The sequence below is a fragment of the Simochromis diagramma genome, unplaced genomic scaffold (assembly GCF_900408965.1).
Source record: "Simochromis diagramma unplaced genomic scaffold, fSimDia1.1 OVJJ01000304.1, whole genome shotgun sequence".
In the NCBI taxonomy this organism is placed as follows: domain Eukaryota; kingdom Metazoa; phylum Chordata; class Actinopteri; order Cichliformes; family Cichlidae; genus Simochromis; species Simochromis diagramma.
Window position 1 is genome coordinate 12,148,499 of NW_024387030.1, and position 144,179 is coordinate 12,292,677.

At 41.1% G+C, this 144,179-nt stretch overlaps 1 protein-coding gene and 1 long non-coding RNA gene across 2 annotated transcripts; one reads left to right on the top strand and one right to left on the bottom strand.

Annotated features, from left to right (window-relative positions):
• Window positions 1–6,536: 6,536 nt before the first annotated feature.
• LOC120740028 lies at window positions 6,537–12,460 on the top strand. Its single transcript, XM_040042101.1, has 2 exons — window positions 6,537–6,689; window positions 11,245–12,460. The coding sequence occupies exon 2, from the start codon at window positions 11,251–11,253 to the stop codon at window positions 12,280–12,282; it is 1,032 nt and encodes a 343-aa protein (XP_039898035.1). The 5' UTR covers window positions 6,537–6,689; window positions 11,245–11,250; the 3' UTR covers window positions 12,283–12,460.
• A 12,202-nt stretch (window positions 12,461–24,662) lies between these two features.
• On the bottom strand, window positions 24,663–99,553 carry LOC120740029. Its single transcript, XR_005697310.1, has 3 exons — window positions 98,985–99,553; window positions 93,251–93,605; window positions 24,663–50,324 (listed from the first exon to the last, which is right to left on the bottom strand). It is a non-coding gene; the product is annotated as an uncharacterized LOC120740029 (long non-coding RNA).
• Between the last annotated feature and the right edge of the window lie 44,626 nt (window positions 99,554–144,179).

The window sequence follows — 144,179 nt, forward strand, 5'->3', positions numbered from 1 at the left end:
CATCAGTTCGGTAGGTTGTCAATGGTATGCTAATATGACATTCACATCAGAGGAGACTACATCATCAAATCAAATAAGACACAATTTAGATAAAAGGCTCCATATGAGTGTTTGCATCTTGATTTATTAGCATTCGCTCTGCTGAAAAATGAAGGTCAACAACATTTTGTGTACATATATTTGAAATTTGGAATATAGCAAAATTAAGCACAGCTCTGTGTATATTAATTAGTTAACTTGGAAGATATTTATTGGGGAATGTAATTTAGCAATGTGAGTATTTCTTTACATATTTTGCACTTTATGTTTGGTGATGTACTATGTGCATGAATATAAGTAAGCCATTTTTCCTGTTCTGTTGGGTTTGGAGACCATGTTCATTCAATTAAAAAATTAACTTACTGTATTCAAAATGAACTTTATGTATCAAGAACAAATGAGTCTACTATGTAGATGTGATCCCCCTCATTATTTATTTTATTATTGGTTCATTTAGTACTGTAGTAGTTAGTGAGCATTAGTTAGTGTCTTCTGTACCTTAATGTGTCATATTTTGCATGTTGCATGTACTGCATAGTTTTAAATTCTTATCTGCAAACTGATGACATTAACTCTCAAAGTGATCCTTTCCTGCTGACATGTCAAAGTGTTAAATGAGAATACAAGCATCTCAAAACTGCACCTAAGTGCAGTTACACTCCACAGCAGTTATGAGGTGTCCTTAACATTTTGCAAAACATCAAAACAAATGTGATGGAGAGGTGGACAGAGTGAACCAGAAGCTGCAAGGCGTATCTGTCTTGCGAAGGTAGTCTTGTCACAGATACTGCCCTCTCAGCAGAGCGACCAGATGGAGCCTGATGCTCAGGGCACATAAAGGCGGCCCCCTGGGGGACTCCGAATCCATCCCCTCACCCCTTCTCACCCCGAAACCGGGGCTCTGACTGGGCAAGGGGACCAGTTCTCTGCCTCTCTTCTACTTTTGAGGCCACTTCCTCTCCCAAATACCCCTCCTGTCTACCCCTTGCCTCCTGCAGCGGACACTGCCCAAATGCCAGCACGTCCCACCTGGGCCTAGCCAAGCCTGACCCTACTGTCAGGGGGGCAGGCGTGACATGCAGTGCACAGAGCACTCACCCTTGACAGAAACACAATGGCACAAGGACTGGCTGGCTGGCTGACTGCACTGGGTATAGATAATACTGTTAATCGTGCAGAGTAGCAAACAGCTTCACAGAACAATGAGAAACCAGCAGAGCAGTGATTGGAAAATATTTTCCAGGGCTTCAGGTACCATACTCTCATCCACACACACATACAGTAAATGAAGCCACACCAATACACTTTCACAGATGTGTAGAAGAACATGCACATGCATTTATTTATGTTCATGTTTATTTAAAGTCCTCCTTGGCATAGAGGATACTGCTAGTGTTCCACAAATTTGGGGAATTTAGCTTTTTGCTAGAGGCATTGTGTTGCTTAAGTTTACTTTTCAAAATACCCAGAATGTATTTTATGTTATTAAAGTCATGTGACATACTGTGATAGGTCATATATTTTCTTCTTTAGAAACTTTGGATAATTTTTCTGCTTCAATATTGCAGGACAGTTCAATGAAAAAGTATTTGTACTCTTCCTAACAGCCAAAATTACTCCAAACATGTAGGGATGACTCATTCAGGATGTCACAGAAGAACCCAGCACAACATCTAATGAACGTCAGGCCTCATCAGTCTGCTTTAAGGTCATTGTACATGATTCAAAATTTAAAAAGAGACACAACACAAAGGCTTATCTCACATTTACCAAAAACATCTTGATGACCCCCCAAGACTTAAATATTCTGTAGACTGAGAAGATAAAAATTTAATTTTTTGAAAGGTGCGAGTCCTGTTGCATCAGGTGTAATTTAACTACTGCAAAAGAACATAATACAAACAGCCAAACATGGTGTAAAAAAACAACCAAAAAGGAAGAAATCAGGAATACTTTATCACTGAACTGTATTCCCCAAGGCTTCTGGAGCACGAGTCACCTTGCAGTTTCAGTAGGTTCATTCGGGATTGTACTTTCTCCTATTATAGACTGCAAAGATACAGTACATGACAAATTAAAGAAAAAAACTAAAGGAAATGCATTTGAATTTAAGAAGTCATCTCCCACCGATGACTTTTCCAAGAGTCAAAGTTAGTGCAAAAACCTTTAGATGATCTGTCATGAAATTAAACTGAGAGAGAGTGAGAAAGATTCAATTTGAACAACACTATTACAACTTGCTTTGTCTCTGCTGTAACTTTGCATTCAGTTGAACAATACTTGAACTACGTTTGCATAAAACTGTTATAAAGTAACTTTTGGTCTCCACTGTATTTCTCATTTCTGTATCTTTTATATTTTCTATGAGACTCATTGCCATACAGTCAGGCTGTTGTAGCCAATTACTGCTGCTAGCTGCTCAGATGTCGTCAAATTGAGTGGCAGCCTCCCCAGCTCGCCTACATCTGGGGTGTGAGGGGTATGTGTCGCAAACAGTCACACATCCTAGAAATCCACTCTGTTTATCACCTGCTGACATTCATATTCATGTCACGATGCCTGTCTGGCCTGTGATAGGATTTGGTTAGTTCACTGACCAGCGAGGCTCTAATCTGTCTCCAAGCTACTATGAACTTTTATCAAAAAGATTTTCAAAGGGATCTTCATCTTCAGAGTGATGCTAATAAGTGTCAAGACACTTTCACACTGAGGAGGTTTGAACATATTCCATGTTTTACATAGATAAAAATAATTACATATTTGCTATGTAATTTACACTCAAAAACCATTAACAAAAAAGCAAAAATGTTTCTTTTTTCATTTTTTACAAACTCATTAAACTGCCTGCTGGCAATGTTTTTGGTTAGATGTGTTCTGTTTGCTTTAATTATAGTATCTTTGAGACATACTTAAAGCGTACCGATAGCCCACTTACAGCATTGACAGTGATTAGACATAGTTTAGAAATTCACACCTATGTCTAAGGTTTTCACAGGACCCTAAATCAAAGAACCACCTTCAGCAGGAACTTTTAAAAGTTTGTTGAGTTCATTGAGGGTTGCAGGCATTTGATTCAGTTTGGGACACATTTGACTCTAGAGCTCTTTGGTATAAAGAAGAGTTCATTGTCAACTCAATTGAAACAAACTAAAATGATCACACCTCCACCACTGTGCGGGACAGTTGGTATGAGGCTGTGTTTGGTTCTCACGATTGTGGCCAAAAATCTCCACACTGAACTTGACTGTCCAAAGGACATTGTTCCAGAAATCTTGTGGTTTGTTCAGTTTAGCTTTGCAAAGGCGCCATGCGCCATTTTATAGCAAGAAGAGGCTTTCTCCTGGAATAAGCCATACTTATTCAGTCTTTTTCTAATTGTACTGTCAAGACCTTCAAAATTTAACATCCCAACTGAGGTATGTAGAGTCTGACATGTAGCTCTTGGTTTTTCTTTTTTCAATTTCTTTGAGCACTGAAAGGTCGAACATTGGGGTGAAGATTCTGGCATTGTGTTAACACACACCTGACTGCTCCAGAATCGCTAACTGCCAAAACTACTTTTGTCGGGGTGGTCACACTAACTGATGATCAAGTGCATTTGATTAGCAACACCTGGCTGCCACTTATGTACCATGTTCATTCATATGGAAGCAGTAAGTGTGTCCTTATATTGGAGTGCTTAGTGGTCTGTGAAATATTTCGTTTTTATGTGACCATATAAGGTCCCACTATCATCTCCAAAGAACTACAATAAAACTATGGTGAGGCGTAGAGCAGGAGAAGTTTGAAACCACAAGCACTCTTCTTGTTGTTGACCATCTGGCCAAATCACCAAATTTGGTGAGTTAGGTGAAGTGTCTGTTTGAGTAGAGCTTCAGCTTAGCAGCACTTCATCAATCGGGCAGCAAATAACATTTAAAGGACTCAGAGAAAAATGAAAAAGACTGATTGAAAGACCCTCCCATATACAGCAGTGGTGTAAATGGGGGGGCTGTGGCGTGAACACTACTAATATAAAGAATGGTGATAAATAAACTGGGCCTTATAAAGTGTTTTTATACTCTACTAAAGCACTTACCTTACCTTATTCACACATTCACGTTGTCTATATAACATTCACACTCTGATGAACATATCAGAGATCAGTATCTTGGTTACCACCAACCTTATGATTAGGAGGTGACTTGGTCTACTGCTTGAGCTACAACCACCCCAGGATCATGGTAGTAGTATCATGGAAGCAACAATTGCCAAGACTTAAACCTTACAAAACATCTATGAAAAGACCTGAAGAAGGTTTCATATGTTTCCCATCCTGATGAACCTCCTGCGAAAAATGTGTGTGACTAGGCTGTAGAAGCTTTTTAAGCTGTAGAAGTACTATTTTATAACAGCAGTCATGTAATGGTGCTTTATACTATAAGGTAAAGAACCTACAATATAAGAGTGAGAGCCCCAATGGTCCAGTGATTCCCCGTGAGAAAACTCTTGGCAAAAATTCAGCAATTACTCAATGCTATGGTTGCTGCCAAAGGAGCTTCTGCAAAGTGCTAAAAGAAGAGTCTGAAAATTTTCATTTTCATTTCAGATTTTTTATTAATTGCAAGATGCAGAAAAAAAGCATGTTTGCAATTATTAATTATTGAGTGTTGATGGATAAATTGCATCTCATAATATTTACAAATTAAATATACAACACAATAACATGTCCAATAACTGAAAGTGGGTGAACCTTATGTTTTTGTAATGAAGTTTAAACATAAAAAGCTATGCTGATCTTTTTTGCATATATGCATATATTTTGTATATGCCTGTAATTCAAAATATATATCTATAAATTCCCCACAAAGTTTATGTTTTGAAATCATTTTTACAGTATATTAAATAATGTATCCAGCTTTTCATTCCTATGCATGTTAACCTTCATGATGGGATTTGGCCCAGGTCTGTGAGTGTGTTTACTCATGTCTCTGTTGGTCGGGGTGTGTGTGTGCGTGAATCACAGGGGGCTTCTCTTCCCTGTTTGGCTCCGATTTTGGCAGCCCTCTGTATTCTGCCATGCATACGGAAACATGCAGGAGTGGGCCTGGAATCAAGGTCAGGCCTGGAAAATGATGTAGCAACACTCCTAAAACCTGAATTTCTGCTGAGTTTGGCATTGTGCTCACTGTCCCCCGAGGCCACAGCCAGGAGTCACCCATCATGCTTATCCAGACCAACCTGTAATGAGCTGCTGGAAGACGTTCCGATGTAGGAGTACACTCTAAAAAGTGTATTTCAGCAGTAGTTGAAGTTACGTAAAGTTAAGAGTCAGTTTCATTAAGATTTCTGCTTTAGTGGAGCCAGTCTAAATTTGTGGAGTATATCAACTTGTTATTACGTGTTGTTCCCTCAGTACACATGTAACCTGCTATTCTCATTAGAGTCAACCTGCATCAATTAGGTTTCTCGTGACGCAGTGCGTCTGATGTCATGACGTCTCCGCCTTCTCCAGAATTTTCTACCTGCGGTTGAGAACAACAATTTGAGAGGCACTTGGCTGCAGGCAGGACCTCGTGAACAATTTGGTCAATAAGGTAACGAAGATATTACTTTTTCCATAGTCCTTGAAGGTAAGTCAAATGTAGAACACATATTTTAATATATTAGATATAAAAATATTCCAACTGTATTGTTAAGTGTTTAGTAAATTGACCTGACCAAACCGCTATCATTCAGCCCTGCTAACATTAGCGAAATGTCAGACCTGTTGGTAGTTTGTGCTTGGACATGTAGGTTAAGTTAGTAGTTTGCCGGCGGTACTCTCTTGTTTTAATATCGTAATGCTAGCTTAAAGTTGTGTATTCATGCAGTGTGTCGGTGTTGGCTTACTGTTAGTTATTCATTAGCATTAGCACATTATAGCGGCAAGCTGGACCGCGGTTCTCTTCAGACTACGTTACTTCGGGTGCGCGCATTTATACACGAGTGGTTGTTCGCAGTATGCCTGTCGGCGCGAATAGTTCATGCGGTCACGGCCACGGGTGATGTAGGAGGTAAAGTTTAGCTGTGGTGGCTCCAGGAAGCATGCATTTACTGCCGCTTGCATTGCTTTCAATGTACATGACGTTAAGAAGGCGAGGAGAAAGGGTGCGTGCAGCGCTCGTACACGCACTGATCAGCCGTGTGAGAGGGAGATGGTGTGCGGCAGAAAATCAAAATTAGAAATCATAGAAGAAAGTATTACGCTATTGAACACAGAAAATACAGCCATCAGATTTCTTGTAGACCTAGCACACTTCTGGTCTGTGTCTGAATACATATATAAGTACATAGATGCAGATGAACACTGTAAACATGATGAAAGATCGACAGACTAACTCGAACATATCTTTAATCTTTAGGACTTTGGGTAGCGCTTCCTTTCCTTCCTGTCAACCTCTCCAGAGGGGTGTCTGCTGATGGCAGAAAGATTACATCACCTCTGGTTGGAACCCTGAACAGTGCCACACCTTTGGCTTGGTGTCCAATGTGATGCCCCATCGCCACCTTCTGACCTAACTTCTTCTCAGCTCTGTGACTACCTCAAGAGGGGCATTCCTGTGTGGAGGCGTGCCAGGCAGCTCGTTTTACCTGTGAACTTGCGTACTTTCACTTCATCAACAACAAAGGTATGCAAGTTCAAAATAGTAATGTCTCATTTACAGTGTTGGGGAGTAACGGAATACATGTACCGCCGTTACGTATTTAAAATACAAAATATGAGTAACTGTATTCCGTTACAGTTACCGTTTAAAAAGGTGGTATTTAGAGTACAGTTACTTTGTTGAAATAAATGGATTACACTGCGGTACTTTCCTGTTTCATATTGTCGCGGGTCAGGACTGTTTGGGTTTTGTTTGACAGCTACGTTCTGTTGTTCCAGGCTGCAGCGTTACGGTTACCATGGTTACAGGGTGACACGCGCTCTCTTTGCGACTGTATTTCCTGGGTGAGAGAGCGCCTTTTTGTTGTTGTTGTTGTTGTGCTAAGCTAAAAGGTAGAGTGTTACAGACATAGCCCTAAAGAATGTAGCCTCATGGGTAGTGTAGTCCGTGCTGCAGGGAGAATGGACTGCCATACACGTTATGGGTCTGTGAGCGCGAGGAGGGAGAAAAAGGAGAGTGGAAAAGTACGAGTTATCATCAAGCAGAAACGGGAGCTGGAAGCATGTAAATATAATAATAACCACTGCAGCCAAGAAGCGTGCCTGACGAGCCCAGTTGTAAGTAAGCTATTAAGACTCAACTGTACACCGTGTTCGTGTTTTCCTCCGAAACAATAAGTTCCGTTGGAGCAGCCTTTCAACGCCTCTCTCTGTCTCTCGCTAGCAAAGTTGGCCTAGACAACAAAGTAAAGCTATTTTTCGGCTACGAGCCCGACACGGAACCCACGTATTAGCCAGAGGTTCCTTTACTACGGTTCGGAGCCGCGGACCTTCAGTAATAGTAATAAATCACATTCATGTAGTTGTAAACAGCATGATAATATATTAAGTAATCCGAAGTATTCAGAATACGTTACTCTCATTGAGTAACGTAACGGAATACGTTACAAAATACATTTTGGGGCATGTATTCTGTAATCTGTAATGGAATACATTTTAAAAGTAACCTTCCCAACACTGCTCATTTAAACTTAATTCAGTTTTACACTGAACAGGAATCGGCTTTATATATAAAACAATTGCAAAAAAAAAAAAAAAAAATGTACCTATGGGCATTTGGGTTTTGTTTTTAAACTTTTGTTTTGAACTTATCCCTTTAAAATCTAATTAGAGAGGGCTGGCTACATTTGATGAATACATTTTGTGTTTAAATGATTCGCTTTGTGTTGGGCAATGTGGCAAAAAGCTGAGATGAGATCTAGTCTCATATCACCATATTGATATATTGTAATATTGCCCAACTCTCCCTCTGTGTTTTCTCAAATTATTTATATACACCCAGTAAAGCGTGTCTCTTTGTTTCTCCAGTGCTATGCTTCATGTGGAGATGCAAGGACTGTGGGACAACATTAACAAAAAGATCTGAATTGCTCAAACACTACAAACTGATTCATAGGCATTACGGACGAGGCCACTCATATCCATGCACTTATTTAAATTGTGCATGTAGGTTCAAGACTTGGAACGCCCTACTGAGCCATCTATCAAGAAATCACCCTGCCCAACAAGCAGTCTCCAAAGCTGCGTCCACATTCACTTGCCATATTTGTGGCCATAATCAACTCTCCACAGAAAGAGAATATTTTCAACATATCTATCAGCATCTTAAAAATAAGGAGACTGTAACATGTGTGTTCCAAAACTGTGAATATAAAACCAATGTCTATGAGAACTTCAAAAGTCATAAATACAGAAAATACTCTGGTACAGTGAACACATTTAAGCCTGGAATAAGTTCTGTTGATGAATCTTGTGCCAGTGTTGCCAGTGATATTTCAGATGTGGAAATTATAGAGAGTGATGTAAATTTAAATTCTGCTTTTGACAATGGGTATTCTGAAAACTTAGAGAAGGATATTGAGCTTAAAATTGCTTCAGTGCTCCTTAAGTTGGAACACATCTTTCTTGTGTCTAATGCAGCTGTAGATGAGCTTTTGCAGGAGTTAAACTATTTGATTGGTTCTGTTTCTGTGGCGATTACCCAAAAGACTATTAGCCAAGTATTACAAGACAACGGATGCCAATTTGACCAGTCAGTTGTTGAAAAGCTAGCCAGTGTACTCTGTGAGACAAACCCTGTAAAAAAAGCAATTGGAGATAAAGGTCCACTTTCCAGTCCTTGGAGACGAAAAGCATACTATACGAGCCACTTTAAAGTAGTGGAACCAGTGGAATATATACTTGACCGAAAAAATAACAAGTCATTCCAATATATTTCAATTTTAAAGTCTTTGCAGCATATTCTTGACTGCCAGACAATCTTGGATCAGGCTGTTAATTTGAATACTGTAGATAATCTGCCTCAAAAAACTTCTGTGCACTACAAAACTATCTTCGATGGTGACTTCTTCCATGAAAATGGACTGTTGTCTAAGCAGGAAAGCATTTCATTGATATTATACATTGATGAATTCGAAATATGTAATCCCCTTGGTACATCACGGAGGAAGCATAAAATTTGTGGATTGTACTGGGTTTTGGGTAATTTGCCACCAGGCTGTAATTCTGCTTTAACCTCAATCTATTTGGCTGCTTTAATCAAAAGTAATGATCTGAAGTGCTATGGGTATGAGAAAGTGTTAAAACCTGTAATTAATGATCTTGTAATTTTGGAACAGAGTGGGATATTTCTGTCAAAGTTGGGCAGAACAGTAAAAGGCACTGTTCAGTGTGTTGTTGCCGACAACCTTGGTGCACACAGTATTGCTGGATTCTTTGAAAATTTCTCAGGGACATACGTATGTAGATTTTGCACTGCAGAAACATCAGAGTTCCAGACTATTGAAGTCAGAAGTGAAGTCTTTACTTTAAGAACAAAAGACATTCATGCAGATCATTTACGAATTATTGAGGAAAACAAATGGCCCAGTTATTATGGTGTGAAATCAAAGTGTATTTTGTCAAAGCACTTCTCACATTTTGATGTTACCACTGGGTTTCCACCTGATGTTGTACATGATCTTTTTGAGGGAATTGTTCCTTTTGAACTTGCGCTTTGCCTCAATTTGTTAATCAAAAAAAAGTATTTCACATTATGTACATTGAATGAAGCAATATCATCTTTCAACTTTAAGTGGGCTGACAAAACAAATCGACCTCATCCTGTGGCTCTCAGTTTTGCATCCAAAACAAGTGTAGGAGGGAATGCACACGAGAACTGGAGTCTTATCAGATTTTTGCCTTTGTTCGTTGGGCAGAGTGTACCCTGTGAGGAGCCTGCTTGGCACATCTTAACAGACTTGAAGGACATTGTTGATCTTGTTGTCAGTCCTGTTCATACTGAGGACTCCATTGCATATCTTGGTTTTAAGATCTCCGAGCACAGAATCAAGTTTCAAGAGGTTTTCCCAGATGTTAATCTTAAACCAAAGCACCACTACTTGGAACATTATCCATACTTGATCCGTAAGTTTGGGCCACTGGTTGCACTATGGACTATCCGATTCGAAGCAAAGCATAGTTTTTTTAAAAGAGTTGCAAGGAACATCAGATGCTTCAAAAATGTACTTCTTTCCCTTTCACAGAGACATCAGTATCAGATTGCATATCATTTGCATGCAATTAGCTTTGCCAAACCCCCACTGGAAGTAACAGATGTTTCCACTGTTCACATTGATGTTCTTAACAAGGACATCTCAAATGCACTGAGACAGAAGTCTCCAGATATGGACAATGTGTGCTTGGCTAAAAGTGTAGCATATAATGGAATAATCTACAAGTGTGGGATGATCTTGATCCACGGCTCACTGGGAGGACTGCCAGAGTTTGGTGAAATCATCCAAATGGTGATACTGCAGGACAAACTAATCTTCATTCTGAAAAAGCTTAGCGGATGGTATATGGAACACTACAGAGCTTATGATCTCAAAACATCACCAAGCAAAGAAGTGGAACTTGTTGAGCCACAAGAACTGCATGATACCTACCCACTGGCAGACTACAAAATTAGAGGGATGCGTCTTGTCACCTTGAAAAGATATGTCCATGTTTAAATAGTGAGGCCTCAAAATATGATAAAGTATTTTCTTAAGTGGGAAAACAAAACCCAGACCCATACAATACTAATGTGTTCTCAGAACATATTTATTTTATACTGCAAGCCAAAGTGGTGTGATGATGTCATTGGCAATTCATCAGTTATGTCATTTTTTTAATGCAGGTTGCTGGATTCCAGTCAGTGAATGCTAATCCTATGCTCTCCCCCCTTCTGCTTCTCTTCTCTTTTTCTTCTTTCCTCTCCTTGTTGTCTCCTATATTCTCCTCACCTCCTCTCCTTCTCTCTTCTCTTCAATGTCTCCCATATTCTCGCCATCTCTCTTCTCCTCCCTTCTCCTCTTCGGTTTGCCTTCTCTCCTCGCTGCCTCAGCTGATCTCCACCTCTCCTCTTCATTTTCTCCTCCCCTTTCTTCCTCTCTTTGCCTTCTCTCTTTTCCTCTAGTTTGACATTAAATTCTCCTAATTGGAAATGTCAGTGGTTTACATGTTGATCCTCACTAACTGTGCTTGTGCTTTGTTCTCAGACCACCATGGCTGGTTCAACACCTGCAAGACTGAAGGTGATTTTAGGAGAGAACAACATTGAAAAGCTGACTCTTCCAAATGGCATCCCAGAGTCACTTGAAGACCTTCTCAGCACGATAAAGACTACCTTTGGGTTAAAAGGTAACTTCAGACTGCAATACATGGACCAAGACTTTGGTAACGACTTCTTTAATCTGAATTCTACCACCGAACTTCGGAATTTGGGGACAATCAAAGTGATCCACCAGCAAACAAATCCACCTTTGATCAGTGCCGATCAGTCCACTTCATCTCTGTCTCTTTCATTTGAGTCTGATGACGGTATTTCGGTGGCATCAAATAACACAATTATCCTCTCATCCCCTGAATCTATGTCATCTCGAACACAACAGTGGCCAGAAGACTTTGCAATTCCCCAATTTTCATATGACACAGAGCTACAGCTAGAGAGGGGGAATACTGAGTACCGTGTGAGCCAAAAAATGTTGACTTTAAGCGCCCGAATGCTGTCTGATATCCTGAAAAGAGTTGCAGAAGAAATTTACCGTTACAAGGCCTATCCAGAGGATGCACATTTCTGCGCAGAGGCCCTTATCAAAAAGCACCCATGTTTGAAAGAACCTGGATCATTCAATGGCTGCTACGGTTGGAAACAACGACTGAAGTACAAAATGGCAAACTACAGGACCCAGCTCAAATTACAGGGGTGTCCAGAGCTGTGTGTAAACTCACTGAAATCTAAAGCTACTACAGATGCTTTCCCTGCTAAAAAAGTGAAGAAGCCAAAACGTTCTGAAGCTAACTTTTATCCATCCTTTCCTACTGGTGAGACTCTGGACAGCATGGAAAAAGTGAGACTAGAACTTCTGACAGAGATCGGGATAAGGGACAATGAAAGGGTCATCGCAGACAAAATGGCTAACACGTTTGCCTACAGACGACATGAGGTGGTAAACCAAGAACCAAGCATTCAGGAACTGAAGGACAGATGGCCTGCACTCTTCACACAGAAAGAGGTAAGAATGGAACTGAAGTGATCGAAGTCTGTATGCTTCAGGATTTATTGCAGTTAACTTTCATGAATCGGTCATAACTTGATTTGGTTGAGATTTTATAACACTGAACTTAATGAAAGAATTTACATTTTGAATTTCCATATATGTTATACTTTTTGGGATATAGACATTTTGGCATACAATCAGTTTCAGCATTTTGTTCCATAATACAATATCTACTGTCATTTGTGTTTTGTTTTTAGATAAATACGGAGTTCCAGAGGCTCATGGCTGTTCCTCTTGAGTGGAAGTTCATGGCCCAGTTAGACATGCACTCAAGTCAGCTGATCAAAGTCATACGTGCCAAAGGAGGAGCAACACGCCAAAAGATTGCGAACATCTTGGACACATTGGACCAGGTAAATCTGTACCATCAAACAAGATGCTTCGTAACTAAGAGGGCTGTCAAAATATATCTGAATCCAAAATATATATATATATATCTGAATCCTTCATAAAGACAATATGGGCAGGCCAATGCTAATCATGGCTTTCATATGCATGAATGTTTTTAGCGACTCAAAAAATACACCACTGAACTCATCCCCTTTTCTTTCTGTAATGAATCTCTGGGCTTGTGAATTACTGTTTTTAAATAAAGTACATGTAAGTTAAGCAATAAGAGTAAGGATGTCTGTCTTATGAAATTTAGAGTTTAAAATTAATCAACATTTGTTGTTCTAGACTGTGGACATTAATCATCGGAGGGAATGTGTGCTGAAAGCCCTCACCATCTTCCTGGGAGAAGATGCAGATGGCCTGATCAAGGAATACCTTGTAAGTTTCAACAGTTTGTCAGCACATCTTGTCAAAGGGACACAAAAAAAGTTAACTGTTAGAACAAACATAACACGTGAACCATAGTTGGATTGCTGACATGTATTTATTATCATGACCATATTGGACATTATGTAATTCCCAGCAACAACACATTACATATTGGATTGACTTTGTTTTAAGTAAGACGGGCTTACTTGATTATTTAAGTTCAAAGGAATAGTTTGACATGTTGGGAAATCTTATCTTTCTTGCTTACAATTTGATTAGAGTCAGATTGATACACCTCTCTCTGCTGTTTCTGGTGTGTGATGACACCCAGCCAAAAAATAGCCCAGCACATAACACATATTGGTACATCACCCAAACACTTAATCACAGTAAGAAGTGAGGCTAATGATGATTTGTGTTTGTGTCTTGTACCCCTCTGTAGGACTGTGGAGCAGATGATGTTCAGAGGGACCTGGAGGAGGTCACCATGGCAGTGTATGTGATTCGGAAGGAGGGGGAGGGACTGCAGGAGCCACCTGAAGACATTGTCATTGAGGGTGTGGAAGTGTTGCATGAACTAACTTCAGTTGCCTCAGCTTGTGCCCTGCTTCTAGGTTTGATCTATGCACTCAACCTAGCTTATCCAAAACCCTTTCGCTTCACTTTTGAAGTGCTCCAAAAAATCTTCATGCAGCTTGATCAGCACAAGATGTCCCCCAAAGTCCAAAATCTGTATATCAAACTTCAAAGCTCCCAGTAATGGCACAGAACAATGACCAACAAATGGCCTTGTGCCATAATGCGAAGGAACAACTGTGTTTGGACATATAGCATGTAAAATATGTAGTCTCTTTTGGATGTTGGGCCTTTTTTATGCTCCAAGAGACCTCAAACCCCAATTTAATGTGCTTTTATACATACTTTGTATGGTATTTTTATTTTTTATTTTATTTTTTTTTTCAGACATATTTGCCTTCGTTTCAAGGGAAAGGTTGAATTTCAGGTTTGATGTGCTCAGTTATACAACAAACTGTTGTGACATTCTAAAACTCTAAAGGAGTGTTTATATTTTTTCATCCCCATTGGTCAGCTACACTGTTCAGATATTTATTCATTGGCTATAGCTGAAGAGAAGTTTCTGTATACTCTTGGGGCACTTTTTCATAGTTGACACTGTATGTGTTAAGATTGATATTTGTGTAATACTGTGTTGCACTTTACACTTTGTTGACAACTTTGTGGTCCTACTAAACGTTACTTGCATTTTGTGCATATGTGTTTCAAAAAGGACAAATGTGTAATGTATTTGACCAAAAGCTGTGTTGGTTGCCATAAAGGTAATACTTTATTACATTTATACAATAAAGCATTTAAAAAAAAAAACATTGGATTTTGAATTTTTGAAAAATATTTTCAGCCAACTTAAAATTTTGATTTAAGCTTTATTATACAAACTAAAATTTCATTTTAGAGTCACTACAAAAAGTAATTTACACTAAACCACATTATTAGGTTAGCAAAGAGCAATATTTTACTTTTGGGTTATGCAAATTATTGGGTTGGAAAAACTGAAAACTTTAAGTTGAAATGTCTTAATTTTAAGTTGGATTAATGCAAAATGTTTATTTGACAACAATTAATTTATTAAGTACATGTAACTTAAATCAGTTGTGTTAATTTAATGTATTAACTTAATTTCAAAGAACTTAATTAAATTTGGTGTTACCAATTGAAATAATTCAATTAAGTTGGTTCAACTATTTTCTTTTTTCAGTGTAGTGTTTGGAGACTGTTGGCACGATAGTTCTGTTGAAGAGACTACATGGTCTTCTGGCACAAAACTAGGGTCAACTTCAAACTCCCATAGATTAAATGTTACTTAGTGGTAACCTCCATATGTGAAGGAACACACTAAAAATCTCAAAATATAGCAGGTGAGGAAGATATTCAAAAAGTATTTGAATTTTAAAGTGTAATAAATCAAGAAACTTCTAACAAGTAACAGTTAAATGAAAGCAATTTTAAAACAAAATTTAAAAAACACATCATCCAGTTCAGCACCACAATCATCTAATCCAGGGTCAAAAAAATCCTAATTTACTTCCTACAAGTGTTAGGAGGCAAGAGCGCATAGACTGAAAGTACAAAGACACAGAGATCAGAGAGCCCCCATACCACTTTTGTGCTGACCTTAAAAGGAGCAGCGCACTGTGCAAACATCTGGTCCATCAGCTGGATCCTATGCATCAGCGGGCACAGGGACACACTGGGACAGGTTGGCGGCTGCCTTTGACAGCAACAGTTAATTTCCAACATAATCAATTTATGTGCAGCTCCATAATAACCATCTGTGTTCTGCATGAGGAGGACAGTCCTGAGGAACGAATAGTGCTGGCTGCTCCTCCTCTCCATGGGCGACGCCAGGAGCAAAAGGGAGGAGAAGGAAGCGAAGGAGTTGGAAAACGGGGAAGCGAGGCGTTAATGAAGGAGGTGGGTGAGTTGAAAGTGTAAGAGGGGTTGTTGCAAGAGTTAGGTAAAGATCAAGTGGGCAAGGAGAAGTAAGAAGAGAGGGGGAAGTAGGTGATGAGGAAGAGGTCAGAAAAGGAAAGATGATGAAATTAGGCGACTGTTTCTAAAATAGCCAGGGGCAAGGGCACTTAAGCGGTGGAAGTCACATCAGTCAAAGGATGTGAAAAAAATCCCTGTTTCATTTCATTACACGAAGCAAATACAATGAATGAACGAAGTAGGTCTCCACAACATTTTCCTGCTATAAATGTGGTTTGCTACCAAGGTTAGCTCCCTTGGCACTTGAAACCCACCGCATCCTCATCCACCTCCAATGTCAAAATTTGCCAGGGAAGGTGTCACTCAGGCGATTACTGAATCACCTTAGTGAGCCAATTACACTGCAGGCTGTCAAAGCCAATAGCAAACAGTGCCTCACGCACAGACACCCACAGCTTGGCTAGTGTGAAACAAAACATGAAAACAGAATTAAGCTCTGGTGACCCTTCACCCCGCGACATGCAATTTTCATAAGAGTAATCAGCATAATGTGCTAGCTTCTGCACATAACTTCTGACTTGTTTTGACCCTAAAAGGAATGTTTGTGTGCTTCATAAATTTGGTAAGACTTTCTTTGAAGGTCATGTCTGTAATGCATTCTAAACTTTAGACATTATAATACACTTATGAGGATTTAGATCATTCTCAAATATATGTTCTTAATCACACAAGACAACAAGGTTTATAAAGCACAAGTGTATCTCCATGACAACGGGATGGCACTGGCTGAAAGATTACAAGTCCTGAGTTGTGCAGCTTATAAAATGATCTTCCTCTCAAAACTACATGAAGACTGTAAAACTACTTTCTAATAACATGAGTCTAAATGTGGTTGCTAATAACAGCGATGTCAGTTTAAAGTCAATTTATGAGCTTATTTCATATCAGAAACTTGGAATTTATCAGTTGTTACGATACATTTAAAGACATCTCTGTGGTACAGTTATGGTTTACCTGTTGTCACTTTGGCATGGAGGCAAAAGGCATAATGGAGACTTGACTCAATTTATATGATAGTATATTCAAACTTCAAGTATTTTGTATACCTTATTGCAAGTTTTCATGCAAGATTATAAATATTAGGAGTATACTGTAACGCCCCCCGAATGCTTTTATCACCCAGTCTTTTGCAGACTGAAACCTCAGCCATGTTGTTTTGGTTCAGGTGTGAATGAAAATCACAATTTCCCATCTTTTTCTCAGGTAGTCTTCAAATACAATGCACCGTTTCCCTCTTTTGCCTTGTGATGTGTGCACAAAAGTAGAACTTACAAGCATACAAACACATGTGAGTCCACACAAGTCAACTCGCATGGAATCCACCTGCCAGTGTGAACCTGATGTGCGCATGTGATGCCTTCTGAAGTTTATATATATTTTTACACACTGCTACTGCGAGACCTCAGAACGGTCCATCCAACCTGTCATGTATTATACATGTGCTGTGTGAATGTCCATGTGTCCCTATACATCCTCTGCCATCCTAATTGACATGCAGTGGGCCCTAGCAGCTGTGAAGCTCTCTATCTCTGTGTGTGAAAGAGTGTGTGCGTGTTGTGTATAGCTCTCAGTAAAGCCCCTGCATCCTCTAGGCCACCTGGACATAATGGCCTTCAGCTGCCACCATCACCACCAGTATAAGCAGCAGCAAGAGCTGAGAGAGACCCATTTCTAACACATGCACCCATTTTCTTTTTATGACACATGGACCTCTGCTACTGTTCATTTAGCTGTGTGCAAGGAGAAAACAGACAAAGTGACAAGCACAGACCCTCTCACATATGTACATACCCGTACTGTATCCCTACTGATACCACATTTTGCTTTCTTTAGGATTTCAGCCGCTGAACAATTAGGGGCCTCCTCTGTCTAATTTTTTAATGTTTCATTTTATGTTGAAGTCTATCGCAGCTGACACGGGGCAAAAGGCACGATATACATGTCACCACCCAATCACAGGGGCAACATAGAGACACACAAACATGTCACTAACTATTTAGAATGAATTATCCAACAAGCTTATCTCTGATTGTTAGAGGCACCCAGAGAACAAGTGGCCTTGTGGTTTCAGATCAGGAAATTTCTTGCTGTGAGTGTTAACCACTTCACCCAGACTGTTCAGTTCAGTTCTGCCACACGTGAGGAACAGTACAGCTAAGAGATAACAAAGCGTGCCGGAAGCTAATAGCAATGGGTTGGCAGTTTGGAGGTACTTAACACGCCAGCAGTCTTTCCTTTAATGTTTCTTTTCTGTTTTATGCTCAGTCTCAGTCTAATTATGTTCTGCGTAACACTTGTAGTTCAAAATTTTATTGAAAGTATGGTAACATAATGTGTTTTCGTCAACTATACTAATATCGCTTCACTTTACCATCTTCCTATCAGCTTCGATCCACGCGCAACACGTGTGCATTGTGTGTCTGTGTCTGTGTGTGAGCAAGTGCACTCTCACAGAGAGCAGGGAAAGGAGAAGCTAGAAAATAAGCACCTTCATGACTTTGCCAAACATAAGTTCATCAGGGATTATTAATTGTTCTGATTCTGATTGAGTCGAAATGACACTAGTGGAAATAAATTGTTGAGTAATGGAAATAATTTGAGTTTTTTTATGCTGTCATTTATAAACAAATGCCAATTATGAATATACAACTGTATATTTTAATATATGCAAGATTTTTGTTATTATTTTACAAACCCGGAAAAGAATTATTTGATATTACCTAAAAAAATGATCCTCAGTATCTTCCTCAAAGGGATTCATACAATGAGTAAAATACTAGGAGTCCACAGTTATTATTATACAATTTACTACTGGTATTAAATTGATTGTTTGTATTGGCAGATAGCAACTGCTGTTTTATTCTGGGAAGACCTTGCATATTCCACCAGGACAATTAAAACAACTTAAAACAATTAATATTAAAACGACAATTTAAAAAGAGCATAAAATTTCAAAAACCTATTTTGGCTTTGGAAACGGTTGATGATTTTTATCCTAACCCCTAGGATTTAACTTTAAAGTAAAGGTAATTCTAATGAGTGTAGATGAACTGTACTTTACAGAGCTGCAGATTTTTTTAATTTAAACTACATTTCAAGCAACTGTCTCTATGGCAAAGAAATAGAGAAGCTTTAATTGCAACCTCTGATATGTTCTTTGTTCACAGTGTAAGTAAGATCTACCGTGTACACGTGTGTGATGAGGGCTTTTTTTTTTTTTTGCCTTCTTCCTCATCTTGAAGTCTTGATTCAATATTTTTTCTCCTTTCCTATATCAGAAGCCTTTGATTCTGTCCTGCTTCTCAATTCTTCATGGAACTCCAACATTTCAAAGACTTCTTCTTCTCTCCCCTCCTCCTTCCCAGGCGGAGTGCTGGCCAAGTCTGGGAGAGGGACTGCCCATCAGAGGTTGGCTGCTATCAGCAGGGGGCCGCATGTCTCCAATTCAGGTCAGCCTTGGCTACAGACGGGGACTTAAAAGCAAGCCACAACGCGTCCTGTGATCCCAGTAAGCACGCTTGTTAGTGGAATTGATAACGGACCCATACACCTGGGTCCTCTGAAGTTGGCATGGCATTTTAAAGGGGAAGACAGGGAGCCAGGGCAGCCAGATACCGCATGAAAACGTGTCAAACTGAGGAAAGGAGGGATGGGGGGGAAAGGTCTTTTTGGCATGTGACGAAACAGAATATGTTTGAGGGAGCGACCTAGAACATTGTGGAATAATGTACAAATACAGGGCATATGGCATGGAATCATTCTGAGAATCCGAAATATGTTTTGGCTCTATCGTGTTAGCCCCTGTAATGTTCTTGCACAAAGTTTGAGTCATAAGTAAATGATTACCAAACGTGTGCAGACACATGCTTGAGTCATAATGTTGCATTCTTATATTAAAATGATTTTTTTTTTATGAATTGTGTATTTAAGCTTCATATTATTCTCATATGTTTCTGCATGTGTGGATTTTGGTGACAGCAGTGCACCTGATACACTACGTGCCACCATTTCCCTTCCAAATAACAGTAATACAAGCGCCATGTTCAGATGCCACATTTATGATAATCAGAGTATAATTCATTTATTGAGTCTACCTTTGCCATGTGTTGACCCCACGGCCATGTTGCCAGCTCACATCTGGCTGCATGGTGCGGCGCTCAGTCCTGGATGGGATTTGCCCCTGGTGATGGGGCATCTGGGAGGCCAGATGAAGCTGAGGCTTGATGAGTGCTTTGTCTATTATGGATATGGGGCTTTATGGAGACATTGACAGCTGCACATTGACAGTCTCCTGAGCAGGAGGCCTACTTCAGCAGTTGTGCTCTTGCTGTTGTCTAGAACAGAGAACAAGTGCAGAGCTTTAAATATTAAATGGATTCTAAGCTTGCTAGCGCAGGTTTTAAGTCAAACCTTCATTTAAAGGGGAGAAGGAGGATGATTTATCTTTGGATTATTAAGCTTAGTTGTGAACTTTTAGATTATTAAAATGTTGAACTTACATATATAAAAATACATCAATTAAAAATATATTTCCACTTAGTCAAACTCCTAATTGTCTGCATGGAAGCTGCAACAACTAGAATCAATGCATGTTTCAAAAAATGATACCAATCAAGCCGTCAAAACGAGGTTGCAACCGAATGAAACTATCAGTGCATCTGTTGTGCGTCCTGGCACTCCTAAGTGATAGGTTGTGGATCGGAGAGGTGGATGGAGAGAGCGGAACGAGGAACTCGAATGAAAGATTATCCAACGACAAGAGACATGTAGCTACAGACCAGGCAAACCGAGCTGACGTTCTCCAACCTTCCCTCCTGCCCGCCATTTGTGAAGGATTTGGGGATTTCATAATTTCCTGTTCTTTCTGAAAGGGGGATGGCAGCACCTGGTCCACACAGCTGTACTTCATTTAGAGAGCAATTTGAAAAGAGCGAGGGGGAGAGGAGAGGAGCGAAGCAGCCTTGTCATTAAGGGCTCCAGAATGGCCTCCGTTTGTTAGACACATGGCACAGAGTTAATGCCGCTGAATGGGGAATAGGCGCTGTTGATGCTGTCACAAATTTCTCATAAGTGCTATGACATCTGAAAAAGCCACTCCAAGAGCAGGGAGGGGGAAATTCAAATTTTCCTTATCAAAGAGTGGTTTTTTTGTAGGTAATTGACAGCTGTGGCTAGGATGTAAGCATGTGTTTCTGTCTTTTAAGATGGATATTCTATTTGTGTATCATTTCATCTTTCGTACACCTTGAAGTTTGTTGTGCGTGCAGGTGACGGCGGCGGTGGAGTTTATATCAATGAGCTGACAATGAGAATAATAAGCAGATTGTTGGTAAACTAAGGTGATGCAAAAGGTTTGTTGTGCGGATGCGCAGCTGCCTTGCCTCTTCAGAGTTGATCTAATTGATTTTGACATGCACATGTGCAGGGGGGGAAAAATAGTGAGGCGGGATCAAAGGCAAACGCTTTATTGCCACATCACAGGCCCCTGCTGCATTTTGAATTCTACCAATCTGTCCAAACAGTCAGATAAAATCCTGCGATGAAGAGATGTGCTTCTCTCTTTCTAGTTCACTTGCTCTACCCCTCCTCTTCTCCTCTCTCTCTCTGTCTGTCTACCTTGACTGCTCTTTCTTGCTCTTCCTTTCCTTCAGAGTAATTCCCAAGCGGTAATAAGTGATGCAAGAGTCACCAGGGCACTATGAAAACACTGATCCACAAAGGTAAAAACAGCTTCCACAACAACATGTCAGAGACTTGACAGATGCTGAAAAACTGAAAAACAAAAGATTTAAACAAAATGTAAGTTTGTGAGTTACAGAAACTGCCATGTATGAAACACTTTGCACTACATGGTGCAAAAATGTCAAGAGTGAGATTCCGTTCAGTTGGTGAGGAGCGACGAGTAACAGCAAAAGTTTGTGGAAATCAAGTTTAATTCTCTAAAGCATACTGTCACTACCAGTGACGCCATGGAGCAGCAACTGAACAAATCTGGGAAAGAAAGCCAGAGTTGAATGGCTGGATTGCATGAGTCTTATTCAAAGATAAACAGAATGCTTTGTAAGAAACCAAAAATAGAAAGGACGACAGTCTGAGATTCAACACTTAGTATCATTCTGTTTCTGAAAAATTATTTAAAGCTCACATTTAAGTAGGTCGGCAGCACGCACAATAGAAACCGCCTTCTTTTCACACCCGGCTACCTCACACAGTTTGTTTTTGAGGTGTGTGCATCGCAGCTGTCTTTTCTTTTTTCTGTAGTTAGACATCTAGACCGCTCAGTGAGCAATAGGCCCGTGCTCTGTGCTCACCGTTAATGGGATGCTGGTGTGCAGGGCTGAAAGCATGTGCCTGAGTCTGTGGGCAGAGTGTAATAAAAGAACCACAGTTGGACTAACCATGCTGAGCTCAAAAAGCTACATAGAGAAGATGAGAACATGCACACATGCAAAAGTGGTGCACACACACACCTGCCAGGTGTGTGAGGAGGCTGTGTGATACGGAGCCAGGCTCCCACAACCAACCAGTCTCAGAGAGCTGTGCTTCACAAATGAGTCAGAAACAAATCCTGGTAACAAGCACAGCAATAGAGCAACTGCCTTTAACCCAGACATCCTCTTCCACAGCAATATAATATATAATACATTTGCTCGCTGAGTTTCACCTCAAGCTGTATTTCTGTTCCAACATTCGCTGACACTGACATAACAATGATGGATTCCTCTGCAGGAACTGGAACCAAGAAGCATCCCTTACAAAAATCCAACAACTTGATGAGATCTGTATGAAAACTTGCGAGTGGGCTCTGCTGTTTGTCAAGTGTGCCTTTGGCAGGGCAGTGGTGGTAGTGATGGCTGTGGGTGGTGGTGGGGGTGGAGGGGGTCAGAGGGGCTCTTGGCTGCTCTCCTCCCTCCTGTCAGCCCCCTCTCTCGGCCAGGCAGGCAGGCTGTGTTGGGCGGCCCGGCTCCTCGGTAGCAGATGCGAGCCCTCATGTCAGAGGCAGGCAGTGGCCCGACGGAGTGCCGCTCGTGCTCATACCTCATTGAGCCATCTCCCCTAGCAGATGGCGCGCTGCTGCGGGCGCTCCTCTCCCCGATAATTACCAGGCCTCGCCACAGATGGAAATGTCAGTCAGCCTCACAGGTCCTGGTTCCTGCCACTGCCTCCGTCCGCGGCCCCTCTACCTAGGCCGGGCGCTGCCAACACTCACCATGTGTTCTGTGACTGCTGACTAGGCAGGCAACAAAAGAGAAATCCACCCACATGAATATTCATGCAGGGATGTTAGGTGGCTAGCTGTAGACCAGGCTGGGCACTGGCAAATAGTTGGCCAGGTGCAGGTTGTGACACCGATTTCCAACCTTTTTTGTCTTCCACTTCTATAGTGTGTCACCGTTCACGTTTTATAGCACGGTGCCGAGAAGTGTGTCTTGATCAATCTTGTGCGTGCTGGAGAAAGAAAGGTGAAATTGTACATACTGCTTTGTACAGTTGTGGAATGACATATTTAGGAGATTAGGATAACTGTGTTTGCAAAATGGATTAATTCTAGCAGATGCCAGGACTAACCCCCACTTATCTGTGATAAGGTGACCAGATGTCTCAGCTTGGCAAAGGCAACACTCTCCGAGTTTTATTACTCCGCGCCAAAGCATCCCCCGAGAAATTTCTCTGTGCATTCACAGATAATCTACCTTCGCAGAGAACAAGGCGACAGGGTTTTGCCGCTTTGTGTATTTGTCCATGTAAGAATTTATGTGAACGTGTTGCCTGGTTGTAGAAAGCTCAAGAAGATTAAACTAAAGTAAATACCTTTGTGCCTAAGTGCCGGCATAGTGATGGAAAAGTAAGTAGTGGTTTCCTGAAAATACCACTTTGATATAGATATCGTACAATTAAGTTTCCTAGCAGAAAAAAAAAACATTAAATGTTAAATCAGCACCGGTCTGTTTATTTCCAAACAGCAATCATACAACTTATATTATGATGTGTGTAGGTTAATGAAACTCAGCTCATGTCCATAAAAGTTGTGGTGTTGATTTGTAAACTATTTCCATTCAGTTTATTTGCATAGTGTTAACGTGCAACAACAGTCGCCTCGAGGCACTTTACATTGGAAGATAAAGACTGTACAATATTAGTAAGAAATCCTAACAATCAGTTAACCTGGTGTGATTTAGCAGTTGGAGAGAGTGGGAAGGAAAAACTCCCTTTTAACAGGAAAAAGCCTCTGGCAGAAACAGGCTGCTGTGACCAGTTGTGGGTGAGGGGAGGGAAAAACCCATTTGAATGTCAGTTGGTTGCCATTCCAACTTTACATATTGCTGGCTTCAAATTCAAAATTTTGGGTATATTTTCTCAAAAAAAGTCAAATTTGATTAGGGTTTAAACGATATGCAAATCACTGAATTTAGATACACATTACATGTACATTTTACCCATAATTCCACCTTTTTTTTTGAACTAGCTTTGTATATTTCTACTGGGGGTGCTTAAAATTTACAATCACTGATTATAGGTGATGGCTATGATTGGATGTCATAAACAAGGGCATTTTATGGCCCATATGCCTTTTTATACATTGAGATCTGATCATTTCCCTAGTACACAGTCTAGGGTGCACTATCTCACCACAGCACATTTGTAGGTCACAGGAGTGTACAACACAATAAAAACTGCCAGTGGTTAACAGAAAAAAAGAGAAATGAGTCATAGTGAAGGTGCATTTTAGTTGATGCAGAAGTGACATTTTGCTAATTGCAGTGCACCGTTGCTTACAGTTTGAAGCCCCAGCCGCAAAGCCCACTTTGGAGAAGGAGAGGAGGCTGTACTGTTGCAGAGCAATGCAAATAACAAACTTGAAACCCCACTCTGCAGTTGCTTTTAAAGTCACTTTCAATGGCAGCCCTGAGGGCCAGAAAAATGGACTATACTTAACTATACCTTACATCTGGCAATTTCAGAATGATAAATTTACCCAGCCATAGAAATGTGTGATTCCTTATTTCATCATATTTACCTTTTTACATAATTTTATTGTTTCTATAGCACCTACTGTCTACCTTTATAAGATAAAGAACTTCGGGGACACTACATTACCCCACTTATCTACCAGACAATGGCACACATGGTGGGCCTCTCTTTAAAAGGCAGTCGTTGAAATAAGAATAACACTCTCCCAAAAGCAAATCTGTCACTTTATATACGAAAAACCGAAGACGCGCATACATATCAACAACTCCAATCAGCGGGAGTTTGGTAAATATCTGCTTTGCAGTGAATTTGTAAAACTTTTGATTGTTTAAACGGTGCAGAAGATCCGCTCTCATCATGGGGATTAATTCGAGCCCAACTTCCAAACCTGCCAAGTCCTTACTCACTGATATCTTGTTAGACAGACTGAGAGAAGAAACTTGGAAACATATGATGCAACATGAGTGAAATGCAGTCAATGCAGTCAGAATATAAGCAGAGAAGTCCTTCCCTCTACAAGACTGAAAGCTGTCAGCACCGCAACAATTTACTCCCACCTCCACACGGAGCCTGAAAAGTAGAAAGGAAGCTTTTGAAATTAAAATCCTATTAGCAGCTAATAAAAGGCAAATATGTATAGGCAGGTATTCCTGCATCATCTGTATGCATAATGTTTAGTTATCTCAAATTTAGCAGCCACTTATAAAGCCTTTGTCAAACTGCAAGAGTGGCAGTACTCGATATAACCTCTGATCATAATTAAAAGTGGTCAAATGAGACTCAAGATATCACACCTTTGTGTTGTACAGATGCAGTTCAACAGAATGGCATCAGTCTGCCTCCCTTTTTTCTTTCTTCTTTTTGTCTTGAGCTGACAAAGCTGGCCCCTCATTTCCATTCTGCCCATTATGTAAATGAGGGCGGATCACATATTGGTTCTGATGAGTAAAGCAAGTGCAGAGGCCAGGTCTCCTTTAGGACCAAGTGGAAATTTGCACTTAAAAGCCATTTTGTGTGATAAAACAATGGCCCAGGTGCTGTGCCCTTGACCAAGGGCTTTATCGTCTCCTGTGAGGCAGAAAGTTGGTGTCACACCTGTTTCAGCTCCTTTCTGTGAGCGCCTGGCCCGGCTCATTCTGTCTGGCTGACAATTGAGTACAGATGATGCTGTCAAAATGAATTAAAGGTTTCACTGCTTTCTAACCCCTCCACTTCACTGACTCACAGCAAATTTGTTGCTTGTTCAAAATAAGTGTTATGTGTACATACTGGGCATTGCTGTGACAGGTGTGAAAAAATCACGGGCTGTCTTTTTCTGTGGACGACTGTTTCTGTGGATACCACATTCCCATTTGTTTTATATTCTCAGTTTATACTTCTGCAAAACAAAAGGCCAACAAAGCTGATCAACACTGTTAAATATTCTACATTTTCATAAACTGTTTATTGTTGTCAGGGGACCGTCACATTTGATAGATTAACAACAAAGGCCGTATGTTATTCGTCGCCTGGTAAGATTTTCGCTCCTTTGTCCTGTTGGTAGTCAACAAACAAAGCTAGATCATAGAGATTAGCATCCATCACCCAATTCATTTATACAACAAATCACCTCAAACCACATCAAACAACACTGACGTTTGGCATCCAACCAAAGACAAAATCAGCCCTCTGAGGAATTCCCCACATAATCTCGTCGGATTCGAGAGCAAACAACAGAGCTTGCGGTTTTGCCACTTATTTTGCATATACTTACTATGCTATAGTAACCACAGATTACATTGGATTCATATTCCACATGCTTTGTGCTCATGCTAGATAACATCTAAAATTTAGGATTGCAGAGATAAAGTTTGTGTAGGAAGGCTGGAAATATATTTATGAAGCCACAAATGAGAAAAACCTGAGATGAACAATTATGGTCGGGGGGACTAAATGGTTACTCCTGTTGCCCTGTGGGCGAGCACTAGGTTTTAAATTGATGAGTTGAATTTTGTAGACTGAAAACCAGGTGGGAAACAGTAATGTGGATTTGCTACGAAGGCCCAGTGGTCACAAAATCAGTGACTGTAGTGAAGTGCTAGGCTATTAGCTAATGTTAGCAAACATGGTTAGCAAGCCTGGTTAGCATTGCCAATTCACGAACTGACACACATATTTGCTGAAAATACTAGAATTTCAATCAAGAACACTGGCCTTAGCTTGCATGTGACTGATAAATCAGTGTTGAGTAATTGTTAATGTCATATCATAATAATAAGGCAGTAGCTAAATGACTAGCTTAAATTCACAAACAGAGCATGATTTTGGAACACTTACCCTACTAATGGAACAGGTTTGAACTTCAAACCCAAACTTACATAACTTTAGTGTTATTTCTATGGCTAACACTGAATGCCGTTGTAAGCTAAAGAACACTGGGGACACGGCAGTACCCAAAAAATCTACCAGACAGTGGCACAAATTGCTGACCTTTCTGTAAAAAGGGTTCAAACACAAACATCTTGGATTGGCACATAGCAGGACAGATTATTTGATAGATACTCCAAAAAAGCACCAATTTAGGATTGTAGAGATAAAGTTTTTAGTAACATACTTACTAAAATCTGGGGAGCTGAGGCCTAGCAGACAGCTGCAAGTCCAACAGCACAAGTCATGCACCTACAGATGTTATTAAGGGGAATATTTTTAGTGTGATATTAAAATATATATCATTGTCTGCAGCTTGTTATATTTGAAATGCACAGATGGACTAGACAGACTACTTTCAGTCACCAATATGCTAAGCTGCGCTAACTACTCTTTTGGACTTTTTTTTTTTTTATGATGCCTTAAAAATGGCTTCTAATGTTAAAAAAAAGTCATATTATCAGAATATATTTTGGTTTGACTTAGTTTCTACTGACACTTTCATCAGGTCTAAGTATGTAAAGAGAAGTTAAATAATTTCAGTATATACAGTAAATACAGCTACAAGTTCCCCTTCGGGGTTTGTGCATAATTACGATTTTGTACAAGTTTCATAAGATAAGGAGAAACAATGTTGGTAAAAGAAATAGTTTCAAAATAATCTTTTCTCTAATTGCAAGGGCCAATTATTTTCTTATGATGAAAGTATCCCTTTATCAAGCAGGATCATACTAAGCAATTAACACTGGGTGCAGATAATGAATAAAGCATCTAGAGTTTAAAAAGGAAAAGCTGTTCTGCAGCGCTATGCACATTTGCATTACATTCACATAAATTCCACTTCATTCCAAATATCACATGCACTCCATTTTGCAATCTGCGCTGCACTTAGGGCCCGCTGCTTTCACAACACGTCCTGAAGAGAGAGGGAGTGAGGAACTGTCTGCAAAGGAGGCACTGAGCAAATCGGGGAAAGAAGTACGGAGTAGTTTAGAGCGGGTGTGTTTGAGTGAGAGAAAGTAAGAGTTGGGTGACCTTGTTACCAGTTGGGTTGAGTTGGACAGGCTGGTAGGAGGTTGCTGTCTACGGGGAGGGACAGACAGATGCTCGCTCTTCTCCCTGGGCAAAACATCTCGCCTGGTGCAGGCAGCACACAATCTGGCCCGGGCAGCTGTAACCCTAATGATCACTGGTGGCACTGCACCTGACCAACCGACCAGCTCAATACTCATTCAGCCCTCCCTTTCCTTTCCCTCCACTCCCCAGCCCTCCATCTCCTCTTTGACCTCCAATGCCTCCAAACTCTGAGTAGAAACTAGCTGTGCTCTCAAAGCATAGAGAAAGGAGGGAGGTGGGGCTCAAATACAAGGGTGGTTTAAAGCAGACAGGAGGATAGTTAAGAGAAGGGGATGATATGCAAGAGATGGGGAAGAAAGATGCTTATAAGAAGAGAAATAAGTGACTGAGACATGCTTAGTATGTAAGAATGTAAATAATAGCACAGGAAACAGAATACAGAGTGATCCATAAAAAATAAATGAAGTTGAATGGATGCAGGGATGGTGGATATTTAGACAGGAGGGCAATGAGAAGCTCTCATGCCTCTCTACTGCAACGACTGATCAAGTCTGAGCTGCTTATCGGATCTCACGCACACTGCTCTCTGGTGAGGGCTTGAATTCACTGGGTTTTGATTAGATGCCCGAAAATGTGAACTGAATGTATATGTGTGTGTATATTGATGGAGGATTTAGATTAATATCAGTACATTCACCAATGTTCAATACATTTTTGTAAAAAATAGAAACACAACAGACTTTATCAAGAGTAAAATAGTATATGGAGGGCATATTTCCACCATTGCCCTAGTGTCTATAAAGTTTACCAACAATTAATAAAAAAATAAAAAGTAAAGCCAACTAATAACTTATTAGCAAACTAATGCCGTAGTATAGAAAACTTTTGATAATCAATTACATTTAAAAAGGAAATCAGGAAATTGCATCATAAAAGGCACCCAGATTACACTCTCTGGGTATCTTCTTCCTTACTGAGACTATTTATTTTTAAAAACAATATTTTGCTCATCTAAAGTGATCATAGTGATTTTCTTACCTAAATGAAAAAAGCACTTTGTAATTTCCCTTTCATTCACCCATTTTTCTTTAGCAATTTTTTTTCATATTTGAGAGGAATTAGGGTTTTACCAAACATGTTTTTGTTCCGTGTGTGAATTATGAGTTGTAAGACTCCTAATCCATATTAATCAAAGCTGAGCCGTTGTTTTCTCTAGCACACGCGATGCACGCGCGCACACAGGCGCACAGAGACACGCAGACATTACATAAAAAGGTCATTCATAAAAACCTCCCGTGGTAAACATTTTAATCCCAATTAATCGCTAATTCAGCTCATCACTCCATCCGTTCACTTCCGTGAGACGGACCGATCTGGATCCGCGCGGGTGACAGAAAGCTCATCTGCTTCTCGAGCATCAAACATGATGAAAAGAGAAAGAGATTTTTTTTTTTCTGGTCAAGTGTTAACTTTCAAAAGGGGGTGCTAGTTAGCTTCATTTGGCTCCTTTGCCTGTTGTGCTCTGAAAGAGTTAGAGCCCTTGTTAGACTAAATTAAAGAGGATAATGTGCCACAATAGAGAAAGCAAACTATTCAGGAGTAAAAATCTAAAAACAATCACTTGAAGTAAAATAATCTTAATTTAATCTTCAATCAGCATAATAAATATTTCTTGAAATCTGCCTTTTTTTCGATGTTGTTGCTTAGTCCGTCTTAATGTTTTGCTCTTGACTGTTCTGTCCGGTGACGCGGCACATTAAAGTATATGCGTGCATGTTTCTGTTAACAGAGATCGAAAAAGCAAGATCTAGATGTCAGAGAAGGAGAGAATAGAGAGCGAGCATCTGTGAGTGAGAGAGGAAACGGAGTGAGAGCTCGAAAGTGCAAGGAGAGGATTGTGGTAGTGTGTTTGGAGATCGGCCTGGGCCAAGAATGTGTCCGTGACTGCTGCTCTGTGTATCTGCCTTGCCTGGGTGACACCGGTGACACAGACATTTCCCAGCAGCCTCCTCGCAGTCCTGAGCCACCGCTGATCTTCCGGGAGCCAATCAGCACACACACACACACACATGCACACACCATCAAACACTATCTCTATGTCTTTCCCCTCTCTAGGCCGGGCAACAGGCTCTGTGTTAGCCTAAGCAGACCAGGACTGTCAGAACCATATGACCCCGGCAGGGCTGCTCAAACTGTGCTGCTGCTCTTTAATTATACTACATCAGTCACAAGATTCCTCGTGATAACAGTGCGTTTCAGCTGCCTCACTAGGAACTATTATCTACACATGAGCTTGATTTGATGATTTTTGGGGTGTGTGCCGCTCTTGTGCAGTTGGACAGATGAATGGACAGAAAGACAGACAGGCTCTGAACCACTTTAAAACCCAACAGCCAGCATCTGGAGAGTTCACATCCTCCTCCAGCAGCCCAGCTGTCTATCTGCCATGTTTTCTTTATCAGCCCTCATCATCCGGCAGCCCTACACATGACCAAATTAGTCCCAGTATCAGCCGTTATCTGGTTGTGGATGGCCAGCCTGCCTGACCAGAATCACTCTTTTTCCAGCCTTCTGCTACACTTGCTGATCCAGACTGAGGAAATCCAGGCTACAAATCCTGGGTTTGAGCCTCAACAGACTCCACAGTGCTCCGGCACAAAGAAAAGGGCCTTGCTTCCTTTTAAGGTGGGCTGGCCTTGCTTTGGTTTATAAATATGTGAGATATAAATTATATATTTATATACCAAGCACAGGTCCGTCGGTTCCCTGAGGTAACATGAAAAGCACTGGGAAGGTGGAAGAAAAATAATAAATGAGATTGCTAGGCTATAGACCTGCAGATCTTTGCTTACTTTAGTTTCTGCTGGCAGCAGATGTACGTCGACCTTGTAACTTTGAATTTCTGCAATGGCTGTGCTCAGTGGACGCCCTGGCAGAGTGCTCTCTCCTGCATAAGCATAGCTGAGGGAAGATTAGAGTTTGCACTTGGCTGGTATTACCACATGAGTCACTCATGCCCTGCATGTGACGTCTTAAGTAAGTTTCAAGTAGCAAACTCAAAGTAGAAGATTAGCCAATGTCATATGTATTCATCTTAATTCATGTAGTATTTTTCTTCTTGGAACGTTGAGTATTGCAGTCCCATGACCTTAGGTGCACTGGAGATTAGTTTCCATTTACTTTCTGAAAAACTTCTCATGCTTAATTAGAGGAGCTGGTAGTCATTTCTGGGGGAAAAAGTACAGATAAAAGAGTCAATGAAAAATTCATATAAAGCATTCCTGCTGTTTCTTTTACATGATATTTGGGGTAGAAAAAAAAATCTTAACTGTAGTTCAAAGAACATGTAAACACGAGTACACAGCATTTCATGCATAGTTCCAAACACATGCAAATGCATACGTACACACAAGATGCTACAGAGGCCCAATGGAGATAGGGAGAGTGTATGTCAGGGGGACAGGATGGATGCAAAGAGGTGCCAAAGACCACAGCACACTGTCTGTGCCAAGCAGAACTGAGCGCCCACTGCCATCCAAACATAAATAAAGTGCTTTTGGCTCCCTGCAGCCACCAGTGTGTGCCGTGCATCCGCCAAGCATGTTTTTTCTAACAAAGTTAAAAACAGGACAAATTTGATGCAATCACTTGCTGGAAATAAATATGTGGCATGTCTTGGACAGATAGGGTGTGAATCAGATGGTTGGTCAGTTATTAAGTTTCATAACATAACTTCAGGATAGATTTCCTCTTCAGACTTTTAGAGCATCGAAGGGAAAAAGACACAAATTGGGCACGCGGCACAAGTTTCTTCCCTGTTTACTTTCTTTGCAGCTATGCAAGATGCCAAGCGGAGTTGCACATATTGAACCATATGAAGTTACTGATCCTCTTCACTGCTGCTATCTACTCTTTTAATTATCTCAGTATTAGGTAAGAATGGCCTCTTTCATGCAAGATATAAAATGCAAATTGTTGTTAGATGATTTCATTTGTGCATCAGATAAGAATGTGTGGGTGCATGTGTGTGTGTGTGTGTGTGTGCATCCGTACTGATGTTCCTGTTCCAAATAGCCTCAGGCTCAATTCCCACTCTTCACCCTGGTAGCAGTGCTGACTGATTAAGGCCCTGATCTCCACTGCTTCTTGAACAACAATCACACCAATGATACTGCCCTGGCCCGTGACTCTTGGGTGGTTAAAAAGGCATTTTGCCATAGCAACACAGCACTTCTTCTGCCAAGAATTTGACCTGCTGGTAACATGACCCGCCAAATTGTCTCTATCTATGTTTTCTCTCTCTCTCACTCTTTTCTTTTTTACTCCTGACGTCTCTCTGCCACATTGTCTCCTCACCTAACTTTGGTCTCACACAGTTCCCCGCATATAGACTAGGGTAAAAAGCCTATAAGCCCCAGCTTTATTACATACCCTGCTGGGTTACTATTGACTTTAATACCTTATGATCAAAGTTTTAAATCCGAGAGTGGGGGGAATAAGCTGGAGAAATCCATAGTGGCAAATCACCTCCACTAACACTCACATGCCAAATTGCAATAACTTTCAGTCCATATCCGTGAGCCTGTGCCATATATGGAGTGTACATTACGATTTGAAACGTGCCAATTAGCATATGCTAAGAATGTCTGAATCAAACACTTCTTGGCTCATATTTTCAAACTGGGAAAGATGCAGACTTGTGTAAAGTCTGTGCAATCATATTAAATCCTCTGTGTGATATATCCCAGCTTTAACCGGACCACCAAGGCCTATAGACTGGGTTTTAGGTGACACATACTGCTTTAGTGAAATGTATCTCCTCCATCACCGGCACTGGAAGGCGCTGATTGGCTGACTGGCTGGCTAGCTGGCTGGCTGGCTGACCAGCTAAGTGAAACCCTGGCCTGTGATCGCTCTGATGTGGGGATTTTCTTCCGGCACCAGTCACTCAGCTCCATTCCAGAGAAGTGACTCCAACAGGAAGTAACACATTAACAGAACAATCAGTTTCCTTGTTAGGGAGCTTTATGCCGCTAAAGCCTGCTATTAACACCACTGGGAGATCTGGTCAATTGATAAGATGCCAGATGAAAGAAACAGCAGGCTGTGCAGGTTACATGGCTGCATTTATTTGTGTCCTTTGGGTAGAATATGCTTAAAAAAGTGCTTTTGAATGTTCTGAAAGGAGATATTGTCAAAACAGCACCTTCATGCAACTGCACACTATGCCACACTTGTTCAAAATGTTTGCTTTTACAACGTAAGCCTTCTTTCTTATTGTTACTTAACAAAGATTTCTCATTGCGTTTATCATATCTGTATTAAGTTAGCCCGGATTCAAAATTCAAGTCATAAAGCTGAACGGATAAAGTCATAATAAGAATCAATTCAATTAATTTAAGACAAAAATATATGGAGAAACCTGACCTCATATAACTACCTGCTGAATCTGTCTCTTGATGATGTTATGTGATCGGCATTACATTCAAACTATATAAATTCTATGCGGAAAGCTGTTATGGCTAAAATGAATGCATGCAATCACTAATCAAACCACAAACTCAAAAAGAAACAATGAGATGCAAATCTTCCCAAGCTGCTAACTGAGAGCTATAGAAGGCTGATTCAGTGCTGGGCAGACTGGTAATGGCTCTTTTGAGATAACATTGTTCATATCAGATAACATTCATACAGATTTGCAGAACTCCCACAACTCTTTGAAATTCCAATCTAATGTGCTGTTGATTTGTTAAATATTTATTGTTGAGACAACTATTCAAAATATTCAGCCTGGTATCAGCTGTGAGGGTGCTGTATATGTTGGGAAATTATGGGACTTTTTTACCGCAGGAGGACACAACACAAGATAAAAGTTAATAATTCTAATAATTATTGTTGCTATTGTTATCGCACAGTTTCTCTCCTGCCCTCTTCCCATCGCCTCTCTTTTCTCTCCAGACTCTCCGCCCTTTGGGAGGCAGGGGAAACACAGTCGTATGTGTGGCAGGTGGACTTCCTGTCTTTGTAATTAGAACCAAATTAGGTTAAACTGCAGTTCTTCCCTCAGCCCACAGTCCATGGAGAGCCTCTGCCCCTGCACCTCCAGGCACACAGAATTAGCTGGGCCACATACTGGGAGCCTAATGGACAACCGTGTACACCATGGCTGCTGCTCATGAGCTAGATAACACCTCACACCTGCACATATCACACATCTCATGCTCTCTCATCATTAAACATCGCATTATATAGCTCCTGATTGTTTACACGGTAGGGCTGCTGCTGCTGCTGCTGTTGTGCTTTTTGCAGGTGGGGTTGGGATGTGAATAAAGCTGGGGTCCTATTGGTGTGAGATGGAGTCTTTATTTTGGGTGTGAGCAGAGCTCTAATTGAAGACTGATGGATTTACATTAATTTCCTCCCCACACCTGCCTCCTTTATCTGCTCTCAGATAGCACGGGAGCGATGGGTCTGCTGGCCAGCCTGCCAGCCTTTCTATTATGAATAATGGGCAGAGCTGAGCGCATGCCTCTCTTCAACGTACACAACCACACAGAACACTATTATTCAGTGCAGTTGGTAGCACAGTAGCAAATGTACCTGAGAAACTGTGAAATCCAGCCTGTTTGAGCTGCCAATAATAAAAAAAAAAACAGCAAAACAGGGAAGAGGACAGGTGCAGCTCCTCTCCTGCTGTTGTCTGTGTACATTCCACACAGCTCTGACTGGTCAACAAAATGAGCAGCTTTTTCAAGCGACAACATGGAAGACAATAGCAACCACAATAAGTTTGTCCATGTTTGGCAGTAATCCATATTTTAAAAATGGAATAATAAACCACAACAGTCTTTTCGAGCTCTAGTTTCAGCAGAAGTTTTAACATTCACCTGAGGCGAGCAATAAATAGCATCCCTTATCTGTTTTTTTAGTGTTGGAGGGGATATCTGACCTAACATGGAATCTGAAGGCTGGGAGGCCAGGGGCTAATGGCGAAGGGCTGTGAGCTGTCATATGTGACTGACAGAGCTAACTGCTCCACAGAGATGACAGAAAAGAAGCGAAGGAGGAGCTGGGAAGACAAAGCTTCATATGGGAAGTCAGAAAAGGGAGGGTGAGGGTGAGGGCGAAGCAGGAGGTTAAGGGGTGGAGGCGGTAGGAAAAAGAAATGATGGAAAAAAAGAGGAGCATAATGTCTCCACCAATGGTTCAGGGCAGATCCAGCCAGCTGGAGAATAACTGCTGAGCTGGGGAAGTGAGAGGAGAACAGACTCACATGATTGACTTGTCATTGATCATAATCTTAACTGCATGCATCCAAATCCTCTGGGTGTAATTTGTCCACTTGACACGTGTGTGTGTGTGTGTGTGTCTGAGAGAGAGTGTGCCCATGTATGCACGTGTGCCTTTTGTGTACATGTATAGTATTCATGTATATTACAAAATGTTAAAGCAAACTTTAAGACAAATGGCAGAAGAGTTTGAGCTTAGCGGTAAAGCCATGTCTGCTTCCTTAAAGGCCTTACTTATGATGAACCTATGTGTAAACGGAGGATACTTTCATAACAATGGTATAAATGCAGCCAAATCAATTATTTCAATTGTTTGGTATATCAGATATTCTGGGAATGTCTGAGAAATTTTCACAGTTCTCCTGTGGATTCAGGCTGCTTTCTATAGCTTCTGTCTGTTTCATGTAATCCCAGAAGGACAATAATGTTGCCCCACATCTGTGGTTTGGCTCATCATTCCTCTTGTTGAAGAGGATCATTCTTTATGACTCTGGCTGTATATTTGAGGTCACTGTCATGTATCAGAATAAAAATGGGACAGATGAGATGCCTCTCTGATGGTATTAGATTACTGACATGAATGTAATCTAAAATTCCTAAGCAATACTGTCTAAACATTAAAAGGTTTTGAATGGTAGCTTAGCATATTTTGTGCTCCTCAACTAAACAACAAAGTACACCAACCATGTTTTTGACAATATCTTCATAAGTGCTGTAAACACATAGTGGACATAAAGGAGTGCTGAAAGGCAAAAAATCATGAATCACATAGGCTGAAAGACTAGCAATTGCCTAGCAACCACTCCCCAACCACTTGTAACCACTGGTTGCTAGGGAAAAATGTGTATTTCCCCACCAGTTGGTGAATGGTTTGGGGAATTTGCTTGCTGTTGCTAGGTAAAATCGGCTGTAATTGGAAAGCAGTACCAAAAGGTACTCCACCAAAAACCCCAGAGGATCACTGACCAGTCTCTAAACCTGTGTGAATGTGGACCTAGAGGCTTCTGTTATCACACTTTGCACTCATTAGGTTAACATTAACATTTTTGTCAGTTTACTGCCTGCCTTGGAAAACTGTTCAAAAATTTGAAACTAATCTTTCAACAGGATCAGAAAATATGACGACATGATTGTCATGAAGCGATTATTTCAACTCGACTACAAACACTGGACCTGTTTTGTAGCAAACTTGAAACCATAGCTGACTCACTGTTTCCCCACAGATAAGCACTGCTAAACAGATGCCACTGTATATGTGGAAACTCATTATTATTATTATTTTTATTGGTGAAGGTGACAAGACCAGCTGTGATCAATTATAGGCAATTTCTCCTCCTAACCTGCCCATCAAAAAATCCTGAAAAGCTATTAAAGATGACTTTCCCAAATGTTTACTGACTATCACACATGTCCAGCAAAGGAACACATAGAGAAAGATATTCTTTGAAGTGAATCGTGCTGGTTATGCGGTATCATATGAAGGTCACATCACTAGCTGTAGTCCATGACGATAGTGTCGGAGTCCATGCCTCGCCAACACCAAGCCCAGTGTTTGTGTGATTCACACGAGAGGCAGCTGAATATATTGTTCAGTTATTTAATTATTATTAGAAATCATTTAAAGGAAGGGCAAGTGGATTTTTCGCATGCCTGCATAATCAGATTTAAAATGAAAAATTGACAGATATCTTGAAACAAAAATATCTGAAAACCATTACTCTTTAGATACCAAGACCAAAAAATAAAAACAAAATAAAGGATCAGTGGAAATTACAGGGAATTCTGGGCATTTCCACTGGATAATGGGTTTTATGAGTAAGGGAACCCACTGATTTAGTCTTGTTCCGAAGTACTGTATGTTTATATTAACTGACCGAAAGTGACCAGAAAAATGATCTCACTCCCTCACTCAAACACACACACACAGGGTATCCAGTCATTCCCATGTGTCTTCTTCTATTATGGAGGGATTGATGTGTTGTTAAACAGCAATCTGACAGTGAGAAACTGACCTTTCTTTTATGCTTTCCTTTAGCATTTGCACAAATGGTATTTTCATGTTCATGGCTCTGGTGAGCATTAACACAAAGGCCAACAACTGGAGGAAAATCGTCGATGCCAATGGAACCGCTGTGTTACGAGAAGGAAAAAAAATATGCACCGTGATCTATTGTACACACTTGGATTGCTGCCATTAAATCATCAATAAAAACAGAGGACACCATCTGTAGCTTTTCACAAATATGTAGATAGCATTTAGTTTGTTAAAGAAGGTCTGTCTTCTGTGTGTATGTGTCTGTACATCTGGATGTGAAGTCATGTGTGCTGTGGTCATAGTGGGTGATGTTTCTGTGTTTTAGTAACCCTAGGGAGCTCGGCTGTAGGACAGCAGGAGGGTCTAAAAACCACTGGCCGGTCATGAGACCTTTGACACTCAACAACCGTAGATTCTGGAAAACAGAAGGAAAAATAAGGAAAAGTTGTGCGTATAAATGATGGCACAGTGTTACGAATAGCTCTGAAAACTAAAATCAGAGTAATTTTGCTTTTTTCATCCAGTCATTTTAATATTGTAACAATAAACACCTTTATTTTACTAGACTGGAAGAAGAAAGAGACACATAACCGGGCCAAATTCAATCAAGAATGATAAGTTGTAGTGTGGGTCAACTGACCTCACAGGCGCATAAACTGGCTGAGAGTGAGTTCAATGGAGAGTAGCGTTGTGTGAAGAAAGACATGCATGCACACATGTAGGTAAGTCACTGGGGGTAGAGCGGTAAAAAGGGAGAATAGGAGAGAGAGAGAGTTCATATGCGTCAGCTGCCCGAGAGAAGCAGGAAACAGGACAAGGTTAATGTTCTATGACAGACAGAAGCCAGCAACTCTCTTTAATGTTGCTCCCATTAGGGCGCTCTCGGTGCTTGCATCCCACTCTAGCATCCTTTAGAAGACGCCTCTGCCAACAACTGGTGGGAGAGCAGCAGCGTGCCAGCTGCCAAACATGACATTTGCTGGCTAGGCCACTGAACCCCAGCGGGTGACATCTGCAGAGCAGCCTTTCATCCCCACACCGGGTACCTGTGTGGCCCCCGGCCCCTGAGAGCCAGGATGAATGCGCTCACTCTTTCTCCCAGCTGGGTTCCTCATAGCCACAGGGCCACAGCTTTGACACACATTCACACAGACAGAAATACAGCGCACGCGCACACACACGCACAGTTGTGTAAGTACATGTTCATACACCCACACACAATCAAACACACACTCATAAACTTACACAAAAGCGCGCCACCTCTACCTCACAAACACCTCCACACAACAAACAGCTTCCAGCGTCAACATCTGCAGCTCTGGGGGTTGCTTTTGTTTCCCCATGTCGTTTCATCATCAGGGGCTGGCAGTCAAGTTGTGCTGCTATTGTTGTTATTTCAACCGCAGACCCTGCTGCAACTGGCAACTAGGGATGCCATCTAATCCTCACTAGACGTTGATCAAATATGCAAACGCAAGCTGGGGCTGGAGTGGGTGAACAACAACAAAAAAAAAAATACAAACAAAGTGAAGAAGAGACACAAATGCAGAGGAAGAGCTGGTAAAGAGGTTGTGTAGGAAAATGGCACAAGTCTGATGATGGAGGGAGACACTAACCGGAGTAACACAGGCTCCCATTAAATAAATAAATAAGCTGGAAATATAAATCTGGCTTGTACAAATGTGAGATACAGACTACAGATGTACTTTACCTTGTGGCTCATCTTAATGATGTATAAATCTGCTGTTTTGCAGCTCAACAAGGTTTGAGTTATGGACATATAAAGCTGATACATTTAACACGCTCGTGCAAAAACATCTGCAATCTGTTGGTCATTAAAATACAATGCTACTGTTGTTTTTCCCACATCCTAATCGTGCATCTAACAAAACAGTAATACCCTACTTTTCGTGTACCCATTCCTGCACGGTGCGATGATACAGCTGATGGTCAGGACTCGTAACTCACTAAAGTGTCTACTTCTTCATCACCAGTGCCAAAGTGTTTTTCCTTCTCCTCTCTATCTCTTTAATCAGCCTTGATCTTTGACCACTTGTTGTTATGAGTGGTTCTGTGTAGGGGTTCTGCTCCCGGCTGACATCCCATTAGCCCCACATTAGGAAATTCTAATCACTGTGCCACCGGGACACTGGGACTCACAGCTCCTATTTCACTTAACCTCCAGCAGGAGAGATCAGACTCAGCGTCTCAATGTTTGTCCCTAATTACCTCCCTACAGTGAGCTGCCACACACAATTTAATCCAATTTTCATCCCCTCTCATCTTTAACATCTCGCAAAGCAGTCACACACCCATGCAGTGGTTTATATCTACAATCCATATGCTTCCCACTGGTATTGTAATCACATGTTGGATCTGCTTAATTCTATCAATCCATGTCTTGACACCTGTCACTTTTGCTTTTGTTTTGGGTATTAGGTTGCTCGCATTTTAGTTTGCAAATGGACCACAGTTCTAAAAAAAAAAAAAAAAAAGACTGCACTGCAGCAGCCAGCTCTGCAAATGTCAATAATACCCGATTTATATTTTGAGTGCAGCTTTCCTACTGATTCCTGACCCCAACTGCACTGTTCAAAGCTTGCTGTGAACTACTACAGTCAGGAACCACTGACTAATTCTTAATCAGAATATGTCTTTTAACTAAAACAAATCTGTTGGACATTTTTATCCTATCAAAATTAGTAAAATCCTGTCTAAATGTAGGGGATAAAAACAATTTACCCAATTCGTTACTCCTAAAATGAAATGCTATAATTCCTTACTAGCTGGATGTCTCAAAAATACTCTAAAAAGCCTTCAACTGAGCTAAATGCTATTCAATTAAATCAGTTTTATTTATATAGTGCCAAATCACATCAACATTCGCCTCAAAGTGCTTTACATTAAAGGTATAGACCCTACAATAATGCAGTAGAAGTACAGGTAATAGACAGAAATGTTACCCAGATTAATTTTTCTTCTTTGACCCACGTAAAATCCAGAATATGATTAAAATAGTTTGCACACCCAAAAAAAAGCATTTATAGCCACACATTTAAGGCATTGCATAACCCCAAAAGCAAGATTTGCTCTCAAAATCCACGTTCACTTGGTTGTGTTTGAGAGGCAGACGGCCTCGCTGCTTCTAAGAACGTGCTTTTTGATAAAGCTTATAGTTAACGTTGGGTATATCTGAACCACCCTTGATTCTGCAGCTATAGCTGGGGTAATTCTCACAGTGTGCACTGCTCCTCTACTTCCTCTCTTTCAGTCCACACACATTTATATAAGCCAGCATTGCATCTTATTCATTTTGTGTCTTCTCTTTCCTGCAGTTTTTGCTTCATCCATTCTGTCCTCTTTTTTTTTTTTTACCATATATCCTTTGTGCAGGCACTTGTGGTTCAAGACTTTGTCTATTATATTGCCCACTTCTTGTTTTTATTCTGTGCTCCTCTCTTCAGTCTTTACTCTCCTCTAACCCCAACTGGCTGAGGCAGATGGCTGCCCTCACTGAGGCTGGTTCTGCCAGAGGTTTGTCTCATGGTAAAGGGGAGTTTTTCCTCCCCACTGTCAGCAAGTGATTGCTTAAAGGGAATTGTTGTGTTTCTGTATATATTATAAGTCCTTAACCTTAATGAGTAAAATGCCCCTGAGACGACTTGCATTGTGATTTGAATTGGATTGAATAAAATTAATTCCTCAGTTTTGGGCATCCACAAATCGAAAGAATAAACATATAGTCTCAGGGCTGGTTCCTGGCTCACACATACAAGCCTTCTCATAATGGCTGACATACTCAGACTGCAATGTTTCTAATGCATCTTCGAGTGAGAACCCATTCTTACTTTTCAATCTTACTACTTCATACAGATAAGATGCAACAAAATAAACCAGCACTTGGCAAGTGGAACACCTGGACACTCAACACCCCACCCACACAGCTAAAGGTGACTCTGCACTTTTTCATGAATTTCTCATTTGATATCAAATAAGCTGCACGGGTGCAATGGAGCATGCTTATAAAATTAGTTTGCATCAAGACCATTTTTGCACAGTTTCTCAAAAAAAACAACAACAACAACAAAACCCAGATGCAACTAAAGGTTTTTAAGTACAATTTGACTTTTGCATCTCTTTGTTATATTTCTTGAACCCTGTGTCATTTCCTTAGAATCACCCTCTAAATCTGTTCACTGTTCACTTGTCTGGCATTGTGACATAAAACAGAGGTTCTCTGATTAAAAAACACTCCAATGAGCAGCGCAGAAGGATTAATAATTAGCCAATCGTCCTGTTCTGCTTTTAAAACCCTTGACGAACCAATATATTGGCATGGCTAGAGATCAGTGTTGGCTTAATATGACATTAATATAAGTGGGAATGTTGGTCTCTCCTGATTTATTAGGAAAAATTGAATCCCCTTCAGTAATTGATTAGAGTGGATGCAACATGAGACTGAAAATGAAAACTGAGGAGTTGACATATTCAGTATGTCTTATATCAAGCTAGGTAATATGTAATCAAAGCTAAGTCTCACATGCAGGAGAAAACAGGGACCAGTGATCAGCTTGAAATCAAATGACTTTATTTATTTAAGGGTAAAAAAAACCTCCCCAGATTGAGGCAGTTGATTTTGTAAAATAAAGACAAGGGTCTACATGAGGGAGGCGCTCTGAAAACATTAGTCAAACATCCCCAATGTGACTAGGAATCAAGCATTTGTTTATCTACATAATTATGGATAAATTATGCAGATAAACAACGTGGAACGATTCTCTTGCTATTGGCTAAACCTGCCACTTTAAGGAACCTGCATGTGGTGTAGTTCCCTTGTTGTGGGAATTTTGCAAATAGAGTGCGTGTAAGCAGCGATCGCCAGTTGAAAGTCCATCTCTCAGCTACTGTAATCATACAGTGTCTGTTATACATAGGAGATAAATAACTGAATTGTGTTCCCTGCTCTGTAAGAATGCAGCATTACATCGGTCTCCCTGGTTTCCTCCCCGCTCACCGCCGCAAAGTTGTTCCAAACAGTAGGTTACCAATTAATGAGCCAGGTGACAGGAAAGTAACACCAGCATTTTTACGTTTCGAAGAATCATTAAAAAGTTAAATTTTACCTCTGTGTGAAAGAACTAACAGCCAAGGCAAACTACTCATAGTGATCCATGAATTTCATTTGATGTTCTTTCCAGTGAGTCAAAATGAGGCTAAAATAGCTTAACTTGAAAAGATAAACATGTGTGTTATGTGGCTCATTATTCAGCTAAATCCATATGTTTAAAAAAAGGGAGCGCATATTCAAAGTGTCTCCCTGAAATGCTGAAATCTGATTTGACTGACAAAATTCTGAATGAGTGGAATCCCTAGACGATGTAAATTTTCCAATTTTTTCCACATGCAGATGTCTTCTGCTAAACTAGATTGTGAGTTTTTCTCTGTGTGTTTGTTTGCGTCCCCGCCAGCCTGATTAAGAGCAGACATGCTTGAGTGCATATGTTTCTATATTTGCATGTTTACGTCTTGGTGTGTGTGTGTGTGTGTGTGTGTGTGTGTGCATGAACGGTTTAAAACCTGTGATGGCATCCCTATGTGTTATCCTGTGTAACACAGTCTTGGTCCTCATTATCATTTCTCCCTGGGCCTGTTCTGGTGTTCAGAGCCCCACCAGAGGGGCCTTTGGCTCGGTGGGAGAGGTGTTGGAGGCGGCCTGGCCCCGCTGTGCTCCTTCCTTCCCCCTCCACAGGGTGCCAGGCACAGCGTGTACCACTGGCAAGCCAAGCCTGACAATGAGGCTGCCTGCACAGCCAACGCCATGTTTGAACAGGGCAGGGGGTTGCCACGTCATGCTGAACACACACTTGCAGGAAGGCCTGCTTGAACACACAAATACACAAATACGGTCACACACATCTCCACAAGGCAGACTCCTGGTGGGTTCAACACATGTTTGGAAGATGCTACAGTGGTGAAGGCGAGTGTGTGGAGTGAGTTTGCGCAGGAGATAAACATCACAGACACTTTAAAAACTGTAGGTTCTATTGAGATTAAATGGAAGAATTTTGCTGACTTGTTTGGCTTTATGGCAGATTTAGAATAAAATATGAGGCAAACAAAATCCACATTATATGCAATAAAGGGTTAAATTTATATTTTTTTGAAAGTTTGAAATAAAAAGTGACTGCAGTTCAGTGTTTTACTAACTTCACTCTGTCATCCTTGATGCAGTAATTCAGTCTCCTCCTCCCCCTGACTTCATAGTTTCAGCATATTGCGTGTTCCACATTAAGTTTTGATTCAGTCATATGTTCAGCTCTCAGGTGTGCTTCTGAACCATGAAATATTAAATGTGTGAATTCAAGGAGATGTCACATTCTGTGTTTCATTCATTATGTACACCTACACTACTTTGTTGACTCTTTGAATTCTAATAGGTATGGATAGGAAGTAATGCAATCGTTATGTTGGCATTACAACTTGTGCTCAGCATCTGTTTAGTTTGTAAACTTTTTCGCAGTTATTTTTTCAGTTGTTGTCTAGACGAAAACGAAAATCTGGTGAATGTTAAAATGTTAAAAGAGCATTAGGAAGGCATCCTAAAAATGTAGCTGTGTGAATATTGGCTTGAAATGTGTTAACATGTGAGCGAGTGTGTATCTATGTGTGAATGTGTTTACACGACCTCCTCCTTCTCTGCTCTTCTCTCTCTAAGTGTCACATCTCTTCTCGAAGCCGTCCGTGGGAGTCAATCCCACTCAGTCCCAAATAAAGTAGGGCCACTGGTAGATATTAAACAGTGATACATGCACAGGCAAGGGCGTAACTGTTCTGAAACCAAGACAAAATCCACGATGCAAATGTCTGTGGTCTCCAGTGTCGCACACCCACCAATATAAGCATATCCAGACACATACAGATCACTGTAGACGTACATGTATGAAGAAAAACTCATGTGCCGTTAAAAATATTGCCAGACCAGTATACAGCACTGGCAGTTCTGTGCCAAGCTCTTGAGCTATACCCCTGGAGACTCATTTCTTTGTATTTGGAAGAAAAATGGGAAGTAAGTGCAGCAATTTACTGCAACGTGCAATTTAACATAGTGTATGATGAAAAAAACAGTGTTTCTAAAATTCTAACAAGCTTAAAAGTCAATATTTGGTATGACCTGAAGATTAATTCTTCATCACAGCCTGAACTCACTTAGGCCTTTCTTAAGTAATCTTAAGATGTAGTTCTGCTGCTTTCTTTGAAGGACCTTCAAAGCTTTTCTTTGGATGTTGACTGCCCTGAGTTGGGGGAGGCCTATCCATCACTGATCATTTCCCATTGTTCCATTGTTTTCTATGCAGCTATGCTTTTCCTGCATTTGTAGTGTTTTTTGGCAGCGAAAAAATAAGCCATTGTCAATCAGAATCAATTCAGATGGTACTTAACGATCGATCATAATCTGGTATTACTTTACTTAAAGAAAGTAAAAAACTTCGAAAGACCTTTAGGGAGGTCTGGACAAGTATTTCTCAAAACTACTTTAAAAATCACAAGAAAGTCTGATTCATTGGATGCAAAATATAATGAAATGAGCGGTGGCTCGAGACTTTTGCACAGTACCACGACTGAGTTATTTAATTTAGCTCCACTTAAAATGACGTGTCCACCCAGCACACTTCAAAACAAGAAGGTTTTTCTATTTCTGTCTCAAAATCATGGCTCGATTTTTACTGTAAAAGTTGGTCAATAAAACTGAATTATATCTCTTCATTCGGGCAGAAAAGGCTATTGAGGAACAACAAAGACAACTGAAACAACTCCAAAATTACACATGACTATACAAGATGCACTGACATGTAGTCATGACTCTTAGTGCACCTCTGTTCAAAAACAATAACACCCCTCTGAGTCTCCCACCAATCTCAAACTCTCCGTCACTCTCCCAGGCAGTCAGGGGCGACGGGGAGTTCAGAAGGGAAAGGGTTTGGGTTACCATGACATAAATCTCCTCGTCTCCTTCTCCTGGAGGTGGGCAGCAGGGCGATGAGGCTCTTAGCGTCAGTGTCTTTGGGAATGCCGGCATGTTCCCTGGAGGAGATAGGGGAGATAGGCTTGGCGCCTCCAGAGGAGTCTTTCACCCTCTCTCTCCCTCCTTCTCTCCCTTTCTCTTTCTCACTCTCGCCATCTCTGCTTATCTCAAAAAAAAACACAATAGGGTTTTGTACACTGGAGCAAAGCAGGGAGGCTTCAGATGGCAGCCGAGTATGATATTCAGGAGGACAGAAGGCTAGAGAATCACTCTCTGTTCCACACAATGATACAATACAATGCAACACACAACACAATCTTTAATGAAAGCAGCAGAGATTCCTGTTCACCTGGCATTTACTACATACAAACCGCCTTTGCTGTGCATGTTCACAAGCAAGATGACTTTTAAATATTTTTTAAAAAGAAAGGAATGATGCTTTTGGTGTGCATGTTTACCTAAACTGTTATAAAATCAATGCAGTGACGTGTCAGTTCATAAAAATAGCTGTTGTTACTAGCTGAACGGTAAAAAGGAGGGTAGGATTGGCCACACGAGGACCACACCAGGTACCAGCTAAGTAATGAGAAATTAGATCTGGCTCGGTAAAAACGTGCAAACTAATCACCTTTCATGCAGTCGGTCTGTTTGCTGCTGTTTGAAGGAGGACAGGAGATCAAAATGGTGATGACACGCAAAGCACATTGGCTATCATGAACTGCTGTCCACATCTGTGTCTGTGATGTGACCGAAGTCCATCGCATTTCTGCAAAGAACACGCTTCAGCTCGTTCCATTTACCACTGCGTGGCGCAATGTGGCACAACCTCAATCTGGTAATAAATATTTTCAGCTCGCTTTCTATGGGACAATGAAAGGCTGTTGTGTCATGGGCGTCTCAAGCTTCACGCGTCACAAAGGTCAAGCTTTATCAATCTCCAGAATACTGCCGGCCAATTATATGGAGCTCACCGTAAATCTTATCATCTGTAAGTTTCACAACCTTGATGAGTCCAGAGGCCAAAGGCTGTGCCCTTTCTTGTATTTACTTAGGGCAGGTAAATTGGAGAGCCAGCAGCTGTAATGGAAAATAGCCTTGGAGACACTTGAGTGCCCGAGACGAAGAGAATAGCAATTATTCTGGAAAATCAATTTTCAACCCAATCTTTCTCCCTTATCGACCACAGAGAAGGTGACAGGAAAATTTATACCTCGGACTGTATTATGGGCTCTTTGCTACTGCAGAAACGCTTCTTATTTTTCTTGACATTTGACTGCAGCTGAGTATACCCACCTCTGCTGACTTACTCCTTTTGTTAATGTATATTTTTTAACCTTCTAGAAGCCCATTCATTATTACTGTTTTAATGTGCTAATAGAAATCATATTGGTTTCATGGTTTAAGAATAGCGTGAGTTAGATCCATAATTTGCTTTAGTTTTGCCTGTATATCCCACGACACAGGATTTTAAATCAATCAAGGCGCGATTAAAGTATAGACTTTCAGTTGTAACTGCAAGAAGGTTTTTGCAAACATACTGTATTAACTGAATTACAGCTTTTTTTTGTATGTGGATCAGTACATTTTCAGAGGCTTAAAATTAAGGAGACAGTTGACTTAGGAGCAGTTTAATGGGTGTGCCAAGTTTGTATTCTGTAGCTTTTAACTGCAATTTTAAATATGAGGCAAAAGAAATGTGAGCAAGGCCATTATCAGGTTAAAATATTAATAAAATATATCTAACTTTAAGAATTGCGAAATCAACGGCCTATCGTGTTCTTAAAGAGAACAAGATCAAAAGACCTGAAAACCAGCAGAAGACAATTAAAGTTTATGATGACAGAATTATTTCCATGGTTGAAAAAAAGCAAATTCACAATGTCAAGAAAATTTGCAAGGAAATCACGCTCTACAATCCTTTGTGGACAAAAAAATAGGGGGTGTACAACAAGGTGAAAACCACTGGTTACGTTCAAGAACAGGAAAATGAGATTAGAGTTCTCCAAAAAACACCTGAAAAATCTTTCAAAGGCTCTGGAGAGATAAAACCAAGATGAAGTTATGAAGAAACACATGGGGAAGAATCACATCACATCATGGGTCAAACATGGTGAAGGCTTATGACGTGGGCATGTACTGTATCATTGCCAGTGGAACCAGGTGACCAGTGCTTATTTATCTTTAACAGGGTTGATTTGACTGCTGATAGAAGCAGCAGCAGGAATTGTAAGTGTATGGATTTTTACTCTCTGCTCAGATTGAGCAAAATGCTGTGAAACTGCATTGTGAAACAGATAATGACCCTAAGCATACTGCAAGAAAACCCAAGAGTTTCAGAAGGCAAGGTCAGTCACCTGATTGCAGTTCAATAGGGCATGCTTTTCAGTTACTGAATACAGAAAGACCAACAAATAAGCAGCAACTGCATCCTGCCAGAGCTGCTCAAGAGAGGAAACACAGCATTTGGTGATGTCCATGGGTCCTAAACATCAGGCAGTCCCTGAGCGCAAAGGATTTACAAGAATTAAGAACAACCCTTATATTTAAAATTATGTTAGTTTGTTTAATTACATTTGAGCCTCTGGAAACAAGAGTGCATGTATAAAAATGGCTGTAAATCCTTAACAGTTAATCTGCAATGTTTGTTAAACCCCTTGAATGAAATCTGAAAGTCTGCATATTAATCAGTGATTTAAAATGTAACTTGATGGTGTTGGTGTCTTTATCCAACAAATTATGGACCTAACTGTATTTGACAAGTAAATCTCCAAAGAAAATGATATCTAAGCTGTAGGTGCTGCTGTTGCCTATGTTTTCCATGTGTGTCTGTTGGTCCAAGCAGGCTCACACACACATGTACCTTGTGCCATACCTCTTTATAATTATTCCCACAGTCTTATCTGTGTTTATTTTGCTACTGTGAAAAGCTTACCGCACCAGCATTCTTTGCATGTCACTCCCCGACCAAGATTTATCACTGTGTTTATCCCATTAATATGTCAAGGCTCTATGTAAACTGGCTTCAGAGTATTGCAGAATTCATTTTGTCTGGCTGTCTATCACAATGGCTTGTTTTATACATCTTTTACTCTTAAGCCTGCATCCATCTGTCTTGCCTGTTGTTCAGTTTTGGCTGACACAAGGGAGAGTTTCTGCTCAGTACTCATTTTAATTTCTTTCTATACACTTTGTGTGTACATTAGCAAGTGACATGCAGGGAAAATGTAGGTATTAATATATCATGTGTGTGTGTGTGTGTGTGTGTTTTCACATCACAAAGATGTAAATCACAAGTGGCAGTCCTCTGATACGGACTAATAAAACTCACTGATCTGGAAGCGCTAAAGGCTTTTTCAGCATACACCCTGCAATGCAGCCCAGTAGCAGTTTCTCTCTTTTGCACACACACTCACACACAAACACACACACACACACATTGACTTCCCCCTGAAGACTACTGTGGGGCCATTTTCAAGATTACCCATAACTCCTCAGGAGGGAATTCATAATATGTGTTGTCTGTTAACGACGCACACATAAAAGCACACACGTATGAACACGAGCACAACCACACAATCAGCATGCGGAGAAAAACAAAACCAAAAAACGCATAGATACACATGTTGCCCTCCCCTCCTTTTCCTTAATATCCTGACACAGCAAAGGAAAAGGGGGATTGGAGGATTTACAGTGCTGATTCTGAGAAGTAGCATTTGCTTTTGGTTACCAGGGACCTCTGAGGGTTCAGGAGGCGGTGCATCGTACCCCCAATAACTCCACCTTGGGTACTTCTCTGTCACCTCCTCCCTCCTTCGCCCTCAAACTGGAGAATCAAAGTGCTTGTGTGTGTGTGTGTGAGTACTGACTGTTGAAACAGATGCCGGTGTGTGTGTGTGCCACCTATGTCAACATGGCCGGTCTCCGGACCTGATGCTGCTTGGAGATAGGACCCTGCCCACAGAGCCATTGAGTCTAGACTCCAGATGTGTTCCTCCACACACACACACACACACACACACACACACACACACACACAAGTACCAGTGCCGGTCCAAAGTAATAATTCTACCAGATGACAGTCGTTTACTCGCACACAGAGCTCAGTATGGATAATAATTTCAATCTTGTCACTCTTAAAAAAGATTAAATAATCACATATTTTCTCATTTATGACAACAGAGGCCATCTTCAGTGTACAGTAAGTGGACTGTCTAATTACAATTGAATGTAGTTAGACAGTCCAATACCAGTGACGACCATAAACCACACAATCTATTCCCAGCATGGATTTTACACATAACCTGTAACCAATGCAGACAATGTTATTGCAAAGACAAACTTTATATAACTGTTTATAAGTTTTGCTTAACATTTAAGTAGATATCAAATGTGCTGTTCCACAGTATTGCACATTTAAATTACCCACTGCTTCTTCTGAAATAAACAGAAACATATGCTGGCTGCATATGCTCCACACTGCTTTATTTAGACTGTTCTATAGCGACACGACAACAAGAGTGTTTTTGTGAAAAAGACACATGGGTAAATTGCAACTGTTATACAAAACAAGACTTGGGAAGAGGAAAAGTAAAGAGTAAAAGTGTTCAGAGCACAGATGCACCCGCTCTCTTGCTATCTCCTGTGCTTGTGGGTATACTGCCGATCCAGCTATTCTTGTTGGTTTGTTAATTGTTTGTCACCCACCAGGTGCCATCTGTCTGTAGTCCCACAGTCCCCGAGCCATGTGGGCCGGCCTGCCTGGCGCCTGCCAACGTCACTGACCTGCAGCAACCGTCCACACCTCCGTCACACACCTCCTGATCCGTCTGGGATAAATAGCTTCTCCCTCAACTTCTGTGCCGCCATCACGGCTTCCCAATCTGTCCTGTGTTAGAAGTAGAAGAGGGAGGGGGGTGACAGGAAGAGACAGGGAGGGAGGGAGGGAAAGAGAGACACAAATAAGAGGAAGGAATGGGTAAATGGATAGAGAAATGCATAGTGTGAGAATGAACAAGACACAGAGATAGATGTGCGCAAAGATAAAATGGCCTGTTTGTGCTTCCTGATCTGTGTCATTTTGCAGAAAACACAGTTCAAACATCACAGGCTGCTACAATAACTCTGCAACAACTGTCGCATTTGTGTCTACAAGCCTTGCATACTGTGGGTGCCAGATCAACAATCAAATTCTGATTTCATTATAGCATTATTTTGCACAGCACTGACTGCACCTCTCTACTTTAGGAGACACACCAACAGGCAAGGGAGGTCACCTTCACCTGGGCCTGATGTTGGGGCAGCTGCTTGTTGAAAAATGAGATCAGCTGCTTGCTCACCGGGATATATACTGCAGTCTGGAAGTACCCAGGGTCTAGTGTACCAGGTAGCATACGGTGGGCCCCGTACAATAAAGACAGGGTGAACAGCCCCCTCTCTCCCAGCCTGTCTGCCTGCCTGCCTGCCATCCTGGGGCATGTTGGGTCACCTTGACAACTGGGCCCAGTGAGGGGAGCTGCACCCCACTTCAGGGCAAAGAAGAAGGCAGTATGGGTAATGAGGCGTTGCCATGCAAGTGGAACAGCTTTTGAATAACCCCATCCGCACACAGATACACATACACACTATTCTATTTGTGTTTACAGGAGGAACAACAGCTTGTAGAAGAAACCTCTGCGGAGTTGTTGGTCCAGGAAGAAAGAGATTCATGGGCATCATGGTGGAGGTCAGCTAGTCAGGAGAGAGTTCATGCACAGATAACTTCAATAAAGCATCTAAACGTGATATATGACGTATATGTGATGCATGAAAAAGGATTAGCGGGAGTGCTTTGCTATTATGTAGAAACACCGGCAGGATGTGAACCTATTGTTGTGTCAAAACTCCCTCATCATAATGAAATACTTGTAAAGGTTATAGTGTTTCTCTTCTTTCCAAACTGAAATTTATGTTTTGTGGACTCACTAGATTCAGCTCAGAAAACTGTAAATCCAGGCCAACGTAATGTTTATTTTAAAGGAGGAGGAAACACTGGATTTTCCTACCCAAGCAAACCTAGTTAGAATGATTGTCAGAGGTGAGGTTTAATCATTCTACATCTTGGTCTCATAAATTTGGGGAAGGTACAGTATTCCCTCATGTTGACTCATGTGAACGTTAAACATTCACTAATAGCCTCAAAAACTGTGCAGTGTCCCATGAAGCCAATGGAATCCTGTGAACGGCAGAACAAGACCCAGTGGGACTTTCTGATCACCTCTACACACAGAGACTCACAGTCAGTGTAAGGTACATTTATAATCACCACCACAGATGTACTAATTGTTACTGAATGCAGCGGGCATGCTCTAACGGTATAGCTAGTACATATCTAGTTTCTTTGGCAGGAGAGCCAATGAGACAAAGACAAACTAGTTCATGAAACAGCATGAAGTAACATATTGCTGACCACCAGCTGCATTTGTTTGAATGGAATAAGCCTGCAATCCATATATTAAAGCAACATAATACAAAGTAGTTGGAGTGTATATGCTTCAATCCAAAGTATGAACACTGCATATGGGTCATCAAATGTGTTTTTATTTATTTAATTGTTCTTCATGCTCACATGCTTATAGTCCTTGAGTGGTGAATATATTAACACGAAGCGACTTGTGAACTTTAGTTTCTTATCTCCTTGCAAAAAAGAAAAAAGATTCCACTTCATTATTCAGCCATTCCTTCTGTTTGCAATTGGAAACAACCCTTTCCCAGTATAAATTGCTAAAACTCTTGGAAACCGCGTAGAAATTCCACAAATGCATGCACTATATCGTATTAAGCTGTAAAGCCATATTGTAGAAAAATGGACCGCAGAAGGAGTTCATTTCTTTTACAGGTTTGTAAAGATGATGTATGATAGCAGGATGAGTGTTCTTCTTCCTCTTAATACATTATATATATACACACACACACACATATACATATATTTATTTATTTATTTATTTTACTCCTGTCTGTCCACTCTGAATGCTAGTTAATCTCCTGCAAACTTTGCTACAGATGCTGGCAGATCGGTTTGAAATGATTATGGGAGCCAGACCCGCTGTCCAGCTTTCCAGTAACACTCCTACATGGAGATGGAACCAGAACTTGGGCTGAGGCTGAGACTGGAGCTGGTCTGCCAGGGGATGGATGCCAACAGGCCCAAGAAATTAATACCAGCACTGGGGCCTCACTAAGGTTCAACATTTAGCTCTCGCTGGAGCAGAAAAGACGACATGACCGGCAATGATGTCACCAGAAAAGGTGGCTTGACTGAATGCTAGCTATGGTTCACCTGGAACTAACAGGGGGAATTAGTTCCCATCGATGAGAAACACCCCAAAACAGAAACATGACTTGAATATACGCCTCAATATAAGGAAAAAATTAGATTTACATATAAAACCATGTAATTTCTAAATCATCCCATCGACGAACCATCTATGAAGTCCATCTCTTGGACTTCATTCAAACTAAGAAAACTCTCAGTCTAAGCATTACTTTTCTGTTCAGCAGCAGCATTTCTATGATCCAAAAGAAAGGGAGTGGAAGTGTAGCAACAATGACGAGTGAAACTGAACCACAGCTCCCAAACCAAACCACAGCTTCCTGACTTTTGCTGCACCCATCACATTAGACTTCAGTTGCCAAAAAAAATCTGATTTACTTTGACACAACATATTAATCACCCCCCGAAGGGGAATTACAATATTATTAACCGCTGGAAAAAAAAACCTGATGAGAAAATGAGTTGATAAGATACAGATGCACGTTATTAGGACCATCGCGGATTTGACGCTCTTGGCTTCTGTCTTTCGGTTTGAAGACACAACGGTTTTGACTATACTGTAAAAACAATAAAATCAAATCATAGTCACTTTCTGTCACTGCACATTCGCAGAGAGTTAAGCGTTGCCATCATTTCTGTGCTTTTTAATGAGCTCTGGGGACATTACAGGCAGTTTATAAGCTGCAATCGTGATCCTCTGTGTCTAATCACAGCAACGATGGTTTAAACATCAGGAAATCATTTACATTGCTCTGGCTCAAGGGGAGTTTCAAAGTATCCAAGTAAAATTATGATAACAGAAGACTACTTACACACTCGAGTGTGCACACGGACTGTTTTACAGACCAGAATAGCTTGCGTCTGTAAGATATAACTCAAAATGTGGTGTCTTAATACTTTACAGGGAACTGAATAGATTAATGGATTAAGAAAAGACAACCATTTAATTGCATTTTAAAGCTTCTGCAGTAAAACAGGGTATGTAGCCATTTTAATCTATTGACTTCATCATTCAAAACAAAAGCCTTGTAATTAATTTGTAACTCTATAATTGACTTGTAATGAATTTATAAAACTTTTCATCCCTGTTAAAAAAGAAAAAAAAAACAACTTCAAATGGGAACAAACAATCAATCATCTCAATGTCTGTTGCAATACTAATGAACCGCAACGGATTCCTGTCAAAGAAATGAAGGCCAACATGTTTCAATAAGGACGCTTGTTTCTTCTTCCCATAAATATGTTATCCTCGGTTATGCCAGTGCTGGAAAGCGTCCAACTCAAGCCATGAGACAACATATTTTGTGTGGGCTAGCTAATAATGTTTGCCCCCACTGCTTCTATCTGTCCCTGCCCTAAGAAAAAGAAACAAAAAATACTCTAAGAGTAGGAGGATTTCATGTACGTTAACGGGAAACTTTCATTTTGTAATGGAAGAATGGAGTCATGGTGTAGAGTAAAAATAAAAACTGCAAAAAGAGAGAGCTTAAGCCAGCCTAGTTCACAGTGGGATAAAGAATTTCGCTCACTGACCCTTTTAATGGAAACCGACACTGAACATTCAGCTGGGGGAACAAATACACAAAACAGCAGAGCTGCTATTTTTCTTTTTCCACTCTGTTTTGCTTTTTTTAACCACCTAACACTCCCCGATGGCGCACTGTCCTAAAACTGACCAGCCTTGAAATATGACGAGTTTAATATGTCCTACATCACCGCTGAGCACGATTGAGTTACAAGAGTAACAACTGGTCTTTCCCAGACTGCAGCAGAGCAGCAGAGCCCACAGAGGAGCAGTGTGAACATAACCCCTTGTCAAAAGGGTTCAAAGCCAGGAGGAGACAGAAGTCTGAAGGAATGGAAAAAGTGGAATAAAGGGGGAAAAAAGCTCCTTAAAGGAAGTAGACTTTCAGGTGGGTAGGGATTCAGCATAGCTGCTCTGATGACAGGTAAGGATAAGAAGAGTAGCCGCTCGTCACAATATTGCAGCGCTGGCGGGTGGGTGGGCCACGAGGGGAGGTAAAAATAGAGGAAGGCAGGCGGGGGGGTGTGCAGGAGGCAGGGCAGCCTTACCGGCGCTGTCACCAGCCCCTGCGTGTTTGGATAAGACCCATGGAACATGTGGGGGAATCAGCATGAGGCATCACACCTGGAGGAAAAGACAACTAAATCCAACCCCCAGTGCAGCAGGCCCTGGCTCCACCAAGTCTAGCCAGCATCTGGAATGGATATCTGGAGATGCAGTCGAATTCACAGCCTCTTCCACGTGCGCTTCTCACTCTACCACTGTTTTTCTTTTTTTTTAATGTACAGTGTAGGTTGTGGAGACTCACAGAGGAATTGTGTTTATAAATAAATGCTTTTTCTCGAACTTGGTGTTATCCCATCTGCTTGGCAGTAACGGTATTGTGTTGTCAGTAAACTATAATACACTTTTTTTTTCTTATAATTGCTAGCTTCCCTTCACCCCCAATATGCTTCCACTTGACTCCTCTTGGCTTTAGCAAGTGTACAGATGCCAGCAGTTTTTGGTTACAGTAGCCTCATTCTTCTTTTGCCATCTTTTAGCATGTTTCAAAGGAACAATGTGATCCACTCACAGTCAAAAACAGAACTTTGTATATACCCAAGCATATCTTTTGATGTTTCCGGGGTAACGACGTGCTTTCCTGGACTACAAGTTTAAACTGTTAGTGCCTGACAATAGATGAGAAGCCACCACCGCTGCCCACGACCTGCACGACGCACCACAGTGGCTGTGTTTTATGGATGTTTGTGTGTATGTGTTTGCATATGCTGTTTGTCACGGGCCAACCGTCCATGTTGTGACTGGAAGAATCCCGGGCACAATGTTTGTTTACACGGAACCGCTCACTCACCCAAATAATCAGCCGCTGTGGGCCTTTCTAATCCCTACACAAAGTCAATGGAGCCAGGTTGAGCTGGCGACAGGCGAGATAAGATACTCAAACACAGCCTCTTGATCTACGAGCCGCGGCCTCTCCTTCCCACACCCTCTGTCCCCCCTTTGTTTCCTCTATTGCAATTCCCAACGTGACACGGATTTGAAGCTCACGGGATGCATTCAGAAAGCGGGCCCGCTTGGCTTCACTGTGTCGCCTCCCTCTACCTAGCTGGTCAGCTGAATTTTTCTTTTGGGATTTTTCTTTTTGTTTTCATCCTTTTTGCACGTTCTCGCAGCGCAACGTACAAGTCAAAGCAAGCTGCCGTGGTCTGAAGAAACACCCACTCGCTTGCAAAGGAATGCATATCTGAATTAGTGTATTGTTATGGTTTTGGCTACGTCGGTACTCACTTTGCAACTCCCGGTGTGCGAGTGTGATTCTGCATGCGTGCTCGTGTATACACTGATAGAAGTATGTGGCGAAACATTCATTAACATTCCATTCATGACCTCGGTATTATGTCCACAGTGACAGAGAGCATATATTTGCCTTTCACACCTCTTGCATCGGATGAGGGGAAATGATAGAGCGTTATGTGTGTCAGTGTGTGTGTGTGTGTGAATGAGATAGAGGGACAGAACGAGGGAGAGAGCAGCAGGGGGACGGATAAAACACAGCTCGCTGATACAACATAATCTATCTGGAACCATGTCTCAATATCACAATATTTCACACATTTACGTATCACAAATGTGGCAGTGGCAGCCTTCTCCTCAGATCAGTGGAGTTATTTCTGCCTTGTGTGCTGGATGCTGCAGGGCCGAGATACAGTTTGCAACGGCACAGATGGGAGAGGCTATAGCATCGGTACCACAGTATCACATGCAAAAATGTTTGGTATGTTTTAACACAGATAAAGCTGACATATTCCGAGGCGTTTCGCAGACAATACCCATGAAGGAACAATCTCCCATCTGGCAGTGCAGTCTCTCTAAAATCCTCTCTGTCATGCTCAATGAGAACTGGAGAGACAAAACATTCTCTGTCTGTATATCAGTCCTTATCAAGGCTGTACCTTGGGCCTTGTTGGATATCAGCAAAACATCACCCCGCAGGCGAGGGCCTTTTAAAAAAGGAAAACCCTGCACTTTATGTAGTAGCTCCAGATTTATAAACATCTCTTCACGGTTTGACGCTATACAGAAGCAGTTTATGTATTCGTCCCGAGGGTATAAGTATGGGATTGGATAGCAGCATAGTGGACAAACTTCTTAGCTCTGGAACCACATGTACAATTTCCTGGTTAGGATCAAATCGATCAGCTTTACACTGTGTCCTCTTCCCTTCCCACGCCTCAGTAAAGAAGGATTACTTTCTGAGGCTGGGTTACCCGCCACCCTTAGGAGAGGAATGCCAATGAAGTCACTGCTGTACTGCTTCTCTCCACATGATGGTGCAGAGGACAACTCTCCCCCCCTGACGGCATGAAAGCTCACATTCATCTTTAGGTCGTTACATATGTAGATCCGTGCACACAGACGCACGTGCTGAAACGCGGACGATGTATTGAGAGAGATTATTTTGAACTACATCAACAAACAATCCGCCCGCCATCTGAAATACTTATTTTCATGTATATAAATTGAATTCATTACGTTTGCGCTGTTTGCACTGAAGAGATGCGAATTTGTGTAATGGCTTAAGTTGAGTGGGCATTTTTAATTAGTTTTTTTTTTTTTTCATTTAAAGCTGCGTCCTCTTTCATCTCCTGCTGTATGAGGTTACTGTCTTTTAGTCAGGGAACAAAGAGCCGTACCACTCAATATGACACACAATCTGTGTCTTTGCATGCGTGCGTCTGTGTCCTTCCTGTCTCAGTGTTGTCACACCTGTACCCTCTGTCATGATGTTATCAGACCCTAAACACCTGCTCCACAGTCTAAGGTCACCAGCTACATAAAGTAAAAACTGCCTCCCTGGCACAGTGAGACGGGCATCTGAAAATACATTCTTTTGTGTGTAAATAAAAAGAGGCGTGCTTCTGTTCTATAGTTATTTATATGCAGCTCGTGTCACCCAGCACATCAGTCACAGGTGTCATATAATCCAGAGGATGACCTTAATAGTGGGAGACGGGGATGAAGAGAAGCAGAGTAAGGACACATGCAGGGACACATTCTTCTGATGTACACAGACTTTACGCTCTACAGTACCTGCTTTGCTTTTAGGAAAGCGCTATACAATATAAATTTCTCACTATGTGTTTAGATATTAAGTTCCCATCTTTAGCAACGTAACTAGTAAAGCAAAGTAAAAAGGTACTTTGATCTCACAGTTTTTAAGTAGATATATGATTATTTTGAGCTCCACGGTTTTAAAATATTATTAGTATTGGATGCTATTCTCTTCACAATTAAAAAAAACAAACAACTTTAATTCTACTAAGCATTCCACCATCATCCCTGTGCCCAAGAACAGCAAACCCTCATCCCTGAACGATTACCGGCCAGTTGCACTGACCTCGGTAGTAATGAAGGTGTTTGAGAGGCTGCTGAAGAACATCATCTCCTCCTCCATCCCAGACACCACAGATCCGCTGCAGTTCGCCTACAGATCCAACAGATCCACAGAGGATGCCATCGCCCACGTCCTACACACCACTCTCAGCCATGTGGACAAGAAACAGGGTAACTATGTGCGAATGCTGTTTGTTGATTACAGTTCAGCGTTTAACACAATAGTGCCCTGCAGACTGTTCACAAAGCTGAGGGATCTGGGACTTAACAGCCGTCTGTGTGCATGGGTGTTGGACTTCCTCACTGGCAGAACTCAGGTGGTGAGGGTGGACAGGTGCTTCTCCAACAGCATCACCATCAACACAGGAGCACCTCAGGGATGTGTCCTCTCGCCACTGCTCTACTCCCTCTACACTTCAGACTGTGTGGCCACCCATGGCTCCAACACCATTGTGAAGTTTGCTGACGACACAGTGGTGTTGGGTGCCATCTCCAACAACGATGAGGCGGCCTACATGGATGAAGTGAAGAATCTGGCATCGTGGTGCCAGGACAACCACCTCCAGCTGAACGTCAGCAAGACCAAGGAGCTGGTGGTGGACTTCAGAAGGGGTCAGCACAGAGACTACAAGCCCATTATCATCAATGGAGCTCCAGTGGAGAGGGTGCAGTCCTTCAAGTATCTTGGTGTCCACATCTCCTCAGACCTGACATGGGCTGCCCACATTCAGGTCCAGACCAAAAAGGCTAGGCAGCGCCTGTATCACCTACGACAACTGAGGAAGTTCAGGGTCTCTCCAAAGATCCTCAGGATTTTCTATACAGGCGCTGTGGAGAGCATCCTCACACAGAACATGACATCGTGGTTTGGGAACAGCTGTGTGAAGGACCAAAAAGCTCTCCAGAGAGTGATCCGTACAGCAGAACGCTGCTGCAGGATTGCTCTCCCCCCGCTTCAGGACACCTACACCAGGAGATGCCAGACTAGAGCAGCGCAGATACTGAAGGACCCGTCCCATCCTGGCAACAAACTGTTCCAACTTCTGCAATCTGGTAGAAGGTTCCGCATCTTCCGGGCAAGGACAGAGAGACTCAAGAGGAGCTTCTATCCCCAAGCCATCCGTGCCCTAAACACACACACCCGCCCTCTCACATCATCTATAATTGACTGAGTCAGGACTCTTCCAGACACTAAACCAAGGCACAATGTACATTTCAATTCCTTTAATTTTAAATATGTTTATATTGTCTATCCTGTAAAATAGTCAGATGTCTATTCATATTAATGTACAGAATTCACCTGCTTGCTGCTACTACTGCACATTCACCCAATGTATATACTACATATATATATATACACATATATATATATATATATACACACACACATATATATATATACACACACACATATATATATATACACACACACACATATATATATATATATATATATATACACACACACATATATATATATATATATATATATATATATATATATATATATATATATATATATATATATAAATGTTTTTCCTCTATACCCCCCCCCCCCCCCCCCAATTTTTTTTTTGCACATGTCGAGGAGCGTGTCAGGGTACATTTCACTGTGTGTTATACTTGTATAACTATGCATGTGACAAATAAAGAACCTTGAACCTTGAACCTTGACACAGCACAATTGCTTATAATCTTTTTACACATAGAAAAACAGCTTGCAAAAGTTAGTGGAAACGTGAGGATCTGCTTAGCTACATTTAGCATTAGCGTTAGCAGGAATTGTAGCTTCTTTTTTAAAGCAGCAAATTGAGAAAGATTTTAATTTCTGAAGTGCGGAGTCACTGCAGTTACACAAATACAAAAGAGAGTCGGATACCTGGTATTGTTGCATGCTTACATTGGGTGTTGTTATTATCATTTTCTTCACATTACTACGCATTGCTCCATTTTATTCTCATTAATTTGAAGGTCAGAAAAAATAAAATACATGAAAAACAATTTACTTTTTACCTTCTCCTGAAAACTGTTTGGTAAATTCTGAGGTATTTTTATGTATTTCCAAGGTAGTCTGGATATGGTGTGTAAATATCAACCTCACAAGTTAAACAAGTGTGAATTGTTTAAAGCAGTTTCACCAGCACTGCTAATAAGTGCATGACTTAGAAATTTTGCGTTTTGCTTCTATATGGCACCACAGTGGACTTTATCAAACAATCATGATGTCACTGAAGGGCACACTTTCGTTTTTTTTATATAATGCGCCCCATTTTCAGAGGCTGAAAAGTAACTGGACAATTGAATCCCTTTCATGGCGAGATGAGGTCCATTCTTTTGCTATTTTAATATGATTCGCATCCCCCAATGAAAAAGACCTAACTATTTTTCAAGAATGGACATGTCTAAGTGCCAGAGCCACGTATCAGCCTGATGACTTGCAGTACAGTAAAAGGGAGCTACTTCAACTACGTCCAAAAGTTCCTTGCAAAATACTCAGGAAAACTGTTCCAGGTAAATCTGGAAACAATCTGGCTTCAAAGGAGGAGATGCAAACAGATAGTGATGTGTGACCAAAATGTAAAAAAATGACTCCATTGATTGTCGCTGGAGCACTTGCTAGCTGCGCTCACTAGCTGCACTTGCTAGCTGCACTCCATATTACAGAAAGCGCAAAGGGTGAATGGAAATGAATGATGCAGTCACACAGTGAAAAGGCAAAACTTAAAAGAGCAGGTTAAAAAGCTCAACCCAAGATAGAACAGGTAGAAATGTTGTGCTGGTTTCTCACCTTTCTCACTCACTATGTCTTAATAGACCTCTCTGCATTAAATTATGCTTGTTATCAATCTCTGGTTCTCTTCCACAGCATGTCTTTTGTCCCGTGTTTCTTCTCTCACTTCAAATGGTCGCGGCAGATGGCCCCGCCCCTCCCTGAGCCTGGTTCTGCTGCAGGTTTCTTCCTGTTAAAAGGCAGTTTTTCCTTCCCACAGTCGCCAAAGTGCTTGCTCATAGGGGGTCATATGATTGTTAGCTTTTAACTCTGTATCTGTTATTGTAGGGTCAACCTTACAATATAAAGCGCCTTGAGGCGACTTTGTTGTGAATTGGCGCTATATAAATAAAATTGAATTGAATGTTACATGGTTATGTCATTTTAGTTATTGTTAAACTAAGCAATTATTTGACACTTTTTAAATTCCCAGGAAAAACACTACCTCGGCTACTTTTGACCTTACATTTCACTTGCACTGTATCACTGGATATACCAAAAGTTAATTCTGTTGCTACGTCCAAATGAACAGAATCAACTTTTGGGGATTTCCTTACCTGGATAATTGAGCATGCATCAAGACATCACTGGATATACTGCTATGTTACTACTATTACATTACAATCCTGCTGTTAGCACCTTTTTTCAGTAGTTTAACACTTACAATTAGGTAGTGTGTCTTCAATGACAATAACTACTTGGAAAAGAATGGAAGGTGCTCTTTATTTACTTGTGCTTACAACTGCTGCTGCCTGCAAGCATCAATAGCACAATGTTCAGTAGTTGCTTAAATTCTCATTGTACATGTTGTTGAAATATTGTGGACTATACTGAAACTAAAGGTCTTAGCAAGTTCCCAGAAAATACTTACCATTCAGCTTTTACACAAATACTTAAACTTAAAAGAAATTAACAGTACATTAGAACATGTAAAACCGGATTTAGGCAGCAACATTCATTATGAGGTACTTTGTGTTTAATTTTTCAAAGAAAACCAGGTTTGCTGTCCTCATAATTGGAATTTTCTATTTTGAAGAGCGGTCCTGTCCAACTAAAGACAGGCTTATATCCAGTTTATCTGAGTCACTTTCTGCATTTTTTATATTCCAAGCCGCCTACTTTTGATCAGAACTGTCCTTCATTATGTTCTAGTTTGTTTCATTTCAGACATGGCGAGTGATAGCAAGACTCCACAGTGTAAAGCTGTGCACACTCTTCAAGTCACTATTATAGACTTAAGTTCACATTGAAACTCTCACTGAATGTGAAAAATGAAAGCTTACTTTGGAATAAAAACTTTAATTTCATGTAACACTTAAAATAGTTTTACTTTTACAAACAAACAATAGAACAGTGTCACTGACTGTTTTTCAACAAGCATTTTGCCATAAGCTGTATTTACTTTTCATTAAATTAATTGGTTATTAATAAACTAGGCAGGACACAGAATAATATCCTCCAGGTTGTAAAGCAAACTGTATTAAAAAAAATAGTGTGAAACAGGTTCTTAACAAGGCTGCAGGACATCACCGCAATGGCTGGATTACTGTGTGTAGATAGTGTGGGAAAAAAAAATTGCATTACACTGCTGTGCCTGTTGGTGCTTTTGCTCAGAAATACTTCCATTTCCAATCCTTAATGACAAACAAGAAAGCTTTTCTGATTGAAAACAATTCCAGCACTTCAAGCCATAACAAAAATCATGACAAGAGCATTTTCACCAAAAGGAAGACATTTCACGCACTGGGAGCCTTTTGTGATATTTTCTCTCCCTCCCTCTTACCCTTCTTCTCTCTCTCTGTCTCTTTCCTTTGTGTGCGTAAATCATCTCTTCCCTGCGGCCTGTCTGTGATCATGTTGATGGGAAACAAAGAAATCATCTTGAATGGCACATTAATTTCCTCCCTTCTCCCCCTGCCCTCTGCCTAATGAAATCCCCTCTGCCACGGGGCCTGAGGAGCCACACTGGCAAGCCGTCACCAGCCAGTAAATATGTTTACCTTGGAGCACTACGCTAATGGACTGTTTACTAGGGGGAGGAAGCAAGGGGTGTTACAGCGACCATGCACGCTGGGTGTGGGGTTGTGTGTTCCTCAGACCAAATGACAGCTCTTTTGCTTCCCCCATCTCCTAAAACTAACAAACCTAATCTAGAGTGTCACCAACAAGGTGTTCAGATGGAAAGCCAAAATGCATCATCTTTAGCTAGCGTAACCACACTTTTTAACATCTAGTGCTTTGTGAGTCTCCGTGTGTGATAGCTGCTCTGTTCCTTGATTCTGGATTAAGAATATAGAGAAAATGCATCACAGACATGTCTCTTGATCTTTCTGCAAATTAGAATTATTGTATACATGAAATTGCTGCTTAAAGGATTCTCCAAAACAATTGTCTTGAGGAAGCTCAACGACATAACCGAGAGACACGACCAGCTGTGATCTTGTGTCTGTAATCTCTGTTGAACTGATGCTGAATTACATGAATGTCACTAGCCAACCTTGTTCTTGCAACTTTCACAGAACGTAACCCTGTGTGCTGATTTAGACTCGAAGTAGACATGTCCTGATGGTATCAGAGTGCCTTGAGGATACTACTGTTGTGATTTGGCGCTACAGAAATAAAACTGAATTGAACTCAATCAGATTATCAGAATGGGCATGTGTGTTTTTAAGAGGCTCTGATAATAAAATTCCAATATACTAGAGTGAAACCTGTTGTAAACTGACCTTCAGACAATGTCCCAAACTGACCTGAGGTTATATGTTTAATTGTCTTGTATGTGGTCACTCTTTGGCTTTGGTGGCAAATAGACTGCAACTTAAGGAAACACCAGCATATAGAAAAATGCTGCAAAAGCACACAAAACACAATTAAAGTTCAATAAAACACAAAAGAAGTTGGAAAAAAAAATCTCCAATATGTAACACAAGTGTTTCTGGGGACACAATAATATGACGGACTAGCTGCAGAAATGACAGAAACCAAGACATGTGAAGGATTGTACTGAGACACGCTTAAAGGATGGAGATTATCCATCAGTGTTGTGAGGGATAGAAAGATGCAGGTAATGGGAGTTTTAATCGCACGATTCAAAAAATACTCTAGATACATGTTTGCTATTAGCTCTTTACTGTTAGCTTGTCATTTCCGCAGCTGGCCCGTCATATTATTGTCTCCCCAGAAACACTTCTGCTTTTTTATGTGGTTTTTTTTTTTTTATTATTTCCAATGTGCTTTGTGTGCTTTTGCAGTGTCTTTCTATTTTCTGGTGTTTTCTTAAATTGCGATACATTTGACCTTTAAGGGCCACCGTATTGGCTTTATGGACTCATGCATGAGAAGTTAATAAGTTAATGAAGAGTTGGCCCAAGAAAGATGTGATTCCTCAGTAACTTTTTTTTACTGCAAACCACAGCCACAGTACAAAGTATTTTTTTTCCACTCAGAATCAGTTGAAATAAACCAGCAGTATTAAAGAGAAATTCATTTACATACATATAAATTAAAGGTGTGTCTTTTAAATTCATGAAATGATTTAGAACATATAAGACATGCTCTGTGTCATTTCAAAAGTGTTGTCATGTGTTGTGTTGGTCACAAACTGTCATCCAAGCATCCACACACCCTGCAGCAAACATGGAGGGCTCTTTAACCGTCAGCAGACAACTCCTGATAGACTGAGTTATGTGAAACTTGCCTTGTCTCATGTGACAAAGCCACAGAGATCCTAAAGAGACAGTGAGGTGTTAGGCTCATCATTACAGTCCTGTCCATATACAGTTGGCAATCTGGCCGTGTAATTCTGAATCCTCTGACATTGTGATGGGAATAGTGGATTCCTTATTGGCAGTAAAAGACTCCCTAAATTATAACAGAATGCATTTTTAGGATTTTTGCTTTTCTACGTCCAATACGGATTTATTTAAACCTCAAATTTGTATTTAAGGTAGTGCCGTGACTACAGCAGTGAACCCTCAGAAATACAATCTACTCAGATATATTGACAGTATTCATCCTTACACAACCTACACTCAGAGTGCACAGTACACTTAATCTGCTGGATAAATTGGCCCCCAAGCTCAGAGACAGTTTACAGGTGCAGTTGGAACTTAATATTACCTCATGAGCCCGTTTACATAAATGTGCAGCGGCGTCATGTCATTTTATACATGTCAGTTAATGCGAATGCAGACTTTTTTCGTGTTTTTCTTTTTACGTAAATTAATGTTCTGAGGGCAACTGCAGCAGTTGTCTGCAAAGGCGCCACCCGTCTCATCTACGGGTGTCTGGCGACTGGCAGCACTATCAGCCACTGTGTGCCTACATGTCCCCGTATCCACACATACACACACCAACGCTATCGCACAGAGAGGGCCCTGCAGCTGGTGACAGGCTGCTCCTCTCAGTCTGCTGCCAGCCTGTTCAACACACAGCTCTCTATCCAACTCTTATCTCTATTGATTTCCTCCCCTGCCTCCAAACTTAGATATGCACTCTTTAAAAAACAGGCCAACTGCAGAGTTTGGGGCCTAAGAACGCAGGACATCTTACTCCTTGGGTGGTCAGACCAAAGCGTTGACGCCATCGCTTTTAGCTATTCTAATGTTGTTTTGTAGTTTGCTCCAAAGCACTGGTGATATCTGCACCATCGGCAGGAGAGGAATAAAGGCTGGATACTGCCCGTGACTTCTATGCTAAAAGTATGAATCAAAGGAGCTGCTAAATATGCAGTCGGGGAGTTTCCAGTGATGTATGTGTTGGATTTATGTTATGTCCATATATTGACACGGTCATGAATTTCCATGTCAAATGTCGCAGCAGGATATCGCTGAAGGCTGTGATTTCTATCCTGCTTAGATAGGAGATTCAGTGTCCCCATTCACCTCTGCAACATGGTCTTACTCCTGCACCGTCCTCCAAGGTCTCCGTTTCCTCCTCATCCTTGTCTTTCTTTCATTCATTCCCTCCTCTTTCCCACTCCACTTTTTCTCCTGCCCCTCCCCCCAATACGCTCCACTCTACCACCAGCCCCCTCCCCAATCGTTCCATCCCCACAGATACACCCTTTATGCCGGCAGACTTCATCGATTGATTTCCCCTCACTGTGACACATTTGGTGCAGCCGCATGTGGCCTATTAATTATATCCACAGCAGACTCTCGTCACGCTCCCCTTTTCCCAACAATACAACATCCCCCTGCTCACACGCAGCGCGAGCAACCAGAGATCTACTAGACAGCGTCCCTGACCCTGCAGATCATTGTTTAACCACTGGATTTAAGCAGGAATCAGACAGAGATGGGAGAGGACTTAAATCTGCAGCATTTGAGTGAAGGCAAACAGACAGTGGCAGTTGAGGCGAAGTTGGGCCCATGTTGCGTGTAATCTGGCTAACATCTGTTAGCCATCGTATGTGTATGTGTGTGTACGTGTGTGTGTGGCTCCATTTAAAGTCCAGGATGGACTAAGAGCCCGAGGAGGCTCCCTGCATCCCCGCTTGCGGGCTTTTAGCAGCATCGCTCCAAATGTTTCCCACTGCACAGACAGACAGAAGGACAGTGAAAAAATAAGAGGGAAGAGAGAAGATGACACAGACTCAACTAAACACAGAAACACTTAGCGTATCAGACAGCTTTTTTCCACCATTGTGCTTGTTTGTGCTTTTGCCCACTTGTGTGTGCTTCTGTGTGTGCATCTGGCAAACAATACAGTAAGCCTTCGCTGCAGGCCTCTTACAGCCTCAAAGTCCCGGGTTTTTATATTTAGCTCGTAATCACTATAATTTCCAAATTAGATACAGGCTGGCCAAGTACACATTCCTTCTGTACAATAGCCCTAAATGGTTGTTCTATCATCTCTGGAGAAAATCTCAGAAGAGAGACATTTTAAATATTAGAGTGATATTCAAAGACAATCCACAGTAATGAAAACAAGTGGAGCGCACTAAACAGCTGCTGTTGAGGATATTGTGCACGGGGAGGGGAGGGAGACGGAGATTAAGAGCAGATTACAGAGCCTTTCCCTCAAGCATCTCCATAGTCCAGATTGACAATGTGGTTGGATTGGGAGATCAACCTGGAGATTTTCATATGAAAAGATGTTTTCCATCAGAGATTAACGGCTGTTATTATTTATTAACTTTTTTTCCCCCGCTCTGTTCTCAAAGTCTAGTTAGCCTGCTGTAAGAAGAATACAGAGCATGTTAAGTAAGAGGAAGGGGAGGGGACAGAGGATGGAGGAGGACGTCGTATTTGAGTGGCATTTCTTGGCATCGCTGCAAAATACTTAGGATCGTGCTTTACATCTTACCATAAACAAAGGCTGGGGCTCGTGTATTATTTATTGGCAATAATACTGAAGGGTGCCTACTTGGGACAAATATGTGAATCATGATCATCTGGAGTTTACATTTGCTCATACTGTATCTGCTGGTTTGTTTGTGCTCACTCACTCATTAAGATGCTTATTTGTTTGCTGTCCATGCAATTACACACAGGAGGATACGAATGCAAACATGTCATTGCAGTTTTTGGTTGTTTCTGCTTGATTTTCTCCTAAAGCAAATAATCTGTGTCTGCATGTTGTAATCTGTTAGAATTATATTGTTAGTTTCTCATAAAAATAGGGAGAAAAAACAATTTATTGAGATACGTATACAGTCTATTTTCTTATTTCACATATTTAGAAATATGCCAAACAGACCAATGGTTGTTAATAGTATTAACATGATATAATCTAAATTTACCACCATAGCATTTAGAGCATCAGATAAATATATTTTTAAGGGTCTTTGTGTTTTACATTGCTCTATAATTACAGAAAACCAAACAGCAGCACACAGTAGCATTAACAGGGGCACTCCTCAATGTCATGAAGAGACAATACCGAAATAAGAAAATGAAAAATAAGGTCTCAGATCCCCCCCGGCTATTGATTTTACCCGATGTTGGTACAAATGTGTGTGTTCCATTTATAAATGTGTTGCATCTGTGCATACATGTGTGAAAGTGCACATGCCTGTGTGTGTATGGAGGCTTGTACATTAGTGGTGTGTCTTCACAAATGATCCCATGCCAAAGAGGAAAAATCCCACAGGGTAAATCAATAGATAGTGCCGGATAATGGAGGCCTGCTCAGACAGCTGTGTTCTGCCTTTCTGTGTAACTGACTGGCTGGCTAACAGGCTGGCTGAGGGACTTCAGTTAGCCCACGTAGCATCCCACACCTGCCAAGGCATAGCTTGCTATGTACTGGTCAATGGACTACACCCACTCAGAGCTCGGTTCACGAAATAATCACAATTGCAGACATACAACGGGGCATGCACATTTGCATGAGCAGAAAGGACAGACGCAATAACAAACACTAAAATGTTAAGAAATGCAAAAATTATTTTAAAACAAATCTATATACATTTAGATATAATTACATTTCACATGCACTCCCCCTCTCTTACTGGACTTTGTAATCAATGATAATAAAATTAAACCCCTTATCTCATTTTCTTAAGTGCCCCCCCCCCCCCCCACCCCCCGCCCAACTTAGCTGAACAGCCAATAAGCAAATACCCCAGCCCTGATGAAAATGAACAGATTACAGTCGTGCATCAAAACACAAACACACTTTGTAGAGCCATTAAAAGTATTATTTACAAAAGATCATCTGACTGAAGCTTCCAATTAAATATCTGCTGAGAGCGTCAAGGCATAAATGATGACATACCGCTGGTGCGGTGGAAGATTTTCATGTAAGATTAAAGCTTAAAAAATTTCTTGTGTTTCAGATGAATTTTTACGTCCACAACTTTGCTTTCTTTTCCATTACCGAACAGAGTCGCTCGCTCGACTTTTCTGGAGGTTTCAAAGAGGTTTCTGATAAGAATCTGATAGAAATGCAGAAAAAATATTTGTTAATTAAAGAGCAATACAGAAAAGACAGGGTTTATACAATGCATGTACACACACGCACGCACACGTACAGTGTAAGCGCACACAAAGAGTAACGGAGCTTCTGCAGGCTTGATGTGCTGTGGCTAATGAGAAAGGACAGTGGCGCACAGTTACCATGTCTCTTCCTCTCCAGAAAAATCAGTTCATCGTTTCACATCATTATTTAAATCAACCCCCTAATTCCTAAAATATTTGCATATTTAAATCTGGCTGGCTTTTGTCTTGCCTTGGGCTGAAGCAAATCGAAGTGATACAGAGGGAAATGATGAACGGATTGCTACTATGAACGCACTCTGGAAATCGTTCGGATCAAATACAGTGCAGCCACAGAGACAATGTACCTCTAAGATGGCTCTGCAGGAATGTTTGTCATTCTATTGTTACAAGTGCATCAGTCTTCCATGTCGTACTCTGCTTATATCTTATATCTCAGTCGCTGGTCGACACAGCACGTGTCACATATGTGTCATGTGAATAATTGTATGCCAAATATGCAGTTAAATTAAAGCACTAAAGCAAATACAAGATAAGTCCACAATATGACAAATCATAACACTGAACCAGAGTTTCAACCCCCCTCCCCCTTTTAATCGCCATATCATCCTTTTTAACAATCAACTATGCCATAAAATGTCACAGAACCACATATTTTAATGTATAATTAGTTAGTGCATACATAAAATATAAAATTTTATGCACATTTTTTTAAAAAAGCAAATGTTGTCAGATGTCCTATTTACCTGACATGTGCTTTATTTGCTATTTATGGTGCAAGTTTTTATTTGTTTGTTTGTTTTAATTTTACACTTGGCTGTGTATCACTTGAAAAATATCAGTACTATTATAATTTTCAGTTTCAGTATGAATAAAATTAACTAATAACAGCTGATTTTTATGGGTAAACAGTCGTGCACACGCTCAGAGAGCTTGCATGCTAACTTGCCCGTGTTAGCTCTGTGAGTGAATTCTCAAATTTCACCAAAGCAAACTGTGGAAGGACCACCACAAAAGAAATTGTAGCAACTAACTTCATGGCACACTTTAATCACCTTTGCATAGCTTAAGATGAATGTTTTAAAGAAGCTAAGAAGACAGCTAAAGCTAAAGCTAAAGCTAGCAGCTAGCGTCCTAGATAAGCACCTAGGACAAAAAGAAAACACTGGAAATCTCAATCGACCAAGAATATTCAGTGCATCTCTACTGTACATACCACGATGGGAAAATCAGGATTTACAATAGGACCTGTTTGATAAAAGATGAATGATGAGTCTGACCAAGAATTCAGAGCCTGCTTTTTAGTAAGTTACACATTTTCAACCACCACAAGAACTAAACGTAACAAGAGCATCCAGAATTTTAAACATTAAATAATACAGTTTAAGTGTTATTCAGTATAATAAATGACTAAACTTTCAAGAGTAAATTTACCCAGGTTCCATAATGGCCACTTTCAGTGGTATAATTTAACTGTAGAGTAGCATAAAACATGCCATATGGTACTTTAAAATTGACAGTACTTATTGCTAAAGTTACATTTCACCTTGCAATTATTTTATATCCAAAAAACAATTAAGGTTTGCCTCATGTCCATATTTTCAATGTTTCAGAAACAGAAGTTCACTTTTAAAACTTTCTTTGCTAAACTTGTTGCAAAATACATGAGAGGAAAAGGGACATGGGACACCACGTCTGAGCAAAGCCAAAGGTGCAGATCTACACCTGATCCTCTGAATGGAGTCGATATTCAACGCGGTCTCACTGTCCAAGCAGGTCAACAAAGCACCAGGAACATATGGGTCATATCATACCTGCCGAGGCAAGGCACACCGCACGCTGCATTGTACGGAGTTGCTCGAGTGTGCGTATATGTGTGCGCGTGTGGACAGTAAGCGTCTTGTTTGCATCGCTTAAATGGAACATTGCTGAACCGTGTCACTGGAGCAATCAATAGACATACTGTAGACATCTGGTTAGTGAAGGTATGTAAAGTATGCATGTGTGTGTATGTGTGTGCATGGGTGTGAGGATGAAGGGTATTGTCCGGAGTCCTCTGAGTCATGTAATATTGCACGGCTTTGGTAATTGAAGAGGAGAGTTCCTGTAATGTTTTATTCATCGGAACATCAAAGATACGTCTAGGGTGTCAAAACTTCAACAAAAAAAAAATCAACTATATTCAACGTCAGGTCCACAGAGTGTACTGCAACATGGTTACATTCATCTCAGTTTTAATTTTAAATACTTTTTTCCTCATACGAAACAGCAAAAATCAAATTTTCAAAGAAGTAAGTTGTTACTTTCCGCCCAGCCCATCCCAGCACTAAACCTCTACACGATGATTCACATATAACAAAAAATACAACAAGAAAAGCAGAAAGAGAGTGAGACGGCCTGAAAGACAGACAGATACACACGCACAAATACAGAAGCAGCAGAGAGATGAGTGCTAGTGTGAATAGGAGGGAGAGAGAGTATGCTGAATCCCACTCAGACCACCTGCTCATCAGTTCCTCTGGCACAACAGATACTGTCATTGTCCACACAAACACAAACACGCGCACACACATATTAAGCTCAAATATAAAAATCTCCCGGTGCGCTCACAGAAAGCCTTTCCCAGTCCCTCCCACATCAGATGCTGGGCACACAGACTTGATTTAAAACTGTTAGGTGCCATTCAATATGGGCTTGGTTTGGAGCCAAGCCTCGGACATTTCTCAAAGGTTCTGCTCAGTTACCTGCTCGGTTATTTGTTCCAGCACACTTCAGAAAAGTAGCTGATGGTGTCTTCGTATGAGCGGTGTCAATTCCCTCACACGGGCCCACTTATTTAATTTTTTTTTTCCTACGTTTTGGTTGCTGTTGAAGAATACTTATTTGTATAATTTATACCTAATAGAAAAAGATTACCGATCAGGAAGAAAAAAACAAAAGTGTGCTCGGAAAAAGGGTTTGCCAATTAGGAAAAATGTCACAGCTGCAATACTAAGCTGTAAATATTTCATGCAAACTAAAAAATAATCCAATTTAAAATGTTGTGGTCTCAAGCTAACATTTAGACGCAATCAAGGTACGACGTTTCGAACCAGTATGGGGTGTTTTGTGGGCTGTGTCTCGACAGTTCTCCCAGCTCGCTGCCGCCTCCCCCTTCTGTTGTTGTCTATTGAGGGGGGATTCCATTGTAGAGACAGGTGCAGCTATGCATCAGCCCTACCCCCTAGTGAAGAAGAAAATCCACAATGTACACACAGTAGCACAAATACTTATTTCTACACAATATAATACACACAAGCACCCTGCACACCCCTCCACCACCATCCTCACCCCATTGGCTGTTGGTCATTGTTTGGTCAGAGTATTTGTGTGGGGATACTCAGGTACCCAAGGTAATGGCACCTGGGGTTATTCAGGCCTAAATGGCAGCTCTGGCTACGCTGCAGCCCACAAAGTGCCTGTGTGAGCGCCGCAGAGACTAATGTGCCTGTGCACACAATGTCTCGCTCAACTACAAAGGACAGGTGTGTGCATGTCACTAAATTGTCCCCCCGTTGTCTAGGCCTCTCCGAGTGGCAGGCCCTGTCCATTAGCCGCAATTTAACAGGATGATCAGAGTGCTTGAAAAGGGCCACATCAAACAGGTCTGGAGAATCCCAGGTGCCCGACGCAAACGCGGGCATCAGCAATAACCAAGCCCACTTACAGGCCTAATGTATTCTGTGAGGGAAATGAAGATGTTCCTCCTCCATCCAAGGCTCTTTTGTTCTGTGGCGGACAGACAGCAGGGATTGTTTCGAAGTTCACATGATGTCTGGGTGATGAGAGCGGTGAGGGCAATTATCTTTCTGAGATGCATATTAATATTTCACTAATGGAAGCCTAATGGTCCTGTTATGGTAAAGTAATAATATACTGCAGAGAGTGTAGAATACAAAAGCTGATGTCAAGTACAAAGGCGAAGCAAAAGCTCTGATCGTGCACCCAGAATTTCACCTTATGAAGCAAGGTTACAAGGACGCCAACTCACTTATCACTGTTGTGTTTATGCTGTCAGCTTTATGGTCAGAGCAAGTACCGACTCACAGTTTTCTGTCAGTGTAAAATATCTGTGCATTAGTATAAGTAAACATAGCAAGCACTCACATCGGTTTTATCTACTGCATCAGCTTTAAGGGAAAGAACCTGGAGAAGTTCAATCCATCAGTCATGTCGGTCGTCTATGATATAATTTCTCTCGAATCTAGGGCAAGGTCCAAGCAGGACAGCGGAATTGGGACCAAAAGGACAGCACGTCCCAAGTTACCTTGTTGATTTATGACCAGAAATCTGCCCCTGTGGTGACCTTTATAGGTGTTGTCCAGACAGGGATGCAATGCTCGGGCTCGAGATGACAAAGCTTCTCTCCGAAGGTCATACCCTGCCCTGCAGCCACGTTCTCTGAAACTCATCACAAGCCCCAGACACACTTCTCCAACTGCATTAACTTCTTCTGGGAAAAGTGTCTAGCCGCAGGCTTCAGGATTGTGACACTAAAGCAATCATAACCACCTGCTCGTTGACGTGCCCCAACTGTGCTGAAGCGCGCCGTGCTCCATTCTCAGGTTTGCTACTCTCAGGCACACGCACGTTAGCTCATTTAACCGGTCGTTTCAGTAATCACGCGCTTTTTAAGCAGTTTGTTGTAATTTAAATGAGAAATAGGGACGCATCATGAAGTCATCTCTATCAGCAGTAGAAGTTACCAATTCAGTTTTACAGTTAAAGCAACTTACAATTCGAACAAACACACACCAAGCACCAAATCTGAAAAAAAAAATAAAGAATAATTTTGAATTATGTTTGAGGCAGGGACATACACATTTGAAAACAGTATGTGACGGATGAGAGAGAAATGCACAGAGCGATGAAGAAAGAGCGAGAGCGAAAGAGACCGGGTCCTTTTACAGTGACAGGTGTGCAACACTGGCTGGCCCTTTTGAAAAGCATCTATTTCCTTAGCAACTGGACGTCAGCTCAATTCAGCCAGGCGATTTTAGCAGATGGCTTGGTAAATACCTTGCCATGTGTTCCTGAGAAGAAACTACAATGCATCATGAAAGCAAAAAAGAAAAGAAAGCACATACTTCCCCAACACACCAAATTCACAGAAATCACACTTCTTTACCCCATCGTAAAAATCACGTCTGTGTTCAAAAAGGCAAATAATATTTTCATACACGTGTATTTAGGTTTTACACTTACAATTCTTTTATTGCTGCCTTTGCAAAGTTAATAGCAAATGTAATATAATCTTTTATGACAGCTAAAGGTCTGATTCCATTGTGCAAACCCTTTTGCATGTACAATCAAAGATACAGGAACGGGCCTTGAACAACTGGAGACAATAATGATCTTTCTTTCTGACACACTGTCGACATGTTTGTGGAAACATTGCAGATGGATGTTTCAGTGGGAACATTTAAGGCTTAGAGACAAAGAAAAAAGTATTTTTTACTCTTTGTTCTTCTTAATTATTCTTTCTTGTTATCTCTTTGCTATACTGACAGCCCTTGACCGTCCAGTTAATCTCCCTCTACATTCAATCTGATTCCAATGCTTTCGCTTTTGCATTTTCATCCTCGCCCCATTGTAGTATTTCTTTGTCCATCCATCAGCTCCATCCATCTTCTTAACCACCTATCCCAGCTGTCACTGGGCAAGGGTACACCCTAAACAGGACATCAGTCTATCACAGATTTTCTTTGTTGCATTCTCTGGTCCACTTTCCCTGTCTTAACCATATTTGTCTCTCTTCTAATTCGTCTCTTCCTTCTCTCTGTCATGTGTTGCAGCTGCGCAGGGCAGCTGGGACCAGCTGTACAGTTCAGTTCAGCTACAGACCCTGTCATTAACATCAAGCCCCCTGAGTGGTCCAGTGCTGGGGCCTTGTGGTCATTGTGCATGTCTGGTTGTCTGTGTGCATTCGTGTGAGTGAGAGGAGCACATCCTCTGAAAATGGGGATCTATGTGTAAAAAAATGGCTATAATTTCTAAACAGTTAATGCAGTACTGTGTGTGTAAACCCTATGAATTAAAACTGAAAGTCGGCACTTCATTGACACCTTGTTTGAATGATTTAGAAGTACAGTGTGGTACAAAGACAAAATTGCAAAAAAATAATGTGATAACTGACAACTGACCACTCATGGCCTATACTACATTTCTGCAACTGCAGGGTGGTTGGGTTAGTGGTTGCTGTGGTCCTTACTGTCATCTGGCTTCTGTGGTCAGTTGCACAGCTCAGTTTTTTAGTAATGTTTTTATACTGTTCATAAATCAACAAGTACAATGTTGGCTTTTATTCCATTTTTGAGAATAAAATCGCTTCAGTGAACACAACCGTGACACTGCAGTGGCTCCCGCTCACGTTGCCTTCTGCAGTCACTTCACCCGGAACATGCACATATGCACTGTGCAAATACGCTACGTGGATATGAAGCCAGTGACATCTCTCACACAGCTATTACATCCTAATCACGAGTCCTAAGCTTACAGTAATGCAGGCAAAAACCAGCCATAAAAAAGTCAAATAAACTAACTGTGGCAACCTATAAAGGTTTCAGTTGCAGACGAAGTCCCACTGTCAAAGAAACCACAGATTACTGCCATCCTTTAACTCAGTCTAACAGCTATAAACATTAAAACGCTGTATTGAATCTTCCAAGTAATAACTCACAATTAAAGCACTGGCACTACTAGAGGATCGTTATGAGGTGGTTTGACCATTTAAGGTTAAATGTGGGCGTGTAAAGGGCAGTGGGAACACTGTCTGCAGGTGCGAGTACACATGGCTTCAAAAATCGGATTTTTTGGCGCTTTCACCATTTTAACAGTGTGTTATAAAAATGTGTCCACCCAAATCGTCTAGGGAGCGGAAAAAGGACTGCATGAGTCCCACACTGTGCTCCAAAACAGTCGAGTTTTTCTGACCACAGAACAAGAGACTTACTGGTGAGGCAGCTCGGAGACATCAGAGACGTCTGCAATCTCCTTCCTCAGGCATGCTCACACTTTTATGTTTGTTTTGAGTTTTCGATGTGCAGCAAGATTTGTATACTATAATTGCTGCCTTGGATAAATGTAAACAATTTTTATGGTAGGTTTATATGGCTCTGTTAGAAAAGTCTATATCTGGCAGTAATAAACTAGAAATGATGCTGAATAAACTCAGTGAAACTAAAGTCTTTTCCTCAGCTAACCTTAAATAACTGAGTTTACTACCTTTACAAATGCGTTGTTTTCTTTGATGATTGTGCAGCCTTCATAAGCACTGTTTGTCATTTTAGTTTGATTTCTGCACACTAACTGAGGTTCAATCCACACTAAAAAACAAACAAAAACACCCTAAAAATGTCTTTATAAAATGTAAGAGAGAAATGGTCACTTATATGGAGCCTTAATATGTTTTCAGTATACATACAACCAGTACAGAACCTGTCTATAAAGAGATGGAGTTGGCTGTATGTGTGCCTGCCACTGCTACTGTACAGCATGTTAATGCACATGAACAGAGCTTTGTGTCTCCTTCCCTGCCCACTGCCTGTTCACCATTCAGCTCCCCATATGCCGCTCCCCTGCGCTCCTCTCATCCAGCCACTGGGAGCTTGATTAAGCCTGACTTGTCACCAAATTACACACACAAAGTTTACATGCATTCCCCGGCTCTCCAGCTGTTGCAGATTTGTTACAAAGAATAAATCTTGAAGCAGTTGACTGAGCAGGTCTGGGGTGTCTGCCGCCTCATTGATAGGGAGAGATGGGACAAGGGTGGGGGTTTTGGGGGGACTGAGAGAGAGAAAGATGAGAAAAACAGGCAGAAATTACATGAGATCCAGGTTGATTTAGAAAGTGACCTTTATTTGCATCTGTTTTAATTATATAAAGCTCTTTGAGCAGAAATCTTAATGGACTGTTTATTTGCTTTCTTTGTGGAATCAGATGCAACACTACAACGTGCAAAACTCCCTCACACAAAGGGAGAGGTTGTGGTGGCACATACACAGGACGAAACTAGCAGCGATGTGGGAAACAGTGTAACAGTCTAAGAAATGTCAGTGAACTTTTGTGACTTGTAGCAAAGTCGAGAATACAACAGCTACTGCTGTAGCTGTTAAAGCAATTTTTTCATAACCTTGTTGAATCTGTGCCATGATACTTACAAAATGTACCTATCAAAGTGGCTAGTGAGTGTAAATACTGTCCCAAAAAGGGAACAATTAAATCAAATGTCACGTCTTGACGAATGAAATATTCAGTTTGAAAATCTTTACTGACTTTCATTATGTTGGTTAAGAATAATGTAAACTAACAGCAACATCACTGCGCTGTACATACACTAAAAATAAGCTGTAGCTGGTAAAATAAAAATCCTAAATCAAGCATATTTGCATTAATAATACCAGCTTCTTACCTTTTAAGAACAAATCTTCTTTAAGAAGGAGTTAGATTTGAATACTTAAAATCAGATTCGCACCAGCTACGGCTGATGAAAGTTAATGGAGACTTCTGTGAAGTCAGTGCACTTGAAATCTTGATGTTTCCTCTCAATAAGCAGCTTTTTTCACTTTCGGAAAATGACACGATTCTTTTTTCATCTGTTTCTCCTCTACCTTTCATGATTATGATTTCTCTCTTAGATCATTTAAATGGCTGTGGCAGTAATTGCTGTGTGGGCATCATTACCCAAGAAAGCATGAATAAGACACAGTAATGAGCAAAAACCCTGGAGCTCGCTAGACCGTTGATCAATACCATTAAACAATGTGCACTTTGAGCTGAGCTGCGTTCGAGAGCTCAGACACTCAAATGGATATTCCTCATAGCACTAATGGCTTTGAACTAGGCCTCCATTACCATGTATAAAACGCAGCTTATTAACATAATCAAATCTCTCTCTGTGTTTTTTTGCGTCAGAGATAATATAAAAAGACAGGAGGTTGCTAATGTAATTAAGCGTATGCTATAATTACTATCCCCTGATCACATGACCTCTTCTCCTAACAAAGCTGAATAAATAGTCCCATTACCCTGACTACTGCGTTGTGATTTGGTTTACATGTTGTCTTATGTTCGTAAGCAAAAACAACGTTTACCAATCATGCTGCACGATCACAGCAACTCAAAGCAGAACTTCTGTGTTAAAATGTAGGAATTTCAACAGTTCAGACAGGAAGGGCAAGCCTGCATCTTACAACAAGAAAGATCAGTGGGTTTAATTAAAACATTTTAATTTGCATCTTATGGCATTGCAGCCATCTCAACTTGCAGCCCTTTTCTCCCTCCATAGGCCCAAGAAATAAATAAGAAGCTAAAGGAGAAATTATTACTATTTCACTAATAATTACTAGGATGCTAAGGGCTATTGTATTGATTGCTCTGCCCTTTGCGATCAAGGTTATATGAAAATGTAATCAAAAAAGCTTTGATAATTCCTGCTGAGCCATGAAATTAGAAAATGTAATAGAAAAGCTTAGCTGCAAAGTCTTACCTCCACTGAACCTGACGAAAATAAGTCCCACTGTGCAAAGTAGCCATCAGTGTACTCTGATTTCCTGTGAAATTACAGTATACTGATTACTGTTGCAGCATTTTTGATGCAAATTCACTTCAGTCTTTAAATAACAGCAGTTACATGGGGACACCAACTCAGCATCTGACAGTTGTGTGTGTGTCTATATATATATATATATATATATATATATATATATATATATATGTGTGTGTGTGTGTGTGTGTGTGTGTGTGTGTGTGTGTGTGTGTGTGTGTGTGTGTGTGTGAATGTGTCTATATCTGGTGCATGTTGTGTCATCATTAACATGCATCTATTGTGTTCACTAAGTTTAATATGATGTAAATGTGATGCTGAAGGCTAATGGAATGATTGATGAGGTTGTGAAACTGATCAGTGGAATTGTGTCAGCTAACAGTCACCAAAAGCACAATGAATGACTGGATGATAATGATGCATCCACATAGCTGCAGATGGCTCTACTGTACGGTAGAATTAAACAATGGCTTCATAAATAACCATTTAACCCCTGGAAGCATTTGCTGTCATTCACATTTTGAAGTCATTTCCACAACTCAAATGTGAATTCACTCATTAATTCACTCAGGCAAAGTATATCAATTGTGTCAACTCATTAAAAGCACATTCTTTAATAAAGGCTTGTCCTAGAAATGAGATGCTGTTGCCAATATATTGAGATTTATAGAGCAACTACTAGCGCTCGGTGTGCTTCTGGAATTCAAAAAAAGCACTGTTGCAGTACAACTGTGTGGAGCCAGCAGTATGCAATGTATAAAACATAAATGGCACGAAAATAATTTCTAGCCACAAAAGGAAAAACAAAAATTCATCCACATGTTTTGATGCAAAACATTTGCTCCTTTGCAACACTAATGAATTCAGACACTAAATACACGGCAGTCCCAGCCCCGTGCATGTCGATACCCTCCAGACATCCTCCCTCATATCCCAGAAACCTCGCTGTGTTTAGGAATCAGGCTCAACCATGACTCTGCGTAGCGCCTGGGAAGATATCACCACACGTCCAAAAATTTCCATCAATGGCGGCTCAACTCCTCCGCAGCAACTCTCTGATAGGTTAATCCCTGTATCACACTTCAGCACCAGTTCACTAAGCGGCTTAAAAGGACACATTAGAACGATGACAATGACCCGCTAATGGTGTTACATTTCTCTGAAGCATTATGAGCTATCTTTGTCACGTTTATCTTATAATGAGATCTGTCAATTTGGGGGGAGAAGATCCCAGCAGCAGCCAAGGACGTTGATATTTCACATAATAAATAATGACCTAGAAAAGGGAGAAAACAAACCTTGATCCCTCTCCCCTGATCTGTTTTCTTTGCAGGCGACAGAGCGGGCAGCCCCATGGGGGCCTTGGAGCTCAGACCATTTAGATTACTGGCTGCTGTGCAGACCCAAGTCCTCAGGGCCACCACAACACCCCCAACCACACCATGTGTGATTGATGACTGCTGCTTCCCATGAGCATTTTCCTACATTTCCTCAAGCAATGTCCCCTGAAGAAAAAGTGCCATAATTCATCAAGCTATTACTATACTAAATTTGAATAGTCATTTTGCACCTATAATTTAATTATAATATGCATTTTCATTTTCCTGCTTCATCCTAGTAATAGGGACTAGCACAATATAACACGCATAGATGTTATTTTAGCTCAAGACATCTGTATTACTCTTGAGTCTTTACCTTACAATGTTAAGCACGTTGAAGAGACTGTTGTGATTTGGCGAAATATAAATTGAATAGAAGTTAATTGAATTGAATTATTATCATGAAAAAGGGGGATTTCAGTAAAGACTCATCTTGTGAACTTTTTCTGTGTAGCTAAACTGTGGAACCTCCTACTAACTTTTGCTAAGTGAAGCATTCAAAATTGCATTTCAGTGATAAACATCAGCTGATTCATAGTGTGCTGTGCAGCAATTTCCACATCCAGGCAGAGTATTTTTAGGTGTTTCTGCTAAATGAATTTTTCCTCTAACCCTTTTTTCCCCTCCATTTAAACTATTCAAAGTAATTTGATCAAAATAAGAACTTTCCAAATTGTTCTGCCCACAACCAAATCCTGAGCAAAGTGGATGAACCTGTTCAGTTTTTTTTTTAAAAAAAAACAAACAGTTTTAATAATTTCTGCTGAATTCTGTCCGGCCATTACAAACTATAACACAGTTAGTCTGAAATAAAAGGCATTACATTTAGGTGGTCTTGATTTCAGTTGGTTTACTTACTATTTAATGGAACAAAGACTGAGACGTTGCCCTTTTGACACTTAATGCTCAGATTACTAAGGATTATAAGTAACAGGACACTCATCCAATACATTCTTCTTAGGCGGCTGTATTTCACAGCACAAAATAGGTCGTGCTCCTGGAAGATCTCAGTGGATTCATCTCAGGGTGCAGTCAATGAGCGTCAATGCAAAAAAGACACAATAAATATGGTGGTGTTTATGGTGGTGTGAAGACCAGACTAAAGGAAGTAACACACAAGAACACAGAAGAGATGAAGATGATGATGAGATCATGATATCACTATGGTTAAGCTAAGGGGCAAAGCCTGAAAGCATAATTGAAAGCAAATAACCTTTAAGATTTTTATTTCAAACTTGTCATTATTATTAGTAGTAGTAGTAAAACTGAAAGTTTTGTTGAGATTGAGATCTTATTTTCAAGAGAGACATGTAAAAAATGAGATAGACAGTAAAAAAAATTATATATTGTAAGCTGCTTGGAAATTAATAACTACTTGCTTTTAAAATGTTCCTGTGAACGTATGAAATTTCATAGTTTATTCCATTTAAAATATTTAAATCCAGTTTTCCCAAGTTCAGTGTGAGATGTTAAAAGTGTTCTGTGTTCTCTGACCTGACATTGAAAGTACTGGTTTTGAATTCAATTAAGGTACAGAGTTAAGCAGGCAATTTATGCCAATTTATGCAGTACAGCCTTAAAAATAAACACTGTACAATGCTGTTCTCTTTGATTCTATAGAGAGGACCACCACCCCATCTTTTCATTTACTAAGATGCAACACAGAATCAAAGGGCTTCAAGGTTGGATGTCTATAAACAATATTATCATAATCAACCACTGACAAAATTGTAAATTGTGCGAGGATCTTATGACTTGTGAATGAGAAACAAGATTTGTTTCCGTGTTGAAATCTATTTAGTTTTATTTTTGTAGCCCCAGTTCACAATAATAGTCACCTAATGGTGTTTTATATTGTAAGGTGGAGACCGTACAATATCAGAAAAAAAAAATAGGCAATATCCTATGAGCAAACACTTGGCAACAGTGGGAAGGAAAAACTCCATTTTAACAGGAAGAACCCTCCAGCTGAAACATGTGACACTGATCTTGTTAAAGTTCAACTTAATTACATAATGTGCCAGAACGTAAGCAGCTTAGTGCAAACCTTAAACACCAAAGTTTCACAGTCTGTTGATGCTAGCCATGGCAGGAAGCTCACAGTTCATCACACAGTATGCTGGCAAACTGCTTCAAGTTGACAATAAAAGAAACAACATGCGCTGTTGTAAAAAAAAAACAAAAAAACAGCATAGTTACTTTGGGAGCAGAGACTGATGTTCGAAATGAACGAGCAAAAACAAGTTAATTATGCAACATCTTTTAGTTTTTTGTTTTTTTACATGTCCTTTGTATATTAATTATTCGATCTTGGTGAAGTCGTTTACTTGGGTTGCAGCACAGTTGCAATTAGATTTGCCCGAGCAACAATTTGGATGATTGAAGAAGTCATTTAATGGGATGAGGGGACTTTGTTGTCTTGTTTTCTTTTAAACACAGCTAACACAAGGTTAGGATGACCTACATCATCATTGGTTTATAACATTATGTATGCCATATCAATATGATCTGTGAATATCTATTTGAAAAGTTTAAAGAACACATTCTCTGTGTACACAGAAGTAAACATATAGCCACACACACACATATACGATAAATAAACACACTCATCCAGACAGTAGTACCGCTGTCTAGGACACTAATCCAAAAAGCGCTAAGCTCTATTACTTTTAATTATCCCTGACAGCCTCTTGCTTTAATCTACACAAAGCACGTGCAAACGAGCTGTTACACTCTGCCTCCAAGAAAAGGGGGACAGGAGAGGACGGCAGGCTGCCTGCCTGCCTGCTGAGAAGGCCCTCTCTGTGCATGACATGGACATGGGCTTTGGTGACCCGGCTGGCGCTCGCCTACGTCTCCCCGCCGGCTGAAGGCTCTGGGGCCGCCATGTGGCATCTGCTGCCATGGGGCTGTGGATGAGACTGGGGCTGCGACTGGCCCTCTGTTCACTACGCCTGTCTATTGAGCTGCAGCACATTTCTGGGACCTGGCGCTGTGTTACAAACCAAACCGATTCTACATAGGAAGTGGCAAGGTCACCCCTCGCTCAGCCTGGAAGACCTCCACCTGCCACATTCTGCTAGGCTGTCATGCTACATAGAAATGGGTGGGGGTTAGAGTGGGGGCACTTTGTTCAAAATTCAAAAGGTAATCCCTTGTGCACTCTCCTTCCATACACAATATTATTCCCTGCATTACAACATATAAAAACAAAAGTACAAATTATATGATGGGCTTTAACTGACGATTCAACCTAAAGGTACAAAAACATGCAAACTATCTATAATCTGAACCTGTACGGTGAAGTTGGTGATTGAGCTCATTTATGTTAGCTATTCTCTGGCGAGGGAAGAGGGCGTGTTTAGCCCTGAAGGTTACTTCTTGTAAATCCTTGCATAGTTTATTCAAATAGTGCCCTAACCATGGTCTCCAGGACCTTCCCCTTACAGCAAGCAAAGCATGACCTTTACATTTGACGCTTGACAGTTCTTCAAATTCGCCCAACCAGAACAGATTAATGCATATTTATGTGTTTGTTAGTGAGCAGTGGATGCTCTCCATCTCTTCGAGAACAAAAGACAAAAGAGCCCTTAGCAGACACACACATGTGCACAGCGTGCATGCGTGCTCACTCACAATAGTGCACACCGATAACACAGACAATATCTGCATTATTATGGATGTTTTTTGACCAGGTGGAGGAAAACAATCCTAAGATTTTGCGCTGTTTAAAATAAAGGGCATTCCTATGGTGTTAATATATAAAGCGCCACTTAAAATCACAGTGACATAATGTACATTCGCAAAAATGTACTAAATCATTCCAGTTTTTAATGCTACTTCCCTGCTTTCATTTTGTCATAGTTGGCAAGTAACTGCTTTTTTTTTTTTTTTTAACATAGTTGGTCTGTTTTACACATTGGCACCTGGTCGGGGGAAGACGCAGCCAAGATAATCTATTTAGACTGGCCAGGTTGAAGGCTGTCATATATTATGAGTATATGGCCCCTCCTCAGATGGTAGTCTGACAGTTTCAGCCAACCAGAGTCGAGGTCCAGCGGCCTTTACGTCTGTCGCCGTGTATGGATGACTGTGACTCTCCAGTCTGGTCCGAGGATTCAGATTTCACAGCTTGAGGAAGGACCTGGCAGACATTTCAGTAACACAACATCAGCTTTCTGTTTTTTGCTCAGTACCACTCCTTGAAAAGCGCAGGAGTCTAAAAAAAAAAAAAAAACGCTTTAAAGAAAATTTTATTTGAAAATATTTTTGCTATCACGCGTTACAATAAGTCATATTTAACATGAGCTAGGCAATCAAAGCTAGCTGAAAATAAACAGATGTGAGATTCAAGTTCAAGCTTATTTTTTTCCTTTAACTACAACAAAAAATAGAGATTTCTTTTTTAACCTGAACTCTTCTATTTGTGCAACAGCAAATCGTTTCTTGCCTTGCTCATGTTTACGTGGTCTCTTCATGCTGTGTGTATGTTTGTGTTTCACTTTGCGTGTGGGAGAGAAAGCTAGAGAGAGGCAGGACGCATGTCAGTGTGTTTACTGGTTTATGCTCGTCATTGAATAGACTCAAGGTTAGCTGGGTAAGGTCCAAGGAAACAAGGTGCAGTAGTCTAAACACAGGCAGCTTTTCCCTTCCATCTTATCAAGGTCTGAGATGAGAGATGAGAGGGAGAACAGATTAAGAAAGTTAACCTCACCCTTCCAGATAAAAAACACCAGGAAGCCAGTGAAGAGCTAATATGCAACAGCACTATAGCTCTTATGCATAATGACACAGTGTTTTCCAGCAAAGCAGTTATTAACGATCTAAACCCTAGAAAATTTTCACTTCTGTGTTAGAACAGATTAAATTACAAACTGGTTTAGAAACTGTGAAAGAATAAACACCATTAGCAAATGGCTTCGAGTGGAAGATGAAAGCACAGATTACATTCAGTTTCGTACAGAAAAAAAAGAAACGAAAAAGCTATTCCTGTAGAAAAATGCTGCACTATTACCGAGCCACCCACTACCCCAGTTATTTGGACGTAGTAACCTCCACGCCTCAGTGCTGCAGAGTTCTCTGGCGCAGCGAAAATCTAAAAAGCCACATGTGTGGGAGCTCAGAAATAGTGCTCCATTAAAAGGTCCTGACTCACCTTGTTTTAAGCACAAGGTCTAATTGCCAGCCTCTTTTCCAGAGGGCCAGAACAGCAGCTGGCATCAGGCAGTATCTACAGGGATAGCCGCTAACGACAGTGCATCCAGCAAAGAAATAAGGCCCGCAGACCCTGGCTGACTCACGAGCATTCGCTCTATTCTGAGATAGGCAAACACCACAGGAGACAAATACGCTGAGAATACTCTCCCTTACTTCTCACCATACGTTTGACTTATAAATGGTGTTTATTATTCGAGCTCTAGTTCACTCAGTCTTAAGCGTCTCATATTAAAGGAGTCATTATTCAGTATATGGTACCCAGTTGTTTAATAATTTAAATTAGTAACATTCAAGGCCTGCTCATTTCACCAGAGACTAATTTTTGCAAGATATTAAAAGCAGTGACGAAGGTGAACAGAGGTGCGCTGATTCCTCTTCCAGTGATACATCGTTGCTATTAAAGGTTAACAGCTGCAGTGAAGCTTATTTTAGGCAGACCAAACAAGGATGATTTAGGTGCGGAGTACATTATGTACTAACTCGGCCCCCCTTCTTTTTCTTTTTTTGCCTGTCGTGTTTTGCTTCACATTCTGTTTCTCACTCCCTGTGTTGCAGGTGCGTGAAGGTTAGATGCAGTCAGACATAGATGAACAATGAAAAGGTGGCTCCATGATGGATTATTCAAAATAGAATAAGCTCAAAGAGACGCGGACGACGAAACACACACTCGTATATAGGAGCGTTTGTGCTCAGTGCATGCGTGGGAGAAGCATTTGTATACACTCCCGAGCCTTCGGGACTTTAACCAACAATTCATAGTGGACACCTCCTTAGGGCACAGCTGACCACATACACGTCAGGAGCAGGAGGCAATCCTACGCAGTGCAAACACAGCACACTGTTGCCTTTCTTTCACTGCTGGCCTCACATTGCAAAAACACCCAACACGGAGGTGTGACTGACTCCCACACTGGCTTGCTCACCTTCATGCACCTTCATTCAATTATTCTCCTTCCCAAAACTGCAAAGCCTCACGGAGGTTCTCAAGGTGGATGTCAGACCCAGCAAAAGTGACCCAGCTTAAAGATATTTAACTCGGGCTACTTAATCTAATTTTTGCCAAACTGCAGGTGGTTAGAGAACATTTATTGAGGTGGGAAAACAGCATTAATTTTAAACCTGCTTATGTGGTTTTACAGTAGAAATGCTGAGGCTCTGTCCAGCTGGCCTTGTAAAAGTCATGAGCTTCAGCAAGGGCTAGGACAACGCCATTTGTCATAACGTCAGCAAATTCAATAATTAATGGGCCGTATCCTATCACAGCTCTCCAGTTTGCCACCCCCCAGGTCTCAGATCTCTGTCCCCCAATGTTCAGGAGCATATTGTAGGCTCTCTCCATGGTTCACTGTGAACATTTAATTTCTCATCATTATGAGATGTCCAGTTGCATCCAGACAGTTATTTGCTCACAATGACAAACATTAAAAAAAAATTGCTGCTCCCATTCACATGGGCTCCAAGTGAGACCCATCCCACCAGGGAACCAGCATCTAAAATGTAGTTATTGACCAATATGAGTAGTTTGACACAGATGACAAAATTCCTCATTTGTTCCGATTCAAATAATGAAGTAAATATACTAAAATATGGAAAATATTCATTCTTGTACAAATTGTAAAAACTTGTACTTGTTTATTTCTATGCATTAAAGAGTATCCGTGCCTCTGCAGGTCTATGTTCATGTGCACAAATGTGCATAACAGTCTCAGCATTTGGTCTTGTAAGCACAAGGCCAAGGAAAAGAGATAGTATTTTATTAGGGGCCAGACAGGTGCCAGCCCAAACACAGCTGGCACCTGGGGATGGAGAGGTGGGCTGGACACTGCCACAACGCTTTTGATTAATGTAAGAGCGAGCATGGGCGACTGCAAGACTGGTTACACTGTGCCCTGCTCTGCTCCTGCCAAAGAGGTGCGTGTAGGTGAGGGAGGTCCATCGCTGGCAGCAATGTCTCAAAGCTTAGCGTTTTAAAAGAGTTACAGCGTTATTGACAATGTTATAATGTCCATGTACATGTTGTACATGTTTAGTCTCACAGAGGCCAATTTAAACAATTATGAGAGCAAAGCAAGGGAAAGTAGAGTAAGTTATACTAATGTATGATCATCTAGAGCTGGTCAAATGTAACAAGTGTTAGCACACATGCTCATTACAGGCAAACATATAAAGTAAGAAGACCCAAGTGTTGTAGATTTGGATTTTACAAGTTGTCCACTTCCACATACAACAGAAGTAGTGTTGGATGTAACACGGTCCAAAGTACAGACATGCTGGTACTTGCGTTACGAAGGCTCTTGGCATGCTGGGCACAAAAAATAAATAAATAAACATCAAACAAACAAATTGTTTTTCTTTCTGCGCACTTGCGTTACAATCAGCTGATTTCAGTTCCTGTGCTGGGAGGTGGAAACTGGTAGAGGGGCCGACTGCTTTTGAGGAGCAGAGATATGGAGATTACTTTCCTTTTTGTTGCACAAAAGGTAAAGATTGCAATGGTGAAATGCAAACTGCATCTAGGACAGAAACAACCATGTTATGCTGCTAACACAACTTCAGCCCTCAGCAAGCATCTGCACAGACAGCATGCAAACACAAAGCTATCCAAGAACCCAGAGTGATGTTATAAAGCTGAGTGAATGCCAGCCCAAGCCCAGGCCCTGATCTTTAGCAGGTAACAAAGGCAGTGATGAGCAGGCTTTGGAGCACTGTAGCCTCCATTTCTGGCTTTACATGTTTCTACAGTAGAATCACAGTAGCGATCATTGTGAATATCCTTTAGGGTGATTTTCTACTTTGCTTTGTGTTCAGATATTATAAACTTAAAGAAAAATGATGTGCGTCATTAGGATAGGGATCTATGTTTGCCTAAAATCAGTATTGTTAACTGATAATTATATGGCAATGCATTTCAGGTCACTTTACAGAGTAACGGGAAAATAATATAGCATGTAGCATAACAAATTGCTGTGAATAAATAATGTGCTGTATTAATTTAAAGAGTAATGTAGTACTTTTTTGTTGTTGGTGGTGGTGGTGGTAACAAATAGGTAGCGTGGTAGCTAAGTAGTAATCAAGCTAATCATTTTCAGTAGTTAAACAGGATTTCGGGTTGTTGTCCATGAGTTGATTAATTTCTACACTACTTCATTTCCCTTCTGAATTTGCATTTGATTATTGGATAAATTTTCGGTGCAGTTTTCAGTGGACTGTCGTTATGTCTTTAGGAGACGGGGAGCGATAAAGACAAAAACACATTTGTTTTCTGTGGTTATCAATCCATTACACAAGCACTAAAGAAGTACAGCTACTTGTGAAAATCATAATTCTACATTCTTCCCTCTTCATCCATGTCCTCTACTAAATCCTACAACCACACAGTTCAAACAACAACCACTTCTAGCACGAGCATGTGTTGAGGCAGCATGCCCTCCCTCGATTTCTTTGTTGATGTTGACATTTAGCCTGATAACAGAGGGGGTTCAGCAGTACATCACATCAAAGACGTCACAAAATGCCGCTGTAGCGGAAGGTCAGGGATGTGTTGAATCACCTGACAGGGACGCTGTTTTATTCACCCTGTCATTGCATTTCATTATAGTATTGCATAGCATCAGTGTGCTTTACCACAGCCTCCATTAACACTACACTGGATGCCGTCTCCGAGACAACATTCCCCTCTTTGCATCTTCCCCACCTCTCCACCCTTTTCCTCTTTTTCTATCCCTCTTCATCAGGCCACACCTCCCTCACCCTCCACCCATCACCCTCTCCCCCAGGTGGCTGTGGGGCCGGCCTGTCTGAAATGTGATAGGCATAATCCCATTTAGCCTAATTGCATCTGCGGGAGAGCAGCCCTATGTGTCCCATCGCGTGCCCACCGAACCCCTCAGAACACATTATGCACACATATCACATAGAAACCTCCTCAAAGCCGAATCAAATGTGCACGCACGCATGCACATGCTGAGCTCGTGCATAACACATGTACTGCACTGCACATTTCTTTGTTTGTCCTTATCGATAAATTCTCAAAAAGTGAGACACTGATGCTGGTGGGGGGTCTGTGCCCAGTCTGCCTTAGCATAGATGAGAGAGAAGTCAGACAACCATGATAAAAAGAAGAGTGCTTTAGTAAATGGCCTAATGGAAAGACTAAGGGTTTAATCTGCGCATGTGTGCACATGTGTGTACGCTTGTGTGCAGCGGCCCTTGGGGGTTGTGGTCCACCGTGTGAAGGGATGATGCTGCTGCAGGGAGATCTGGGGAGTGGTCCACTGCAACGGAAGCTTTAATGAGACTCTGTTCTCCCAGGCTACTGTTCACATACTAACACACCAGAGTGAAGGGGGGCAAAGGCATTGGGGCCAGTGGCATAGCAGCACATTAACGGTCTATTTTTTGTCACTCAGAAATAGTTCGTAAAGCTGTGTCACCACAGAAAGTGTTGAGCCAACCAGGGAGAAACGCTACAAATAAGGCGATTTCTGAAGCTACAGTATCTGACCATTCAACAAGTCAAGAAGTTATATGAAGCCTGGACAAGGATTTAATCTGTGATATAGTCCATGCTGACATTTGTAGTGATTTAAAGATTTTTCATGATAATAAAGCTACTTTACTGTAGTACATCAGTCTGGTTTTTTGTTGTTTCCTCTTTGGGGGTTTTTGGGTTTTATTATGCGCCTTTTCCGAGGGAGGCTGTGACATACTGAGCAGTAACAAGGCACAGATCAATCTGCAACACAAAGGAAATCGATGCTCCGGAACCAAGTCACTCCGATGGGCTTAGTGCAGATCATTAGATTTGATTCGAGGAATAAAGGACCATTAAAATAAATGAAAATGAAAACAGATTCTGTGGAGGAATTTATTTGCATCCTAGGAATATAATAATTGTGTTGAAGATGCCGATCATCATAAACATTGTTTCTGGAGATGAACGGTAATAAAAATAATGACTCCTTCGCTGTTTTGGTACTTTCTCTTAAATGCCAAGCATCACTGCAACCATGCATGCGGGGGAAAAAATACATGTGAGTCATAATCTGTGAAATGAAACTATTATCTTGAAAATAATAAATAGATCCACTCTGCATAATGCAGAGTGGATCACACTTACAGAGTGCCATTCGGTACATCGTTTTGAAATAAGATCCATATGGTCACACTGCTTTGGAGATAGGGATGGGAGAATGCTCAATCACCTGTTATTCTAAAGTATGGCTAAAACTGCAGCGCTGGTTTTTTAAATGAGACAGCTTGAAGTGTACCTGTGCTGTTTAAGAATAGCCACTACATTACAGAATCTCCAGCTGTTCCTTTATCCCCTACTCAATCCAGTCATTAAAACTTTCACATCTTTTCAAACATTTGTTGAGAAAGCTGCTAAATCACGCTCTGATGTCTAAGCAGTAAACACAAATCACAAGAAAAGAAAGTTAGCGAAGGGATGCAAATATTAAGAAGGAAAGTCAGAGAAGGGCGGGGGATAGAGAGCTTGAAAATAACCATCTAAGCTTGCATATTGCAGCAGTGTTCACTTCTTAAAGTTGAAGGGTTTCTTTCTGTCTATGTGTGGATTTGTGTAACTTTATGTACTATACATGTAATTCCACATGCATGCATGCCCTCGAGGTCCTCGAGTCAAGGTGTGTGTGGGTGCAAATTCGATTACACTCGAGTTAAAGCAATTTCCTGTGGAATTCAATTCTTGTCCTCCGTTGCAGGTGAGATCCCCGCGGACGTCTGTGTCTTCTCAAAGAAATAAAGCACCTATAAACAGCAGCCTTAAAAGGAGGGAGTAGAGCCAAAATGCAATTAATATGCAAATTCAGGGGGAGACTTAATGGGGGAGCCTTAACAAACATTCGTGTGTTGGGAGATAAGGCTGTTTTCAGGTTGTTTTCCTCTAACCTCTGCCTGTCCAAAGTCAAAGCCTTGGGGAGCTGAAACTCTCGAAAAGGCGTGGATGTTGCCGGTAATGGATTATTGCACTGGGAGACATAGGGCAGGCTAGGGCTGTGTTTCAGAGTGCGCGCTGTTTGTCATGTAGCGCAGTCGTGGAAAATGGCAGTCAGTTAAGTGAAACAATTCACTTCCTTCCTTTTTATATTATCCTGTCTCTTTCTTCCAGGAGTGAGCAATTTGCTGTGAATGCCATCAGAGTTTAGAGGGCAGAGGGAGGAGATGTAGAATAACTACCCTAAGGTGAGAGACGGAGGGCAGCAGAGAGAGGAGAAAGGACGCATTCAGACTGTGAATTCATTTCCCTTTCTCGGAGCCGGCAGCACTTCAAGAGGTTTATGGAAGACACGAAGAAGGAAAAGGTGAGACCGCTGATGTGGAATGGTGTTTCTGATGATAGAGGCAGAGGAGAACGACACGTATGAATCGCAGTGATGGAGGAATAGTGAGGCTAGTGGTTTACAGGAGGGAGAGATCAGAGAGAAAGATGGACAGGTTTGGGTTACAGGCTTGCAGGTCAATGCTGCAGTCGAGGCCACAGCAGCTCCGTCTGATGGATCCAAGTCCCCCGGGACTCTACCCCCTTTTCCATTCCACCCCCACCCCCGCCTCTTCCCTAATGATTCATCCACCACCTCCAGCCCCCCGTGCCTTCACTATGATTCACACCCACTCCCCAGGCTAAATTATTGCTGTAGTCCCTGAGAGAGCTCCATCACTCTCCCTCCATGTTCGGTTATCATCAAACAAGTATATGAGCTGAGACCAGTGCCTGATTGCATTGAGGAGCCCAGCTCAGCAGTTTTTATGAGACTACGCGCATTTGTTCGCACACTCGAGCTCACACGCTGCTGGCTTTGATGGCACTTTAACAGGAAGAGTTTTCAATCTTAAAATGCTTGAGTGTTTACAACTGATGATTCAGAGTCGATTTAGTGGAGGGCAGTGTAATTCCACAGGCAGGACACTATAAATGTTGATTAGATGAAGGTTGAGTGGAATATCTAATCACCTGGGACCCATTGGTATTCTTTTCATATCGTGTAACCTCAGTGGAAGACAGCAAAGAAACAACTATAGTACATGATCCCTACCATCGTTCGTGTTCTCCAAACAGAATAATGTGAAAAAGAGGACTCGTCCTTTGATCAAAGGTTAAGATACGATAAGGTGAAACGCAAAACATCATCAGCCTCTAGTCTGTAGAACTGTCTGCTTCAAACTAATTGACACCACATCTATGAAGCCATCAGCGTGACTACGTTAGAAGTTTGCAGCTCAACAACAAACATATCATCTACAAACGACGGGCTAAACTTTCCCAAATTAGGACGTTACGCCAAACTTTTGGTTTTTAACGCTTGAGATTATGAGGGTGAACATATCAGAATTGGCATATGTTTGGTCTAATTATCATTTTTGAAAGCAGGTGCATTCTGGGAGAGCTTCATCTCCAGCGTCTGTCAGTAACAGCAGCTACCCAGACCAAGCAGGATATAAAGCCAAAAAAAAAAAAAATCATATTACAAAGGCAACTGTCAAATTTATTGCCCAGGACATAAGGATTGTATTTTTGATTTTTATGAATAGTTCTTGTGTTGGGATTGTGAATTCTTATAGTTTGATTGCAGTATGTAAGTGGCAGGCTGGTCATTGAGTATGTGACTGACCGCTTGGATCCAAATGAGAGAAATGTCGTCATCGGAGGGTGAATGTGAGGTTCTGTGCAGATGTCTGCATGGCCTCCAATTTGTTGTGACCTTGCAAACAAAGTTCCTACACATGCTAAATTATAAGGCACCACTATGCACAATTAGACTATTGGTGTGGAGGAAATTACTCTGGCATCGGCATTTATTTTGCAAGTAATAGCTGCCGGTTGCTCAGTAAGTTCATGTCTTATCTATAGTCTACTGTAGTCTGTAAACTTATACATATCACATTTAACTTTTGTTGTTTTACAGCATTGTGCTGGGTCAAATATTTCAAATAAAGCATTACACCGAAACCTAAGCCTGCTGTCTTGCTTTGCAAACGACTCTCAGTGGTTTAGCCAGTAAACGGTACTTGTACTCTGCCAATGATCTGCACACGCTACATGCTTAAAAGAGACATTTCAATTCTGTCAGCATCACAAAACTCTATGCAAATACAGCCTGTCTGCATGGCTAGGTAGAGGTGAGTGAGAAATTATGTGTATTTGTAATTTGGGTGAACAAACCTTTTAATGCATCCACACACAGACACAGATCGTCCTCCCACTCTGCCGCCAGGCAGGCACACACCGGGGATGATCTGGCTTGTTCTGGCCCCGTGATTAAAGTGTACTGCGCTCACCTGCCCAAGTCCAATCAGGGGCCCGTACTGATTGCGGCAGCTTGCAGCAGACAAGAGATGTCGGGGAGGTGGGGGACTGGGGAGGGGTTGGGAGCTCCATCACTGGTGAAGTGACACTGTGGTGAAGCCATGGCAGGGTGGCAGGAAGCTGCAGCCCCGGGGAGGATCCAGCTCTGCTCTCCTCTTCACTCCTCTCTGGCCAGACGGGGTGAATCAATCATCTCCAAAGATGTCAGCATCTGCCCAAGCAATTTCAGATTGGAATAAATGGCAGATGGGGATGTTGTTCCCTCTGTTTAATCAGTTCCACCAAATGTGGTTTTATCTCTTATAAAATGAAACCATCTGTAGCACGTAGGTGTAAGGATCAAGTGAGGGAGGACGGAGGGAGAGGGTGACAGAGGGAGAGAGGAGAGATGTGCGTGTGCACGCATATGTGCATGTGTATGCTTTTTAATGCGTATGTGTGTGCGTGTGTGTTTTTTGCGCGTTTGTGGCGATGGAGGGCAGGGAGAGAGATGGAACACTGTGAAACAGACGCAGAATAGTGGGAGTGAAATAGGAAAAAAAGAGAGAAGCACTTATCCATTATAAAGAGGGAAAATGTAATCTTAGTGCAAGCTCACACCTCCACTCTAATCTCCTCTTTCTCTCTCAAAGGAGTACCACCCAGGGGCCATCACCATTATATCTAGACCCATCTATTTCCTTCTCCTCCTCCAACCAGACACTAGGGCTGTAATTTGGTCCCCCTAGCCCCAACCGAGGCAGAAACATCCCTGACAAATCCCCTTGTTTTTAAGCAGGGATGATAGTGTATAACCATTATAGTTCTCAAAGCTTTTACTGTAGGGATTGTCTTGGTAACACTTTACTTTGAGGTGGCCTTATTTCAGTGTGCAGCCAATTATAGAAAAGTCTAAGTAGGAAAAAAAAACAGTTTCAGTTAAAATCCTTTGATTACATTAAGTTAATGCAGAATCCAAGGCGGCCACAATGTCAAAACAAGCAGCTACATCTGTACACTCGCTCTTAGTGCTGTTCTAATGTTGTAAGCACATTAGGCACGAGAGAGACTTCTATTAAACACTGCAAAAGTAAAGTGTTACTAGGCTTTTACACAAGGTTGAGAGGCTGATAAGAAACCGGGGGAGATGCAACATAGGCGGCGGGAGAAGAGAGAAATACTGTAGGCGTCTGTGCCCCACTGTGTATGATCTTCACATGTTCTGGCTTATAGCTGTCATTAATGAACGTCTGACAGGGTTATTCACCGGAGACTCTGAGGCAAGAAAATTCAACACCTCCAGCAATACATCATCACTCTTCTATCATTCATATCCATGAAGAACAGGACTCCATATGTGGAGAGAGCCTGTCTTTGAAATGTATGTGTAATACTTGTTATTAAAGCGATTTTTCAAATACGCAAAACATAAATCTATAATTTTAGAGGATGAATGTGAAATTTAATACAAGTGCTCCCCACACCACCTCCCCAAAAAAATGACTATTATTCCCTGAGTGTCGACTGGAAGGCGGTCGACTCTTTTTTAGACTGCCAACATTAGGATTACACCCTTAGCCAACAACAAGTGATGGGCAAACTGTTCCTTGATCATTTTCTCAGCCAATCATTGAGCCGTATTTTTTTTTCACTTGGCAACAGACCTGTAAATCTTAATTGTTAGATTCATAACAATTATGGTAATCAGGGGAAACTGATGAAGTACACAGTATGTCAAAGAGTATATAACTAAACATTATTACAGCTACTAGTGAGGAAATGGGACAAGAGTTGAATAAGTGAAACATGTTTTTAACAGACAAACTGGTCCAGGGTTTCTGTAACTCCTCTTAATTGTTATTTCAGCTTTGTAATGAAAATGTGTGCGTGGAGTTTAAATCCAAATTTGAAAAAAGAATACGAATAGAGAGGTGAGAATAGCAATAAGGAAGAAGTAAATAAATAATGTGGTTTTATGACATTTAATTCACTAATAACATCTTTTACTCACGTTCAAATTCTTGCCACTTAATTAAACCGTAATGATATAATTATTAGCCTTAAATTAAAGCCGGTGTCTTCGGTCATTAATCCCTTTATGGGAGCAGATGATTTGAAATTATTTCTTTAACATTTTTGCCCAGTTGGGTTGAGTGAAAATATAAACTTGGAAAGGAGCACATCGATATCTTTTTGTGTCTCTCCTTGGAGTCGTGAAAATTTTAAGGAGGGATGAAATGTTCCTCAACATTCACTAAATGAAACTTTCATTTCTTGACGTGGTTGATGTGACGAGGCGATTAAAGAAAACTATTAAGTAATGTTATTTTAAATATTTGGGTTTCATTTTTAAGATAATACTTTAAATCTTCAGTTACAAGCGGGCAGTTTTTTGGTCGACATACAAACTGCACTCCCTGTGCTCTCACTACTCCCATTTTATTTGCGGGTACAGGCAGATCTTTTTTCATTCACAGCACATTATCTACATCATTATTTTAATTAAATATAACAATAATTAGAGAATTTCTCATTCATGTGGATTTCTGTCACGTGACGGTGATGATAAAAAGTTGTTCTATATAAAAAGCATAATAAATACAGTGTCTACTATGTCTCAAGATGCTTTCTACTGACCCTCCCTCCATCTGGCTGAAACCGTGCTCCAGTTGGGCACCCTAATGTGACGGGATGTATTGTGATGATTGCGAAAATGACTTGGACTCATGCGGAGTGCTAAATGGACTCTATAAGAGCCGGCTATATCTGGACAGCACAGTTCACATCCACTTTATTTTCTGGTTTTATTAATTTTTAATATTAAAGGCTAAAACGGCCCACAGTGCTATAGAGACAAAGAGACCACCCCCCGAAGACTAGCCTTTTAAATTGATGTCAAGTGAGAGGCGGCAATTATTCAAAAAGTATTTTTAACCTGTGAATCAGAACAAGACATATTACAATGGATGCGCACGGGCAACAACGATTTTTGCAAGGAAAAATTGGAAGAACGACAATGAAACTGAAGCATGCTAATGTGGGTAGCAGACTGAATCGGTCTTTTTCACCAAGTGGGGTTATTACACTTTCAGCGCTAATTTCTTAATTATGCTGTCTAGACTTTGTTCATCTTCACTCAGTACAGCTGGCCAGTTGGAGATGCGGCATAAGTGCAAGACCATTAAAAGCATATCATAGCATCATCAGGCCATCATACAGGAATAAATGCTTACATTTCTAGTTAGGTTTCTCTGGTGCCCCTGACTGAAACGGATTAAAATTAAAGGGGGGGGAAATGGCATTAAAGCATCGTTCTTTTTCTAACCATACACATTTAAAACTGAATGCACTGGATATACATAACTAGCATGGAAAAGCTAAGCAGAAGAGCGGATTATCATGTATGTGAGACCTAAGTTTGGAAAATGAAATGATAAAAAACTGTCATCTATCACCTTATAGTGCCCTATGTAACCTTTCTATTGTAGCTGTAACTTTAACATCTCTGTATTCTGATAGTGTTTTTCTCTATTTGGAGCATTTTCTCACCCTGTATTGCATCGTAATGGATCGCTCTTATTAACCACTTTGGTAATAAAAGTGTCAGAACATTTTCTGTACTGCTACACCAAATGTATCATGAATGAGGAAGGGATAAGTGAGAGAAAAGAAAGAAGAAAGGCATCAAGTGAGCTGCAGCCGGTAGCCAATAAACCATATTCAGATCACAATGCTGGCACAGTTGCTCAGTTTGCTAAAAAGCATTTTCATTCCTCGTTTGTGGTACAATCAGTAATAAATGCTGTTACTGGTCTGTTTGACAGAACACTGTAGTAATCAGTCATGTGCTGATAATCCATACCGATTGGTCACAGAGCAAAAAGACAGGAGCCTGTTTGCGTTCTTCCAACTGCAAATAGAGCCTGTTATCTGCTGCTCGATGTCCAGATGCATTGTCTGAATAATCACCTTGTGAAAACCATCTTGCTTGTGCTTTGTACCTAACATGTCTGCTGTTCTATTTCTATGTTTCGCAGAGACCAGGAACCAATTTGGGCTGCAGCAGGCCTTGAGACAGTCAGGTAGGCAAGAAGGGAGGCGATAGCTGAACAGAACGAACAGCCAGCCATACATATGGATCAGGTCGACAGGCTGAGCATTAATGGCCTCCCTCTGGAATCTAAAACACCAGCACAGGCCAGAGAGGAGCTCCTGGGGGAAATCAGAATACCAGCAGCCATTCAGGTCAGCTTGTACTTGTTCGCTGCATGTTACAGCTCCATTTTCTTCCCCCACCCTCACAGTCAGAGAGCCTTCTCAGAGGTGATTTATACGCTTGTATTATGTATTGAGTGGAGAGCATTGTTGACTGCTTTCTGCAATACAATTGGGTTTCTGTTGAGAGTGGTTTGTAGAAGGGTGAAATATGGTTTAGATGAAAGGCTTGATTATGTAAGGCGACAAGGTGCTGCTTTTGCTGTTGGAGAAGTATTTTAATATAATTCGGGTGGCACTACAGAAGCCTATGCTCTCTGCAAAATCACTACAAAGGAGAAGAAACTAAAATGATTAGTCAAATTGTTATTGTTAATAATATTATTCATTAATGACAAATGAAATATTTCCTGGTTGTAGCAGATGCAATGTTTATTTAGATTTTATCATTTGTGTGAGTGTCTGCTCCTCCCTCAGCCTGGTTCTTCAGCCTTCTTCCTGTTAAAAGGGAGTTTTTCCTTCTCACTATCGCCAAGTGCTCATTCACAGAGGCCTGTTTGATCGTTAGGGTTTTCTCTGTATTATTGATGGGTCTTTCAATATATAAAACACAATAAAACTGAATTGAATTAAACTATATTTTTATAGTGAGTTTTCAGCACTTTTCAGCACCTGACACTGCTCGGATGCTCTCCCTCCGGCACACTCACATATATCCACCACTGTTTCATAAGTGCCCATTTATGACCATATACTGAGGCATTTGATATGTTTTGCTTACTGTCTTACTACAGTTCTTAAAATACAGCTCTTTAGAAGTCTAATTTCCACATTAAGGACAACAAAGTTTAGAATTTAATTTCACTTTATTGATTTTGTGTTTTGTGTGCCTAGGCCATAACTTTATTGTCTCGTATACTGTATTTACTACAGTAGGTAGAGCTTGATTTTCCACTAAGCTATGCAATATGTGCTTCCAGCCCTGAAGTCGACACGTACGTGTATTTTGCCCTACAATATTGTTAAAGATTTTGGGGGAAAACCAAGCATCAAAACGTGTACTTCCAGCGTGCCTACAGTACGATATAGTAAGAATGAGTCAAATGTCGAATTATTTAAAACACAAGCAGAAAAATACCTGACACACAACAATAAAAAGGGGGGAAGTAACACCGTACAATTTCCCTACTGACAGTAACCACAATATTGCATACTGCAAGCAACCCAGTTGCACCCTGACTAAGAGATGTCATTATTTCACTTTCTGCCGCTTGCTATTGCTGTAACTCGTGCTGCTCTCCCGTGCAGCCATCTCCCCATCTTAGAAATCAAACAGTACAACTGAAACACTTTCATTCTGCCCGTTCCAGTTATTCAAAGAAATGTAGGCGCTTACTGACTCATGGTGCAGCTACAAGTAACACCACCTCCCAGCATGACTCCTGAAATGTTGCCATTTGTCACACGGAGCATCTTACAAAGATGGTTTTCTCGCACACTCAACAAACCTCTGTTTTTTTTGTTTTTTTTACTGTTCAACCCTGCTGTTCCGTATACGTCACAGTCTACAGTAATTTAACCCATTTTATACTCCCCATCAAAAGTGGTGGGAGAACAAAAGGCTTTATCCGCTTTAGTTTAAGAATGCTGACAATGTGACTGTCATAAGCAGGACTTGTGACCTTGCTCAAGTGCCATTCCCACCCACACACCCATCATATCAATACTGCCTATGTCCTCACCAGTAAAGTTCTTGTAAGCAGTGACTTGTGACTGTGGCCAGACATTGGTGGCTATTCAGAACTGGTCTACTATTCATCAAAGAATTAATGTGTAATTGTTTTGACAAATCCTTTGTGTAATTAACATATTACCCCCTGCAAAAAATCCTCAAAGTCAATTTTTTAAAATTCCCAAGTACTAAAGACCTTTGGATAATAAACATTTCTGTTTACAGAGACCAAAATATAGACTTTTGAGTAAAGGGGGATGCACTCAACACATGCTTTAACAGTCAAAGCAGAATGATAATCAGTGGTAAAGTAATACGGGACACAGAGCCAGGCCCGATAACACATGCTAAAATGGTCACAGTCAATATAACTTAATCTACGTCCATGCTCCATCTCTGCTGCCTTGAATTAGATCAGTAAAAACAACTAAATTTGCAAGCAAAGTGTTAATTTAAGTGTGAAAGCTTTAGCAAATCTGGTCCTTTTTTTAGAGTCCAACAGTGCCAGAGTCAATACAATTGAGAAACATGAGCTCTGCGCTGACACTCGTGTGTGTGTGCTCGTGTGTGAGAGCGCACCCATACCTCCTGGACTCGACACATATCACTCACTGATAGACTCCAACTAGTCGGCCCTATTCTTCCTACCCTCCATCCATCCATTTCCATCGTTGTGCGTCTTCGCTCGGTCTTTATTGCTGTCCACGCAGGGCGTGTGTGTGTGTGTGTGTGTTCGGGTGTGTGTTTTGCTACTATAGATGAGGCAGAGGGACGGCTATGTCTTGATGCGGCAGCAGCAGTAGCAGAAGCAGCCTGTGGAAACAAAGGCAGGGTGATTTATAGCCCCGTACTGAGAGCATAAATCACACCTGCAGTGCCGCGCCTTTAAACGCCCTGCGTCATGACAGCATTTACCTTTTATAAATGATTGGGCTGAACCTCCCATGGAGCCCGAGACCACAAAGCTCACTCACTCCCCCATCTAACTCTTCCTTTGTTTCACCTCTCTCTCTCTCTCCCTCTCTCTCCGTCTCATTTCAATTTTCTCTCCCTATCTATCTCGCATGTCATCCTCTCTTTGCTCTCGCATCTCTCTGCTTCTGCCTTCTCTGTCTCTGTCGAAATTTCGCCCTCCTTATTCATGTCCCGTCAATCCTCTTTCCTCCTATCTGTCCTCACCACAGCCTGTGTTTCTCCATTTGCAGGGCATGATGGGATGCTCCCAGTGGCGCTTCGTGCCGCACTCACCCAGTGTCGACATCTGTAGGGGATATATAGCAAAAGCTGCTTAAAAGGCGGCCGCAGCATCCACAGCCGTTTAGGAAATGAATGTGTCAGTCTTGGCCCTATCTGCCTTCCTCATGGCCACTTTTGTGTGTGGCAAATACACAACGAGGAGGAGGAGGAGGTGTTGGGGGAAAAATTGCACATACACACACTCACACATACACACATAATGGCCACACCTGTGTCATGGAGGAAGTGTGAGGCAGAGAATACACAGCCCCAGCTGCAGGAGTGTGGCTACAGATAAAGGTGACGTCTTGAGGCCATTACTTATCCAGCACAGCAGCAAAGGTTTGCAGATATTATACCTGCTGTCTCCACATAATAGCTCTGGGTTGGAAGCCACGCATACACATTTGGATACACACACAGCATCCACACGCATGCAAACAAAGCGAGCGCAAGCAGCATGGGACACAGGCAGGCCCACACGTATTCAGACCGCAAATTTATACACATTTTCAGTGCTAAATCGCAAACACACAGACACACACGGCGAGCTCTCGCCTCACTGACTTAAAACAGATGAAAGAGCTGGTAAATGAAATCTGACTCAACAGTTTAAAATGCAGCTCGGCAGCGCTGCGAGCATCAGTAGAATAAAACGACAATATTCCTCAAAGCTGCCACAGCAGCAGCCAGCGGGAGTATCTAAACAGAGGTTTGTTTTAAGGGCTTGCTTTCCTTAAGGACACGGCATGTCTGGTACAGGTGTGGGAGAAGTATTTTGCTTTTGTTGGTGCAAAACACACTGGGGAAAACTCCCTATTTTAGATGAGTGTCTGCACATTAGGCGCTCATTATCAAAGTGACAGCACTGTAGAAAATACGCATTTTACAATCCTAAACCTTGTCGTGCAAAAAGAATGAAAAAAAGCGTCTTTATTCCTTTCACTTTACAACTTGAAACTCTAAAAGTAAGTGACACGGGTGCCCTGTAACACCTAGCTCAGCTGCTACTGTGAACTACAATAGCTGCTATTGTTCTAGTTCAGCAATTTTACATGTAAACCAAGAATTCATTTGAGTTCCCAGCAACTACACAGATGTGTCTACGCTTTATGATAAGAAACTTGGCTCAACTACTTAAATCCTCCCAGTTGTTTTTCTTTTTTTTCCCCCCCTATCTGAAAATTAACATCTAAAAAAAAAAAACAACGAAGAGATTACATTTATTATTTGAACACGATGCAACACATTTTTAAACACACATGCTGCAGCTCCTAAGTGGGAATCAAATTAACGACTAACTTCCACGCTGAACAGAACCCATCTCATCATGTCCCTGAACAACCTACAGCACGCACAGTGAATTTATACCATCCATGCATTAGCGCTTCATTTAGTCCCAATTCCATCTGTTAAATCCTTACACACTTGATCTTCTCTCTCTAGCGCGGGGTTCTCATACAGTTCCAACTTTTCATGGCAGCAAATGAAAAAGAGGGACCCGGACAGACAAGATGAATCGAAACCCAGCCAGTCATTTCAGCTCCAGTTTGAATGTGACAGTTGTTCTTTGTATTTGCGTTGGACGGTCTACAGTGGAAACGAGAGATGCCCTGCAAATGTGAGCTATTCCTCTGCCAGGATGCCGGTTGTTCTACTGTAACTGAGCAGGAGCCTGTGTGTGTGCAGAAAATAAATACCAGCACCCTTGCAGCGAATAAAGCTTTGCAGACATTCTCAAGGTCTAAAGAGATTTTTCCTTTTTTTTTTTTGTAACAGACTATTATAGTATACATTTATTAAAAGAGACTCTAAATGTTAATGCTTTATGCATTAGCTAGAACATAGCTAGGGCTTTATACTGTTGGCAGAAAAAGCGGTTTATTTACCGTTATGATGCTGGGAAGATGAAGGCGAAGAAGGATGACAGCTTGTCACGAAAGTCAGCAAAAGATTGACAGTTGTAACTTTTTCCACCCTTTTGTGGAACCAGAATGACTCACTCATAAGTGAGACTAATGGTTTTATTCAAGAGAAAAGACAAACTCAAACATTCCCTCCTTTGGAGAGCAAGCTAAAACCCTCAGTGGAGGCTAAGAGGCTAATTTCCAGCTCCTATTAGCATGCCCTCTGTTAGTCTTGAGAAGCCTTGTGTGCAGCAGACCTGACCTCCATGTTTAAAACTGCACCTCAACACGGAGCAGGGCGTCCACTCCCCTGAACCTAACCTTGCACTGTCTGAGCTAAGGGATCAGCAGAAGCAATGGTCCATACTGTAGCTGCATGCACACAACCAACAAACATTGTTTTCTGTCTGGGGTTAATTGGTTTGATTACATGCCTTAGGCTATGGTGGATTCAGTAGGGGACTTTAGGCCTTGCAGTCACAAGGGCATACGAAGTATTCAGATGGTATTAATTAACTATTCATAGGAGTCTAGTCCTCTGCCCAAGGTAAGTGTTTACCTCATCTTTATCGCCTCCTGAAAGATCTCCTTTTATAGTTACTAAAAACTACTTGTCTACCTTCCTGAGTAAAGGTTTAACTATTTCAGCTATGCAAATTAATCTTGTCCCATCTGGTAGAAATGTTCAAAAAATGTCTTTGGCTATACGAAAAGTAAATATTGTTGATATGCCTGATCTGTCAGAATGAAATCTCAACAGCTTCGCTTTGCCAATCTCCCCATTAATAAAAAAAAAAAAGAAAATCTTCAGTGCAGGGCATGAGTAAAACTTCGACATAGCTTGAAAGGTATGAAAATACAACCGTTTGATGTTTGAATCTGAACTCGAGGAAAGGTACCGGCTATCATTTAATTAGATGGTGTGCCTTTGGATTAAAAAAAATAAAACAGAACTCGAGAACTATTTAACCTGTGCCAGTTTTAATCTCCAGGGTGCTTATTAGGTAAGAAATACCTCCTCTATCAAGGAATGACTCTTCTTTAATCACTTTTTCTAGGGAGTTACTGGCCTATCAGGCAGCAGCCACTCGTGCATGAGCCAAGATTGTGCCCTAATCGAATCTTTAACCATTAGTGTAATAAATTATGAACCGTATCAGCATCCAAGGCCTGCTGAAGACTCCGCTGTGCCATTCGGTGCAGAGTTTTAGGGCACTTCAACAGTGCGCCGTGCCCTAAAATGTCAGGTCATCTTAACCTCAACCTGTACCATTTGAATCTGAGATGTCACAGCTAAAGGCAGCGCAATGCTTCCCGACAGCAAAACTTTGCCCATGAGCAGCAGACAAAAAGTACACAGTAATTATCTAAACCTGTTAATAAGAATGCACTGCCAAACATATATACAGTTATATCCACTCTTATGTACGCAGCACCGCAAAGGCACAACATTTGCACGATGGCGTCGGCTGTTTACAGTGAGTGCAGACTCTCCTCTTTCTCCTCCTTATGATCTGCACCTGCTGCAGCCCCCAGCCATGCACTATAGCTGGTATACATTATGTGGCTCAACATCACGGGTAAAGAAATATATAAATAAATATAAACACTGGCTCTGGAACATGTTTTCTCCCTCCCTCCCTCCTCTTCCCTACACTGAGAAGTAATGAGGGGCTACCTGTAATTACAAGCAGCTGCTGTCTTCCCTGACGAACGCTAATTGCCAATAATGATTTTGGAGAGCTGTAAAAATTCACCGGCTGACGCTCTCTCCTTCTCGCTTGCTCTCTCTCTCTCTCCCCCCCTCCTCTTTTCCTCTCTCTGTGGTTCGTAGAGGCAGAGAAGGAGAGTTAAAGGAGAGAAAGGGAGAGAGAGGCAGAGAAAGAGGAGTTGGTGGGTTTATTCTCTCCCTGCCTGTGTCACAGTCGGGAGTGCAGTTAGCTAATTTCTGTTGCTGACATATCAGAACCCTCAGTCGCCTGTTTGCCATCTCTTTCCCTCTCTTCCTTTCTCACCTGTTTGCCATCTCCTTCACGGGCTGATAACAGCTTTATTAGAGCTATAATGTGCAGGTGGAAGTTTAAAGGTCCCGTATGAACACGGCAAGGAACAGAGGGGAGTGTAGACAGGAAGGCTTAGGTGAATGGGTGAGGTGCCTAATAAGCCACATGCATAATTAAAAGACAACGATGCCACTAATTAATGAATGCTTGTGTTTGGCTGTGCGTTGTAATGGAGACAGCGTCAGCGGGAGAGAGTCTGTCTGAGGGAAATTGAATTAGCCCCAAAATAAAGGGAGAGGAAGACTGGCAGAGTTAGGGGACTGATGCTTCTCGGCACAACATCCCGGCACATTGCGAGCCGGTGTTACAAATCTTCTTTTGACAGAAAGTCTTTGGTTATCCTAATATTCTGATTTTATTTTGAGCAAAAGCGGACATTCATCCAAATCTCGCCTTGTTCTGGATATATCATTTTGGCAACATGCAAAACCTGCAAATATGTCTAATGACTCACGAAGCGCTTTTCACCCTCGATAGCTGAATTAAAGATTGTTAAGTTCTTCATATCACCATGATGCACACACAGCCATGAATGTAGAGCACTGGGTTCTATATATAAGTCACCGCGGTGCAACACTGATTGTCATTTCTAGCCGTTTGAGGTTTTCTTCAGTCCACTGACCGCTCCCCACCCACCCCAAACAGCTCTTCCCATGAACCGGAAAAGAGAAAAATGTGCCGTCCGTGCTTTTCATCTTTATCTGCCCCGGTGTTGAGCATCATCTTGTTGCTGTGATAAGTGTTCAATAACAGAGTGAACAAACACGCTGATGCGGTGGCATAAAGTCCACACATGAAAGAGTTTTTCAGTTTTACAGCGCACAAACCCGCCCCACCTTTGACCTGTTATCAAAGGTACTATAAACGTGACACAAAAGGAAGCCTGAGTTCCCACCATTTGTGACAACACGTTTACAGACTGTCCTCTCAGAGCAGTTATGACAGAATCAATGAAGCCCTAAAAGCATATGAGTTATGCTCCAGTTCACTGCACAGACATGCTTTTGAATGATACTAATATCACTGTGATTACCTACGGAAAAATGCACCATTTTCAATATTTTCAATATTTCAATAATTAATTCATAATTAACATAAAATTTCCTGTTCCAGCTTCTTATGTGTTCTTTTTTTGTGTGTTTGTTTTGTTGCTTTTCCATATTTTACTTCATTGTAAATGGCATATCACTGCTTTTTTTACATCATACACTTTTTTAGTAATTTCTTTGTTGCATTTTCCAAATTAACTAACCAAGAAAAGAATTATTTTTTAACTTCTGTCACAAGACATGTAAATCTTACAGCTTGTGAAAATGTCCCCAAGGAGACAGCAAAAGGTCTCCAGCTTTAAATTTAAAGTGAAGATCAGAGCAATAGGTAAGCAAGGTTTTTTCTCAAATGTGTGTATCATACATGGACACAAAATTTGCCAAAATGCAAAAAAGCTAAAGGCTTGTAAAATAACAGTACAGTGATCATGTAAAGGATATGAATGTTTTGGAGAACAGGGTTGGTCAACTAAACTATTCTAGTAGATACACTGGTTATAGAAGTGAGCAAATTTGGTTCAATTTTCTTAGTGAGAAAGATAACCAGATTTCAACAGGTTGTTCTTGAAATTTTTAAAAAAATAAATGTTTTACTTGACATTATAGTTTACCTTTTTCCCCATTTAAGTAATACCTTATAACTGCGATTTAGGAATAAAATGTTCCTTCTGAATCACAAAGCTTTTACAAAAACCTGCTTAAAATATGTGGGGTAAAATATTAATATTCAATTTTCTAATGAGTGAAACACAATTTTCATTTCTTTACTTTTTATGCTTTTAGTATAATTAGTTTGTCTTCTAGTCCTACGCATAATGCTGGATTTTTTTCAGATTCCCACTGGATTGCTGTTTTGTTTTGTGTATTTTTTAAATCGAGATATAGTTAATTGTAAGCGAAAGTTTAATTTTCAAAAAGTATTGCATTAAAAAAAATATATATATATATATATATATATATATATATATATATATGTGTGTGTATATATTCATCCTAGATCAACTGAACGACGGGGATGTTCCTTTGAAATCAAACATGTATTTTGAATTAATTTTACTGTGTGTTGATCTGAAAATGAAAGAGACTAGTTTTACCCAACCTAATCACCAGTAGCTCATCTCCAACATAGATTTATTCCCTCACTGCTTTGATCACTAACTGCAGATTTTATGGACATCTGTGGTTTTGTAAAAGACCTTTGAACACGCTGAACTGTGGGAACCTCTTGCAATAAAAAGGTGCTTAAACACTATCTTATCTCAGCTGCCTTGAAAAGCTTAGGCGTTTATTGTGTGTTTATTACTCTGTAATTATTATACGAGCCGAAGTTTCTTCTCTGTGGGAAAATTGTCACGGCACTGACTCATATTGTCGCCGCAAATCGCCGCGAGATTCTTTATGTCATTTTCAAAAGTACAAAAGAATATTACTTTGAGCTTTTGGGAGGCAATAAAACAATATGATATCACCAAGTCTGATTGTCTCATTGTTTTCTTCGTAACACTCCGCAATACCCAGCAGCTGTATCCAGCCTCTTACCTCCTTATTTTCTTTCTCTAATGGGTAGGCAACCTGGAAAAAAACGCTGCTTGTAATGATTTCATTGTTTGGAGAGCTCAGGCGAGTTCTGTTTTTTGAATCCACTGATGTCATGACAGCTCTGAAAACATTTCCATGTAACATGTGGCAAAAGGCCCTATTAAATTACATTGTTCTGGACTGAGCTTACTTTTGCACGCCATTACATACATTCTCAGGTTGCAAATTGTTCTTATCTTCCCAGATGCAGAGGAACAGATGCAAAGTGACTGTTATCAGATTCTGCGTGGAATCATTAACTAATATGTTTTTGTTGAAAAAAACACCTGAAATGACCCGATTTGAAATTTTCAACTCCCTCATCTCACTACGGGGACTTCATTTATCTGTATAGGCCAGTGCAAAACTCTTAACAGGCTGAACCAGTTAAAGGCATATTTCCCACAGCCAGCATCTTCGGATTTGAATACGGTGCCTGATATTTGGTATGTAATAAGGGGCCTGCAGCCTTTCCCTCTCAGTGAGCAGTAAGGGCCCGTCTTCCCGATAATACCATGCATGGATAACTGAGTGAGACGCCATCAGATACTGAAACCAGCAGGCTTAAGGGAAATGAAATTTATTTGGAGGCAAGAGAGTGAGGGCGGCAAGGAAAGCGGCGAGGATAATTGAAACGGGGAGCGTTCAGTTGGGGAGAGAAATTGAGATGTTGTCACCAAGTCCTCCTTATCATCATCAGGACCACTGTGCAAAAGCAATTAAAGAGCCAAAAAGAATATCTGGAGTTATGCAGAATCCAAGAGAGCAGAACGCAAGTCAACAAGGTGCCCTGTGCACATCGCGAGCACGCGCGCAAACACACGTGCAGCCTGTGAAGAAGAAGAGGAGGACTCGACTGACAGATTGCACTTATTTGCGTTCGTTTTGTCGAAAATGTTTCAGTCTCCAATTTGAAATTACACTATGAGCCAACGAGTTATTCATTAAAGTCAGACTGATCTGCTGTTGATCATTGCTTTTCTTTTCCTATAACAAGGACATGCTATGTTTAAACGCTAAAAAATATCACATGTTTTGAGCACGATTTCATGACTAATAATTACATACACGGCTCACGATGTCACATATTTCACATGTTTCATTTCAGCCAATTATTATAAATAATAATTGGCTGAAATGAAATATGTACCACAATATGTACAATGATGGCACGAGTCCATGCCAGTTTGTTCTAGCTGTGTGTCATCTAAGAGGCTCCGGGTGCAATTTTCTTTTTCCTCCTTTGTTTTGTTTTGGACACAAATTATAGTCTAGCAAAGTTGCAGAAAGAAGTCGTCCTACTTTAAAGCAAACCGATTCCTGCTTCTTTCTTTTTTTGTTCCAAAGGAAATGTCTGTCTAGTTTTCAGATTGCCGAGGCTATCACAAGTAGAGGCTACTCCACGGTTCACCCTGACTGAAATAAAAAAAAAAGATCAAACCTGCGAATGTGCTTCAACAAGTAGAGTGATTATTTAGTCCCTTTTGCACACAGTAACAAAGGCGAACCATGATGAGGGTTTTACAGTCTCTTATATTCCCATGTCTGATTTTCACGATGTTCTGGCATACCTCAATAAGCTAAATCTTGTCATTTCCTTTCTCCAAATTGAATTTCTAAGGGGATTTAAATGGGCCAACTATGAATGATGCCATGGGCGAGAATGCTCAAATTACCAACAATGTGGAGAAAAATGAGTCTGAAAGCAGACAAGAGGCATCGGGGGGTTTTGAAGATGTGGGTAGACTGATGCACTTTCACAGACAATTCATCAAAAGCCTCTTTTTCTCCCCTCCACGAATGCCGGCCACTTCTTTCTCCTTCACGCGAGTTGAAACAACCTGTCTGTTGAGCCCTTACCTTAGGACGAAAAAAAAAAAATAGACGATCTTACTATTAGCTGCATACATTTTTAACTGAAACTAAATCATCATTGGGTAGAGACCAGCGGGGAGAGCGAGAGAGAGCAGCTGAACTAGTGAGGATTTTTTTTTAAAAAGCAAAAATTAAATGAAAGAGGGAGAGACTGGATAAAAAAAAAAGAAAAGAAAAAACACAAACAGGATAACAAAGAGAGAACTGGAACGAGTAGCGACAGACAGAGAGAAAACGAGAACAAGGGAGCGGGTGAGAGGAGAAGAGCAGAGTGGCGGTGGCTCGGTGGGGGGGCCCATAGTAATGAACAGGTGGTGGGGGGAAGAGAAGGTTAAGCCTGTTTCTGTGGGTGTCGCTGGAACCTACCCCGTGCTGTGTGGACAGATGTGTGGACGGGCCTGCTAGCTAGCTCTCACTGTCTCTCCCTCCCCTCCCGCCTGGCCGGTGCTGCCAAAGCCCACTAGCCTGTGCTCAAAAACTCACTCATTTATCCGCCTTTGTTCTTTGTTATTTTTGGACTCGGACGCGGCAGTGAAAATTGTCTCTCTCCAAGGAGAATCACGTTCCTGTCTTCCCGTCTCGTTAGCTTCTGTCCATGTACGATGCGCAATAATGTGACATTTGGGAATGCTGTGATGTTTGGTTTTGTTGTTTTGAAGCTGCTTTGAATCTTCTCTGCCTGTGGCATATAGAAAGAAAGATTAGGAGAGTTAGTTTCTCGTGTTTGAAAAGCCAGGTGGCTAAGGGAGCCCCTGACAGGTACTATTCTAATGAACACACACGCTTCTGCTGTTGTTGCTTCAGGCCTGTTGACAACCAGAGAGGAACAGGATGTTGTCACTCAGACCTTCCACAGGGTGTGTATACGTTGCTCACGAGTCAGGGCTCTGTGTGACAGGTGTTTCCTTGTTTGTCTATCAGACTGATTTTTACATTGTCAGCTCACGGGCAATGATTTATAATTTATCAATGAAGGACCCAGTGGAAAGAGTGTAGGCTGACAATCTCCAGATAATTTAAGTAATCAAACTGTCGTTAAGGTCTATGAGGAATTCTCCGTTTCCGAATGGAAAAAAGTAAGAAAACTACGAAAAGTAGAAAATATGCGTGTTTGTGTGTGCCTTTCTAGGTGGAAATCACCTGTGTTGGCAAAGCAGAGGCTGTATTTTGTCAGTGCATAGAGATCTGGTCTGCACCTGTTGTCAGACACACACACAAACACGCGCGCACACACACCAGATGAAAATCAGTTGACAGCATGGCCAGCTTCATCAGATGTGCCCATTCCTGCTCCGTTCATTAACGTCCAACCGAAGGCGGCTGGCCTGGGGCCTACTGCGAGTCCCACTCGGCTAAACAGCACCTCCACAAAGCAAACAGAAAGACAGAGAGCGAGAGAGAGAGAGACGCGTGCAGGCAAAGAAAGACGTTCGAACAAAGTGAGGAGGGAAAAATAATAAAAGGTAGATTATGCGAATGCAGCTAGAAAAACAAGATCATAATAGCGAGAGAAAGATACACGCAAGCACGCGGAAAACCAAAACTACCGAAGATTGGCGAGCTCAGCCATAGCCTTGGTTTGGAGGTCAGCTGGGAATTTTGGATTGGCGTCGCCTGTGTGACGCCCACACGCTCTGCCCGTTCTCCCTGGGATGCCAGCGCCACCTGCTTACATTGTGGATGGCAGCTTTGGTGCCCAGCAGGAGGGCTGGATGGACGGACTCACAGACAACATGTTTCAGCTAGTTTGTTTGGAAACCTGCGGCCGCCCAGCCAGAGAGAGGAAAACTTTGGGAGAGAGGGGTGAGAGAAACAGAAACAGAGAGAAGGATTTTCAAGAGTTTGCCACATCTCGCTCGGTCTCGCTGTCTGACTGGTAAGGCGTGTGACAAACAGTGACCTGAAATTGATTGGCAAGTCGGTTATAGACTGATAAAAATCCAAGCGCTGAGATTTTTTACGCCGATCACTTCGTCGGGCACGGGAATGATGATGGCATTTAGCCATTGTGACAGGCAGGTTTGTCATATAATCATGCAAACCCTGCAATATCCATCTCAAACCGACATTATCACACCATATGAAACCATCTGACCAGTAAAGGGAAGCTGCTACCGTTTTGGCCAATGTATGCACCAACAGTTCAAACCTGTGGGACTGAGAGAAAGAGGTGATTTCCCGAAGCCTCCCACTGAATGTGAACTCTTTTTCCACATTAGCATACCGAGTAAGCACACTGGCCTGACTCATAACAAATGCAACCCTGGAAGAAACAAACATGACATAATCATTGCGAACATCATCACCAGCACCCACTTTCTCTGAGTTATCATTTACCTACTTCCACCCGCTGAGATGAGCGAGCAAAGAGGGGGAAATGATGCTAAAAAGAATATAGATCACAAGCTGACTGCTGTATTTTTTCGAGTTATTGGAAAACTATTTGAGGACAGGAGCGTAGCGTGTGAGTATTCTTTTTTTTTCCTGAGGAAAGGGTGAAGAAGCTGTGGGCAATAGTAAGCAAGTGAAGAGAGTGAAGGGGCTGGAGGGGAAACCACCTGCGGAGGAGCAGAGAGCGGTGGGGCCAGAGGAGATGAAAGAGTAAGGTTTTGATAGCTTCCTTCAAAGCCCCTCCAAAAGGTAAAAGTATCCCGGAAGACACACACAACCCCACACTCGCTATATCTAGAAGTAAGCATCCGGTGTCAGAGGAGTTTCTGAGAAAGCACTCTGAGGTACATCAGATTTTTTTTTTTTAACTCCACTCCTCTCTTCTCTTCAGCAGAACAAGATGTTTCTTTTGTTCTTGAAGCAACTCCCAGACAGGAAGCCAGGGCACGAGATGAAGATCAACTTGTTTCCTTCTTTAAAAAAAAAAGAAAAAAAGTGCCTTTCTAAGATGTCAAGGTTTTAGTGCTCCTACGCAATGTCACCCCAGCCCTCAGCAAATATATTTTAGGACTCACGAGGGAGGATGTTTACATTGATGACGAGCTGACAAACAGTTTCTGAACAATGTGCTTTTCAGATCAAGGCTCGACCTTTCTGTTATATACAGAAGAGAAGAGAAGAGAAGAGAAGAGAAGAGAAGAGAAGAGAAGAGAAATGCCTTTCGTAGTACAAACGCACCCTTGATATTTATGCACAGCCACGACGGGGCTAATCAATCATTAATATGCAACTGGTTATAGCCTCACACACGCTCACGCAGAGCAGAAAGGTCAAAAGACATTTGTAGGCCTAAATTAAATATGGAAGATGATACTTTAGAGCCACTCTTTTACCCTGTCTCCAATTCAAACATGCTCTATTTACATAAAGCCATTTACAGTACAGCAGGAGCACTGAAATCTAATGAAAAACGTGATTGTAAATAAATGCATTATGAAGAAAAATAATAGGTAAAAAACTGTGAATTTAAATGAAAATATGCATGAAAGAAAATGATAAATATACATATAAAAGGGGAGCTTTTTTTCTCGTTGCAGCATATTTTTCTTTTACTAACACAATTAATCTTGGGAATATTTTTGGATGCCTCTGCATCACTGCAATTTTTTTTTTTTCACCAGCACTGATCATTAAGCTGTTATCCACTTTTACAAGCAATGTCTATTTTTTATTTTTTTTTTTTTTGAGGACACTGAGAAATACCTCCTTCTCCAACTAGAAACAAAGCAGGTTGTTCTACACGCTGCGCTCGGTGTGTTACTTCAGAAATAAAAAAATGTATATTTTTACCCATTTACAAATTAATATACAGTCACATTCGAGCTTTCTCTCGTTTTATCTGCCTCTCGCTCTCACTCGTGCTGTATCTTGTTGACTTTCTGCCAGTGGTGAATGTTGATTTCTGTCTGTTATGAATCCAAACTGCTGTCAACACTCTGCGGGTGTCATCGTAACATACTAATCTTCCCTCTTTGTCCCAAAGGCGCAAAGTCAAATCAGAGAGAAATAAAATAAGGGAGGTGGGGGAAGAAGAAAAAAGTGGATGAACGGATATTGAGAGCGAGAGAGAGCGAGTGAGAGTGGTCACATCACACAGCACTGCAGGAAGTCTTCCTCCAGTCAATCATAACCGCCAGCCTACTCAGCTTCCTGCGCAGCAAATCTCATTTGCTGCCTCTTCTCCCTCGCTGGTGTGACTATAAAGGGGGATGTGGGGATAATGTGCATTATTACTTTTATCCAATGTAAGTGAGGTGGGCCAATAATCGTGCAATGTTGGAGTTTCATTGTTCCCAGCTGCTGCGATCATTACTAAACGTCAGGGAGATGCAACATTTCCTGTCGACTTAACGACAGTAATCACTTCCCTCTCCCTGCGCACTCTCTCCCTTCGCTCCGCTGAATACTCTACCACCCAGCCCAGCCCAGCGAGGTGCAGAGATGAGGCTTCTTCATCATCTTTATTGGATTCCTCGTCCAAACCAAATCACAGTAAACACGCACTGCATCATTTTCCCATATTTTCTCATATAGACTGACTGCCTGACTGCAGCTGGTGGAATTATTGGCTAATAATAAACTTCTCCATCCGCTCCTAGAAATCTTTCTGTGCGAGTTACAGAACCTGATGCACTCCCGTGTTAGTAGTTCTTCAGACAAAAACCAAATTAAAAAGGAAAAAAAAGCTGTCGTGAGCAACGTGGAGGAGCTCAGTAAAAAGTTGACTGCCTTTCTTTGTTGCTTCCCCTCTGTCTTCTGTTCCCTATCTCTCTCTCTGTGTGTCTGTCAGGCAGGTGAATGCCCTGCAGACAACACACCAACAGTCTGACTTGATTTTCTGAAGGTGTTTTTGGGTTGGCAGTAGCTTCACAGGTATCACAGCTGAAGTGAGAGAAACAGAAAACGATCTGAGGGAAATGGTGAAGTTTTGATAAGTTGCAGATACGTTTTTTTTTTTTTCTTGTCTATTTGCTGAAAAATAAAATTAGGACGGGTTCATTTTCACAACTTTCATTTAGCACTCGTGTTGGTGAACCGCAATTGTCTTATAAATTACAAGACGATACATTCTACTTTTCATAGATTTGGTTCATTCAGACACAGTAATGCTCATGCAAAAATCTCAGTATCTTGCAGTATAATCAGAATAGATGAAGTGCGCTCTTTACAGTCTCACAGTACCAAATGTGTGACTTCCACCCTCTTTTATAACTGCTGACAATATGGTGCCATTTCTAATGCATCTGGGCCGTGGCAAATCTTTTACCAGCACGGTGCATTGCACCATACGCTGGGAACAACGATGAACCACTGAGGCAGATGTCATTTACGACGCGCTCCATCATCACGTGTAAACATCCCCACTCTTTCACTTAGACAAACACACACACACACACCTTGTTTTTGCCTTATGGTACAAGTGGCGGTGGGGAAACGGGGGAAGGTGGGGGGGGGGGTGTTGGGCGGGGGTGTCTCTCTTCCTCATTCGAACAAACATTCCTCTGCATTACTGCCTCCCCCTCCCCTCGATACGAGTGTTCATTTTAAACCTAGCCCGGCTTTTGATCTGAGCCGCGTATTGTACTCCTGCCTGCTGCCCTGGCTCCCAACACCCACATACGGGGTGTAAAGAGAATTATTCATTGTTTTCACCACACAACAAAAGTGTTGGAGCTCAAAGAGCAGCTGCCTTCACATAGTTAATTTAACGTTGCTGGGTTTCCGAGCCACAGTGACGATCCGAGGTGTCCTGCTCGTTGTTTTTCCATTACAGAGGTGTGCTTATTAAAAATAGATGGTGGGGGAAACTTAGCCAAACGCAATGGATTTCAGATCAAAATTCGACCGAAGCACATAAACTGTTATACTCTTCATCATTTAAATTCATAAGGCGGTTGCAGGTCTCTTAAACCAAAAAGGTAAATTATTCTAGCTCCCTGATGACTTCTAAAAGCTAGTTTTATTTGACCTTTTCTTACATTTAGTTAATTAATCCTTTTATTTTCTATCTTTCAAGTTAAAATGCCTAATATTTCCTGCTTCCAGGTTGGTTTGCCCTCATATTATATCATTGTAAATTATTTAATAAAGTTGTGTTATTTTAATTGGACCAAACTTGCTCTTCCCTCTGCAAAGGTGAAGTAAAAGTAAAGAAAATAATCTTAAGAATACTGGATTTTGCAACACTGATTTCTTTGGAAGGATCCCGGGATTTGGTACCAATTAAAAGAAAACAGTACTGCATTGGCAGATTTTCTAATATTTACACCAATTTAACAAAACTTGAGAATATTTATTTAACAAATACAGAAATATTGTTTCAACTGTTCTTTTAAGGAAAATTCTCCAGACCTCAACGAGGAAATTTAAACTATACATATCAGTGCAACTGCACTTTGTTATTTTTGTTTTTGTTAGTATTCAAGATATAAAGTGAGTGCACAGCTGCTGCATGTAGACCTACTGTCCCAAAACAATGCATTTGTTTACAGAATAATTGAACTAAAGTACAAATTTATTTGGACTAAATTTCATTGGAAATCGGTGAAATACTAAAAGGCCTACAATATAAAGCATTACCAAATAAAAGGCACTGTTTTCTGCACAAAGGATAAGAGACATAGGCCTCTCCCCTCTGGGGCAAAGAACACAAAATAGTGCTAATTGAGACAGGACAGACAGTAGCTGGCAGCAGCGCTCATCACTGCAGTTCACTGCTGAGGAGAGGAGAAGCAGCTGAAAGCCTATGCCAGATCTCCTCATGCACCACTGATTGCAACTACTTGGCCTGATTTTGGCCTGGACTAGCCTTGCGCTTTTGTGTCCCAACTCACCGCCCAGTGCCCAGTCCCTGCTGCCACTAGCCCATTACTTGGTGCTCAGCGCCCAGAGGTGGGCTGTCCTGGAGTCCCGCAGGCTTTCACCCAGCGCAGACGAAGGGGTTTGTGCCAGCAGTTAAAGATGTGCAGTGGTGTGCACCACGAGCTGCAAGAACTGATCACCAACTTCACAAAAACAAACAGTGACACCCACAGTCAGGAGATCAGTTGTGGCTGGCTAACTGGTTTACAACGACACGAAGCTCAAGCGAAGGGTTATGTCCTCAATGGTGATTGCAGGAGCCAAAATTATTAGGGATTGCAGTCTCTGATATTTCTTTTTGTTTTAGTCAACCCCATCTAGTAGCTGTAATGAATGGGACATAAGAATATAAATGTACGTGAGATCAGAGAAATAGTCTTTGACCTCTCATTCCCTAGGGTAAACTGCTCCGGATAGTCCTGTTTTATTTTTCATGCAATACTTATTTACAGTTAGGTTTAAACTTCTGAGACTTCTATTTATTTATGATAAAGAGCCCAGGTTTAGTTTAGCAGGACATAAAGTCAAGCTCTATATGTAATACTGATAATTCAGTTCAGCAAAGGAACACATCAGCTGATACCTTTCTACTCAACCTGCAGTCAAATCAGTTGCAGCTTCCTGTGCAAGCCGCTTTGCAACCCGCCTCCACCCTCAAGCTCTTCCATTTCATGCTGTATCTGATCTAATCAATGCCACGTCTGTTGTAACTGATGCCGGATCTCTTCTGCACCAGAAGTCTTACTGCTGCTCTCCCATTCCACATATGCCCATGCAAAGCCAAGAACAGAGCCATGCCGTGAAATGACAATTACTGCAGGTGGAGAAAGTCTTCTTTTGAGTGATATGGTATGAATTATATGTTTTAGGCAACTGTTTCTTTAAAATGCAGTTCATGTTGAGTATAGAGTCATTTTTACCATGACTCTGATCAGAAATAATCATTACAATGAATTTCCTGCAATCATACTTACGGAAACAGAATCTGATGTAAAACAGAAAAGCAAAAGCAGGCGAGGCTGCCCATCGTTTCACTGCAGTGTCAAACTAATGCAGTAGATTTCAGTAAATATGATAATTCTGCATACTGTCAGCTGGAACAACAACCTTGCCGTAACTTCAGTCCATCACAGAGAACTAGTCGGTTGCTCAAGCTGTCAGAAAGTTTGCTGCTACACAGTCCCAGCAAGGCAGCATCTTGTAACTTCACTTATTCTGTTCCTGTGCCAGACTCCTTCCCGAGCCAAACTAGGAAATGAGACTCTCTCTGAACCTGGTAGACTGAACAGAATGTGAGAATTGACAGGTATAGCAGCATCTGCCAAACTGTGAGGCTTCCTGCCTCTGCCATCCCATCACACTCAGGATCAATCTCCATGACTCACTGAGCTCATATCCACATGCCGTTTCCTATCAGCTGGGAAGTTAATGTACAGGTTAATTATCCAGGCAACTCTGTTTGGAGAAAACAGAATCGGAGCCAAGTGAGGTTTGTTAGGCCAGCATTGTTGTTGTCATGCGTGATATTCTTGAGTTACCACTCCTCTCGGCTTGTGATAAATCAGCTGATAAAGAAACGCCAGAAAGCAAGTATCATTTCCAAGGCGGGTGACTTGATGGCCTGGACAAATGAAGGCAGATGTTGTAAAAATCACTCAGCAGCTGCTTTTAAGTCTACAGTAAACACCAACAAATCAGCAGCCAAATACTGTTTGTGTAGAGAATGTAATTTGTCGTTTTCATGGTAAAGAAGCCTCTGCACTCAAAGAGACCTGAGATATTACCATTTCATGATTCGCAAATCAATTTTTACACGCACTATGAGGCCTCTTTTGTCTTCACCCATCTCCGTCCTACGCTGCATGTCACATCACCGCCACGTATTGTCAGACCACCAGGAGAGGATGAAGACGCTTCCATTTTCTTTGCTTTTAAACTATATAGCAAACAGTGCAGTTTTAAGTAGCATTATTTACCATTTCTAGCTTCTTACAGGGTTTTTTTTTCTACGTAACCCCGTTTGACCTGCTCAGCTCCACTGTTCCTCCTGCAACGAGCCTGATCACAGCTCAGTGCATCACAAAGCATTAGCCTGTAGATGAAAGGCGGTCTACAGTAGGATTAGTAACTGTTGTACATGCCCCAATGACTGAGGAATGCTCTCCTGCTCCACTCAAGGACAGGCTCAAACACTCCAGACTTCACTACGTCTTCAGCAAAAAGGACGGCACTTTCAGGTCTAGGCTGCTGTGTGAGTTCTTACTGTAAGCCTCGTGGAAATGCTCACGTGCATATACTCTGGAGGATTCGCATTCAGTATTCTTCGGAGAGTGACCATGAAAGAAAGTAAAATCTGAAAAGAAACGCATATAAAAGAGCACTTACAAGTAAATGAATCTTTAATTTCTTTCCTCACATTTGTCTACTTTTAATAACCACAGCCGCCTGGGGCTCTAAACTTCAATAAGCGATGACTGCTACAATCCCGGTATCACAAGACAAGCCTCTTTTTCTTCATCATTGTTAAAAGTGCTTTGATGAAGCCACATTGTCTACATCAACTAGCAGGGTGGTAGAATTTTTTTTTGTATCAGCTATCCTTATTTTACCTTTAAGTTCAGACCAGTAAGAATGGGCATGGCTCTGAGCACAGCCGAGCCTTAGTAGCCAAAGCCTCATTAAGATGCAGACACGGGAGTATGCTAATTTTACCCTACATCCTAGAAAAGTAAAAAGACAACAAAAAGGGGCTTCATTAAAGAAGACCATGCATTATTCAGAGAGCAGCAGGCCAGAGGAATGGCTTAAGGCCAATTATCCTCTGCTGGAATCTTCCCCTGGCTCGCTTCTATGCTCCACATTCAATGTCTCTCTCTTTTCTTTATGTATGCATATGCTAATACATAGTTGCTAGTTTATTAGGTACATCTAGCAAAGAATTCAACAGTAAATTCTATGATGAGGTAAGATGTTCAGTTTTAAATAAAACTGCTGAAGAGCAGTATTGATTATATTAATTTGCTGGTGATGGTGGTGGTGGTGGAGATGTATTTTCTTACTGTTATTTAGTCTTCCCTAATAAATTTCGGTAGGGTGAACAAGACAATAAAGCAGCCAGTGTGTTACAATTTAACAGCGTGGCTGACACTATAAACCCATGAAGCTACCTCAACAAAAATGACATCCTTCTAGCTTCATTAATGTACAATTTATTAGAAAACTGCTCTATTACTCTGTACAAAGTTTAGCCAGTACGGCTAATAAATGGGCTTAGTTACACAGAGCCTAGAGGCTCATCTACCAACCATCCGCTTGCTAGGGAAAAGTACGTATTTGCTGATGCACAGTCTGATATCTCTGTGTTAGTGTAGTTCCTACATCATCATAACAGTGTTGGTCCAGGACCACTATTTCTACTGGCCAATGAGCATTTAGTTAGCATTCGCCAAGAAATTATCCAATACTATTAAAAACTTTTACAAGCAAATCAACAATACAACAATAACCTAAATTTGGCTAACAGTAAACCTAACTTGATAATATACTTGTTATATCGCAGAAACTATTTTTTTAAATACCTGAAATGCTTACCATTTGCTCTAGAAGAGATTTTTACACAAACAAAAGTATTTTTTTCCTCCAGTTGCCAAAGCTATGACATCACAGCAACGTGATTGGTCAGTTGCAGTTTTGATCCCAGCATTATACCAAAAACTGTTTCCCGATGTTTCTATGCGTTTTTAATGTCTACTATCACTGGAAGGGCTTATATATAGCAGATTACCTGGTTCTCAAGTGTCTTTATGACCCTGCATACATACGCTGTATTCATTATGATTGATCCCGTCCTTTTGAGCCACTTAAAATATCTTTATATAAACGTGATGTTCTATTTGTTGCAATTTCTGCTGCCTCCGTGGCCTTTCTTTAAAAAAAAAAAAAAAAAGAAAGACATTTTTAATGTCAATGAGAATTTTACTTGTGCTTGTTTGTGTGTCTATGTTATTATGGGGAAAAATGTGGTATAACGTATTTAGCAGGAGCTGCCAAAAGGTGTAGTTTTGAGTGTACGACGCAATCACAATATGTTATCGGTGCACAACAAACATCAAAATGAAAGAAGCTGCAGCTTGTGTAATTCTATGGCCAGACTCTCTCTGATATCTAATCAAGCATTTTAATGAATAGTTCAGAATAAAGCAGAAAAGCACTCCAGCATGCAATCCTGCTTTTCTCTTTATCGATTCATTCTGTAATTGGTTATATTGGTTATTAGACAACACAGTGGTAAAAATATAGCACAGCCACAAAACTTCAACAAAAAGTTGACTAATTACACAAATTTACCAAATATTGAAACTAAAATTAGTCAATTTTTTTTTCTGATGCTTTGTACTTTGCTGCTTTTTCACCATAGGAATTTATTTTGATTCCAGAAGTATGCCAAGAAAATATCCCCCACATAATTACATCATCCATGCTTACATGTTCTTCACACCAAATTCAACATCCAACTGTCATAGCATAAACTGACCAGTCAGTGCTTTCTAATCTTCCATTGTCCAATTTTGGTGAGCCTCGGTTTCCTTTTCTTAACTGAAAGGAGTTGTAAGGTAAAGACACTACAATAACAGACTGTAAACTTTGTTGTAATGAGCAGTTATGTGCTACTGTTACATTTGTTTTCCTATCAGCTCAAAGCAGTGTGACTGTTTTTCACTGACCTCTGGTGCGCACTGGATATTTTCTCTGTATGGCTGAGAGGGGAAAATCCCAGCACATCACCAGCAACCATGCCACATTTCTTCCCCATTCTGATGCTCAGTTTGAACTTCAGCACGTCCTCAGGAGCAGGTCTGCGTATCTACCGTAAATGCACTGAGTTGCTGTGATGTGACTGTCTGATTATATTTTTGTGTTAATGAGCAGTTCTACCTAATGAAGTGGCTGGTGATTGTACATGACTTTAGCACGACTAAAGTACTGAGAAAGTTCATCATTTTAAACTAGCGCACATTTACAGTCTGGTACATTTTGCTGAGAAGTTCACAGAAAGAAGCAGAGTTGGTGGACGTCACTGCCAGAACACACAGCAGGAGGAGGTTGCAGCTAGAATACACAGCTGCTGGGACACAATTTATTAACAGTGGAACATAGGGAGTTGTGTGTTTGTGTGAGCAGAGAGAGAGAGGAAATCATGTGGCAACAGCTTGTCCTTCTGTCAGTCATCCTGTCACAAGACTTGCAAAGTGTGTCCCATTGTGTCTGTGTGTCTGTGTGTCGTTGTGTGTGCGCACGCATGATGTAGGCTTTTCATGAATCTAGCTGTAAAGTAAAGGTAATTCAACAGTTATCAATTTGAAGCAGTTTCGCAGCCGTCTCCTTCACTTTAGTCAGATTCTTCCAGTGTTTCCAGTCGCATTTAATTGTCCCAGCAAGATCATGTGTGTGTGTATGTGCATTTCAGTGTGTGTTTGTCAAGCCTGGGCCCGCTCCTGGGCCTGTTCAGTAATGAGAGCAGACAGTGCATCGGCAGCAGAACCCCAGACCTGTCTGCTGCATTGGAGATATATGGGGTGACTGGACATCTGAACCCTGTTTGAGACACATAGACACACATACACAGACACACTCAGTGTATATGCATGCATGCTAGTTCACACAAACCAACATCCCTAGGGACAGGCGTGGAAAGGCAGATGAGGACATTTATCTCCCAGTCACCAGAGGTTACAATACCAGCCAGAGGACCAAACAAACAAACATAGCCTTTGTGTCAGTATTCTGACTTCACTTTTAAGAAATCTGTGGGGAAAATCCAAAAACATCTTTACACTGGAAAACAGAAGTTTGGCTGGAACCTGATGGGGAAAAAAATTCGCTTCAAAGAAATAATGACTTGGTTTGTTTTTCTTTTTCTTAATACAGAAAATGAATTCTCGACATTTCCGGTAACCAAGTTACTGAAGAAAAACACTAGACAGCAAATTAAACAGTGTCATAGAAGTGCACATCTATACGCATTTTATGAGAAAAATAAGAGGCATCGAGCTTTTGATCTATCAAAGTGAAGTGTTATAAAGTGTTAAAACAAAGATGCCGATCCTGTACTACACATAATCAAGTCACAGCTGAGTCTAAAATTATTAATATTTATACATAAATGGTTAGTCAGTTCAAGTCGCTTTAATTTATAGAAGACACTTATAATTACCAAATCCTTGTGATTTTACATCTCTTCATGCTGTAAGTCTAAAAATCATCATCAACTGAACAATTGAGCAATGAGTAGTTTATGGCCATCTGAAACATGTTCCCTCATTAATCCATGACAAATTCATTCACAGCTCACATGAGGTGTGAATGAATGAGGTCCAAAGAGATTCTGATGCAAGTAAAGTAGGCCATCATTAGAAAGAAAACCAAAAATAGACTTATAAAAGAGATAGTTCAGCTGGGGTTTTTTTTAATGTAAAACATTGAACATGCATCACTCTGTATCATTGGGTTAAATGATCTACTTTCCATTCACAAAGGATAGTCCAGGATATACTACATTAACAGAAAAAGCATAAAAGCACCTCTTCCTAGTATCTAGAGAATTCAAACCTATATGACTGCCATGTGTATACTTGTTGGTCAATTGACGCAGTTAGAAAGCTTCCTAAGCAAAACTGACCACACCCCAAGAGTCACTGATATTGGATCTTCTTCATTGGCCAAGTCACCTGATCATAATCCAATAGGGCATGCTTTCCAGTTACCAATAACAAAACTGAATGCAAAGAGACCCACAAATAAGCAAGAACTGAGGACTGGCAGAGCAACTCGAGAGAGGAAACACAGTATTTACTGATGTGTTTGGTTTCTACACTTCAGGCCATCATTGACTCCAAAGGATTTTTGTGAAGTATTAAAAACAGCTTATAATGAAAATCTTTATAAAGTCAATTTTGCTATTACTTTAAAGCCTCTGAAAATGGAGTAATATGTAGTTATTATGGTTCCATTTTTTGAAAAAGAAAGCCCTCACAAAAGTTACAACCACTTGAATCATATAATCATGTTACACCCATTACACCAGCGCATGGAAGCATCTTTTCCTCTGCTCATGTTTTGAAATTTGCACAAAAACCAATCAGCATCGGAATGGAAACATACCTCCTGTCTGTCTCTCACAGGCAGACACTACCAGGGCTCTGTACCAACTAACACAGTCATACTAATTGACTAGGCATGGGGGTCCAGAGCATGAGCTTCTGCCAAAAATGTGCAGATTCAGAAGCACATGAACCTCGGCAGTGTCCCTGCCACATTTCCCCCAAAGACTTAAAACACACAAAAAGCCCCGATACACCTGGTAACATGAGGTTTATATAGACAACATAATGCTGAGATTTAACGGAGTTTATAGATATGTCCATCAGTATATTCAAATATCTGAAGATAGTTTGAATGACGTAATGTAAAAAAAAAGGAGAAAAAAAGGTGGTTTGCCAAAATGTGCCCTAACCTCCAGGCTGCTGAAACTTCAATTAGTCCTATGAAATCACCAGTGTCCTGGAATCATAGATAAAACTAGCAGGGAGTTGGAATTCCTGCTTCTATCCTCCCTTCCAGGCAATTTTCAGCCAAAATCTGGACTGACGATTAAGTGGGATTATGTGCTCTATAGCGAGGTTTAGTGACAACCATGTCCTGTGCTCAAACCCAGTGAGAGGGTGTGAGTCCAGGAGTGTGCGTGTGTACGTGTGCAGAAAGGGAGAGCAGAGGAGAGCGAGCTTTTGTTCCAACTGAGCCCCTAATTAGCCAGGCTAATTGAGCTGTTAATTGATCTGTTGTCTTAATTAAACATCTCCTGACGCTTCTTTGCTCCTTGTAGTTGGGAATCTGAGGGATATGTGTGTTTGTGTGTGTGTGTGCGTGCAGGAGTGTGGAACGCAGAGGTAGCTAGCCCCAAACAGATGATGATAATCTGAGCCGGCTGATGACTCCATTAGACACTTTAGTTTGGGGCTAAAGCTATCATTATAGGTTTGTCTGGGGTTATCATGGTGCTGAAATGCATTTAAAGTAGAATCTGATTACATTAATCTATGCAAGATGTACTTTGATAAAGCTGCCAATTTCAACAAAATCTGTTGACTGACAGGCAAAGACTTCATCACTTATTCAACCAAATATGACCTTTTGTTCAGAAAACAGCCCCAAAGCTGGGGGTTTTTGTTGTTGTTAATGTTAGCGCTTAAGTTTAACTCATATTTTTTCATTTCAATATGAATGCAGATCAGACTATAAAGAAAGAAACATCCTTGGCTACAGTAAAGAAACATAACACTATCTTTATACAGAAAAGATGCATTTGGTGAGCCGCTGACAGGTTCATTTAATTTCTTTCAAGCTCTAATTACTCCTGAAATCAAGGTAAGTTTATGCAAAACTGCAATAAAAGGGGACAGTTAATTGCAAAGTTGCAATGTGGATAGCTGCCTGGAAAAGTCCTCTCTTGAACTATTTTTCTGCCACATTTCTTCATCTGCTTTAAATGAACAAATGTAGAACACAAAAGTTAATTCAGGTTTTGCTAAATACTGCCCTAAATGTTTCACATAAAAGCCCCAGTGCTACTAATAACAACAGCAGAGCCAAAAGATATCAAACTTTTTTTTTTTTACGTCTGTAATCGTTTTCGTATGGGCTCACAGATTCAGTATTTGTTGCTATTTGGTATTATACCGCGCCCTCCATCAGCTTCCTGTTTTCTTCCTGATTTCATTTTATTCAATTTTGTTTTCAGTCCAACTCTGTAGAAAAGTGGTCATTTCCTCTCTTAGCACATATATACACACACAGGAGAGATATGATAGTACCTGGAACATACTGTGTGTCCTTTTTTTGTTAGTGTAGGTGTGTCTCCATGTGTGTGGCTACCAAGGGGGAGGATGCAAAGCGCAGATGCTAACTTTGTCATCTGCTTGGATTGGGCGGTGGCAGATGGCGCTTCGGGGCGCTTGCGACACCGGTGTTTCCGAGCAGGCTGGGGAGCACATGAAAGGCAGGCTTTGTCGCCATGTGGCCAGCGGGTGTCAACAAGGATGTGATGAAGTAAGACCAGTGGCATGAGGAAAGGAGGAGGGGGGGGGGAGGAGAAAGGCATCATGAAACTCTCACAGACATAGAATGATTAATTGAGTATGGTAATGGTTAACCAGCATGGAGTGATTTTGTCTTCCTGGGAATGTTGCACAGATTAAGTGAAGCGTTTGACTGAGCTGACCCTTGTGCTTAATGGGTGGAACACAAACTTGGGTGGAGATGCAGTTTATAAAAACAAAACCAAACTCAAATTAATTTGGGATATGTTGAGAAACATTTATCTAAAGCTTTTGATTGATATCTCTGTGACCTCACCAAACTATTTAACCACTCTCTGCCAGACAGAAGACATTAACACTATGTACTGCACAATAACAAAGCATTAGAACTGCTTTGAATATTCATTCTTAGGATAAAATAATAAAACTGCTAATCACCACCATCTTTAATAATTTTATATGAAACGACATTATATCAATAGATGACAAAAAGCAACCATTTATATGTGGAGCTTTTTCTGTTTTTAACCAGTGTGCTTTTGCTTGGGTTTTCAATGATACAGCATGCCAAGCACACCATGGCAGATGTCACATACATACTCTGGACTATTAAAGAGGTTACCATGGCAGCACAGCGTGGTCACACACTGACAAATCTATTATAGCTGTAACCACTGTATGCCATATTAAAGACAGTAAATTTCAGTCTGTGAGCAGTGTATAATAAATGGAAAAATGTCCCACACTGAAAAAAATATGCTTTATTATGTGAAAGTATAGTTTAAAAGTTTTCCAATTCAACATGTAAACACACATTCATACTGTGACAGAGTTAATCATGCTGAGTGGCTGTTAGCTCTAGAAGGTTGGTTTTCTCTGTATAAAGTTGTAAGAGGTTTAGCTTGTGTTTCATTGATCTGAAATAATTTGAATCAAAAACATATTTTAACCCAAAACAAAATCATTCCTACACCTAACCAGCAGTTTCAAGCAAGGCCAAGTGAATCGAGAGCATAGGTAAAACTAAACAGCAAGTGAAACCAAATTAAAACCCCAAACAAGATACAAACCACATTCTCTTTGCTGGAAAACCCACTAAAACTTAACATCACCACAATCGACTCCCCAACATGTCTGCATGCCGTCATCACTCATTGTGTTTTTCTACAGAAGTTTGTGCATTAAGGCACGGATGGGAAAAGACCTGCTGCGTGTTTCTCAGCAATATCAGCAGCAGCTGACAGAACTAGTTGTCACAATACTAAAATTTGAACCTTGATAACCAGGAAACCGTTTGTGATACCATGGAGGATGGGACATAATATTGTTGTAAATAAAGATTAGAACATTGGTGATCTGTGCAAATGTATTAAATTTTCTTCTTTCTATAAAGAAAGATTCACAACAGAGCTACAGCCGTGTTAATTTCCTGGGTTTCTGGTGACTTGGTGTTGTATTTTATTGCTGATCAAATAATCAAATAGACTTGATAACGTAGATAGCCACTGTTTCTGCCCAGGCCCCGACAGACTTTCCTCAACTTCTACTAGGGACTTTGGGTAAACGAAGCACTTTCCTGTTAAATTAAAACTGTCTATTAATATTACAGATGGGCATTATCATTTTATTATTAGCCATAGCCACTAGCCGCCACTTTAACAACATCTTAACAGATGGCTAGTGTTGGTAACTGCTAATAGTTAAGCAGCTAACATTAACAACTGCCAGCTTAACATTTATGATAACAGTTTAATAGCAAAATGACTTCATGAAGATCTTGATAGTCGTTAACGTACTTTTCCAAGTTTGTTGCGCTGCTGTTCATGTGTTCAGCTGCTAGTGAGGGGAGGGGCTGTGTGAAGTTTTGTGTCAGCTGGAGGAGGTGAACATGGCACTGTTAGTATCAGTACTGTCGTAGGTGAGTATATTATGGAAAAGTAATTTTTAGTATCAGTTAGCATCAGGGTATCTGTATTTTTTATAACACTGTATAGGTAGACAATGGTACTGAAAAAATATCAAGTACTGTTGCAGATTCATAATTTTCGTATCAAAAGGTACCATAAATATCAATTCTGGTGACATCTGCAGACAGAACAGCAGTATTTAACATCATGAGATGAGAACACACTAACTGTTATGTTTATAAGCTTCACACTTGTCTGGGATGATAAATTTATAGAACTGTACAGCAAAGTTTCACATACAGCAGCTGCACTGACAGCATTTCCATCGCAACTGGATGCTTGTCAGTGCAGGCAGATCTGGCTCTATGATTTAGAACTTCCCTCTGTGTTGTGCCACAAGTTATCAGTGAGAACTAGCCAATAGGATTTAGCATCAGAAGGAGAAGTGCAGTATATCAATGTTCACATCAGCAGAGAGGAAGACTGCATAGCAGCTTGCTATAGTGCAATGTTGCACATCTGAACTGTTCCCTTTTATCAACGGTGACGCCAAATCTGCTCTGTTTATGATAGATATGACCACAACTGTAACTCACAGCTTTCTGGTTTCTATCTTCGGTGTTACAGACAGTCAAACGTCAACATGTCAGTAATATTTCCTCATGTCAGGTAATGTACAACTGCTTTCCTAGCTAATAATTCACTCGGCTTCGCCGTGTGAAAAACACAGTGCAAGTGTTGGGGCCTGATAGGAACTGTTCTCTAATGTCAGGGCCGGAGGGTTTTGTGCTCAGGCATTCGTTTGACTTAATGTAAACAGATAAAGTTGGTCAAGTGTGCTCTACTGGATGACATTATGCATGTCAAAATAGGGTGCACTAAAAGGTTTTCTACTTATGTGTTCTTATGTTTTTAGTATGGAAGTGCCAGGGTCAGAAAAGAGGCATGAACGGCATCAGTGGGAAACATGCCCGATATATACACATACAGATATAGATATAGCGAAAGAGAGAGAGAGGTGTAAGGTCACAGAAAGTTCAAGCTCACCCACAAGTATCAAGCATGTTTCCCATGGAAAATGACAATTACATTAGCTTTTGTAAATGAAGGTTGCTCATGTGTCTTGTAGATGTATACTTGAGTGTTTAGTCTGTCATAGGGATGTGTCCAGTGCCAGTAAATTAGTGATGGAGATGGTGCATACAGAGCCACATGGCCGGCTGTAACCGGTGAGTGGGTGGGGAAGGAGGAGAAAACAGGAAGTCATTATTACACTTCCTGCAGCTGCTTTACACCTACTGACCACATGGTCTGATTGGAATAAATTCAGTAATAAACTTAATATTAACAGGTGTTCCTCTCCACAAGCACAAACACATGCACATGATTTTTTGCCACATGCCTCACTGATTTTTTTTTTTTTCCCCCAGAGAACTATTTCTGAGTTTGCAAAATGAGGAAATATCCAAAATTACATCCGTTCACTTAGATGAGCCATTCACTAAGAACGGGAAAGTCCATTAGACTCCAGAACAGAAGGAAACAAGTCCAAAACGAGTCTGCATATGTGGGTGGAATGTGTGTGTTGTGTATGTGTGTGCGCGTGTGTGTGCGCGTGCATTCATGGCGTTCTGCCTGTGTGCGTATATGCTTGTGATTGAGTCAGGGTGCATTTCTCTGTTTGAGGGAAACTTTGACAGCCTGGTGTCTTTGTTCTAAAGTTCAGACAAGGAAGCAGATGGCTCCTCTCAGTATGACTTAGCAAGCTAGCTAGCTGTAGAGAGGAACTTCACCGCCTCTCTTGGTGCCACTGATAGTGCAGTATCAAGGCCAACCCAAGCTATAGATTAAGCCACAGCAAGCCAATGGTTTACTTTAACCAAAAAGGTGAACAATATGTAACTAAAAGAGGTTTCAAATTGTCGCTTTTTATGCTACTTTAGCTGTGTAGTTGTATATACAGTGATTGAGATCTGTGGTAGATTATCATCTGGGGCAATCCTTTCTGCTTAATTCTATTATGTATTAAAATGAAAGCTGTGTATTGTGTAAATTGCTCCTGCAAACAAAACAGGAATGCTGCCCGGTGAGACAAGAAAGGCCACAATGACGTAAAACAGAAGAAAAAGAATAGAATAGAATAGAATAGAATAGAATTCAACTTTATTGTCATTGCACATGCACAGGTACAGGGCAACGAAATGCAGTTTGCATCCATCCAGAAGTGCTTTAGTGATATAGATATATTACAATATATATTAGCAATAATATAGATATGTAAGTAAAGGACAGCAGTAGGAGACAATTATGTTTTTATATCAGAAAAATGTGCTAGCTCCTAACAATCAAAATTAAATTTATCTAACAACCTAAGCTCTCCGTATAAACCCAAAGTAGCTTCAGTTGTTCTTTTTTTAATGATTATGTTACTGTTGTAAGCCACGTAACTTTGATCGGCTAATTGACCCACCCCCTACGCAATCCCGTCCCCACTCACACAGCCCTCCACTCCCACACTGTTTCCCAAAAATATTGAAGACTCCCACACCAGAAGTCAAGACCTCACATTCCTCTTCTTATTTGAACAAAAAAAAAACCAACAACTTCTTACGCAGCAGTTATAGTCTACCTCTTATTTTACTCTCACTCTTTCCCCCTTCACAAGACGTTTGGTCTTTAATGTATTTCAGAGAACATCTGCTAACTATCACTGAACCTCATGGGATTTCCATTTAGCCCAGTTAATTACTCTATCAAGCCGGGTTCATTATCATATTCCTCCTCTTTAAAAAAAAAACGCAACCGACACTGCGACTGCGCTTGTGCGTATAGGTGCGAGGGTGTGTGCCCAAACGTGTGCGCGCACTCGTGGAAGACTACATGAGCCTGTATGTGCATGGCACCATCTTAAACATATTCCTAATTGCAAGTGGTTCAGCCATAATACTTGTGTTAATGAACCAGAGATGTCTATAGGAGCCAGCTCTGGAAGTCAAGTAGGGAATCTGTTAGTTTACCTCTCTGGGGAGGACACCAAGCTGGTATTAATCTTGATGAACAACAGCGCGGTGACTTCTGCTCGTCTGCTTCATTCCCTGCAGAGGTTAGTCCAGGTGACTGATTGCACTCCATCTACGTCTCACAGGATTTGCACGTGAAGGTTTTGATTTAAACATGAGACACCTGCTTGCGTGACAATGTGACATTTACAGTTAAAAAATGGTTTCAGGCACGATAGTTAAATTCAGTCGCACTCTTTGAGAAAATAATTCACTTAGGCGCGGATGGAGAGCCTGCATTTGCTGCTACTCTAACGAGCAGGGCATTTTCAATACAAAAACTTTCCCATAAAGATGATTTTGGAAAGTGCAGGAGCAGAAGGAGAAGGAGTTTAATTAATGGAGAGAAATTTTTCACCCAGAAGGTCAAATTCCTCCTTCAAGGATCGACAGACAGTCACAAACAACAACCGCAACGAAAAATAATACATCAAAGTAACGCTGACTTTCCTAATATGTATACCAAGTACTTTAAAATGACACCCTTTATAATGACTTTACTGTCATATCATTTTTAAAGAGCTTCCAAGTGAGTGACTATTGTTTTTCTTTCTGGAGGTCACAGGATTTAAAGCATCGCCAGCTGTTCTGCTAAACAACCATCCAAAGAAAAACAATCACAGATGGATCTACTAAAATGTATATGAGCTGGAAGGTTGGCAGGATCAGTGAAGTCATCTAAAATTAAAAGGTTGCTGGTTACAAAAACAGCGAGTGCTGACCCAAAGTGCCATGACAAAGAAAAAATGTAGAAAAAAAACAAGAAGACCAACTAAGATGAAGAAGACTTTCATTACTGCAGTTATTATAATTTAGTAAAAAGAAGTCCTAATGAGAACAAGGAGGTTATTTTGCTATATACATTTTTTACTATATATATATATATATATATATATATATACATATACAGGGAGTGCATAATTATTAGGCAAATGAGTATTTTGTCCACATCATCCTCTTCATGCATGTTGTCTTACTCCAAGCTGTATAGGCCCGAAAGCCTACTACCAATTAAGCATATTAGGTGATGTGCATCTCTGTAATGAGAAGGGGTGTGGTCTAATGACATCAACACCCTATATCAGGTGTGCATAATTATTAGGCAACGTCCTTTCCTTTGGCAAAATGGGTCAAAAGAAGGACTTGACAGGCTCAGAAAAGTCAAAAATAGTGAGATATCTTGCAGAGGGATGCAGCAGTCTCAAAATTGCAAAGCTTCTGAAGCGTGATCATCGAACAATCAAGCGTTTCATTCAAAATAGTCAACAGGGTCGCAAGAAGCGTGTGGAAAAACCAAGGCGCAAAATAACTGCCCATGAACTGAGAAAAGTCAAGCGTGCAGCTGCCAAGATGCCACTTGCCACCAGTTTGGCCATATTTCAGAGCTGCAACATCACTGGAGTGCCCAAAAGCACAAGATGTGCAATACTCAGAGACATGGCCAAGGTAAGAAAGGCTGAAAGACGACCACCACTGAACAAGACACACAAGCTGAAACGTCAAGACTGGGCCAAGAAATATCTCAAGACTGGTTTTTCTAAGGTTTTATGGACTGATGAAATGAGAGTGAGTCTTGATGGGCCAGATGGATGGGCCCGTGGCTGGATTGGTAAAGGGCAGAGAGCTCCAGTCCGACTCAGACGCCAGCAAGGTGGAGGTGGAGTACTGGTTTGGGCTGGTATCATCAAAGATGAGCTTGTGGGGCCTTTTCGGGTTGAGGATGGAGTCAAGCTCAACTCCCAGTCCTACTGCCAGTTTCTGGAAGACACCTTCTTCAAGCAGTGGTACAGGAAGAAGTCTGCATCCTTCAAGAAAAACATGATTTTCATGCAGGACAATGCTCCATCACACGCGTCCAAGTACTCCACAGCATGGCTGGCAAGAAAGGGTATAAAAGAAGAAAAACTAATGACATGGCCTCCTTGTTCACCTGATCTGAACCCCATTGAGAACCTGTGGTCCATCATCAAATGTGAGATTTACAAGGAGGGAAAACAGTACACCTCTCTGAACAGTGTCTGGGAGGCTGTGGTTGCTGCTGCACGCAATGTTGATGGTGAACAGATCAAAACACTGACAGAATCCATGGATGGCAGGCTTTTGAGTGTCCTTGCAAAGAAAGGTGGCTATATTGGTCGCTGATTTGTTTTTGTTTTGTTTTTGAATGTCAGAAATGTATATTTGTGAATGTAGAGATGTTATATTGGTGTCACTGGTAAAAATAAATAATTGAAATGGGTATATATTTGTTTTTTGTTAAGTTGCCTAATAATTATGCACAGTAATAGTCACCTGCACACACAGATATCCCCCTAAAATAGCTAAAACTAAAAACAAACTAAAAACTACTTCCAAAAACATTCAGCTTTGATATTAATGAGTTTTTTGGGTTCATTGAGAACATGGTTGTTGTTCAATAATAAAATTATTCCTCAAAAATACAACTTGCCTAATAATTCTGCACTCCCTGTATATATATCCATCCATCACATGCAATACAGAAACAAGTCAAGAATAGACTCTTTTTTTCCAGATGATTTCCTTACTATACAATAATTTTGTAAAGGCCCAGTCTTTGTGTTATTGTTACAGTTTAGTACAGTACTAACCTACTGTCTTTTTAATAAATGCCTCACCACTTTCACTGCACCTAGTCTCAGACGTTTCAAGTACATACAGATGAGCTTCCTTTACTATATGAGGGTCTATATGGCAGTGGGTGTTCGCTGAGTAACAGAGCAGTAAAATCTACCGTTTGATGAGATTAGCTGAGTGGTGTACTTGAAATAACCTTTCATGCGCTGCCATTATTGTATTAATCTATTCTAAAACAATTTGGTTGAATTAATTAGGCCCTACATATTTCAGCAACACTCACAGGCTGCCTGGAAACAGATGGCTCTGAGGGCGAGCCACTCTCCAATGGATGTGTATGGCTGAGGAGTAAAAGAGAAGAAGAGAAATAGTAATGATGAGAAAAGGAGAAGAAGGGGAGGAAAATGGCAGTTTTGAGGGAAGAAAGAAAGTCGGCTTCCTACATCGAAACCTCTGCATTGTCCAGCCGACAGACTGACGAATGAGAGTCAAAGATTGAGCGAGGAGAGACAGAGAAACAGAGAAAGTTGCTCGGGGTCTCAGGTCCTAATGCTTATCAGTTCCCCTGCAGCTGACAGGAGATTGGTAGCTTAACAACAGTTGGGCAAAGAAGGCTATTATCTCAATCCTACAGTGTTCTGGATGGGTTCAACCTTGAACAGCTTGTAGATGATGAGCCTATCCATATGGTGTTTAAATCGCTCAGCGTTTCCTCAGCCATTAACCTTCAGGACACCTTGCACTTGTCCTCCACGATGACTGACAGCTCCGCACAGATTTCATAAAACATTCCCACTATTGAGTACAATTTCATATGTACATAATATAGCGAAATACATCACGACCACAGATTTCCAACCGTGTTTCTGTCCCTCGGCTTGCAACTTGGCACGTTAAAAAATAACTTTATTACTTTAAAAGAACAAACTAAAGCATCTTAGTTTTAGAACTCAGTAAAATATTTGAATATTTTTGTTACAGCATGTTTTTTTAAAATTTCATACTGCTTTAATTGCTTGGTCACGCTACAGATTTATCAGAGTCCCAGCTTGCAGATCATCTATAATATCAAAAGAATTTCTTACTAGAAGCTGTGATGTTATTGCTAACTGTATATCGTGTTTTGTGCAGTTGAGACGGAGCATGGGAATACCCATGCTGCTTATATGTGCAACCGAGACGTGCCAATACCCATGCTGACTCACTGGCTGAGTTTCACTTTCAAAGGGATGTGCAAGAGTGCAAAGCTGTGAGGACAGTCAAGATGTTTTACAGACTGTGGCGTGTGGATTTAAGAGCGGAGGAGCTCGAGTGCTGAAAGGCTGAAGCGTTTACGAGCCGCCACCGCCACATCATGAAGGACAAGTTAATGGGCAGCTAAGAGGAGGTGGGTCATAATGCACTTGGTGGCTCGGGTCCAGCCATGAATTTTTTTTTTTTTTTTTTTTTTTTTTTAAAACAGGAATCTCAACCCTGCTCATGACAATGCCCTCAGAAAAAAAGAGACAACAGGGAGCGAAGAGGGGTGGCGGGGGGGAAGCAAATGAAGAGGTGGAGAGACACTGAGAAAGACGCTGCAGAGGTTCTGGGGGTTAGGTAATGCTGCCACAGAGCACTTAGCTCACTCCAAGTCCACGTCAGCTCTTGTTTCAGGGCTTGGGTAATGGACATCAAACCTCTGGCACCGTGTGCAGAGCTAGGGAAATTAAAGTTTTCCAACTCCAGACTTGGCAGGAGATGCGGCAAATGATACCTTTCACCTGAGAGGGAGGAGGGATGGGGGAGTAGTGGGGGGGGGCCTTAACTGCGAGAGTGATGTCACTGGCAGAGCCCTCACAAGCCATCTGAGAAACACTTTAAGCTGGAAAACAAAACACAGGAAACCGAATCGGGAGGGTGTAACACGTTAGCATCAATCCACTGTTTGTTATATGTCTATGACAGAATCTGCTAAACTACAAATAGCTAGCTCACATTACAGCCCTTTCTTTCCACAGCAGTAAGGCAGGTTATGACCCATGCCAGTGTCTCCTCTTTGCCCGCATCATTACCATTTAAACTAACATGAACATCCTGCTGCCCAACATGAATCAGGCAGAGCGATCCCCCGCGCCCACTTTTATTACCTTGTTGACACCAGCTGCTGATTTTAAGCACTTTAAATGCTGAGTCTGAGCGGTGGCTCAAATCGTAGAATTAATGCCATTATTCCTGCCCTGCTTTCTTTTTGGCAGTGCTTTTAAGCCACCGACTTAACAACAAGCCTGGGTTTTATGCATTGAGACAGCTGGTGGGAATAAGGCACTTGCCAGTGGTATAAAACACAGAGCGTGTGTGCGCGCATGTGTGTGTTTGTAAATGCAGCGAGTGCCGTCGCGTGTGGGAGGGCATCAGAATATTAAAAACTGTCTTTTAAAAGTTGCTTGTCCGCAGTCCAATTATTAAAATTGCACATTTGTCGCACTGGTCAGTCTTTGTAAACATTGATTTATCTCTCGGGCTCAGGATTTTGGCATTAATAAAGGTGATTAAAATGCGGTGGAAATGTGACATACTGGAAACCAAATGTTACAGATTCCTCCTTCCTCTTCACCAGTTTGACACTTAACTTCCACTCTCTCCACACTGGCACGCTTCATTACTACTACGCCTGTGTGAAGTCACTCGCCTCTACTTGCACACAAACACACACCACCACACAGCCACGCACTCATGAAAGTGTGTGTGCTGTGAAGCCCACGCCCCACCCCTCCCCCCCCCCCACCCACAGCACACATACACACATTCCCTCACTTCATACACACAAACTAAGAAATGCTATCTAGCAGCTGTACCTCTCCTTATGCGCAGAAAGTGTTGATCCCAGTTCTTCTCTCACACACACAGAACATATGTCAGTCAGAAACAAGGCAGACTCTGTATTCCATCTTCTGAATAAAAAGTTTGCTTCTCTTTCACACAGCACTTCTTAAGTCTCCCCAGACTCTTGTACAAAGACCCCAAGTAATAAGCGGAGGTGACCTTGTTGTGTCTAGGTGCGCGCGCGCGCTCGAGTGTGTGAACGCGCACGCGTCTGTTATTACAAAGGGAGGATCTGAGGCGCCTCAGGTAAAACAAATACAGACTCTGATAGATGCCAGCAGCACCTGTCTGATTTACATTTCCTAATTGCAAATGAATTACCAAAGAATCATTTCACAAGCACCTACAGGCAGCACAACACTGACACGAGTTCTAGCTGAAGGAGAAAGTGTTTTCACAGAAATATTTATAGGAGACTTAGAAAACTTTCACACAAGCCGAAAGTCGCCCGCAGCCTGTTTCAATGAACTATATGTAGCAATGCAAATGATGTTCTATACGTGCAACTTTAGACTTTCACAGTTTAGAATTTGAGAACGTGCTAAGTAGTGCAAGATCATTAATGCTCGTACAGGATGAAAGATGTAGTTGTTTCATCTGGAGCCAACACACTGGACAAGCCTAACTGGATTGTTTCTTCATGGGCACTCAGTGGGTCAACAAAGCCATGCAGCTTGTGCAATGGCAAATTTCATGCAAAGTGCATAGTGCAAAAAAGGGCATCTGCTTAATTTATGATTCCACAGTTCTTTCAGTTTGTGTAGGTGTTTGTCTACAGAGTCTTCAACCAACCCAAACTGGCTCTAGGACTGACGAAAGAGAGTTCATCAGCAATGGGAGCGCAAAGAAGAACATCAAAAGACATTTAAATAATAATAATAATACATTTTATTCATAGGCGCCTTTCAGACCCTCAAGGTCACCTTACAGTAACACGTAAACAATACCATAAAAAACATAAGAAAAATGTATATATAGCAAACATGGTGGATAAAATTTAGACATAAACAGTCATAAAAGTATAAAAACAAATATAAAAACTGAGCAGGGTAAAAATGGCCTAAGACAGATCAGGTGTATGCAATTCTAAATAGATGAGTTTTGAGTAGTGATTTCAAAGTGGTGAGACAGTGTGTGGTCCGTAGAGCAAGTGGACAACTAACAGCTCTGAGTCCCATGGTAGTCAGGCGAGCAGGTGGAACTGACAGAAGGGAAGCTGAAGAAGAGCAGAGTGTAGGAAGGGGTGAGTATGTATGGAGAAGATCAGATAGATATGGAGGAGCAAGGTTATGAAGAAAGTGAGAAGCAGGATCTTGAAATTGACACGGAGGTGAATTGGGAGCCAATGGAGCTGTTTAAGAACAGGTGTTATATGTTCACTGGATCTAGTTCTGGAAATAACACGAGCAGCTGTATTTTGAACCAACTGCAGTTTATGGAGGGATTTATGAGGTAGACCATAGAGAAGAGAATTACAGTAATCCAGACGAGATGTGACAAGAGCATTGACAAGTATGGCGGTACTGTGTGGTGTCAGTGAGGGACGAAGACGGTTAATATTACGGAGATGAAAGTAGGAAGACCGAGTGATATTATTTATATGTGCTGTGAAGGACAGAGTGCTATCGAGGATGACACCAAGTCTCTTAACCTGAGTGGAGGGTGTGACAACAGAGTTATCAATGGATAACGAAAGACTAGTTGGAACTGTAGTCAGTTTTGATCTGGTGCCTATTAAAATGAATTCTGTTTTATTGCCATTAAGTTTAAGAAAGTTGTGAGTAAACCAGACCTTGATTTCACTTAAACAGTCCGAAATGGATGTGGGTGGGAGAGTAGCTGTGGGTTTGGAGGATAGGTAGAGCTGGGTGTCATCTGCGTAGCAGTGAAACTGGATGTTATGCTTCCTAAAAATATTACCTAGGGGTAGGAGATAGATGATAAAAAGAAAAGGACCCAGGACAGAGCCTTGGGGTACACCGGAATTAACTGGAGTAGATACTGATCTGTGAGGGAGTAATTGAACAAACTGTGAGCGGCCAGAGAGATAAGAAGTAAACCAGGCGAGTACTGTACCATTGATGCCAATAGATGCTAATCTGTGAAGGAGGATGCAGTGGTATCAAAAGCTGCTGTAAGGTCAAGGAGAATGAGGATGGATATAAGTCCAGAATCAGCTGCAAGCAAAAGATCATTGGTGATTTTTACTAGGGCTGTTTCTGTACTGTGACATTTCCAGTGAGATGATGATGAACCTGTGCAGCCACTATCTTTTCAAGAATTTTTGCTAGGAAAGGAGATTTGAAATTGGCCTGAAATTATTTAGATTGGAGGGATCTGAACCATTCTTTTTCAGTATTGGGGTTATTATTGCAGTTTTAATAGAAGAAGGAACAGAACCAGATATAAGAGAGGAGTGTACGATATTAGCAATCAGTGGGGCAAGAGACGGGAATGAGAGTTTAACAAGATTTGTCGGCAGTGGATCAAAGTTTACACGATGATGACTTTAAGTTAGTAATTATGGAAGATAGCTGAGTTATTGTGGGAAGTTCAAAATTGGATAGAGAGGGTGACAGCTGAGAAGGACAAAAAGTGCAGATAGAACAATTGACCATTTCACAGGACGAGGACAATTGTTGTTAAAATCCAGTGCTAAAAGTGTGTTTGTATGTTATCACATCACTCTTCTCTACGGTTGGCTGATGGATCAACAGCACAACAAAAAGTAGCCCACAGACCAGTTGTACCACATATTGTTGACACATCCCCCATCCGACAACAGAAACTTTCTGCAGGTAGATGCGTTGTCTGAACCAAAGGACTGCCAACGCGTTACCACCACTCACCATAAGTTCCCCTTCTAGCACTCACCACGGTTCATAGCTCTCAGTTCAAAGTCAGCAACCTTTATCTCCTGAAGACAAGGAATTTCAACACAGCAGTTCAAAGGATTTTTTTTTTTTAATCAATACATGTTAAATTATATCAAAGCAGAGGAGTCATCCAACTGACTTACAGACTGTCACCAACTGCAAGCAGTCCCATAGTTTTCATTTAAAATGCAACATAAACACCAATTTTTCACCTGAAATAAAATAGATTCATAACTTCAAACGTAACAAACATATTTTGGTAACATTTTTAAAAACATCAACGTAAATTCCGGTTTTGCAGCAACTCTAACGTGTCAAACTCAAAAGCACAATCTTCCCACTTCCCACAGGTGAGAAGAGATCCTGCGGGCCCGCAACAGGTCCAACAGGTTCAGACTGACAGTCAAACAACCTTCAGGCCCCCCTCGCCTTTACACCAGAAAAACAACAGCAAACAACACCTGTCCTGATGATGTCATGCTCTCACCAGTATCCCATACTCACCTGAAGACATGTTCTGCTTTTAACCTTTTTCTCCCCATCACCCCTCCCTTCCCGCCCTGAAACTAAATACATCCCGATCTCATTGTTTACCAATACAAAAAGTCACACGTATGAAATGAACGAATAATATTAACCCGTTAACTCCTTCTATCTAAACTTGCTTCTGTGAACAGAAGGTGTAGCAAGCCGGTCTTTGATTTGAGAGCACGGCGCTGTCAGTGGTGAGCACAACGACACCGCACACTAAACGTGCTCGGCACACACAAACACACACAGAGAAACGCACAACCCAAGCAGCGGGAAACAAGAGAGGAGCAGCTGTGAGTTGCACTCATCAGTTCAGATTGAGGGAGACACAGGCAGGCTGGTAAACAGACACAGATGTACGGAGCTGAGCAGAACAGAGAGTGGGAGACAGAGGAAGGTCACCCTTTCACAATAGGAAGCTAGTGACAAAGTCAACAACACTGGCTGCGTGACTAAACTACTGTAAATAATAAAATAATAAAAACAGTCAAAGTTAAAAACTGTCTATGATTGAGTTCGCTGTCATGTGAGATATCTGATCTCTCAGATGTTTTAATAAATACTAAGTCAATAAGAACAATTAAAGTCTTTTCTTTAATTATGACTTCTTTTCCTAACTTTCTCATTTTTCTGCAACAGTGACCGCAGTTTGAATCACTCGGATGCATGTCAAATTGTCATAACGACGTCTCGCGAAACCCCAGAATCTGTGCATCCTTCTAATGAGCAATACCTGAGGAGATTCACCTGTCAAGACCTTCTCATGTGATACGCACGCAGCTTTGTCAGCAATTGTTGACTCCCCATGAGGGTGACACCCCACCTGGGAGCTCAATCCTGTCAATGCTCACTATCTCAGTTTCCCTTTCAGTATCATGCACTTTCTCGAGTTACACCTGTTCCCAGAGTTCTCTCACTCCACCCAGGGTGACTATCAGCACCTAAATGCATAAGAAGAGAGCAACAAAATGGCACATCCATTCTTTAACATGAATAACTTGAGCTGGCGAGAAATGGAAGGATTGAGGACGTCTTTGTCACCTACATTATGGCTGAGATGGGGTGACTTGTTCTCCTCATTAAGCTATTTACCAAAAATGTACTAGTGATTTTGATATTTCCAAACTAGGTTTATAATTTGTGCCTTTGTTGGAGGACAGGCTACCAGCCAATCTCTGGCATTTGCTTTTTCTTTATTTCAAAGAAAAGCACGACTGTAATTCTCTTCTCTCACCTCTCTTTACATGAGATGAAACAAATCCCATGTTTTTATTGGAAGCACAACACTTTAGAGAGTGAATTCCATAAACTATCTTTCCTTTTAATCGTGCACTATAACAGATAGTTCCCAGAAATGTATTTGCTTTTGTTTCCCATAACACAATGTGACAACATTTCCAAGAAACCGGTGCCATTTTCGTTCGCACTTTTTCCTTTGTTTAAACAAGCAAATGAGTAACTTGAATTAATAACTTGTTCCAAACTGTTACAAATACTTCCAGAAAAAGACGTAATGATCCAAGCCTCTAGGCTACCGTAACATGTAACCAGTCTGAGATAAACATTTACTTGCATAACCGACCAGACATTAATGGCTGATCAGCACCTGGAGCCGAACCACTTTCCAGTTCCTGACTTAAAATGCTAATAAGTTATCTAGGTGTGTGTATGCATACACACAAGCCTGGCTGTTTGTAGCCCGCGGGAGGTAGAAGTGAAAGACCACCAACTGAACAACAAACCAGGTGGTGAAATCAAAGAGAAGACAAGACGGTCCAGCAACTGTTATCCTCAAACAGCCAAACTAAAACTTCAGGGGGTTGAATCTTTGCAGCTGCAGCTAAAAACATCCGAGGTTCTCAGAGATAAACAGCGTTTGCAGGGTTTTCCACATATTTGATTAATTTGAGCAGCCCTCTTTGATTGTACAGATTTGTCATGATTTCAGATGTTTGGCATTTAGGTGAAAAAGCATTTTAATTTTTTTAATTGTTTTCAAAAACACTGTGAAGAATGTTTTCTGATGTCTTCTATAGCTCTGGAAAGAGCCTAAAAAAAGGAAACAGATAATGTAATTATTGTTATTTCTATTGAGTGGCTTTGTACGCCTCATGACCTAAAAGTTTTTGTGTCAGTTTTGACCATTTTTTTTTTTTAATTCCCACTATTACTGAAATGCCAAAACTAAGTCTTAATTATTTAAATTTCTATTTTAATTATAGTTAAGATAATACAGCATACAGTGCTTAGCAAATTAAGTTTGACCACCTGTCATAAAAATAGGAAAACACAAATAATTTAGAAATCTGTCAAAAAATTGTTTAAAACTAAAAGAATATTGAATTTTATACCCAATTTTGAGTCTGCTGGATTTCTCTGAGACGTCGATTATTCGAGCATAGCATTAACTGACACTAATATTTTCAGCTCAGGAATGTAAGCAAATAACTGTAATTGGGGCGATCGTGGCTCAAGAGTTGGGAGTTCGCCTTGTAATCGGAAGGTTGCCGGTTCGAGCCCCGGCTCGGACAGTCTCGGTCGTTGTGTCCTTGGGCAAGACACTTCACCTACCGCCTACTGGTGATGGTCAGAGGGGCCGATGGCGCGATATGGCAGCCTTGCTTCTGTCAGTCTGCCCCAGGGCAGCTGTGGCTCCAACTGTAGCTTGCCTCCACTAGTGTGTGAATGAATGGGTGGATGACTGGGTGTGTAAAGTGCTTTGGGTCGGGTCCCTATACAAATACAGGCCATTTACCATCTTACTGAAAAAAGAATTTTATTTATTTATTTTTATTTATACTTTCATAAGCTTTACTGCTTTTTTCTGCTTTTTTAAACAAAAATAAAACTAAAACTAATATTTTAAAATTCATGGCTAACAGTAATCATATTTTAGCATGAAAATGCCATTTTAATTAAAGACTGGTGGATTACCCATTACAGAAGCATAAAAAAATGATTTTGCTAATTACCAACACTGTTAGTTTAGGGTAGCTTGTACCCTGACACTTGGTGATGGTTAAATAAATTTGTTTAACTAAAGTAAACAAAGTACCAAGTAAGGTACATACAAAAATATTAATACTCAGATACTAATTGATACAAAAGTTTCTATCAGTTTAGATTGTCATTCACAATAGTATTGATACTAAGAGTCTCGTCTTCGCCTGTTGCAGTTGCACACAACTTCACACAGCCCCTCCCCTCACTAGCACCTGAAAACATGAACAGTAGCACAACAAACACTGACAGTCTTTTCAAAGAATTGCATGATGTAAGTAAAGCTACATTTTCAGCAACATTGAAATATTAAACAGTTGTCATAAATGTTAACCAGCCCCGTGAATATGTTAATGTTAGCCATTTAACTTTTAGCATCTACCAACATTAGCCATCTGTTAGGCTATTGTTAAAGTAGCTGCTTATGGCTATGGCTAACAATATCATGATAACAATATCATGATATGAAGTTAGACAGCATCATCAGTCCTGCCCCTCTGTAACATTAATAGACAGTGTTATCTCCATTCTGAGATGGCTTTTGAGCAGCTTTGTAGCCTAACCCAATTATTTGTGTCTAAAAAGTTTTATGTTTCTCTTAAAGTCTTGAAATGAAGTTGAGAAAAGTCTACAAGCAGTTAGACAGAAACACTGGCAATCAACCTTAGCAACTCTGTGATTAGCAATGAATATATGGTACCAGGTTCTGACCTCTTCAGAGGTTACCTGTCTTCCACCACCAGATATAACTTATAGTCTAACCAAGAAGATAAGTAAACTTAATCTACACTTTTTTTAACACTGGAAATGAAGTACTAATTCCCTCCCCTTTGTGGTCAGGTAAAGATTAATGTTGCACACCTTAAACAAAATGTAATTACTAGCCTAAACTCTACAACATACTTGATAAATGAGCTGCAGAAGCTAAGAGAGCACTGCAGGACTTTCTAGTTCTATTGAGTTTTTCTTAACTTCCTGACAGTCTTTCATAACTAACACAATAGCACATCCTCACATTCATACCTACAGCTAATATAGAACCACAAATTAACCTCACCTGCATGTCTGCACTGTACTTCAACGATAACATTTAAATCCTCTTATTATAGTCTGAATTCTAATTACAATACCAAGTGCTCAAGCTGTAAACGCCGATGATTACACCAGGAGTTGGACGGGAAATCCACACCTTTACTTGAAAAATGTCAAGCATGTCAAAAACTCTGTTTTCAGTTATCAAGACTGGATAAGTTAGCCAAGTTAGCCAAGAGAGGCAAGTTCTCCTTCACTCCTACCATCACCTTGAAAGCAAAACAAGCTTTGAGACTCTGGTGGACCCACAACATATTCTCATTTAGCAGCTTCACTATTGTGGGATGTCATGGCTATTAATTCTATCTGAGCTTCATTAATCCACATTTTCCCATTCAGCCCCCTGTCCTTAATCATCATTTCAGCTTTTGCCAGCATGGCCTCTGGTGGCCAAATGCAACGAGGGTCACAATGTGTTCCCTCAGCACTCAGGGGGTATATTCATGCATGCACATACATAGAAAACACAGATAATAAAACAGGTCATCCATCTCAATCACACAGTATTGGACCCATGTCATTACATCCCTCTCAGAAGGTTGAGTCACATACACTTGCAGACAACAGCTACAGTGCAGAAACATTGATTAAAGTCATAACACTTGCCAGGTTTTGACATTCAGTAGACACAGTTCTTCTTGTATAGCACTTCTGAGTGGTGTCTGATTTGCAAGGAAGCTGAAGCTCAATCAGCAATGAAGGGAGGTGAAAATGGAATCAGAGGAGACACTTCAGAAAAGCTAGCTTTTGGGAGAAGAAAGGGCCTACCCTGTCAACTGACGAGCAGCAAAGCTCAGTCCAGGTGGGCGATTGGTTGGAAACTGATTATTGTTCCAGTAGATCTGAGCTGTTTGCCATTATCTGAATACCAAATGGTTCCAATTTAGTCTGTATGTGTGAGTGTGTGTCTGTGTGTGTCTGTGTGTGTCTGTGTGTGCGTGCATGTGTGTGTGTGCATGTGTGTGTGTGTGTGTGGAGGGGGGGGCATGAATACCAAGGAGGGAGCCAACACACACAATGGAAACTGGAGAGGGCAATCTGATGGAAATCTCTGAGTGTTCCTCTCCCTCCTCGCTAAAGGTTAGCTTGCTTAACTGCCTGTCTGCTGGGTGGTTGCTTGTTATTTATTCAGTAACACAGACACACAAGAATGAGCTTGTAAGAGGGAATTACACAGTCATGAGTGTTTTCATCAGTTCCAAATGGAAAAAAATACATTTCGTTTTCATAGTTTGATACCTAGGATTTGATTGTTGAAGGTCTTCCCTCTGTTTTTCTTTTTTAGACTTTTGACTCAACATCACAAGAACCTCTGACCTCC

Coding starts and splice junctions, on each gene's coding strand:
- LOC120740028 (XM_040042101.1), top strand. CDS start 11,251: ATGGCTGGTTCAACACCTGCAAGACTGAAGGTGATTTTAGGAGAGAAC.